The 113,439-nt window shown below is 49.3% G+C and overlaps 4 protein-coding genes across 6 annotated transcripts; 3 read left to right on the forward strand and 1 right to left on the reverse strand.

The window, feature by feature from the left end:
- Positions 1 to 1,398: 1,398 nt before the first annotated feature.
- On the forward strand, positions 1,399 to 9,717 carry LOC129710443 (translation initiation factor IF-2-like). The gene is made up of 5 exons (XM_055657396.1): positions 1,399 to 2,666; positions 4,109 to 4,395; positions 7,417 to 7,569; positions 8,209 to 8,311; positions 9,389 to 9,717. Exons 3-5 carry the CDS (start codon positions 7,450 to 7,452, stop codon positions 9,715 to 9,717), a joined length of 552 nt encoding a protein of 183 aa, XP_055513371.1. The 5' UTR covers positions 1,399 to 2,666; positions 4,109 to 4,395; positions 7,417 to 7,449.
- Positions 9,718 to 10,497: 780 nt separating this feature from the next.
- specc1 (sperm antigen with calponin homology and coiled-coil domains 1) lies at positions 10,498 to 26,284 on the forward strand. The gene is made up of 5 exons (XM_055657471.1): positions 10,498 to 10,565; positions 12,744 to 12,888; positions 13,051 to 13,124; positions 22,745 to 22,920; positions 24,165 to 26,284. Exons 1-5 carry the CDS (start codon positions 10,515 to 10,517, stop codon positions 24,166 to 24,168), a joined length of 450 nt encoding a protein of 149 aa, XP_055513446.1. The 5' UTR covers positions 10,498 to 10,514; the 3' UTR covers positions 24,169 to 26,284.
- An 18,731-nt stretch (positions 26,285 to 45,015) lies between these two features.
- On the forward strand, positions 45,016 to 53,397 carry adora2b (adenosine A2b receptor). The gene is made up of 2 exons (XM_055657472.1): positions 45,016 to 45,356; positions 51,801 to 53,397. The coding sequence occupies exons 1-2, from the start codon at positions 45,016 to 45,018 to the stop codon at positions 52,510 to 52,512; spliced, it is 1,053 nt and encodes a 350-aa protein (XP_055513447.1). The 3' UTR covers positions 52,513 to 53,397.
- Positions 53,398 to 54,424: 1,027 nt separating this feature from the next.
- On the reverse strand, positions 54,425 to 112,842 carry zswim7 (zinc finger, SWIM-type containing 7). 3 transcript variants are annotated; one of them, XM_055657474.1, is made up of 6 exons: positions 112,418 to 112,842; positions 110,704 to 110,802; positions 100,958 to 100,979; positions 99,175 to 99,277; positions 95,439 to 95,543; positions 54,425 to 55,371 (listed from the first exon to the last, which is right to left on the reverse strand). In XM_055657474.1, the coding sequence occupies exons 1-6, from the start codon at positions 112,461 to 112,463 to the stop codon at positions 55,030 to 55,032; spliced, it is 717 nt and encodes a 238-aa protein (XP_055513449.1). In that variant the 5' UTR covers positions 112,464 to 112,842; the 3' UTR covers positions 54,425 to 55,029. The 3 variants fall into 3 exon arrangements, with proteins under 3 accessions (XP_055513449.1, XP_055513451.1, XP_055513450.1); XM_055657476.1 differs by lacking the exon at positions 54,425 to 55,371 and adding an exon at positions 89,239 to 89,452 and having other exon boundaries at positions 112,418 to 112,816; XM_055657475.1 differs by lacking the exon at positions 54,425 to 55,371 and adding an exon at positions 89,239 to 91,192 and having other exon boundaries at positions 112,418 to 112,457.
- Between the last annotated feature and the right edge of the window lie 597 nt (positions 112,843 to 113,439).

Below are 113,439 nucleotides of genomic sequence, written 5' to 3' on the forward strand. Positions count from 1 at the left end.
TAACGAGATTTCAAAGAGGCTGTGAATGTGCAAAACTAACAGCTATAAGTCGGGTTGCAGGATGGCACAGAGGTGGAGTTGCCACCTTATAGCGTCGGACACCCGGGTTTGATCCTAATCATGGGCGCTGTCTGTACGGAGTTTGTACGTTCTCCCTGTGACTATGTGGGTTTTCTCCGGGATCTCCAGTTTCCTCCCACACTCCAAAGATGTACAGGTTTGTAGATTAATTGGCTTCAATTAAAAAAATGTAAATTGTCCCTAGTGTGTAGGATAGTACGGGGATTGATGGTCGGTGCGGTCGAAGGGCCTGTTTCCACAATGTATCTCTAAAGTCTAGAAGTAAAGTCACATTTCTATTTGCCAACCTTTGCCACTTAACCTGTCGATGTCCCTTTGCAGAATCAGATAGAAGCACTTTAGTTTTTTGGTTTAGAGATACAGTGTGGAAACAGGCCATTCAGCCCACTGAGTCCACGCCGACCAGCACTCACCCATAAACTAGTTGTATCCTTCACACCAGGGACAATTTACTGAAGCCGCTTAACCTACAAACCTGTACGTCATTGGAGCACCCAGAAGAAACCCACGCAGGTCACGGGGAGAACGTGAAAACTCCGTACAGACAGCACCCGTAGTCAGGATTGAACCCGGGTCTCTGTAAGGCAGCAACTCTAACGGCCCTTCACAACTCTTCACCAGAGCCTGTGTTCCTGTCTATTATGTCAGCAGCAGGTTGAGTCACTGGTACAGACTGAAGGCTTGGGGCTCCAGTACTGCTCCGGGATCATTCCTATACCGGCGTGGCAGGGTGGCGCAGCGGTAGAGTTGCTGCCTTACAGCGCCGTAGACCTGGGTTTGATCCTGACTACGGGTGCTGTCCGTACGGAGCTTACGTTCTCCTCGTGACTGCGTGGGTTTTCTCCGGGTGCTCTGGCTTCCTCCCACACTTCAAAGACGTGCAGGTCTGTCGGGTAAATTGTCCCTAGTGTGTGTAGGATAGTACACGTGTACGGGGATCGCTGGTCAACTTGGGCCGAAGGGCCTGTTGTCGCGCTGTATCTCTAAACGTAACTAAAGCCGAGCTTGTGTTTCCCACAATAACCCTGTGCCATCCGGGAACGCCAGCTAGCTCCCTGTCATACACAGGATAGGTCAAACATGACCTGCCCTTCCCCACAGCACCCCAACGCCCGCCTGGCCACCCCAACTGTTCATCAGTTCATGAATGATAGGAGCAGCATTAGGCCATTTGGCCCATTAAGTCTCCGCCATTCAATCATGGCTGATCTATCTCTCCTTCCCACCCCCATTCTCCTGCCCTCTCCCCATAACCCCTGACACCCGCACTAATGAAGAACCTGTCATTTTTGTGCCTGAAACATGCTCATTGACTTGCACTCCACAGCCGTCTGTGGCCATGAATTCCACAGATTCTCCGCCGTCTGACTAATGAAATTCCTCCGCATCTCTTTTCTAAAGGTACGTCCTTTTACTCTGAGGCCGTGCCCTCTGGTTCTAGACTCTCCCATTAGTGGAAACCTCCTCTCCACATCCGCTCTATCCAGGCCTTTCACTATTCGGTAAGTGTCCCTTCATCCTTCTTATCTCCAGCGAGGACGGGCCCAGTGCCGTCAAACGCTTGTCATATGTTAACCCAGTCATTCCTGAGCTTCACAGTGTATAGGAAGGGACTGCAGATGCTGGTTTACACCCAAGATAGACTGTAGTGCTGGCCCCTGGTTTGACACACGCGGTGATCTTGCTGGATGGAACCGCAGGCTAGCGTGGTGGCGCAGCGATAGAGTTGTTGCATCACAGCACCAGAAACTCGGGTTTGATCCTGACACGAGTGCTGTCTGTGCGGAGTTTGTACGTTCTCCCCGTGACCACACGGGGTTTCTTCGGGAAGCTCTGGTTTCCTCCCACACTCCAAAGATGTGCAGGTTTGTAGGGTTAATTGGCTTGGTATAAATGTAAATTGTCCCCAGTGTGTGTAGGATAGTGTTAGTGTGCGGGGATCGCTGGTCGGTGCAGACTCGGTGGGCCGAAGGAACTGTTTCTCTAAACTAAACTAAACAACTGAAGTGAAAAGCACGGTGAGGAGGGGCAGAGTGGCCTCTGTGCTGGTGGCCCCTGTGTGGGTGTGTATCCAGGGCCAGGGGAGTGTGAGCTTCCCCATTCTGCGGGAGGCGGTGGAGAAGCTGTTTCACTCTGATGCGAGCAGCTATAATCAGGGTTCCTGCAGCTTCTCCACACTGACTAATTATTGCTCCGTGACTTCCTCCCTCTGGCCACAGCCTCGCTATCCGCTGGGTGACTCTGCATACTTCCCAGTAATTAGCAGCATCTGTAACGCTGCCTAGCGCGGGACGGGGTGGGGGCAGGAAGTGGTGGAGGTCCCCGTCCTACATTTACCGTTCCCTCTCTCTCTCTCTCCCACCCAGACTGTGACCGGCACCGGTTCGGGCTGAACCACCGCGGTCTCCCTGCTTCTCCCCGTCACAGCCCCCTGCCACACTCCGGGGCCGTCTCCTCCCGCCTCCGGGGCTGCTGCCTACTCACTGCGGGCTCCTCTACTGCGAGAGAGCGTTCTCTCCAAACAATCTGCCATCCGGGACTCCACGACCACTGTGTCAACTGTCAGTGACAGCTCGGCCTCACAGGTGAGGTGTCTGTATGTGTGTCTGTGTGTGTGTGTGTGTGTGTCTGTCTGTGTGTGTGTGTGTGTGTGTGTGTGTGTGTGTGTGTGTGTGTGTGTGTGTGTGTGTGTGTGTGTGTGTGTGTGTGTGTGTGTGTGTGTGTGTGTGTGTGTGTGTCTGTGTGTGTGTGTGTCTGAGTGTGTGTGTGTGTGTGAGTGTGTGTGTGTGTGTGTGTCTGTGTGTGTGTGTGTGTGTGTGTGTGTGTGTGTGTGTGTGTGTGTGTGTGTGTGTGTGTGTGAGTGTGTCTGGGTGTGTGTGTGTCTGAGTGAGTGTGTGTGTATCTGAGTGTGTGTGTGTGTGTCTGTGTGTGTGTGTGTCATTGTGTGTCTGTGTTTGTGTGTGTCTGAGTGAGTGTGTGTCTGAGTGAGTGAGTGTGTGTCTGAGTGTGTGTATTCATGTGTGCAGTTTTGGTCCCCTAATTTGAGGAAGGACATTCTTGCTATTGAGGGACTGAAGGGTAGGTTTACAAGGTTGATAGAATGGAGCAGCTGGGCTTGTATACTCTGGAATTTAGAAGGTTGAGAGGGAATCTTATTGAAACATAAGATTATTAAGGGTTTGGACACGCTAGAGGCAGGAGACATGTTCCCAATGCTGAGGAGTCCGGAACCAGGGGCCACATTTTAAGAATAAGGGATAAGCCATTTAGAACGGAGATGAGGAAATACTTTTTCACACACAGTGTTGTGAGTCTATGGAATGAGGATGCTGGTGGATGCTGGGGGTTTTTTCACTGAGATCTTCGGTTTCCTCCCACACACAAAAGACGTACAGGTTTGTTGTTTAATTGGCTTGGTGAATGTAAAAATTGTCTCTAGTAGGATAGTGTTGATGTGCGGAGATCGCTGGTTGGCCCTGACCCGGAGGGCCGAAGGGCCTGTTTCCGTGCTATATCTCTAAACTAAACTAAACTAACCTAAACATCTGGGATGTCCTGGTGTGAAACACCTCATCTTGAGCGCAGATGCAGCGTAAACGGGGGAATTGGGAGTAGGGGGAAGAGTCGTTGCAGGAAGCAGGGTGGGAAGAAGGTGTAGTCTAGAATATTGTGGGAGTCAGTGGGTTTATAATAGATGTCAGTTGATAGTCTATCTCCTGAGATGGAGACGGTGAGATCAAGAAATGGTAGGTAGATGTCCAATTGAATTTGAGTGCAGGATGGAAATTGGTTGTGAAGTTAATGAAGTCCGTGAGTTCTGCACGGGTGCAGGAGGTAGCACTGATGCAGTCTTCAATGTAACGGAGAGAGCATCCGGGATAGGGCCAGCGTACCTTTGCTGTTTTAATAGTATGTGTTAAATGTATGTTTTAGGGTTCTTTAGCTTGTTTTATGTGAGGGGGGGGGGGGGGGGGGAGGGGAACCTTTTTAAATCTCCTACCTTGAGTTGTGATTTTTTTCCGTATAGTATCTCCGTCCGCACTGAGGCCTAACATCGAGGAGTTGCGGGCCTCTGTTGGAGACCGACCGGGAGCTCCAACCGCGGGAGTCTGTCGACGACATCGTGGAGCTCGCTGTTCCTGGTTTGTGACCGACTTCGGGAGCTTCAAGCTGCAGGGGCTTCGACCGCCACGACACGGGGGCTTCGACCGCCGCGACACGGGGGCTTCGACCGCAGCGACGGATGGTTTGCCTGCCCCTGACTGCGGGAGAATAAAGAGGAAAGAAGATTAGACTATATTGCCTTCCATCACAGTGAGGAATGTGGGGAATGTGGGGAATCCGTTGTGGTGGATGTTTATGTTAACTGTTATGTAATTGTGTGTCTTGTTGCTTTTTTTTAGTATTGCTGTATGGTAATTCGAATATCACTGTACCCTATATTGGTACATGTAACAGTAAACTAACCCTACAAAGAGGCAGGCATAGCTGGGGCCCATGCGGGGCCCATGCGGGGCCCATAGCTACGGCGCTGATTTGGAGGAAGTGGGAGGAGTAGAAGTCGAGGGAAATTGGATGCTTCTGCGGTTGAGGTAGAAATGGGGGTCTTTATGACCTTCCTGGAGGGGATGGGACTGAACGTCCATTGTAAAGATGAGGGAGCGGAGGCTCGGAAAGCAAAAGTCATTGATGAGACAAAGGGTATGTGAGGCATGGGTCGGTAGAGATTGGACCAGGGGGGATACGTGGAAATTATTTTAGTAGAGCCTTCTCTTCCTGTTCACCATCTACACCTGCAGCTCAACACCGACAAGACTAAGGTGTTAGTGGTGGACTTTAGGAGGAGAGGAGCACCCCGTACCCTGTCTCCATCAATAGTGTGGATGTGCAGTTTACCATAGAGTACAAATACCTTGGAGTTTATCTGGACAGTAAACAGGACTGGTCCAGGAACGCTGAGGCCCTGTACAAGTAGGGACAGAGCCGGCTGTTCTCTTTGAGAAGGCTCCGCTCCTTCAACCTCCGCAGTAAGATGCTGCAGATGTTCTACCAATCGGTGGTGGCCAGCGCCATCTTCCTTGCTGCCGTGTGCTGGGGCAGCGGGGCGAAGGCTGCAGACACCAACAGGATCAACAAACTCATCAGGAAGGCTGGCTCCATCCTGGGGGTGGAGTTGGATTGACTGGAGGTTGGTCTTGGAGGGGAGGATGCTCCTCAAACTGCGGAGCATCCTGGACAATACAGCTCCATGACACACTGGTCAACCTGAGGAGCACCTTCAGCAAGAGACTGGTTCCGCCAAGATGCAGCACAGAACGCCACAGGAGATCCTTCTTCCCTGTGGCTATCAAACTGTTCAACTCCTCCCCCTTCTGTCCTGGGATAGACTGAGACTGACTCGTCTGTGACTGTGTGTCTGCGTGTGTGTGACGATGTGTGTGTGTGACTGTGTGTGTGTGACTGTGTGTGTGTGACTGTTTGTGTGTGACTGCGTTTGTGTGTGTGTGTGTGATTATGTGTGTGTGTCTGCGTGTGTGTCTGCGTGTGTGACTGTGTGTATCTGCGTGTGTGTGTGTGACGATGTGTGTGACTGTGCGTGTGTGTCTGTGTGTGTGTGTCTGTGTGTGTGTGTGTGTGTGTGTGTGTGTGTGTGTCTATGTGTGTGTGTGTGTGTGTATGTGTGTCTATGTGTGTGTGTGTGTCTATGTGTGTGTGTGTGTCTGTGACTGTGAGTGTGTGTCTCTGTGTGTGTGTGACTGTGAGTGTGTGTGTGACTGTGTGTGTGACTATGTATGTGACTGTATGCGTGTCTGTGACTAAGTGTGTGTGTCTGTGATTGACTGTATGTGTCTGTGTGTGAGTGTGTGTGTCTGTGTGTGTGTGACTGTGTGTATGTGCACGTGTGCGTGTCTATGTGTGTGACTGTGTCTGTGTGTGTGTGCGTGTGTGTGTGTGTGTCGTTGTGTGTGTGTCCATGTGTGTTACTGTGTCTGTGCATATGTGTATGTGTGTGTCTATATATGTGTGTGTCTGCGTGTCGTGTGTGTGTGTCTGCGTGTGTCTGTGTGTGTGTCCCTGTGTGTGTGTCTGTGTGTGTGTGTGTGTGTGTGTGTCTGTGTATGTGTGTGTGTGTGTGTGTGTGTGTGTGTGTGTGTGTGTGTCTGTGCCTCAGGTGTCCACATTGTGGGTGTGGTTGGTGAGTGGGGACGTGTGAGCTGTGACGTTGATCCGGGCTGCAGCGCTGTGCTCTGGGCATTATAGCTGCTGCTGTTTACAGTATCAGCCCTCTGGGGTCAACATGCTGGAGACAGTATGTGTAGGAAGGAGCTGTAGATGCTGGTTTAAACCGGATAGACACAAAATGCTGGAGTAACTCAGCGGGACAGGCAGCATCAGAATGAAGAAGGCTCTCGACCCGAAATGTCACCCATTCCTTCTCTCCAGAGATGCTGCCTGTCCCCACTGAGTTGCTCCAACATTTTTGTCCATCTTCGGTTTAAACCAGCACCTGCAGTTACCTCCTACACATGCTGTCTCCAGCATCGTGTGTCTATCTAAGCTGGAGACAGTAATGAGGCCAGAGTGGACCAGGAGCAATAACAGGACGTGCAGGGAAAACTCTCCCGGTGATTAGTGGTTTGCCTCAGGGATCAGAGCTGGGCCCATTGATGTTGTGGCTTATATCAAGGATTTGGATGAGAGGACACAAGCCATGATTAATAAGCATGAAGATGGCACTAAAGTGGGTGGTATGATAGATAGTGAACATGGTTTATCCACAAATACAACAGGCTCTTGATGAGTTGGGCAAGTGGGCTGAGGAATGGTTAATGGAATTTAATGCAGACAAGTGTGAGGTATGACGTTAAACCAGGACAGGACCTCAGTGAACGGCAGGGTTGTGGGAGTGTTGTAGACCAGAGGGATCTGGGAGTGCATGGTTTCTTGAAAGTGGCATCACAGGTAGATAGGGTGGTCAAAGAGGCTTTTGGAGCATTGGCCTTCGTCAGTCAGAGTATTGAGTGTAGAAGTTCTGAGACTACCTTACAGATGAACTAGACGTCGGTGAGGCCGTATAGAGCATTGTGTTCAGTTTTGGTCACCGTGTTGGAGGAGGGATGTCGTTAAACTGGAACGGGTGCAGAGAAGATTTACAAGGATGCTGCCAGGGCTGGAGGGCCTGAACCACAGGGAGAGGTTGAGCAATGTAACTCTCCCCCTGCCCTCTCCTCAGGGGAAGGGTCTCGACCCGAAACATCACCTATTCCTTCTCTCCAGAGATGCGGTGGGACCCGCTGAGTTAGTTACTCCAGCATTGTGCGTCTGTCTCCCCAGGCTGTTGTTTGTGCTGGGAATCACACGGCGGCCATGAAGAGGACTGTTGGCACGGTGAACAAGCCGAGTGCCCGGGGAATGCCAGCTGCCCCAGCGGCAATGAAACCATCCCCAGCTGCCCGCTCGCTCCGCAGACCCACGCAGCTCCGTGAGGTAGGACACAGCCGTGCAGCCAGCAATGCATGCCCTGCACTCCACCCGCCATTGTCCACACTGTAGATTGATGATGCATGTGAGCCAATAACACACAAGCCAGCATCACTAACTCAACCCCTCTATAACACTTATATTAACACCCGCTCCAAGATGAGCCTGAGATTGTGATTGTGTTCGGCTGCGTCTTTGCCACATACGAGGATATCGTCAACAATATGTAAACAAAGGCCAGTCAGTGTGTGACTTAAACACATCTTTAATGAGCACTTAGCAGCGTTGAGGACAACAGGTTATCAATGCATCCTGGCTGCCTTCACCCCAATCCTCATCTCTACTGGGTGAGGGGCAGTGTGCCAATAATGGTGACCCCCTCATGTGAGGGGCAGTCTTTTGAGTGGGTTGGGAGTGCAGGGGTGAAGGGAGAGCTGGGTGGATGGCTCAAGTCCCTCATTAATGTGTTTATTCCAATCAACGCAACGTTCCTCCATTGACATATTCCCTCTCCCTCTCCTCTTCCTTTCCCTCCCTCCTACTTCACCACTTCCCTCTCCCCTGCCCCGTCTCCCGTTCTCCTTTCCCCTCACCTCCACTTCCCACTTCTGCCTCTGCCCCCATCCTCCTCCATCCCTCCCCCAGACGGGCAGTCAGGCCGGGCCTGAGGTGACGCCGCCGACAACGGCAAGATCCCGGGGTCTGGGAGCTGTGACTCCACTCAGCGGCACCAAGAGCAAGGGTCCAGGTATGTGGCCCGGGCAGGGGGCAGTGGGGAGGCCGGAGAAGGCCGGGGGTGCATGGTGCATGGTGCATGGTGCAGGGTGCCTGGTGCATGGTGCAGGGTGCGTGGTGCATGGTGCAGGGTGCATGGTGCATGGGTGCATGGTGCATGGTGCAGGGTGCATGGTGCAGGGTGGTGTATGGTGCATGGTGCAGGGTGCATGGTGCAGGGTGCATGGTGCAGGGTGCATGGTGCAGGGTGAAGGGCGCATGGCGCATGGCACATGGCGCAGGGCGCATGGTGCATGGTGCATGGTGCATGGTGCATGGTGCATGGTGCATGGTGCAGGGTGCATGGTGCATGGTGCATGGTGCAGGGTGCATGGTGCAGGGTGCATGGTGCAGGGTGCAGGGTGCATGGTGCAGGGTGCATGGTGCATGGTGCAGGGTGCAGGGTGCAGGGTGCAGGGTGCAGGGTGCAGGGTGCAGGGTGCAGGGTGCAGGGTGCAGGGTGCATGGTGCAGGGTGCATGGTGCAGGGTGCAGGGGCATGGTGCAGGGTGCAGGGTGCATTGTGCATGGTGCAGGGGCATGTGCATGGTGCAGGGTGGTGCAGGGTGAAGGGTGCATGGTGATTGTGCAGGGTGCGTGGTGCAGGGGTGCATGGTGCAGGGTGCATGGTGCAGGGTGCATGGTGCAGGGGTGCATGGTGAAGGGTGCGTGGTGCATGGTGCAGGGTCTGTGCAACAGCACATGGTCTGGGTTGATGTGGGTAGTTGTTGTGGTAGTGGGGGGGGGTGGGGGGAGGGGGGGGGAGGTGTTCATCGTGATGTAAAAGTGTGGGTGGGATCGAGGTTTAGGATGGGGCGAGCACTGGCTTAGAGCTGGTGATGGGGTCAGGCTGAGACAGGGCTGTGTATATGGGTCATTGCTGTGTTCCCTCTTTCCCGCCGTTTCCCATTCTCCTTCTTCTCCCCTCTTTCCCGCCTCTCCTCCCCTCTCCCTCTCCCTCTCCCTCTCCCCTCCCCCCCCCCTCTCCCCTCTCCCTCCCCCCCTCCCCCTCCCTCCTCCTCTCCCCCTCCCCCTCCCCCCCCCCCCCCCAGGGATGTTGTCTGGGCCGCGAGCTGCCCCAGCCCGTGTGTCAGGGCGTAAGGAGGGGGTGGGCTGTGGACAGGCAGGTGTGCGGGTCAGCTCGCTGCCAGTGCGGGGGTCGGCGGGACAGAGGCTGGCAGCCCCCCACAGCCCCCTAGGACAGAGTAGACGCATGGCGGCCCCCCCAGCCCGGGGCAGGGGTCTGGGGCCCAGCTCCCCCACTGACCGGGGCCACCCTAACCCCCGTGCCACCCCCCACCCCTCTCACCTCCGCCCCACCCTCCGCCCCGACGCCTCCCGCCTCCGACCTGTCACCGACCCCCCGCCCTCTTACCCCTGACCCCCCAGCCCTCTGACCCCCGCCCCCGCCTCACATCTGACCCCCAGCCAGTCACCTCTGACCCCATGCCCTCTGACCCCCACCTTCTGACATCTGACCCCCATCTGCCCCCCAGCCACCTCTGACCCCTACCCTCGCACCTCTGACCCAGTCCCTTTCGCCGTCGCACCACCCTCTGACCCCTGCCCTGTCACCACCGACACCCCACCCTCTGAGCCCTATTCACTCTCTTCTGATGCCCTGTCCTCCGACCTCACGCCCTCTGACCCGCTGCACTCCGACCTCCCGCCCTTCACTCTCCCGCCCTCTGACCTCCTATCCTCCGACCTCCTGCCCTTTGACCTCCTGACCTGGTGCCCCGCCAGTGCTGGGGAGCTGGGCCCTGTGTGTGGGGAGCAGAGCCACGGGCCCCTGGGGAGCGGGTGTTACACGGAGGGCCAGGGGGAGACAGAGGGTGGAGAGGGAGGGACTGAGGCAGGGGGCATGGGAGAGGGAGAAACTGCGGTTGAGGGAGAGGGAGAGGGAGAGGGTGAAGGAGAGAGAGAGACTGCGGTTGAGGGAGAGGGAGAGGGAGAGACTGAAGTTGGAAGCGAGGGAGAGGGAGATGGAGAGGACGAAGGAGAGGGAGAGGCTGAAACTGGGGGGGAAGGGAGGGAGAGACTGAGGTTGGGAGAGAGGGAGAAGGAGAGGGAGAGACTGAGGTTGGGGGAGGGGGAGGGGGCGGTGTCGCCTGTGTACAGGGGCTGGGGCAAGGGGGTTCAACACAGCCTGGGGGGGAGGGGCAGCTCCGTCTGGACATGGCGTCTCCAGGACCCGGCTCTGAGACTGCGAGGGACGGCTGCTCAAAGGTGAGTGACCGCGAGTGGGGGCACGGGTCAGGGGTCATTCCAGGGTCGAGGATCATTCCAAGGTGGAGGGTCATTTTAGGGTGGAGGGTCGTCCCACGGTTGGGATCACTCTGGGGTCGGGGGGGTCACCTCACCATCCCCCCATTGTGCTGTGCCACTGATTCGAAAACGTTATTCAATTCCTCTGCATTTCTTTATTCCCAATGTGTTTAAGAAGGAACTGCAGATGCTGGAAAACCGAAGGTAGACAAAAGTGCTGGAGAAACTCAGTGGGTGCAGCAGCAGCTATGGAGCGAAGGAAATAGGCAACATTTCGGGTCGAAACCCCGAAGGGAAATAGGTAACGTTTCGGGCCGAAACCCGGAAGGGTTTCGTCCCGAAACGTTGCCTATTTCCTTCACTCCATAGATGTTGCTGCACCCACTGAGTTTCTACAACACCTTTGTCTACCTTCTTTATTCCCCATTATCACTTCTTCAGCATCATGTGACAGGGTGACTCCACCCAGGGTCCAGCCCGTGTGGGTTTGAGTCCAGGCCCCTTGCAGTACAATACGTATAACTTTTGCATCAGTCTACACAGTGGAAGACGCCATCAACGTGCCTGAAATTCAAGTCAGGCACTGGAAGTTAGTGGAGTGGCTATTACTAAGGAGAAGCACCCAAGAGTTACAATTAAAGGGCTGAATGTGGAAGTAACCCGGGCTGAAACAGGTGGCTGTAGAGGTTGTGCGATACGGGGTAGCACAGTGGCACAGCGGTAGAGTTGCTGCCTTACAGCGCCACGGACCCGGGTTCTACCCTGTCTATGGGTGCTGTCTGTACAGAGTTTATACGTTCTCCCCATGACCTGCGTGCTTTTTTCCGGACGCTCTGGTTTACCCCCACATTCCAAAGACGTACTGGTTTGGCAGTTAACTGGCTTCTGTATAATTGTAAATTGTCCTTCGTGTCTGTGTGGAGGATAGTGTTAGTGTCCGGGATCGCTGGTCGGCACGGACTCGCCTGATTCCGCGCTGTATCTCTAAAGTCACGAGTCAGGGGTGGGTGCAGGGTGGTGGGGGGCAGGGTGTGGGGTGGTGGGTGCAGGGTGGTGGGGGCAGGGTGGTGGGTGGGTGGGTGCAGGGTGGTGGGTGCAGGGTGGTGGGGGCAGGGTGGTGGGGGCAGGGTGGTGGGTGGTGGGTGCAGGGTGGTGGGGGTGCAGGGTGGTGGGGGCAGGGTGGTGGGGGGCAGGGTGGTGGGTGGTGGGTGCAGGGTGGTGGGGGCAGGGTGGTGGGTGTGGGTGCAGGGTGGTGGGGGTGCAGGGTGGTGGGGGCAGGGTGGTGGGGGTGGGTGCAGGGTGGTGGGTGCAGGGTGGTGGGGGCAGGGTGGTGGGGGCAGGGTGGTGGGTGGTGGGGTGCAGGGTGGTGGGGGCAGGGTGGTGGGTGCAGGGTGGTGGGGGGCAGGGTGGTGGGTGCAGGGTGGTGGGGGGGGGGTGGTGGGTGCAGGGTGGTGGGTGGGGTGGGGTGGGGGGGTGCAGGGTGGTGGGGGGGGGGGTGGGGTGGTGGGTGCAGGGTGGTGGGTGGTGGGGGGCAGGGTGGTGGGTGCAGGGTGGTGTGGGGCAGGGTGGTGGGTGCAGGGTGGTGGGTGCAGGGTGGTGGGGGCAGGGTGGTGGGTGGTGGGTGCAGGGTGGTGGGGCAGGGGGGTGGGTGCAGGGTGGTGGGGGGCAGGGTGGTGGGTGCAGGGTGGTGGGGGCAGGGTGGTGGGTGCAGGGTGGTGGGGGCAGGGTGGTGGGTGCAGGGTGGTGGGTGGTGGGGGCAGGGTGGTGGGGGCAGGGTGGTGGGGGGTGGTGGGGGCAGGGTGGTGGGTGCAGGGTGGTGGGTGGTGGGTGCAGGGTGGTGGGTGGTGTGGGCAGGGTGGTGGGTGCAGGGTGGTGGGGGTGCAGGGTGGGGGGGGCAGGGTGGTGGGGGCAGGGTGGTGGGGGCAGGTGGTGGGGGCAGGGTGGTGGGGGCAGGGTGGTGGGTGGTGGGTGCAGGGTGGTGGGTGCAGGGTGGTGGGTGCAGGGTGGTGGGGGCAGGGTGGTGGGGGCAGGGTGGTGGGTGGTGGGTGCAGGGTGGTGGGTGCAGGGGTGGTGGGTGCAGGGTGGGTGGGTGGTGGGGGCAGGGTGGTGGGTGCAGGGTGCTGATGGGTGTGGTTGCAGGAGGATGCCTGCGCTGGTGGTGCATGTGGGCCGGTGCAGTGGGAGTTGCAGGAGATGCAGGAGACCATCCTGGAGTTGCAGGACGAGGTGCAGCAATGCAGAGCCGTGCAGCTGCACAGCGACAGAACCATCCAGCAGCTGGAGAGTAAGTACAGGCGCCTTGGGCTCCCCCCACCCTCCTCCCGGCGGGCATTGACACCTCCCCCCACGTCTCCCCTACACCTCTCCCCACCCCCACCCCCACCTCTCCCCCTTCCCCTTCCATGTGAGCCCACGGACAACGATTGACTGAATCTCCTCTCTCCAGACAAGGTGGTTTGTCTAGAGGGGCAGAAGCTGGAGTTGGAGAAACAGCTGAAGACGTTCAACAGGAAAATGAGGGTGAGTGAAGTCACGACCGAGAGCAGTGGCAGTCTGGGAGAGGGGGAGGGGGGGGAGAGAGGGAGGGGGGACAGAGAGAGGGGGGAGAGAGGGGGGGAGGGAGGGGAGGAGAGGGGGCAGTCTTGGAGGGGGGGGGGGGGAGAGAGAGGGGAGGGGGGGGAGGGGGACAGAGGGGGGGAGAGGGGGAGGGGGGAGGGAGAGGGAGGGGGGAGAGATGGAGGGTGGGGAGAGAGTGGCAGTCTTGGAGAGGGGGGGGGGAGGGGGGGGGGGGAGAGTGGGACGGGGGGAGAGAGGGAGAGATGGAGGGAGAGGCCGTGGGGGAGAGAGTAGTCAGTGCAGTATTTCCACTTTGAAAGAAATTACCTGAAATTAGGGAAATTCTGGTTGTCTTCGGGTAATTTTAGGGAAATGGAATAATTTGGGGAAATTTCCGTATCCGGCCCGCGATGTGGTGTAAAGGTAATTGTTGAAATGATCAGACTCACTCATCGTGATTAGAATCCATAGTCTTTTATTAGCAACTCTACGGAGGAAACACTGGGTGCTTTCATCTCCGTGCATTCAGCTAGTCTAAGTCTGTGCGTGGATCAGCAATATGAGTGACATAAGGAATGTATAACATGCATAATCTGTGTGGTGGCATATATGTATATAAATATAGTACTAACACACTAATCTACAGTAATACACAGTTTGTATTTGAACTCAGTTTGGGAATTTAAACAGAGCTGTCGGCTGCAGCGTTATGGATTCTAAATATAACGCTATGGCCACGGCGCTGTGGGTCACAGGCTGTTTGGGAAAATTCTCGTATAACAACGAGTTACACCGATGCGGTTGTGACCTTCGTCGGTTTACAGACGCAGCATTTGTCCCTCGGCTAGTGGTGGAAGCGGTCTGCTCGTTTTGTTATATCACCCTTTCTGAACGTCGCACTTGTTGTAGTCTGGACTGGACCTCTGATGGTGGGAACACATGCGGTGCCAATGCCTGTTTCTTCACATGCAATGTGGCTCGGGTCTGCCTTGATATCAGACGCTGAGCGGGTGAACCCATTATGAGATGTTGCGCAAGTTAAGCAGGTCCAGATACACGTCCGATTTTGTTCTGTGGGACCGTTCCATTAATTGTTTAGCACTCCTGACAGCATGTTCAGCTAGTCCATTTGACTGAGGGTACACAGGGCTGCTGGTGATTTGAGGAAAACCCCAGCGTGTAGCAAAGTCTTTGAATTGGGTTATTGACTGCCATTATCAGATAGTAGTCGACATGGAGCTCCGTGGTCAGAGAAATGCCTGCCAGCTTCTGAACCACCCCATGAGAAACATAGAAACATAGAAATTAGGCGCAGGAGTAGGCCATTCGGCCCTTCGAGCCTGCACCGCCATTCAATATGATCATGGCTGATCATCCAACTCAGTATCCCATCCCTGCCTTCTATCCATACCCTCTGATCCCCTTACCCACAAGGCCCACATCTAACTCCCTCTTAAATATACCCAATAACCTGCCCTCACCTACTCTTTGTGGCAGAGTTTTCAAGAGTTTCCCCCCTCTCTGTGTGAAAAAAGTTTTTCTCATCTCGGTTTTAAAGGATTTCCCCCTTATCCTTAAGCTGTGACCCCTTGTCCTGGACTTCCCCAACATCGGGAGCAATCTTCCTGCATCTAGCCTGTCCAACCCCTTAAGAATTTTGTAGAGAAGTGGGGCTACTAAGAAGATCGATGTCAAACCAACCAGAATACGAGTCGACAAGGTCCAGGTATTGTTTGCCACGCCACTCAAATATGTCAGTTGCCACTGTAGACCACGGGAGGGCAGGAGTCGGGTGTGAGAGAAGTGTTTGCTTTTGTTGATGTGGTGCCAAACTGTTGCACACTGTACAGGATTCCACCTTCTCATGAATGTAATCGGCCATGCCATGCCAGGCCAGAAAAACATGTTTTTTGCTCGCAAGACAGTTGCTTCGGCTCCTGGGTGTCCCGCATGGACAGCATCAAAATGCTTGCTGTGTGGAGACGCAGGAACTACAGCTTTGTGGCCTGTACGATAATGCCATCTTGTAGTACTAGTCCATCACGAACGGCAAAGAAGGGCCGAACTGGAAGTGGTAGATTGTATTGCTTGTCAGGCCAACTGCGCGTAATGACAGAGGAGAGCGAATGTAACGCATCGTCAGCGGCTATGTGGGCTGCCAGGTCCTCCAAGCAGGGCGAGGCAATAAAGGAAACAGTCATAACCACAAAACCGTCATCTGGTGTGGATGAACCCGCGCAGGTCACGCAAGAGGGTGTCAGCCAGGTGCATGTCCTTGCCACGTTTGTAAGTTAGAACAATGTCATAGTTGTGAAGCTGTAACAACATCCGTTGAAGGCATCCTGGGGAGGCGTGTATTGATTTGTTCAAAATGTTGATTAGGGATTGAGGGCCAGTTTCGATCATGACCGTTTGTCCAAAGATAAAGTCAATAAACTTTGTGCATGCGAAAATGACCGCTAGCAGCTCCTTTTCAATCTGGGCGTCACGTTGTTCCGTGTCTGTCATGGTGCGTGAAGCATATGCAACAGGCCTGTTGCCGTCACCATCATGTTGGAGACGGGCTGCCCCTAAACCGTACCGCGAGGCGTCACAAGTCCATGTGACCGGTAATTTAGCATCAAAGTAAGCAAGAGTGAGGGCACAAGACATCTGTTGTTTGAGAGTGTCAAACACCCTCTGCTGTTGCTCATGCCAGGCCCAAACAGTGTCTTTGTGGGTTAGCTGGCGCAGTGGGGCCAATAGTTCACTGAGGTTAGGAATGAATTTCCCCAAGTAATTTACCTTGCCAAGGAATCTCTGCAGGCTGAGGACGTCTGTGGATGCTGGTAACTCATTGATAGCACTGTTTTTTGATGGATCAGGTTTGAGGCCGTCTTTAGTGAACACATGGCCTATGTAGTTTATTTTCTCTGAATTTGCACTTTAGAGGGTTTAACGAGGTTGATTGCTTCAGAAGCTTCTTTAAATTTGCGTCGTGTTCTTAAATAGTTTGTCCAGCAACAAGGATATCATCAACTATGATGGAGCATGGGTAGCCTGCAAACAATTGTTCCATAGCACGTTGAAATACTTCACAAGCAGAATTTATGCCAAATGGCATACGAAGAAATTTGTAACGTCCAAAGGGTGTGCTGAAGGTAGTTAACTTGGAGGAGTTGTGATCCAGGGCACAATGAACTCTTGGCATCTAGCACTGTGAATACAGTCGCCTTGCCCAGCTGCGCTGCAATCTCTTCCACTGTGCACATGGGATAGTGTGGTCGTTTAATGGCAGTGGATTTATCTTTAGGATTGATACCAATCCGTAATTCTTCCTTATTCTTTTTCTTTGCTATGACCATGGTCGAGGCCCAATCCGATGGGTCAGCGACGGGGGTAATCACACCCATAGTCATTATTCTGTCGGGTTCACCTTGTACCCGGTCCTGCATAGCATGGGGAATCCAGTGTGCCAGACAGACAACCTGCCCAGCTTGTTGTCAAACAGATTTTGGTATTATGTCAGGATTTGTTGAGTGAAGCCACATGTTGTAGACAGTTGATAGACAGATGTACTGAAGGTGACCAGACCCAGGTTGTTACAAGCATCAATGCCTAGCAGAGAAGGCACTTTTTCTCAGATAATAAAGAAGCTCAGGCTGTGGACACGTGAATCAAGGTAGCATCATAGCTCAACTTGACCGACAGTGAGTACTGTGCCTCCTGCAAATGGATGTAGAGTGGCGGACGTGTGATTGATGACCTCGTTTTTTTTTTTTCGAATCCTATTGAGTTCAGATAAGGATAAAACGTTGCAACGAGCTCCAGTGCAATAACATTCATTCCGTTAATGAGGAGAGTGACCATGGGATCTTGATGTTTACGAGACAAATCTGACAAGGAATGTATGTTGATATCCAGTCTCTCGTTAGTAGGCAGTGTGTCCTCGTTAATCAGAGCAGCTTGCGTGGGAGCTACATGGGATGGCTCTGGATCGAAACTCTCACGTTGGAGCAGGTGGACAGATTGCTTTGTCTGTATTCTGTTTCCAAGTGAATGGCAACAATGAATGAAGTGATTTCTGCGTTTACGGAAGTGGCAAAGTTTTCCATTAGCCAGGCAACGTTCACGGATGCCTGAATGCATGCGAACCTCCACAGTTCGCACAATTATTAATGATAAGGATAACACCAGATCTACCACGCACCTGTGAAAACTGCCGTTGGGCCTGATAAACCGTGCCGGCAACATTAACATTATAGGCAGAATGGGGACCCTGCCCCAAAGATTTGGTGTGAGAATCTGTCATTTCTGCAATACGACAGTGATTTTCATCGCTCTCCAGAGTGAGATCAGCATCACGTAGAAATTCATCATGTACCTTATCATTGAGAATTCCATAAACCAGTCTGTCTCGTATCAGACTATCGCACAAATTGTCAAACTCACGTCGACTGGCGATGTGCTTCAAAGAACTGATGTACGCTTCAACAGGTTCACCGTGTGCTTTGGCTGCGTGAAAAAAAATGTATGGCGGCCCATCACAAGATTAATGCGTAACTGACATAGTTGTCTGAACTTGTTTAGTCGGCACTCAGGGTCTTGAATAGATTCAGCCGGAATAATCTGGATACCTGCAGCATTGAACAGTGCCGGGGCATAATGAAATCTTCTAGCACGGCGAGTGGCTTCCGTACCATCTAGGTGGTGGAGAATAGAGGCACGAACATTTGGAGCGGTGGCAGCGTGCGCCACATGAACAGACACAGTGAAATCCTCTTCAAAGATGCGCCAACACTCGGCGAGGTCACCATCAAACACTAAAGGCTCGGGCTTGTGAAGACAAGCAGCCATTGTAAAACCACAAACTGAACAAAATAACTAGGCGAGGAGATGGTCCGAAATATCTGACACCATGTTGAAATGATCACTCACACATAGTGATTAGAATCTATAGTCTTTTATTAGCAACTCTACGGAGGAAACACTGGGTGCTTTCATCTCCGTGAATTCAGCTAGACTAAATAGAGAGAGAGAGAACTCACTATCAAGCCTGTGAGTGGATCAGCAGTATGAGTGACATAAGGAATGTGTAACATGCATAATCTGTGTGGTAGCATATATATATATATATATATATATATATATATATATATATATATATATATGTGTATATATATATATATATGTGTGTGTGTATATATATATATATATGTATATATGTGTATATGTGTATATATATATATATATGTGTATATATGTATATATATATGTGTGTATATATATATATATATATATATATGTGTGTATGTATATATATATATATATATATATATATATATATATATATATATATATATATATATATAGTACTAACACACTAATCTACAGTAATAGTGTTCAAGAAGGAACTGCAGATGCTGGAAAATCGATGGTACACAAAAATGCTGGAGAAACTCAGCGGGTGCAGCAGCATCTATGGGGCGAAGGAAATAGGTAACGTTTCGGGTCGAAACCCTTCTTCAGACTGAAGAAGGATCTGAAGAAGGGTTTCGGCCCGAAACGTTACCTATTTCCTTCGCTCCATAGATGATCCTGCAATCTACAGTAATACACAGTTTGTATTTGAACTCAGTTTGGGAATTTAAACAGAGCTGTCCGCTGCAGCACTATGGATTCTAAACATAGCGCTATGGCCACAGCGCTGTGGGTCACAGGCTGGCCGGGAAAATTCTCGTATAACAATGAGTCTTTGGAATTCTCTTTCTCACGGGAAGTTGAGCCTTTGATCAAGCAGTGGTAGAATTCTGGATACGCCTAGTGGTGAAAGGTTACCAGTGGGCGGTGGGATTGCAGTCACATTGGGATTGGCCTTGATTTTACAGAACACTGGATGGGCTCATGGGGGAAGAGAGGGAGAAAGAGAGGGGTGGAGAGAGAACGGGGGAGAGAGAAAGAGAGAGAGAAAGAGAGAGAGGGAGAGAGGAGGAAGGGAGGAAAGGAAGGATGGAGAGTGGGAGGGAGAGAGAGCAGAGACACATAGAAACATAGAAACATAGAAAATAGGTGCAGGAGTAGGCCATTCGGCCCATCAAGCCTGCACCGCCATTCAAGATGATCATGGCTGATCATCCAACTCAGTATCCTGTACCTGCCTTCTCTCCATACCCCATGATCCCTTTAGCCACAAGGGCCACATCTAACTTCCTCTTAAATATAGCCAATGAACTGGCCTCAACTACCTTCTGAGGCAGAGAGTTCCAGAGATTCACCACTCTCTGTGTGAAAAATGTTTTTCTCATCTTGGTCCTAAAAGATTTCCCCCTTATTCCTTAAACTGTGACCCCTTGTTCTGGACTTCCCCAACATTGGGAACAATCTTCCTACATTTAGCCTGTCCAACTCCTTAAGAATTTTGTAAGTTTCTATAAGATCCCCCCTCAATCTCCTAAATTCTAGCGAGTACAAGCTGAGTATCCAGTCTTTCTTCATATGAAAGTCCTGACATCCCAGGAATCAGTCTGGTGAATCTTCTCTGCACTCCCTCTATGGCAATAATGGCCTTCCTCAGATTTGGAGACCAAAACTGTACGCAATACTCCAGGTGTAGTCTCACCAAGACCCTGTACAACTGCAGTTGAACCTCCCTGCTCCTATACTCAAATCCTTTTGCTATGAATGCTAACATACCATTCGCCTTCTTCACTGCCTGCTGCATCTGCATGCCTACTTTCAATGACTGGTGTACCATGACACCCAGGTCTCGTTGCAACTCCCCTTTTCCTAATCGGCCACCATTTAGATAATAGTCTACTTTCCTGTTTTTGCCACCTCACATTTATCTACATTATACTGCATCTGCCAAACATTTGCCCACTCACCTTGCCTATCCAAGTCCTTGCAGCCTCCTAGCATCGTCCTCACAGCTAACACTGCCCCCCAGCTTAGTGTCATCCGCAAACTTGGAGATGTTGAATTCAATTCCCGCGTCCAAATCATTAATATATATCGTAAATAGCTGGGGTCCCAGCACTGAGCCTTGCGGTACCCCACTAGTCACTGCCTGCCATTGTGAAAAGGACCCGTTTACTCCTACTCTTTGCTTCCTGTTTGCCAGCTAGTTCTCTATCCACATCAATATTGAACCCCCAATACCGTGTACTTTAAGTTTGTATACTAATCTCTTATGTGGGACCTTGTCGAAAGCCTTCTGAAAGTCCAGATATAACACATCCACTGGTTCTCCCTTATCCACTCTACTAGTTACATCCTCGAAAAAATTCTATAAGATTCGTCAGACATGATTTACCTTTCGTAAATCCATGCTGGCTTTGTCCAATGATTTCACCACTTTCCAAATGTGCTGCTATCCCATCTTTAATAACTGACTCTAGCAGTTTTCCCACTACCGATGTTAGACTAACTGGTCTGTAATTCCCCGTTTTCTCTCTCCCTCCCTTTTTAAAAAGTGGGGTTACTTTAGCTACCCTCCAATCCTCAGGAACTACTCCAGAACTCTTTAGAGTTTTGAAAAATTATCACAAATGCATCCACTATTTCTGGAGCTACTTCCTTAAGTACTCTGGGATGTAGCCTATCTGGCCCTGGGGATTTATCGGCCTTTAATCCATTCAATTTACCTAACACCACTTCCCCGCTAACCTGGATTTCACTCAGTTCCTCCATCTCATTTGACCCGCGGTCCCCTGCTATTTCCGGCAGATTATTTATGTCTTCCTTAGTGAAGACGGAACCAAAGTAGTTATTCAATTGGTCTGCCATGTCCTTGTTCCCCATGATCAACTCGCCTGTTTCTGACTGCAAGGGACCTACATTTGTTTTAAATAATCTCTTTCTCTTCACATATCTATAAAAACTTTTGCAGTCAGTTTTTATGTTCCCTGCCAGTTTTTTTTCATAATCTATTTTCTCTTTCGTAATTAAGCCCTTTGTACTCCTCTGCTGGTCCATGAATTTCTCCCTGTCCTCTGGTAGGCTGCTTTTTCTAGCCAATTTGTACGCTTCATCTTTTGTTTTGATACTATCCCTGTTTTCCCTTGTTATCCACGGATGCCTTCCCTGATTTATTCTTTTGCCGAACTGGGATGAGAGCAGGTTGACAAAACAAAGACAACGAAAGCTATAGGAGGCAAGGAAAGCTGCCTTGTATAACACTGTACAAGTGAGTAACAGAAGCAGGCAGCTACAGTGTAGTTACATCGATCTGTTTTGCCTTGTTCTTTGTGTTGTTAACGTGTGCCCGCGAGAAAAACCAACAACACATAGCGCGCAGGAAGCATTTTTGAAAATTTCAGGAAATACCACCAAATTCCACGAAATTTGGATTCTACTGAAGTATGTTTTTTTGATATGCGGAAGCACTGGGTCAGTGTGAGTGTGAGAGAGAGGGAGGGGAGGGGAGGGGAGAAAGAGAGGGAGAGGCAGTGAGAGAGAGAGAGAGTCAGAGAGAGAGGGTGTCATTGTGAGAGAGGGAATGTCAGAGAGAGAAAAAGTGTCAGATTCAGATTCAATTTTAATTGTCATTGTCAGTGTACAGTACAGAGACAACGAAATGCATTTTTCAGCAAGAGAGAGAGGGGTGTCGGTGAGTGGGAGAGAGATAGAAGAGAGTGAGAGACACAGTGTCAGTGTGAAAGAGAGATTCTAATCAGACTAACTAGCAACAACACATTGATGGTGTTAAAGAGAGTACAGATAAGTGCGTTCTTATGTAGCGTATAAAGGCTTATAGAAACAAAATGCAGGAGAGACTCAGCAGGTCCAACAGCATCTGTGGAGAAGAATAGATGGGTGACATTTTGGGTTGGGTCTGAAGAAGGGTTTGATTAGTTTAGTTTAGTTTAGAGATACAGCGGAAACAGGCCTTTCAGCCCCACCGAGTTCGCCCCAACCAGCGACCCCCGCACACTAACACTGCCCCTACACACACTAGGGACAATCTGCAGAAGCTAATCAACCTACAAAACTGTGCACCTTTGGAGAGTGGCACACACTACCCTTCTCTCTCTCCCTCCCTCCGTCTCTCTCTGTCTCTCCCTGTCAGTCTCTCGTTTCATCTCTCTCTCTATCTCCCTCTGTCTCTGCCTCTCTCTCTCTGCCTCTTCCTTAACAAGGAGCTTTTATTCAATTAGACACAAAAGCAGTGTAATAAAGAGTAATAACCGTGCGGATGCCCTCCACACTAGCGCATTTTACAGAAGCCAATGAGTCTACAAACCCACACGCCTTTGGAGTGTGGGAGGAAACCAGAGCCCCCGGAGAAAACCCACGCAGGTCACGGGCAAAACGGACTCTGTGGGCCAAAGGGTCTGTTTCCACGCTGTATTCCTACATCTTGGCCAGGCCCAGGAGCAAACCCACAGGGAGACCCCTCCCCCCCCCCCCCCCCCCCCCTCCCCCCCCCCCCCCCCCCCCCCCTTCACCCCCCCCCCCCAACCTCCCTCCCCCCTCCCCCCTATGTACCGGGTGACCAAAGATCAGCAGCGTGGGGCCGAAAGTGCATCCTTGAGGACTAGCCCCTTCTGCCCCAGTGAGATGGTGGGTATCACTAACGTGGGGACCCGCTGGCATTGTGCCCACAGGAAGCAGCGGATGAGTGGCAGCGTTTCCAGGCGGACCTGCAGACGGCCGTGGTGGTGGCGGAGGGCATGAAGGCGGAGAGCCAGCAGCGGGTGGTGCAGCTGGGGAGGGAGCTGGAGGAGGAGAGGACCACTTCCCAACAGCTGCAGAGGGAGCTGGACGCCCTGCACTCTCTCAGGTGGGTCAGCAGGAGGCGCCGGTGAGGGAGGGCAGCCATTAACCAGCGTCCTGTTGTCCCTGCACCAATGGGGCTCTGCTTTACTTCGGAGATACAGCACGGAAACAGGCCCTTTGGCCCACGGAGTCCGTGCCGACCAGTGGTCACTACGTAACATTATGCCCCTGTCCCACTTAGGAAACCTGAACGGAAACCTCTGGAGACTTTGCGCCCCACCCAAGGTTTCCGTGCGGTTCCCGGAGGTTTTTGTCAGTCTCCCTACCAGCTTCCACTACCTGCAACCACCTGCAACCTCCCAGAGGTTTCCGTTCAGGTTTCCTAACACATAACACTATCCTACACATTAGGAACAATTTACAATTTACAGCAGTCAATTAACCTACAAACCTGCAATTCTTTAGAGTGTGGGAGGAAACCGGAGTTCTCGGAGAAAACCGACGCAGGTCACGGAGAGAACGTGCAGACTCCATACAGACAGCACCTGTAGTCAGGTTGGAACCCGGGTCTCTGGCGCTGTGAGGCAGCAACTCTACCGCTGCACCACCGTGCCGCCCCACTGTGTCGATATTGTGGGAGTCTCAGACAATGTGTTCCAAGCCACCCTCTACACAACAGATCCCCTCACACCCCCACACTGAAGCTCTGTGCTCTAGTGTCTGGCATCGCTACTACGGGGTGAATGTTGCCCTCTAGCCACCCATCCTCCCCCGCCTCATGTCCCCTCCTGAGCCTCCACCGCCCAGGAGGAGCAGGCCCAGCCTATCCAGTCTTCCCTCAGTGAAACTCATCCCAGGCACCATCCCTTCCCCAGTGGGGCTGGTCAGCTCCCTAAGCAGAGGGGCTCACACCACTCCAGCCCTGGCCTGTCCTGGCCTCTCTAGACTGCACACAGCTCCCTGCCCTGGCCACATGCTCACATAATGAGGGCAAGTGCCTGGTGTGGCCGGGCCGGCCCAGGGCATCGGGCCTGTCCCTGGGTGGGAGCTGGTCGGTGACCTGGTGTGACGGGGGGGTGGGGGGCTGGTGTGACCAGGCCCTGAATCACTGAGTACCAGTGAGAGGTCGGCTGGGGCAATGGCCTCCAGCAGTGCATGGTAGCCATACCCTGGAGATGAAGCTGAGAGTGCAGCCAGTGAAGTGGACATGCTCTAATATTCTCCACAGGCCATGAAACTCCAAATTGACGCTCTGTTGATCCAAATGAAACCCGTGGCCACAAAACTGAATGCATGTTTTAATTCCAGGTAACACGTTTTCCCAAAGAGGCTTTAATGGATTGCTGAGCCTGGTGCCTTTTGTACACAAGACAATCTCATTTCAATGAAAATTAAAATATTTTTCTGGATTAGTTATTTGTGTAATATGCATGTCTATGATTTTTATTTTGAATTTTCCTTTCATCTACTAACGTACCAACAGTTGGAGGTCCGTTACAATTGCAATGTTATTCAATAGTGTGGCACATATGTACGAGGATGTTGCCAGGACCACAGGGTGTGAGCTACAGGGAGAGGTTGAGCAGGTTGGGACTCTTCACCTGGAGTGCAGGAGGATGAGGGGTGATCTTATAGAGGTGTTTAGTTTACAGATACAGAGCGGAAACAGACTATTTGGCCGATCGAGTCCGCGCTGACCAGCGATCCCCCACACACTAACACTATCCTTCTTCTTGTGTATGGCGTGCACAGCCTAAAGTTGTAGGACAACATGTTCTATTTGATCTTACTTGATTGTGCACGCCGAGTTGATTGCATTCGTCGAAACAGGGCGGACCACATGAAGGTTGCAATCTCCCACCCCTAACACTATCCTACACACCACGGACAATTTACAATGACACCAAGCCAATTAACCTACAAACCTGTACGTCTTTGGAATGTGGGAGGAAACCCAAGGGGAGAAGGTACAAACTCCGTACGGACAGCACCCGTGGTCAGGATCATACCTGGGTCTCTGGTCCTGTAAGGCAGCAACTCTACTGTTATGCCACACAAATATCATGAGAGGAATAGACCAGGTAGACCCACAGTCTTTTGCTCAGTCTAGGGGAATCGAGAACCAGAGGACATGGGTTTAAGGTGAGGGAGGAAAGAATGAATAGGAACCTGAGGGGTAACATTTTTACACAAAGGGTGATGGGTGTATGGAACGAGCTGCCGGAGGAGTTAGTTGAGGCTGGGACTATCGCAACGTCTAAGAAACATTTGATAGGTATATGGGTAGGACAGATTTAGAGGGATATGGGCCTAACTCTGGCAGGTGGGACTTGTGTAGATGGGACATGTTGGCCGTTGCAGGCAAGTTGGGCCGAAGGGCCTGTGTCCACGCTGTATCATTCTGACTCCATGACATACCTGGGCACCACTTCTGTAATTGTCAATTGTAACTCAATGGCCTTCACTGTCCACTCCTGAAAACAAACCATCCCAATGAAGCTGTATCACCTGCTTTAGTGTGACTTACAGGAAGCCAGCACTGAAAGTCACTTTGTATATATTCCATCTAATGTCAATAATTTATCCTACAGAGTGACCCCTGACACCTTGACAGAAATATATAAAATGATGAGAGTATTAGATAGGGTAGACAGTCAGAACATTTTTCCCAGGGTGGAAATGTCCAACACTAGAGGGCGCAGCTATAAGGTGAGAAGGAAAAGTTTAATGGAGATGTACGGGGCACGTTGTTTACAGGGTGGTGGTGGCCTGGAACACATTGCCAGGGTGGTGGTGGTGGAGGCGGATATGAAAGTGGCGTTTAAAAGTCTTTTAGATAGGCACATGGAACTGTGCTACCAATATGGATCATAGAAACATAGAAAATAGGTGCAGGAGGAGGCCATTCAGCCCTTCGAGCCAGCACCGCCATTCATTGTGATCATGGCTGATCATCCCCTATCAATAACCCGTGCCTGCCTTCTCCCCATATCCCTTGACTCCACTAGCCCCTAGAGCTCTATCTAACTCTCTCTTAAATCCATCCAGTGACTTGGCCTCCACTGCCCTCTGTGGCAGGGAATTCCATAAATTCACAACTCTCTGGGTGAAAAAGTTTTTTCTCACCTCAGTCTTAAATGACCTCCCCTTTATTCTAAGACTGTGGTCCCTGGTTCTGGACTCGCCCAACATTGGGAACATTTTTCCTGCATCTAGCTTGTCCAGTCCTTTTATAATTTTATATGTTTCTATAAGAATCCTCTCATCCTTCTAAACTCCAGTGAATACAAGCCTAGTCTTTTCAATCTTTCCCCATATGACAGTCCCGCAATCCCAGGGATCAATCTCGTGAACCTACGCTGCACTGCCTCAATCACAAGGATGTCCTTCCTCAAATTAGGAGACCAAAACTGTACACAATACTCCAGATGTGGTCTCACCCAAGTCCTATACTAGAATCCTCTTGTTATGAAGACCAACATTCCATTAGCTTTCTTCACTGCCTGCTGTACCTGTAAGCCAACTTTCAGTGACTGGTATACAAGGACGCCCAGGTCTCGCTGCACCTCCCCCTTACCTATCCTAAACCCATTGAGATAATAATCTGCCCCCTTGTTTTTGCCGCCAAAGTGGATAACCTCACATTTATCTATATTTTACTGCATCTGCCACGCATCTGCCCACTCACTCAACCTGTCCAGGTCACCCTGCAATCTCCTAACATCCTCTTCACAGTTCACACTGCCACCCAGCTTTGTGTCATCCGCAAACATGTTAGTGTTGCTCCTAATTCCCTCTTCCAAATCATTAATATATATAATAAACAGTTGCAGCCCCAACACCGAGCCTTGCGGCACTCCACTCGCCACTGCCTGCCATTCTGAAACGGACCCGTTCACTCCTACTCTTTGCTTCCAGTCTGCCAACCAATTTTCTATCCATGTCAACATCCTACCCCCAATACCATGTGCTCTAATTTTAGTCACCAGTCTCCCGTGCGGGACCTTATCAAAGGCTTTCTGAAAGTCTAGATACACTACATCCACTGGCACCCCTTCATCCATTTTACTTGTCACATCCTCAAAAATTTCCAGAAGATTAGTCAAGCATGATTTCTCTTTCATAAATCCATGTTGACTTGGACTAATCCTTTTACTACTATCCAAATGCCCCATTATTACCTCTTTAATAATTGACCAGCATTTTTCCCACCACTGAAGTCAGGCTAACTGGTCTGTAATTCCCCGTTTTCTCACTCGCTCCTTTCTTGAAAAGTGGGATAGCATTAGCTATCCTCCAATCCACAGGAACTGATCCTGAATCTATTGAACATTGGAAAATGATCACCAATGCGTCCACTATTTCTAGACCCACCTCCCTGAGGACCCTGGGATGCAAACCATCAGGCCCAGGGGATTTAGCATCCTTCAGTCCCATTAGCCTACCCAATACTATTTCTCGCCTAATGAAAATTTCTTTCAGTTCCTCTACCCCCTTAGATCCTCTGTCCTCCAGTACTTCTGGGAGATTGTTTGTGTCTTCCTTAGTGAAGACAGATCCGAAGTACCTATTCAATTCTTCTGCCAGTTAGTTTTCCCTCTCCCTCCCTTTTAAAAAAAGTGGGGTTACATTAGCTACCCTCCAATTCTCAGGAACTACTCCAGAATCTAAAGAGTTTTGAAAAATTATCACTAATGCATCCACTATTTCTGGGGCTACTTCCTTAAATATTCTGGGATGCAGCCTATCTGGCCCTGGGGATTTATCGGCCTTTAATCCATTCAATTTACCTAACACCACGTCCCGGCTAACCTGGATTTCACTCAGTTCCTCCATCTCATTTGACCCGCGGTCCCCTGCTATTTCCGGCAGATTATTTATGTCTTCCTTAGTGATGACAGAACCAAAGTAGTTATTCAATTGGTCTGCCATGTCCTTGTTCCCCATGACCAATTCACCTGTTTCTGACTGCAAGGGACCTACATTTGTTTTAACTAATCTTTTTCTCTTCACATATTTATAAAAAAATTTGCAGTCAGTTTTTATGGTCCCTGCCAGTTTTCTTTCATAATATATTTTTCCTTTCCTAATTAAGCCCTTTGTCCTCCTCTGCTGGACTCTGAATTTCTCCCTGTCCTCTGGTAGGCTGCTTTTTCTAGCTAATTTGTACGCTTCATCTTTTGTTTTGATACCTTCCCTGATTTATTATTTTGCAAAACTGGGATGATCAATTGTTGTAGTTCATCCATGCATTCTTTAAATGCCTTCCATTGCATATCCACCATCAACCCTTTAAGAATCAATTGCCAGTCTATCTTGGCCAATTCACGTCTCATACCCTCAAAATTACCTTTCTTTAAGTTCAGGACCCTTGTTTCTGAATTAACAATGTCACTCCATCCTAATGAAGAACTCAACCATATTATGGTCACTCTTGCGCAAGGGTCCACGCACAACAAGACTGCTAACTAACCCTTCCTCATTACTCAATACCCAGTCTAGAATAGCCTGCTCTCTCGTTGGTTCCTCTACATGTTGGTTTAGAAAACTATCCCGCATACATTCCAAGAAATCCTCTTCCTCAGCACCCCTGCCAATTTGATTCACCCAATCTATATGTAGATTGAAGTCACCCATTATAACTGTTTTTCCTTTGTTGCACGCATTTCTAATTTCCTGTTTGATGCCATCCCCAACTCCACTACTACTGTTGGGTGGCCTGTACACAACTCCCACTAGCGTTTTCTGCCCCTTAGTGTTTCGCAGCTCTACCCATATCGATTCCACATCCTCCAAGCTAATGTCCTTCCTTTCCATTGCGTTAATCTCCTCTCTAACCAGCAACGCTACCCCACCTCCTTTTCCTTTCTGTCTATCCCTCCTGAATATTGAATATCCCTGGATGTTCAGCTCCCGGCCTTGGTCACCCTTGAGCCATGTCTCCGTGATCCCAACTATATCATAATCATTAATAGCTATCTGCACATTCAACTCATCCACCTTATTATGAATGCTCCTTGCATTGAGACACAAAGCCTTCAGGCTTGTTTTTACAACACTCTTACCCCTTATACAATTATGTTGAAAAGTGGCCCTTTGTGATTTTTGCCCTGGTTTTGTCTGCCTGCCACTTTTACTTTTCACCTTGCTACCTATTGCTTCTACCCTCATTTTACACCCCTCTGTCTCTACGCTCACACATTTAAGAAATCCACCACCTCTTTTTCTCTGTTTATTTAGTTTGGTCTGAGTGCTTCCCTTCTCTGCCTCCTGCCTCACACACTGTCTACTAGCTTTCTCTATTTGAGAAAGTCCCTCCCCCCAAGCGTTCTAGTTTAAAGTCTTCCCAGTAGCCTTTGCAAATCTTCCCGCCAGGATATTGGTCCCACTCGGGTTCAAGTACAACCCATCCTTTTTGTACAGGTCACACCTTCCCCAAAAGAGGTCCCAATGATTCAGAAACTTGAATCCCTGCCCTCTGCACCCACCCACCTCGCTCCATTCCTACTCACTGTCGCGTGGCACAGGCAGTAATCCTGAGATTATTACCTTTGCGGTCCTTCTCCTTAACTCTCCTCCTAACTCCCTAAATTCTCCTTTCAGGACCTCTTCTCTTTTTCTACCTATGTCATTGGTACCAATATGTACCACGACCTCGGGCTCCTCTCCCTCCCATTTCAGGTCGTTTGGTCTGGAGGACCTTGGGCACCAGGGATCGTTGGGCGATCGGCATCGGTGGGCGAAGCACGCGAGACATCAGACGCTGGGCAGGGGATCACATGGTAGGGTCCCGTGAGATGTTGCGAAGGTTTAGTAGACCCAGGTAGAAGTCACCATTGGAGAGACGAGACTGCTCAAGCAAATTCTTGGCACTGCGGACAGCTCGCTCGGCCAGGACGTTGCTCTGCGGGTATTCGGGGCTGCTGGTATAGTGAGTGAAGTTCCACTTCACAGCGAAAGCCTGGAATTCTGCGCTGGTGAACTGACGGCCGTTGTCGGTCTGCAAACGGACCGGGGACCCAAAGGTAGCAGTGTCTGCGCAGTTTACTGATAACCATTTCAGAGGTGGTAGCAGGGAGAAGATCCACTTCGAACCAGTTGGAGTGTGAATCAACCAAGACCAGGCAGTGCTTGCCTCGCCATTTGAATATGTCAGCAGCCAGCGAGGTCCAGGGCATGGCAGGCGCAGGCTGCTGCAGAAGTGGCTGGCGCTGCTGATGTGGGGCAAGAGTGTTGCAATCAGGACAGGAGGCTACACGGGCTTTAATGTACTTGGCCATGCCGGGCCAATAGTATTGTTCTTGGGCATGTGAGACAGTGGCATCGGCACCGGGATGCCCCATGTGGGCAGCGTTGTAGTACAAGTCGTATAAGGAGGCAGGGACGACCACCTTGTGACCCTTGATGATGATGCCGTCCCGGAGCACAAGCTCGTCGCGGACCAGAATGAAAGGGTGGGCGCCCGCAGGCAGTGAGGTGCGTCTGCTGGGCCACCCCTGCTGGATGATAGCTGCGAGCTGTTGCAGGTCTGGGTCGTTGGCGGTGTCCTCAACCAGGCACTGCAGCTGTTTAGAGGGAACAAAGTTGACATTGAGTACCTGCAGATCCTCCTGCTCATAGGGGTGCCTGTCACAGGAGGACCGGGGGGCCCGGGACAGCGTGTCGGCCACATGCATCTCGGTGCCCCTCTTGTACACGATCAGAAAGTCGAATAGTTGGAGCTGTAACATCATGCGCTGTAGTCTGGCTGGAGCGATGTGGATGGGCTTATTGAGGATGGTCACCAAGGGTTGATGATCCGTCTCGACGGTGAACCTGGTACCGAAAAGGAAGTCCTTGAACTTGGAGCAGGCGAATACAACCGCAAGAAGCTCCTTCTCGATTTGTGCATAGCGCTGCTCAGTGTCTGTCATGGTACGCGAGGCATAAGAAATGGGCTGCAGCGAGCCGTCATCATGGAGTTGCAGGCAGGCAGCACCGAGTCCGAAGCGGGAAGCATCACACGTAACTACAATCGGACGTTGCAGATCGAAAAACTTGAGAGTCGGTGTGCTAATCAGCTTTGTTTTGAGAAAGTCGAAAGCCTGCTGGTGTTGGGGAAACCAGGACCAGGCAATGTCTTTTTTCGTCAGTTGCCTCAGGGGTGCGCTCAACTCGCTGAGGTCGGGGATAAACTTCCCCAAATAGTTGACCATGCCCAGGAAACGCTGCAGGCTGGTCACGTCGGTCGGGGCAGGCAGCTCGGAGATAGCGTTGGTCTTCTGCGGATCAGGTTTCAGCCGGTGGGCTGTGAAGATGTGGCCAACATAGGGAACTTCAGTCACACGGAACTTGCACTTTGACGGGTTAAGTTTTAAGTTGATCTGGCGAGCGCGGTCTAGAATCCGTCGGAGGTTGTTGTCGTGCTCAGCAGCATCTTTCCCATAAACCAGGATGTCATCCACGATAATGGCACACGGCAGACCAGCAAACAGTTGCTCCATGGAGCGTTGAAACACGTCGCTGGCAGAGTTGATGCCGAACGGCATCCGCAAAAATCTGAATCTTCCGAAGGGGGTGCCAAAAGTGGTCAAGTCTGAGGAGTGTTTGTCTAGAGGTATTTGCCAGAATGAGCTCCTGGCATCAAGGACAGAGAACACCGTGGCCTGACCGACCTGGGCAGCAACATCTTCTACAGTCCTCATGGGGCAATGAGGACGTCTTATTGCCAGATTTAAGTCTTTGGGGTTGATGCACACCCGTATCTCGCTCTTACCATTCTTCATGGTGGCGACCATGGTGGAGACCCACTCGGTGGGTTCACTGACAACTTCAAGCACTCCCATGTCAACCATGTTCTTCAGCATGGCTTCAACCTTGCCCTTCATGGCAAACGACACCCTGTGTGGAGCACGGACCTCTGGTACAACCGACGGGTCAGTTGCGATCTTGTATACAAGGGGCAGTTTACCCAGTGCATCATCGAATAGGTCAGGGTACTCGGAGAGTGGATTCAGCATCACCTGCACTTTGTGGACAGTACGGTCAAAGGTCACCAGCCCGAGATCCTGACACACCTGATTGCTCAACAGAGTCACACAGTCGCAGTCAAGAATGAAAGACAACAGGTCACGGGAAGATTTCTTCAGCACACAGTGCAAGGTGGCCCTCCCCACATGTTTCAGCTCCTCTCCCCCATAAGCACGCAATATGGAGCGATCAGCAGTTAACAGCTCATTATTTCTTATCTTCCTGAACAGGGATGTTAACATAACATTCACCTTCGCCCCCGTGTCCAGCTTAGCAGTGAAGGATTTGTTGTTGACAGTGACAAGCACAGAAGGATCGGGGAGGCGAGATTGATTATGAAGGAGAGAATAAACACTGGCATCTCCCATGGAAATACTGGGCTCAGTGTCGAGGGCAGTGTCGACAGAAGACTGGGAACCGAATTCGTTAACAACTTGTTGAAGGTTGTTTAAAACTTGTCTGGGAGCTGGAGGAACGTTCCCACGGGAGCGACAGGCAGCTGAGCAATGGTTCATCTTCTTACAGAAATTACAAGCTTTACCAAATGCTGGACACTGCGACTGCATAGAGTGGATATAATTACAGTTGGGGCACTTGTTGACAAGCGGGAACCGAGCGGCATAAGTCAGCCGCGGTGCAGGGCGAATGTTGTCTTGCTTGCGGCGGGGCATAGCAACGCCAGTCAGATTAATAGACCGATTGTCAGATCCCCTCTGCTCATGTGGCGGGGCAACCACCTCAGCTATTCGACATGCATGCATAGCCTGAGTCAGGGTGAGATCCGGTCTTCACAGCAGCTCTGCTCGTAGCTTCTGGTCTAGCATGCCGATGACCAAAATATCTCTGGTGAGCTGATCACGCATGTTCTCGAAACGGCAACACTGAGCAAGGTAGCGCAGGTCAGCATTAAAACATTCAACAGGTTCATCAGGCTGCTGTTTGCTTGTAAAGAATCTAGCCCGCTCCAATATACGGTTGGAGGGCAAGTCACAAATCTCCGCAAACTTGCGGTCGCGGGGGGTGGTCACGGGGGGTGGGGGATGTGGTGGTGGAGGCAGATACCATAGTGCCGTTTAAAAGAGTTTTGTCCAGGCCCGTGGGTATGGAGGGATATGGATCATGTGCGAGCAGATAAGAGTTGGTCTTGGCATCATGTTCAGCACAGACATTGTGGGCCGAAGGGCCTGTTCCTGTGCTGTCCGGTTCTATGTTCTATGTGACGTGCAGACTCCACACAGACGGGCAGCATGGTGGCGCAGCAGTAGAGTTGCTGCCCCACAGCGCCAGACACCCGGGTTCAACCCTGACTACGGGTACTGTCTGTATGGAGTTTGTACGTTCGCCCCGTGACCTGCGTGGGTTTTCTCCGGGTGCTCTGGTTTCCCCCCGCACTCCAAAGACGTACAGGTTTGTATGTTAATTGGTTTTGGAAAATTTGTAAATTGTCCCAAGTGTGTGTTGGAGAGTGTTAGTGTGCGGGGATCGCTGGTCGGCACGGACTCGCTGGGCCGAAGGGCCTCTTGCTGTGCTGTATCTCCGCGGTAAACAAAAATAGACAGCAGCCGAGGCCAGGGTTGAACCTGTGTCGAGGAGCGGGTTATGTTCTCGGGGTCTTGTCCACATCCCAGCCAGCCTGACTGATGAAACAATATCCGTGTGTGAAGGATGGCAGCTGTTCGCCGGGGCCGTGGGATAGATGTGGAGCTGCCTTCCTGTCTGTGTGTTTCTGGCACGAACCCCTCCCTGGAGACCGGGGGGAGGGGGGGGGCTGAGAAATACACTGTGGCCCTCGGCAGCAGACTGGTCACCAGCAGAGGGCCCCACTGCACTGGGGCACTGCAAGACCATTGGAGAGAGAGAGAGAATGGGAGAGAGAGAATGGGAAAGAGAGAGAGAGAGAGAATGGGAGAGAGAGAGAGAGAATGGGGAGAGAGAGAGGGAAAGAGAGAGAGAGAGAGAGATGGGAAAGAGAGAGAAGAGAAGAGAGAGAGAGAGAGAGAATGGAGAGAGAGAGAGAGAGAGAGAGAGAGAGAGAGAGAGAGAGAGAATGAGGGGAGAGAGAGAGATAAGGTGAGAGAGAGAGAGAGAGAGAATGGGAGAGAGAGAATTGAAGAGAGAGAGAGAGAGAGAGAATGGAGAGAGAGAGAATGGAGAGAGAGAGGGGAGAGAGAGGGGAGAGAAAATGGGAGAGAGAGAATTGAAGAGAGAGAGAGAGAGAGAGAATGGGAGAGAGAGAATTGGAGAGAGAGAGAGAGGGAGAATCGGCGAGGTTACCCCTTAGGATAGAGAGGAGCAACTTAAAAAGTCAGATAAACAAGAAGGAAAAAAGCGGTGTCATTTCACTTTATTTTCATTGATATGTATATACAGGTTTTTGATAGGCAGTTTGATAATAAACTAAGGGCTACCTGTTTGATAGCAGCACGATCCAGCTCTCGTTTCAAGGCTTGCTTCAGTAAATATCCCCTGCGCTCGAGTTCCAATGATGGATACTTGTTAATGATGTATTTTCTTATGGTGACAACGGAAACACCAGACTTCTGGAAACAAGTCTGAAAAGTATTTTTTAAATGTCCCATTTTCAGCGTGCATTTGCAAGTTTGGAAACAACTCTCACTATTTTGGTCATCCTACAAAGAGGATATTTCGTTTTAACCAAAATAATCTTATCAGGTACAAATATTGCAAATTATCTTAAATAACAGAAACAACAAAGGAAAACAAGCGGCACAATATCATTTGAGAATTTGAGAGATGGAGAGTGAAAGGGAGATGGTAGTTAGAGAGAATGGGAGAGAGATTGTGTGTGAGAGAGTAACGGGGAAAGAGGATGAAAGAGAGAGGGACAGAGAGAGAGAGAGAGAGAGAGGGTGAGAGAGATGGAGTGGAAGAGAGAGGGGTACAGTGAGAGAGGAGGAGTGTGAGCGAGAGAGATAGGGAGAAGGATGGAGGATCGGAAAAAGAGAGAGAGAGAGGAGGGGAGTCTCCCCCTCAACCGCTGGAGAAAGGATGGCAAACAAGCCTCATGACCCCTGGCAACAGAAACCGTACCTTGCTGCCTGCACTGTCTGCACACAGCCAGGGGCATGATCTGCCCTCAGTATAAAGCATCACAGATCACAGCCATGTGTCTCTCATGAAGAGGAGCACACATCTGTGGGGGGGCATTGAGGAATATCTGAATGTATGAATGAATGAATGGATGATGACTGAATGATTGAATGAATAAATGAATGCATGAATGTATGAATGAATGTATGATGAATGAATGCATGAATGAATGAATGCTTTATTGTCACATGTGACAAGTCACAGTGACATTCTTTGCTTGTATACCCAAGGTATGCCAATAGTTGCCACATAAAGGACGCTGTCACAAAGTTACATATTACCCCTGTGCCAGGTCCTCCTTAGTTCTCCCCCCCTCACAGCGGTCCCCCCACACTGCGTCCCCATTGTCCACTGATCTTCCCCCTCTCTCACAGCATCCCCCCCCCCCCCCCCCCCCACACGCTGGGTCTGCTTTTGTATAGCTGTGCCAAGATGCAGTGAAAGGCTACCCATGCTACCCAATACATCGGGCAATACCGTACATAAATACAATCGAGACAAACTCAATCACAACACGTAGAGCAAAGGGGAAGAAACAGAGTGTGCAGGAAGGAACTGCAGATGCTGGTTTAAACCGAAGATAGACACAAAATGCTGGAGTAACTCAGCGGGTCAGTCAGCATCTCTGGAGAAAAGGAATAGGTGACGTTTCAGGTCAGGACCCTTCTTTTCAAAACTCATTAGATTCTGGAGTAGTTCCTGAGGATTGGAGGGTAGCTAATGTAACCCCACTTTTTAAAAAGGGAGGGAGAGAGAAAACGGGGAATTACAGACCAGTTAGTCTAACATCGGTAGTGGGGAAACTGCTAGAATCAGTTATTAAAGATGGAATAGCAGCACATTTGGAAAGTGGTGAAATCATTGGGCAAAGTCAGCGTGGATTTATGAAGGTAAATCATGTCTGACGAATCTTATAGAATTTTTCGAGGATGTAACTAGTAGAGTGGATAAGGGAGAACCAGTGGATGTGTTATATCTGGACTTCCAGAAGGCTTTCGACAAGGTCCCACATAAGAGATTAGTATACAAACTTAAAGCACATGATATTGGGCGTTCAGTATTGATGTGGATAGAGAATTGGCTGGCAGACAGGAAGCAAAGAGTAGGAGTAAACAAGTCCTTTTCAGAATGGCAGGCAGTGACTACTGGGGTACCGCAAGGCTCATTGCTGGGACCCCAGCTATTTACAATATATATTAATGATTTGGACGAGGGAATTGAATGCAACATCTCCAAGTTTGCGGATGACACTAAGCTGGGGGGCAGTGTTAGCTGTGAGGAGGATGCTAGGAGGCTGCAAGGTGACTTGGATAGGTTGAGTGAGTGGGCAAATGCATGGCAGATGCAGTATAATGTGGATAAATGTGAGGTTATCCACTTTGGTGGCAAGAAGAGGAAAGTAGACCATTATCTGAATGGTGGCCGATTAGGAAAAGGGGAAATGCAACGAGACCTGGGTGTCATGCTACACCAGTCATTGAAAGTAGGCATGCAGGTGCAGCAGGCAGTGAAGAAAGCAAATGGTATGTAGCAAAAGGATTTGAGTATAGGAGCAGGGAGGTTCTACTGCAGTTGTACAGGGTCTTGTTGAGACCACACCTGGAGTATTGCGTACAGTTTTGGTCTCCAAATCTGAGGAAAGACATTATTGACATAGAGGGAGTGCAGTGAAGGTTCACCAGACTGATTCCTGGGATGTCAGGACTTTCATATGAAGAAAGACTGGATAGACTCTGCCTCACCCGTGCCCTCTGTCCGTGCCTCTTAAATTACGCCCCTTGATGCTCTGATCATCCCCCTACCCCCTTCCCCACCCCCTGCCTGCTCTGTAGCTCTACAAATGTCCCCCCCCCCTCCCCCCAGGATCGGATCCTGCCCCTGCCACCTCCCCGTGGCCCCTTCCCACACGGTCTCACCACCCCCCCCCCCCCCCCCCCCCCCGCCCGTCCCTCCACGCCTGTGTCCTGTGCTCCTTCCCCCACTGGGAGAAGCCTCCCCTCCACGCTGTATTTATTTATTTCTGTCTGATCTCCTCGTCCTTCCCCTCCAAGGAAAACAGTCGCAGCCTCTGTCATCCGCAGCTGCGCTTCCCGGGGTCACTGTCATGAATCATTGCTGGCCTCTGGCCTCTGGCCAGTGGCCATTGTCCAATGTCCAGTGTCCAGTGTCCAGTGTCCAGTGTCCAGTGTCCAGGGCGGCCAGAGGTGAGCTGGGGATGAGGCTGCACCGAGCTGTGTGTAGACTTTACAGATACAGTGCGGAAACAGGCCCTTCTGCCCACCGAGTCCATGCTGACCAGCGATCACCCCCATACACTACATCCTACATGCTAGGGACAATTTACAGAAGCCAATTCATGAATTTCAGTTTAGTTTATTGTCACGTGTACCAAGGTAGAGAGAGAAGCTTTTGTTGCATGCTAAAAACGGTCTTGGTTGCACTAAGGACTCCGGGTCTGAAGAAGGGTCTCGACCCGAAACGTCACCCATTCCTTCTCTCCAGAGATGCTGCCTGTTCCGCTGAGTTACTCCAGCATTTTGTGTCTACCTTTGGGGTTTTTAGTTTAGTTTGGAGATACAGCGCAGACACAGGCCCCTCTGCCCACTGAGTCCCTACGGACCAGCGACCCCCGTACACGTTCACTATCCTACACACACTAGCGACAATTTACAATTTTACCAAAGCCAATGACCCTACAAGCCTGTACGTCTTTGGAGTGTGGGAGGAAACCGGAGCTCCCGGGGAAAACCCACATGGGTCACGGGGAGAACGTACAAACCCCGTACAGACAGCACCTGTAGTCAGGATCAAACCCAGGTCTCTGGCGCTGTGAGGCAGCTACTCTACCGCTGTGCCACTGACAACTGTATAGGGCCAGTGTGGTTCCGTTACACCCCTGCCTCTACTGATAACGCCAAGCGGAGTGTGTGTGTCCCCCATATCCACCCACACCTCCACTCCCCTAGTCTTTTCATAACACTCTCCTTTGTTCTCTAAAGCCTCTCCTATTCCTTGTCCCCACATTTCTCCACAATTAACTCCATCTGCCAGGTAGGTGCCTCTCCCATCAAGCAAGAGGTACAGAAGTGTGAAAACGCACACCTCCAGATACTGGGAAGGTTTCTTCCCAGCTGTTATCAGGTGACTGAACCATCGTATCACCAACTGGAGAGCGGCCCTGACTAATGATCTACCTCATTGAAGACCCTCAGACTGTCTTTAATCAGACTTCTGGACTTGCAATAAACGCTATTCCCTCTATCCTGTATCAGTATCACTGTTGACAGTTCGATTGTAATCACATATTGTTTTTCCGCTGACTGGTTTAGCATGCAACCACAAAGCTTTTCACTGTACCTCGGTACACGTGACAATAAACTAAACTCATCCCGCCCCCAACAGTTGTATCTTGCTGCAAGCCGCCCCTGATCTCCTCACTGCCCACAACATCAAGAACGTTTGTGTCGTCTAGTTTGGCATGTTGGTGAATATTCTCATGAACCACTATAGGTGTTCGGTAGACAGCATGTTGACTGGTCTCATCACAGCCTGGTTCAGCAACTCGAGCGCCCAGGAATGAGAAAGTGGTGAACACTGCCCAGTCCATCACGGGCAGTGACCTCCCCACCATCAAAGTGATCTACAGGAGACGCTGCCCCAACAAGGCAGCCGGCATCATCAGAGACCCCACACCATCCTGGCCACGCGATCATTTCAGCCCTGCCATCGGGAAGAAGGTACAGGAGCTTGAAAACTGTAACGTCCCGGTTCAGGAACAGCTTCTTCCCTACAGCCATTGGGCTATTAAACACCACAACCTCCAAATGGGCTCTGAACTACATAGACCTGGGGCATTATTATTGTCAATGCACAATTATTGTCCAAAAGAGGAGGGGCAGGCAGGGCAAAACCTGGCAAGTGATAGGTGGTTAAGAAGGAACTGCAGATGCTGGAAAATAGGTGGATACAGGTGGTAAACATGGAAGATAGACACAAACGGCTGGAGTAACTCAGCGGGTCAGGCAGCATCTATGCAGAAAAGGAACAGGTGACGAAGGATGAGAGGGAATCTCATTGAAACATATAAGATTATTAAGGGTAGAGGCAGGAAACATGTTCCCGATGTTGGGGGTCCAGAACCAGGGGCCACAGTTTAAGAATAATTTAGAACGTAGACGAGGAAACATTTTTTCTCACAGAGAGTGGTGAGTCTGTGGAATTCTCTGCCTCGGTGGAGTCAGGTTCTCTGGATACTTTCAAGAGAGAGCTAGATAGGGCTCTTAAAGATAGCGGAGTCAGGGGATATGGGGAGAAGGCAGGAACGGGGTACTGATAGGGGATGATCAGCCATGATCACATTGAATGGCGGTGCTGGCTCGAAGGGCCGAAGGGCCTACTCCTGCACCTATTGTCTATTGTCTATTGTCCCAAAACTAAACAACAACATTTATACTTGCAGCAGCACAAAAATGCTGGAGAAACTCAGCGGGTGCAGCAGCATCTATGGAGCGGAGGAAATAGGCAACGTTTCGGGCCGAAACCCTTCCGGGTTTCGTCCCGAAACGTTGCCTATTTCCTTCGCTCCATAGATGATGCTGCACCCGCTGAGTTTCTCCAGCATTTTTGTGTACCTTCGATTTTCCAGCATCTGCAGTTCCTTCTTAAACACATTGATACTTGCAGAAGCACAACTGGTGTATAAACACAGTACTCTGTAAACACCACAATAATCAACAAACAAGTTCAGTATATATATATAAAACTAACAGACAATTAAATAGACAATATTGTAAAAATGGCTATTTTTTATTTAGTGATAATAAACATATTATTACGATGGCGCAGCGCCAGAGACCTGGGTTCACCCTGACTACGACAGTAACCCCCCCCCCCCCCCCCCCGCTTGTTGCCCAGTCCCCGCCTTCAGTTCCCTCTGTGCCACCGAATTAGCTGGACAGGGTGCGTGTGAGCAACTGTGTATGTGACTAATAAGAAGTCAATGTGCTGCAGTAACCCAGGGGGCCCGGCAGCTTCTCTGGGGAACATGGATAGGTGACGTTTCAGGTCGCGACCCTTCTTCAGAGTTCCGTCTGAAACGTCACTTATCCATGTTCCCCAGAGACGCTGCCTGACCCGCTGAGTTACTCCAGCACTTTGTAAACCAGCATCTGCAGTTCCTTGTTTCTACACTGTACGTGACGGCGTGCGTACACACTGATGGTGACTGTGTGTGACAGTGTATGTGAAGTGTGCGTGAGACTGTGTGTGTGTGTGTGTGTGTGTGTGTGTGTGTGTGTGTGTGACTGTGTGTGTGTGTGTGTGTGTGTGTGTGTGTGTGTGACTGTGTGTGTGTGTGTGTGTGTGTGTGTGTGTGTGTGTGTGTCTGTGTGTGTGTGTGTGTGTGTGTGTGTCTGTGTGTGTGTGTGTGTGTGACTGTGTGTGTGTGACTGTGAGTGTGTGTGTGTGTGTGTGTGTGACTGTGTGTGACTGAGTGTGTGGCTCTGCGTGTGTGTGACTGTGTGTGTGAGAGCCTGTGTGTGTGTGTATGATAGTGTTTGTATATGTGACTGCGTGTGTGAAACTGTGAGGGGCTGAGTGTGAGAGTGTGTATGAGTGTGAGAGTGTGTGTATGTGTATTTAAGTGAGACTGTATGTGTGTGTGAGAGAGTGAGTGTGTGTGAGACTCACTCTGTGTGTGTGTGTCCCGTCCCCGGAGGACTGGGCAGCTGGGCTGGGGATGTCCACACGGTGAAGGGGGCCGGGCAGTGAGCGGCCAGCAGCGGGCAGCGTCCCAACCCCAGCCCCGATATGCCGAGGACACCGCTCTGCCCGGAGAGAGCGGCTGCAGGCCCGGGCTGTCCCGGTACCCGGCTCCGTGAGTGGGGCAGGGAACTAGGCATCGCTCCCTCCCCTCCCTCCCTCCTCCTCCCCTCTCTCCCCTGGGTTGACACTGAACTGGAGGCCATTCTCCCCGCCGGCATCAAACCCATTCACACACTTTGCTTCCTCCCCCCCTCCCCTTTTTTTGCATTTATTTGTATTAGAAACAATTGTACAAAAATAGAATGATCGACATAACAATTATACAATTTTCGTACTGCTTCAGTTTTAACGTTTTATGAACTAATAACTAGATGACCGGGAAAAAGAAAAAGGGAAAAAGGGAAAGAAAGAAGAGAAGAAAAATAAAATAAAAAAATTCAAGTAAAACACGAAAAAGAATAAAGGAAACCCCAGAACTAACGAAGAAGTGAAAGAAGTGGAGATATATCCCGCTGCCCTTCCCTACGCCCGCTCACCCGACCCTAGCGTGGGGTTTTGAGTTTGTGTTCAAGCATTATGTTGTTGAAGAAATTCAATAAAAGGAGACCATATTTTGGAAAATTGATCTGGTTTGTCAGTCAAGACAAGCCTTATTTTTTCTAGATGTGGTGTCTCGGTCATTTCTGTCATCCACATCTTCACTGTAGGGACTGTTATCTTTTTCCAGAATTTAAGTATAGGTTTTTTCGCAGTTATTAAACCGTAGTCAAGGAAGCGTCTTTGAAATATCGTTAGATTAGGGTTCCTGCCCCCTTTAAGAGCACCAAAGAATCGCCACCCTCTGAAAGAACACTCCTCTCGTTGTGGCTGAAGGAATTGCAGGTGCTGGTTTAAACTGAAGATAGACACAACATGCTGGAGTAACCCAGCGGGACAGGCAGCATCTCTGGAGAGAAGGAATGGGTGACGTTTCGGGTCGAGACCCTTCTTCTGAAGTTTCTCCAGCTTGTTTGTCCTATAGATGCTGCCTCTGAAACCCGCTGAGTTCCTCCAGCTTTTTTTTTTAATCTGCCTTCGATTTATCCAGCATCTGCAGTTCTTTCTTAAACAATGTAAATCTGAAGGGTGACTTTTTCACACAAAGGGTGGTGGGTGAATGGAACGACTTGCCAGAGGAGGTCGTTGAGGCTGGGACTATCCCAACGTTTAAGAAACGGTTAAACAGGGACATGGATAGGCCTGGTTTAGAGGGATATGGGCAGGTGGGACTAGGGTATAGTTGGGACATGTTGGCCGGTGTGGGCAAGTTGGGCACGATGCTGTCTGTCCCACAGAGTTACTCCAGCAGTTTGTGTTTATCTCCGTTGTAACTACACACGTGGCCTCAACAAGGGCTTATATAAGAGTGGGGTTTAGGTTTATGAGTGTCACGTGTACCGAGGCACGGTGAAGAGTTTTGTGTCCAAATAGATCAGATAATACGTAGAAACAAAGAGCTGCAGATGCTGCTTTATACTAAAGATAGACACAAAGTGCTGGAGTAACTCAGCGGGTCAGGCAGCATCTTGCCCAACTTGCCCACACTGGTCAACATGGTTATTTATTTATTTATCTATTTATTTAATTCTTTATTTCGAACAGAATAAAAGAATAAAAAGCAAGTGTGAAACAGCATACAAAAAAACAAAAACAAAAAAACAATTAAGAATATTTAGAAACTGTCATAAATAATATCTATAGATAAATGAAATCGTATGTGTCCGAAAAGGAGCAGGAAGAAACCAAAGCTGATTAATTCCCACCCCTTATTCAACTGCTGGGGGTGCGGAGATTGCAACTTTCACGTGGTCCGCCCTGTTTCGACGAATGCAATCAACTTACCCGATCAAATAGAACAAAGGTACACAAAAATGCTGGAGAAACTCAGCGGGTGCAGCAGCATCTATGGAGCGAAGGAAATAGGCAACGTTTCGGAACAGGTCGATGGCTGGCACTGGCTGGTCTTTCATTATTCACCATCGCTGACCCTCTTTGATCCTTTAGCAGCTGATCAATGCCACCTGCGACCTCACCAGACTTTCTCTGCAATGACCGCATCTTAACGAACGCATAGCTTCTTGAAATCTTCCTACAACGCCCGCTGGTTCAACTACACGCGTTAGTTCAAAGAACTCCAATAAGTTAGAACATGGAACAGCACAGCAACAGGCCATTCGGCCAACAATGGCTGTGCCGAACATGATGCCAAGATCCACATCCCTCCATTCCCTACATATCCATGCACCTGTCCAAAGGTAGACAAATGTGCTGGAGAAACTCAGCGGGTGCAGCAGCATCTATGGAGCGAAGGAAATAGGCAACGTTTCGGGCCGAATCGGCCCGAAACGTTGACTATTTCCTTCGCTCCATAGATGCTGCTGCACCCGCTGAGTTTCTCCAGCACTTTTGTCTACCTTCCATTTTCCAGCATCTGCAGTTCCTTCTTAAACACCTATCCAAACCTCTTTGAAACTCCACTATCGTATCTGCCTCCACCACCACCCCCGGGAGTGTGTGCCAGGCCAGGCCAGGCCACCACCCTCTGTGTAAAACAAAAACTTGACCCTCTTTGAAAGTATTGAACGTCATTAATATTTGCCCCTCTTAGTTTAAAACTGTGCCCTCTAGTGACTGGTTCCTCCATCGTGGGGAAATAGCTGCCGGCTCTCTACTCCATCTATGCCTCTCGCGATGTTCTATCAGGTCTCCCCCCTTTCACCAGAGGCACCATTTCAGGTGGAGTGTGACAACTTGCTGTCTCTAATACCCCCTCCCCTAAGCTGATGGTGACAGGCAGGGACAGAGAGAGGGTAGAGGGGCATTAAGATTGTCTCCTTACCCTTCCATGTCTCTGTGTCTCCCACTCCCCAGACTCGCAGAATGAAACATAGAAACATAGAACATAGGTGCAGGAGTAGGCCATTCGGCCCTTCGAGCCTGCACCGCCATTCAATATGATCATGGCTGATCATCCAACTCAGTATCCCGTACCTGCCTTCTCTCCATACCCCCTGACCCCTTTAGCCACAATGGCCACATCTAACTCCTTCTTAAATATAGCCAATGAACTACCTCTATGGCCTCATCTACCTTCTGTGGCAGAGAATTCCAGAGATTCGCAACTCTCTGTGTGAAAAATGTTTTTTTCTCATCTCGGTCCTAAAGGATTTCCCCCTTATCCTTAAACTGTGAATGAAGAAGGGTCTCGACCTGAAACGACAACCATTCCTTCTCTCCAGAGCCGCTGCCTGTCCCGCTGAGTTACTCCAGCATTTTGTGTCCATATTCGGCGTAAACCAGCATCTGCAGTTCCTTCCCACTCGATAAAGATTGGCTAGGTGGCCAAAGGTCTGGCACATGGAGCGAAATAACACCCCCCCCCCCCCCCCCCCCCCCAGGCCAGTCGGCCGCCACGCAGACCCTGCCATTTAGCCACACTCCCCGACAGTCAGGGACTGTTGGTGATTTGGAGACGGTCCCTTGAGTAGTTTGGACTCACACCGCCAGAGTTGGGCGCGTTGGGGCAGTAAATGTAACCGGACACATCTGGAGAAGATAAAGCCAGGGGGCGATTGAGGGAGAGAGAGACTGAGAGAGAGAGAGAAATAGAAAGATAGACACACAAAGGGAGAGAGACAGTGAGTAAGAGAGAGAGACAGAGAGAGCGAGGGAGAGAGAGAGAGAGAAAGAGGCACCAGGGCTGGAGATATACAGAGAGCGACAGATCCAGAGACCACAAGGTAACGCTGCGCGGGGGGAAAGAGGAGCAGGAACAGGGAGAGGGAGACGGTGGGGGGGATGAGGGAGAGAGAGGGGAGAGAGATGGGTAGGTAGGGGGGGGGGGAGAGGGGAGGGAGGAAGGTGGAGAGGTGTGAGAAGGGGGGGATTGGGAAGGGGGAGAGGCATAGGGTGAGATTAGGAGGGGGCAGGCAGGGAGAGTAGGAGGGGGAGAGGAGGAGAGGAACAGGAGAGGGGTGGGTGAAGAGGGGGGTGCAGGGATTAGGGGGTGGGGGGGAGATTAGGGGGGTGGAAGGAGAGAAGTAGGGGGGCAGGAAGGTGATTAGGGAGCCAGGGTGAGGGGAGTGGGGTGGGCGTAGAGAGGTGCAGGCAGGTGATCAAGGGGGCAGGGTGTGGGGTGCAGGGTGTGGGGGGCAGGGTGAGGGGGAGACAGGGTGAAGTGTGCAGGGTGAGGGGAGACAAGGTGAGGGGAGACAGGGTGTGGGGCGGCTGGGGGCGGATGGGAGTGTTGCTGGGCCCGGCCGACTGGGTGTATGTGGGACTGGAGCTGGCGATTGCGGTGCTGGCCGTGTTGGGGAACGTGCTGGTTTGCTGGGCTGTGGCCGCCAACAGCAGCCTCCGCACCGGCACCAACTACTTCCTGGTATCGCTGGCCGTGGCCGACGTGGCCGTGGGCGCGTTCGCCATCCCGTTCGCCATCACCATCAGCCTGGCGCTGCCCATCCCGTCCCAGCCCTGCCGCTTCCTCGCCTGCTTCGTGCTCGTCCTCACACAGAGCTCCATCTTCAGCCTCCTGGGCGTCGCCATCGACCGCTACCTGGCCGTCAGCATCCACCTCAGGTAGGGATAGGACGGGACAAGACGGGCCAAGCGGCCGGGGCCGGACTGCACAGCGAGGGGCAGTGTCTGGAGGAGGGTTGTGACCCTGGTCACTGTTACTGAGACGAACATTTGACCGCAGATTTCATCATTTACAATGGGTAGAGTTGCTGCCTCACAGCGCCAGAGACCCGGGTTCAATCCTGACCACGGGTGCTGTCTGTGCGGAGTTTGCACGTTCTCCCCGTGACCGCCTGGGTTTTCTCCGGGTGCTCCGGTTGGACTTTGTCACTTCTCCGACATCTCACTGTCTTGTCAAGCGCCTCCTGCCCCGGGCACACAACCCCCTCCTCCCCCCCAACTCCCCCCCCCCCTCCCCTCCACCCCCCGGGCCCCCCAATACAGCGCTGGGGGGGGGGGGGGGGGGGGGGGGGCTGAGGGGGCCGCGGGTGCTGGCGGCGTCTGGGTGCTTTTGTTCGACCCCCCGGAGCAGCTACAGACTGTGTGATGTGTAAAACTGTTTATATCCACGCTGGACTGGCAGCGCATGACCTGGGGCGGTGGGGAAGGTGGAGGGGAGAGGATTGGGGGCAGGGTAGAAGGGAGAAGGGGGGGGGGGGGGGGGGGGGGTGGAGGGCAGGCGGGCAGGGGGGGGGGGGGGGGGGGTGGGGAGAGGCTCCTGCTCCAGAGCGCGGCTCCATCAACGTTAACAAACAGTGGTGATTGAAGGGCATGTGTTGTGGAGAGCGTGTCGGCTGACTGATGGCCTGTTGAATGTAGATTATACGAGCAGATGTGAGCAGGGGACGTGAGCACGGGAGGAGGGGGTGGGGGGGCGAGGGGGGCCCGTCTCAGACACCCGGACCTAGGGTCGCGGATACAAACTCTCCGCGTCTGCACACGGTCCATAGAGTGATACAGCGTGGAAACAGGCCCTTCGGCCCAACTTGCCCACACTGGCCAACATGTCCCAGATACACTAGTCCCACCTGCCTGCGCTTGGTCCATATCCCTCCAAACCCGTCCTATCCATGTACCTGTTTAACTGTTTCTTAAACGCTGGGATAGTCCCAGCTTCAACTACCTCCTCTGGCAGCTTGTTCCATACACCCAATATGAAAATGTTACCCTCGGATTCCAATGAAATATTTTCCTCTTCACGTTCACCCTGTGTCCTTGAGTCCTTGATTTCCCTACTGGGCAAGAGTCTGTGTGCATCTACCCGATCTATTCCTCTCATGATGTTATACCCCTCCATAAGATCCCCCCTCAACCTCCTCCGCTCCAAGGAAGAGTCCCAGCCTACTCAACCTCTCCCTGTAGCTCAGGCCCTCTAGTCCTGGCAACATCTTTGTAATAGTTGGTGATACAGGAAGCCGGGCACCGGCTGGGGACAGGGATGTAGCAGTACTGCCTCATGCAAAGGGTGTATCAGGACTTACCTCTGCCCCCCCCCCCCCCCCCCCCCCCCTTCACCCCTTCCCATTGCAGAAATGTGACTTTGTCTCTGGAACGGTATTCTGCACTCGCTGTAACTTCCGAAGTAGTTGAGTAGAAAGGCGTACAGGGTTGTAGATTAATTGGCTGGGTAAATGTAAAAATTGTCCCTCGTTGGTGTAGGATAGTGTTAATGGCCGCGATCGCTGGTCAGTGGGCCGAAGGGCCTGTTTCCGCGCTGTATCTCTAAACTAAACTAAACTAAACTAAACTAAACTAAACTAAACTAAACTGAACTAAAAGATGAGATAGTTGAGGCTGGGACGATCCCAACGTTTCTGAAACATCTATACAGGTACATGGATAGGACAGGTTTCGAGGAATATGGGCTAAATGCAGGCAGGTGGGACTAGTGTGGACGGGGCTCGTTGGCTGGCGCGGGCAAGTTGGGCCGAAGGGCCGGGTTCTACACTGTAGGACTCTACGACTAAGATAGAAACAAAATGCTGGAGTAACTCAGCGGGTCAGGCAGCATCTCTGGAGAAAAGGTGACGTTTCCGGTCAGAACCCTTCTTCAGACTGAAAGATAGAGAAGGCCAGAACAAAACAGCATGTTGTCTATCTTCGGTATAAACCAGCATCTGCAGTTCCTTCCTGCACACTCTGTATCTTCCCGTTTGCTCTACCTGTGGTACTTGTCTTGATTGTATCACCCGACGTATTGGTTAGCGTGGATAACTTTTCACTGCATCTTGGTACAGCTGTATGTGGTACAATGGCACCGCCACTCCCTCTTCTCCCCTTCCCCATCAGGCAAGGGGTACAGAAGTGTGAAAACGCACACCTCCAGATTCAGGGACAGTTTCTTCCCATCTGTTATCAGGCAACTGAACCATCCTCTCACCAACTAGAGAGCGGTGCTGAACTACTATCTACCTCATTGGAGACCCTCGGACTAACTTTGATCGGACTTTATCCTGCACGGAACAGTATTCACATTATTCCCTTTATCATGTATCTGTACACTGTGGAGGGCAGTTTGATGGACGGGGGGGGGGGGGGGGATGCAGTGGGCGGGGATGTACACAAGACGTTCTCTGAGCTTCGTTACACCATTGACAGGGGAATATTAGCAATAAAGCGGTTTCTGCAGAAAGGATTGATATTTGAGGATGATGTCTGGATGAGGTTTTTGTTTCTCAACATCGAACACGTTCATCTGTTCAATATTAATTCCACAGTAAACGCGTACCCGCCCCGCCAACATCCCCACAGCGACTTTACTTCCTGCTTTCACACCAGTCCCACTGGCCTTGAGTGATTCATCAAGGGAAGCTTTATTCTTAGAACAAAATAGAAATGCAAATAATGTTTTGTCGTTGAAGTTTTTAACGTGCGATCGGAATGTGTTCCCTGGGATGAAGTCTATTGTGCCGCATGTTTCACCTACATCCTACTCAGTATTACCCGGGCTTGGCACTCGCGCCTGTTTAGTCCAGTAACACATGGAAGAATTGTTTAATGATTTTTATTTTTATTTTTATTTTGTTGTACTTGTGATGGCCAAGAGAGTTTAGGAGTAGAGTTACTGCCTGAGACCTGGGTTCGACCCTGTCTCTGGGCGCTGTCTGTACGGAGTTTGTACGTTCTCCCCATAACCGCGTGGGTTTTCTCCGAGATCTCTGATTTCATCCCACACTCCAAAGACTTGCAGGTTAATTGGCTTGGTATAAATGTAAATTGTCCCTAGTGTGTGTGGGACAGTGTTAGTGTGCGGGGATCGCTGGTCGGTGCGGACTCGGTGGGCCGAAGGGCCTGTTTCCGTGCTGTATCTCTAAACTAAACTAAGAGTGTGCAGATATGTGCACAAACTGCTGGGGAAACTCAGCCGGTATAAAGTGGAGAAGGGGCGGGATGAGACAGGGATCGGTAGGTGATGGAGGAGGGGTGAGGGGTGAGGGGTGATGGAGGAGGGGTGAGGGGTGATGGAGGAGGGGTGGGGGGTGAGGGAGGGACTATGGGCAGGTAGGGAGACAAGATGGAGAAGTGGAGACAGCTAGGAGAGGGATAAGCAGGAACACCAAGGCTGCCAGGAAGGAGGGAAGAGGTGAAGGAGGTCAGACGCAATTGTGTTTCATTGTGGACATGCTGGTGTACAAGCCCCCACACAAACTGTGAGGAACTCACGTGTTCCCCCTAGCCTGTACCCACCCACTCACATGCCAGGCTTTGTCCCGCACCCACCTCTCTTCCAGCTTTCTCCCCTCTACTACAGTCAGCCTAAAGAAGGGTCCCGAACCGAAAAGTCGCCTGTCCATGTTCTCCAGAGCCGGGTGCCTGCTTGTACCCGCTGAGTCACTCCAGCACTTTATGTTTCGTGATGTTTAATTGTCACATGTATTGGCAATGGAACAATGCCAATCTTACTAACTGCACGGTCAATAACACAACACATTCATAATACCGGACCACAATAGCGCAATCAAACAAAGTCCATTATAGATGGCAGTTGTTGAGGTATGGTTGTTGTTAGTTTAGCTTATACAGAGACAGAGCGAAATCTCCGCACACTAACACAATCCTGCACACACTGGGGACAATTTACAAATTTACCCAAGCCAAGTACGTCTTTAGAGTGTGGGAGGAAACCGGAGCTCCCGGAGAAACACCACGCAGGTCACGGGAAGAACGTACAGACACCGTACAGACAGCACCCGTGGTCAGGATGGAATCCACATCTCTGGCGCTGTAATTAGGCAGTAACTCTACCGCTGCACCACCGTGCCACCCTCGGGTGTTGTGCAGTGTTGCTGGAAGAAGCTGTAATTGAACCCGAAGGTCCTGTTCCTTCTTTCCGATAGTGAGTTGAAAGAACATGACCAGGGTGGTGGGGGTCTTTGGTGACATTAACTGCAGCCTTGACGCAGCGCATCCTGTAGATCCCTTTGATGGTAGGATGGCCAATACCTATTGGTAGACCGGGCCATATCTACACTTACTTTCCTTAGCATTTAGTTTAGTTTTAGTTTTAGAGATACAGTACGGAAACAGGCCCTTCGGCCCACCGAGTCCGCACTGACCAGCGATCCCCGCACATTAACACAATCCTAAACACACTTGGGATAATTTACACAGACCAATTTACCTACAAACCTGAGATAGACAAAAATGCTGGAGAAACTCAGCGGGTGCAGCAGCATCTATGGAGCGAAGGAAATAGGCAACGTTTCGGGACGAAACGTTGCCTATTTCCTTCGCTCCATAGATGCTGCTGCACCCGCTGAATTTCTCCAGCATTTTTGTCTACCTTCGATTTTCCAGCATCTGCAGTTCCTTCTTAAACACTTTGCCTACAGACCTTTGGGGTGTGGGAGGAAACCGAAGATCTCGGAGAAAACCCACGCAGGTCACGGGGAGAACATGCAAACTCGGTACAGCCAGCACCCGTAGTCGGGATCGAACCCGGGTCACTGGCGCTGTGAGAGGCAGCAACTCTACCGCGGCGCCACCCGACTGAAACGGGTGGAAGGAAGGATCGGTGGCAGACCGGTGAGAAGTAGCTGAGTGGGCGGCAATGGACACAAGGTGAGGGTATCATTGAGTGGAACTGCCCCAGCATATGCTGAGAGAATGGAGCAGCTGGGCTTGTACACTCTGGAGTTTAGAAGGATGAGAGGGGATCTCATTGAAACATATAAGATTGTTACGGGCTTGGACACGCTAGAGGCAGGAAACATGTTCCCGATGTTGGGGGAGTCCAGAACCAGGGGCCACAGTTTAAGAATAAGGAGTAAGCCATTTAGAACGGAGATGAGGAAACACTTTTTCTCACAGAGTGAGTCTGTGGAATTCTCTGCCTCAGAGGGCGGTGGAGTCAGGTTCTCTGGATGCTTTCAAGAGAGAGCTAGATAGGGCTCTTAAAAAATAGCGGGCCAGGGGATATAGGGAGAAGGCAGGAACGGGGTAATGACTGGGGATGATCAGCCATGATCACATTGAATGGCGGTGCTGGCTCGAAGGGCCGAATGGCCTACTCCTGCACCTATTGTCTATTGGCTCAACTGTTCACGAGTGGGACATGTGTGTGCAGCGAATACACGCGTGACAGCAGGTGACCTGATGACTTGGGGAATTGCAAGCCCACGGGATTAGTCACAGTCTGAGGTTGGTCCCCATCTGCTTCAAAAGGGCATCTATCGTACCGATGCCCAAGAAGACCACAATAATTGATAAACGACCTTTGTTGCGTGTTTGCCAGCCAGCGGAAATACTGTACAGTCGAGCCATCCACAATGTACAGACACAGGACAAAGGAAATAGTGTTTAGTTCAAAATAAAGTCCAGTAAAGTCCTATTAAAGATAATCGGAGGGTCTCCAATGATGTAGGTGGGAGGTCAGGGCCGCTCTCGAGGTGATGTTAGGATAATTCAGTTGCCTGATAACAGCCGGGAAGAAACTGTTCCAAACCTGGGGTGGGTTGGGGTGGGGGGGTTTCAAACTTCTGTACCTCTTGCCTGATGGATGTTGTTTCAAACCCATTGGAAAGCCGATGTGAACAGTCTTCAGTCAGAGAGTGATACAGTGTAGAAACAGGCCCTTCGACCCAACTTGCCCACACCGGCCAACATGTCCCAGCTACACTAGTCCGACCCGCCCGCGCTTAGTCCGTATCCCTCCATACTCGTCCTTCTGAAGAAGGGTCTCGACCCGAAACATCACCCATTCATTCCTTCTCTCCAGAGATGCTGCCAGTCCCGATGAGTTACTGCAGCTTTTTGTGTCAGTCCGTGTGTCAGTTCTGGCCGTGCAGAATTTGAAGGGATCTGAGATTTCAAGAGAATGGAATTGATTTCTGGTGGAGATTAGGGGACATGTCCACTCCACTGGTCTGGGCCCAGCCATGGGGGAGAACAGTCTGGGGACAACATGTTGCAATTCCCAGTGATAAACAACAGGAACTGCCGTGAGACAATGGACATTCCAGCTCTTTTCCTGACCCTTTGCACCGCTTCCTCTCTCTCATGCAGATACAGCGGCCTGATAACCGGGAGACGAGCCAGGCTGATTATAGCAATCTTCTGGATCCTGTCCTTCTTTATCGGGCTGACTCCGTTCCTGGGCTGGAGCCAGAGCCCGAGCCCGAGCAGGAAGGCGGATGTGTTGGGGTGCGGGAACGTCAGCGCCGCCCGGGGGTCCCACCCGCACCCGGCGGGCAACGCCACGCATGAATGCCGCTTCTTGAACGTGGTGGACATGCAATACATGATTTACTTCAACTTCCTGGGATGTGTCCTCACCCCGCTGCTCCTCATGCTGGTGATCTACGTGAAGATCTTCACCGTGGCCAGGAGGCAGCTGCAGAAGATCGAGCTGAGCTCTGTGGGGTCAGACTCGTCCAGGACATTCCTGCAGAACCAGGTGCGGGTAGCCAAGTCTCTCTCCGTCATCGTGGGCTTGTTTGCGTTCTGCTGGCTCCCACTCCACACCATCAACTGTCTTTATTATTTCCACCCACGCCTCTTCCGCACCCTGGGCCCGAAGATGGTGGACGCGGCCATTATCCTGTCCCACGCCAACTCCGTGGGTAACCCCATCATCTACGCCTACAAGATCCGGGAGTTCCGCAACACCTTCCACAAGATTATTTGCCAGCAGATTCTGCGGCGGGAGGGCAGCAATTACGAGAACGACGCATCCTATTCCAGCTCACCACAGACACTGAAGACACAGAGCCTTTGAATGGACCATGTGGAGACCAGCACTATGTATACGGACCGTTCACAGGAGCTCCCTCCCTGTGCATCATCACGGGGAGAGGGAGGAAACTGCAGACAGAGCAATGCAGCACATCAGAGAAACTTAGCACCAGCTCCGACCCAACGCTAACAAACTCATACCGCATAGAAACAGGCCCTTCTGCCCAACCTGCCCATGCCAACCAGTGCCCAACCTACACCTTTTCTCACCTGCCCGCACCCCGGGTTCGATTCTGAATACGGGTTCACCCTGGGACCGCGTGGGTTTTCTCCGGGTGCTCCGGTTTCCCTCCCACACTCCAAAGATGTGCAGGTTTTGGCTTCTGTAAATCGTTGGTCAGCGCGGACTCGGTGGTTGAAGGGCCTGTTTCCACGCCGCTGTGTGTCTAAAGTCTAGATCAGGTGAGAGTGGGAATAAACCCCTAGATGAATGGGGTGAAGAGAACAGCCGCTGTCTGCGTGGCCAGTGTTTCTGGGTCTGTTTTCACCCCTGCTGGATCTGTGCATGTTATCAATCCAATCCAATGACATTTTGTTGTCACATGTACCCAGGTTACAATGAAATGCTTTGTTTTGACACACAAGCCGGTAAAACCACACAACACACGGCATAGAACCACACACCGCATAGAACCACACAACACACCGCATAGAACCACACAACACACCGCATAGAACCACACAACACACCGCCTCTGCAGTACACAAGTGTCGCCATGTTTCTGGCACCAACAACGTTTCAGACAGTTAATCAAACTGTTTTATCTGTTGCTCGCAGCGGACAGCAGACAACCCCTTGCCAGGCCACACTTCATTCTCGGCGACCCCCAACGGGTTCCCCTTCATTCCTGCCCCCCCTCATCAGGTAGCTCTCGGGGGGGGGGGGGGGGGGGGGGGGGGGGGGGGGGGCTTAATGGGCGAGTCTGTTTAACGTCCCGGGGACTCCCGATTGAAAGGGGGAGGGTTCATTTCGGTTCCCCGCTCCAGCTCCGAGCCAGGCTGCCCGGGAACGCTGTGGAGGAGTGAGTGAGTGAGTGAGTGAGTGAGTGAGTGAGTGAGTGAGTGAGTGAGTGAGTGAGTGAGTGAGTGAGTGAGTGAGTGAGTGAGTGAGTGAGTGAGTGAGTGAGTGAGTGAGTGAGTGAGTGAGTGAGTGAGTGAGTGAGTGAGTGAGTGAGTGAGTGAGTGAGTGAGTGAGTGAGTGAGTGAGTGAGTGAGTGAGTGAGTGAGCAGTCTCCCACTGTATGTGGGCAGCTCCTCGCATCATCCGTGGATCACACCATCTGCAGTCCGCACTGAAAGTCCGAGCGCAGATGCAAACTCGACTTTAAAAAAGAAAACATAATAATTAAAAGCATATGTAGCAATGATAATAAACGACAAACTGGTTACAGAGTTCTTACATAGCGTCAATTTTTAAAGTTTATTTAAAGAAAAAAAATAGGGAAAGAATAGGGATGTTACAACATTTTGAGATTTTAAACATCAAGCCTGTAATTTATCCCATCAGCCAAAGCATAAAAATAATTTTTAATTAACACCGAATTCACTTTCATATCTTCAGTATTAAAAAAAGTTATGGCCATTTTCATACTCAGAAATTAGCATCTTGTTCCCTATTGCTTTTCCATTAACTTAACACAAAAGCTGTGATGAGGACAGTCCATAGCTTTCTTAAAAATTAAGAGAACTGAATGAAATTTTCAGTTATTATAAATTGAAGCATTCTGAAACAAATATGAAACATCTTATTTGGATGACCTGAAATTAAAGCATATAATTAGTTAATTAGTTAATTATATCATCACCATCGAGAGCATAGCACCATCGAGAGCATCCTTACCAACTGCACGCACCATCGAGAGCATCCTTACCAACTGCATCACAGTATGGTATGGCAACTGCTCTGTCTCCGACCGGAAGGCATTGCAGAGGGTGGTGAAAATTGCCCAACGCATCACCGGTTCCTCACTCCCCTCCATTGAGTCTGTCCAAAGCAAGCGCTGTCTGCGGAGGGCGCTCAGCATCGCCAAGGACTGCTCTCACTCCAACCATGGACTGTTTACCCTCCTACCATCCGGGAGGCGCTACAGGTCTCTCCGTTGCCGAACCAGCAGGTCGAGGAACAGCTTCTTTCCGGCGGCTGTCACTCTACTCAACAACGTACCTCGGTGACTGCCAATCACCACCCCCCCCCCCCCCCCACTTATTATTATTTATTCAAATCGTTTGCTATGTCGCTCTTCCAGGGAGATGCTAAATGCATTTCGTTGTCTCTGTACTGTACACTGACAATGACAATTAAAATTGAATCTGAATCTGAATCTGAATCTGAATTAACTAATTGTAGCTAATTACAAAATTGACCGTTGTGATGGAAATAGTAATAAACACTCGGACTGCATTGAAAATTCAAAAATGTGATATTCTCAAGATCAGAACTTTAATATTATTGTATTATATGCTGTAAGTCCGTAACAGATAGGTAAATACATTACAATTTCTAGCAATAGACCAAGTCTTTATGGAGAAGATCAGTTGCTAGCTGGTACATTTGCATATCATAATCAGTAGCATCATCATACTCCTCAGATTGTAACCGGTAAGCAACTCTGTACACCTTGTTTTTCCTCAACTTTTCAATGTTGGCATTGTAAACTACAGGTTTTTGCTCTTCAAAACACGCATGACATGCCTTCCTGCCCACTACTTTCCCATTAAGAATGTCCTGTAGATCATCACATTTGGAGCAGTCCAAATTCGGATAATCTCTGCGAATGCTGTCTAAATCTGTCTTTTGCTGGGCATTTGGATTGACAATTTTGCATTTCTTCTTCGGAGACATCTGTTTAAAATGTAAAGGAAAAAAAACACTGAACAGCATTAACAGAAACAAGTTATTATTTGCAGTTTTAGAAAAAAGGTAGAAATGATAAAGTTAAATGCTAAAACAAATAGTAAATACCCAACAAAAACATCTGTTTCATCTAATCAATTAAATTCATCTAAATTCAATTACTAGATCTAAACATCTATCCATTTCTTAAGAAAAGGCTAATTTTTTTTAATAGCCTAAGTATCCAAATAACAAACTAATCCCATTCACACAAGAATTCACAATATAACATGAACTTATATGCCAAATGGAAGGAATTTAATGTTTAATTCCCATAAATTAATCTAGAAACATCCACTCTCAATATAATCAAAATCATTTTTTTTTGCACAATACATGCGACTAAAACAGTTGTGGATATTTAGTATAAAAATATTGATTATGGATAAATTACACAAAATATAGACGATTTAGATGCTCTTATGACATGGCTAAAAAAAAAAGAGAATTTTTAGCATCTTGCGAGTGGGTGTCTCCGGAATGCTATCGATTGGAACGTTGACGTTGCCATGAATTTTAACCCCATATCGGCAGGCCGAATAACATTTTTGCATCGTAAAATTGGACTAAAGCCACCCCAAGCAAGATTATATGTGAAATATACGACTCACGCTTTGTTTTGTCCTGATATTGCGATCCGTCCCATTGAGGGCGTTCAAAGTCTCTTTTTACTTTAATCCAACTATTAAATTGTCCAGCGATTAAAAAAAAAAAAAAAAAACGGGAATGGAAGTCCGATCGATTTTTCTTCATCGACTAGCAGCCCGAGGAAAACCCTCTCCGACAAGCGATACAACCTGCATTTTAATCCCGTCCCCAAAGGCTCCAAAGTCACACATGCAGCCAGTGGCAGATCTGCAGCGCTGCTGAAGGTAGGTTTTGTAACATCGCTACAATCAGTACCCCGTTCCTGCCTTTTCCCCATACTCCTTGATTCCGCTAGTGCTAAGAGCTCTATCTAACTATCTTTTGAATGCATCAAGTGCATCGGCCTCCACTGTTTTCTGAGGCAGAGAATTTCGCAAATTCACAACTCTCTGTGTGAAACCGTTTTTCCACATCTCAGTTCTAAATGGCTTACCCCTTATTCTTAAACTGTTGCCCCTGGCTCTGGACTCCCCCAACATCGGGAACATGTTTCCTGCATCTAGTGTGTCCAATCCCTTAATAATTTTATATGTTTCTATAAGATATCCTCTCATCCTTCTAAATTCTAGTGAATACAAGCCCAGTCGCTCCATTGTTTCATCTTATGACAGTCCCGCCATCCCGGGAATTAACCTCGTGAACCTACGCTGCACTCTCTCATAGATACATAGAAAATAGGTGCAGGAGTAGGCAATGCGAGCCTGCACCGCCATTCAATATGATCATGGCTGATCATCCAACTCAGTATCCCGTACCTGCCTTCTCTCCATACCCTCTGGCCCTTAGCCACAAGGGCCACATCTAACTCCCTCATAAATATAGCCAATGAACTGGGCTCAACTACCTTCTGTGGCAGAGAGTTCCAGAGATTCACCACTCTCTCTGTGAAAAACGTTTTTCTCATCTCGGTCCTAAAGGATTTCACCTTTATCCTTAAACTGTGACCCCTTGTTCTGGACTTCCCCAACATCGGGAACAATCTTCCTGCATCTAGCCTGTCCAACCCCTTAAGAATTTTGTACGTTTCTATAAGATTCCCCCTCAATCTCCTAAATTCTAGCGAGTACAAGTCGAGTCTATCCAGTCTTTCTTCATATGAAAGTCCAGACATCCCAGGAATCAGTCTGGTGAACCTTCTCTGCACTCCCTCTATAGCAATAATGTCCTTCCTCAGATTTGGAGACCAAAATTGCATGCAATACTCCAGGTGTGGTCTCACCAAGACCCTGTACAACTGCAGTAGAACCTCCCTGCTCCTATACTCAAATCCTTTTGCTGTGAATGCTAACATACCATTCACTTTCTTCACTGTCTGCTGCACCTGCATGCCTACTTTTAATGACTGGCTTGTCTCCCCCTTTCCTAATTGGCCACCATTCAGATAATAGTCTACTTTCCTGTTTTTGCCATCAAAGTGGATAACCTCACATTTATCCACATTATACTGCATCTGCCATGCATTTGCCCACTCACCCAGCCTATTCAAGTCACCTTGCAGCCTCCTAGCATCCTCCACACAGCTAACACTGCCCCCCAGCTTTGTGTCATCCGCAAACTTGGAGATGTTGCATTTAATTCCCTCGTCCAAATCATTAATATATATCGTAAATAGCTGGGGTCCCAGCACTGAGCCTTGAGGTACCCCACTAGTCACTGCCTGCCATTCTGAAAAGGACCCGTTTACTCCTACTCTTTGCTTCCTGTCTGCCAGCCAGTTCTCTATCCACATCAATACTGAAACCCCAATTGTATACTAATCTCTTATGTGGGACCTTGTCGAAAGCCTTCTGAAAGTCCAGTTTCACCACATCCACTGGTTCTCCCTTATCCACTCTATTAGTTACATCCTCGAAAAATTCTATAAGATTCGTCAACATGATTTACCTTTCGTAAATCCATGCTGACTTTGTCCAATGATTTCACCACTTTCCAAATGTGCTGCTATCCCATCTTTAATAACTGATTCTAGCAGTTTCCCCACTGCCGATGTTAGACCAACTGGTCTGTAATTCCCCGTTTTCTCTCTCCCTCCCTTTTTAAAAAGTGGGGTTACATTAGCCATATCTTGGACACGTTCAGACACATCCTAGACCCTGGCACCAGGGAGGCAAACTACCAACTACCAAATACTGTGTCCACAGAATCATCTGTCTGACCCCCTAACTATAGAGTTACCTATTATTAATGCCCTCCTCTTCTTTTCCTTACCCTTCTGAGCAACAGGGCCGGTCTCTGTACCAGTGGCCGGCTGCTGTCGCTACCCCCAGGTAGGCTGTGCCCCCCAACAGTACTCAAACAGGAGTACTTATTGTCAAGGTGTACAGCCACCTAATCTCTAGTCCCTGCCTCTGCCCCTTGTCCTCCTAACCGTGACCCACTTGTCTGCCTCCTGTGGTCTTGGAGTGACCACCTCTCTGTAACTCCTCTCTATGACCTCCTCACTCTCCCTGACCAGACGGAGATCATCGAGCTGCTGCTCCAGGTTCCTAATACGGTCCCTTAGGAGCCCCATCTCGACGCACCTGGCGCAGGTGTGGATGTCTGGAAGGCTATCAGATTCCTTGACCTCCCACATCTGACATCCAGAACAGTAAACTGCCCTGGCTCTCGTTCTCCCCTCTTACCCTGGATACAATACAAAGTACAATACAAACTGCTACAATACAATCAGCAGGGATCTGACTCCCAATCAGCTGCTCCCTCTTGTCAGCTTCCACCAATCAGCGGCTTCCTCAAGCCCACTTGTTTTGAATTGCGAATGGAATGTTGGAACGTTGTAGCTCCTCCCTCTGCGACCCGCTCCAATGGCTGTCGGGCCTCTGTAAGCACCAAGCCCCGCGCTCGGGTTTTAAGCTTATCGCTCGGGTGTAGCTCCTCCCTCTGCGACTGCTCCAATGGCTCTCGGGCAATAGCAAAAATGTCCTTCCTCAAATTAGAAGACCAAAACTGTACACAATACTCCAGATCTGGTCTCACCAGGGCCCTGTACAACTGCAGAAGGACCTCTTTGCCCCTATACTCAACTCCTCTCATTATTAAGGCCAACATGACATTAGCTTTCTTCACTGCTTGTTGTACCTGCATGCTTACTTTCAGTGACTGATGTACAAGGACACCCAGGTCTTGTTGTACTTCCCCTTTTTGCTAACCCGACACCATTCAGATAATAATCTGCCTTCCCGTTCTTGTCTCCAAAGTGGATAACCTCACATTATCCATCTTAAACTGCATCTGCCATGCATCTGCCCATTCACCCAATCTGTCTAAGTTACTCTGCACCCTCAGAGCATCCTCTTCACAGTTCACACTGCCACCCAGCTTTGTGTCATCTGCAAATTTGCTAATTTTACTTTTAATTCCTTCATCTAAATCACTAATGTAGATGGTAAATAGCTGTAATTGAAATGCAGTGTGCCTTGATGCAACTCTACGAAGCTTTGGTCTTACAATGGTGAAAAGTATTCTTAGAATGCAGTGGCTCTGTTCTGCATTCAACAAGATCTTTGAAGATCTTGGTTGTTTAGATTAGTTTGTTGTTTTGTTTAGTTTAGTTTAGAGATACAGCACGGAAACAAGCCCTTCGACCCATCGAGTCCGCACCGACCAGCGATCACCCCACATACTAGCACTATCCTGCACACATTAGGGACAATTTACAATCCTTACCGAAGCCAATTAGTACAAACCTGCACGTTTTTGGAGTGTGGGAGGAAACCGGAGTGCCCGGAGAAAACGGGGAGAACGTGCAAACTCTGTATAGACAGTACCCGTAGTTAGGATCGAACCTGGCGCTGTGAAGCAGCAACTTTACCGCTGCGCTACCTTGCTGCTGGTCTGCTTCTGGTTGCAACACTCTATTCCAACCCCAAACATAGAAAATAGGTGCAGGAGGAGGCCATTCGGCCCTTCGAGCCAGCACCGCTCATTGTGATCATGGCTGATCGTCCCCTATCAATAACCCGTGCCTGCCTTCTCCCCATATCCCTCGTCTCCACTAGCCCCTAGAGCTCTATCTAACTCTCTCTTAAATCCATCCTGTGACTTGGCCTCCACTCCCCTCTGTGGCAGGGAATTCCACAAATTCACAGCTCTCTGGGTGAAAAAGTTTTTTCTCACCTCAGTCTTAAATGACCTCCCCTTTATTCTAAGACTGTGGTCCCTGGTTCTGGACTCGCCCAAACGCTCAATTGTCTTGAAGCAGAAAAGTCTCCCAGCAGCCGCTGCTCTCTGGCTCAGTTACAAAAGGTTTACAACATCAGAAGGGATCCTCGTCTGCTCAATCTGAAATGGCAGCTCTTCAATAGGATATAAATCCCTCAAATTCCAGAATCCCACACCAGGGTAAACATGATCTCACTATCTAGCCTGGTGTGCCTCAGAATTATTGTTATTCCAGTAAGATCAGACAACACAAAAAAAATGGAATTTACACTATCTTTACACGATGGAAAAACTCAATCCCATAAATCAAGTTCCCTGTAAAAACGTTACTGCATTCCAAGTATAAGCAAAGCTTTGCAGAGTTGCACCAAGACACACTGCATTTCATCCCCTTACTAATAAATGTCAATGTTTCATATACCGTCTAAAATACAGGTTGCACTGACCTGCCAACTCTCTGCAGAACCTATTCCCTCAGAATAACAATATTTAGTCCCACACATAAATATTTTAAACAAATATTTAACATTCCACCTGACATCTTTCTGCCCTCTTGTGGAATCAATTTCTGTTCATTCTTTTGTTATGTTCAACTCAGGACTTGCTTTTTCCATCTTCATCCCAACTTGTTCATGCAGACCAAGATGCCCCGTCTAAGCGTTCACTTTGCCCGTTTGACCCATATCCCACTAAACCGTTTCTATCCAAGTACCAGACCAAACATCTTTTAAACATTATTGTACTTGCCTCAACTACCTCCTCCACAGCTCGTTCCCGTTCAAGTTGTGCTTATTGTCATACATATGGTGTGGCACAGGCATCCAATTAAGGTCCACCACCCATTTTCCGGCACCCTTGGTTCCTGAGCCTTTCTGGATTATCCGTTTTGCCAGACTAACGGTACCCGAACATTCCGCCTAGGCTGCCGAGATACCAGCCAGTAAAGGAAGTCGGCCATGGGAACGGATCTGCCAGCTCCGGCCGGGCTGGAGTTCCAGAGCCCCGGCCAGAGGGAGCAAATTCGAACTACCGATCGGCTGCGGAAATCCCGATGAGGATCCTAGTCTGCTTAACCTTTCACTGGATCTCAGTTCCTCAAGTCCTGGCAACATCCTTGTAAATCTTTTAGAGATATAGCGTTGTGAAACAAGGACATAGGCCCTTCAGCCCAACTAGTCCATTCCGACATAGATGCCCCTACACTAGACTAGTCCCACCTGCAGGCCTTCAAGCACAGGGCAGGCCAAACAACTTATTTCATTTACATTTCATTTCCATTTCAATTTGAAGCACAGGGCAGGCCAAACAACTTATTTCATTTGCATTTCATTTCCATTTCTATTGCAGTTGCAAGCACAGGCCAGGCCAAACAGCTCATTGCATTTTCATTTCATTTCCATTTCCATTGCAGTTTCAAGCATAGGTCAGGCCAAACAGCTCATGGCCTTTTAATTTCATTTCCATTTCCATTGCTGTTTCAAGCACAGGGCAGGCTAAACAGCTCATTGCATTTTCTTTTCATTTCATTTCCATTTCCATTGCAGTTTCAAGCACAGGGCAGGCTAAACAGCTCATTGCATTTTCTTTTCATTTCATTTCCATTTCTATTGCAGTTGCAAGCACAGGCCAGGCCAAACAGCTCATTGCATTTTCATTTCATTTCCATTTCCGTTGCAGTTTCAAGTGCAGGGCAGACCAGACAGCTCATTGCATGTTCATTTCATTTCCATTGCAGTTTCACGCACAGGGCAGGCCAGACAGTTCATTGCATTTTCATTTCATTTCCATTTCCATTGCAGTTTCAAGCACAGGGCAGGCCAAACAGCTCATTGCATTTTCATTTCATTTCCATTTCCATTGCAGTTTCAAACACAGGGCAGGCCAAACAACTCATTGCATTTTCATTAAGGGTTAACAAATCATTTATTGCAAGTACATTGCAGACTCACAGTTCAGATGATTCACAGCTTAGAATCACAGTTGTGCCCTCTCCCTCATGATCTTCCAGAGTGACTGACATCCAGGCATCCGGGGTTTTTATTGTCCTGGCCCCCCGGAAGGGGCGTTACCTTCATCATGGTGATTGACAGGCGAGAGAACCAATCAACTGATCACAAGATTTTTTAAACACTCATAACTTTTTCATTTTTCATCGATCGGAAAAATCCTCGGGGCTGCCTCAGAACTGTAAGATGGCCAAAGATCACAGCGATGTATGGTAGCGTTTTTTCTAAAATCAATATACAGCGCAGACAGGAAGTGGTCGAGATGAGACTTTTAGTTATATAGATAATATAGAATTTTACTTCGGAGTCACGTGAGTGACTACGTGAAGAAGGGCCGTCTGTCTGCGTGCGCGTCATTACGTCTGAACGCAACGCACGACGGACTGGCAGGCACTGTGTCCTCCCGGTCCGTCAGGATGGGCAGGTAAGGGAAGTTGAATTACTTACCTGCGTTCTTTCGGGCTTGAAGCTTTTTTTAGTGTCAGGGCCCAGATGTTGAGGAGACGGTCCGCGGGGAAGTCGGCTGCCGAAGACCGCAGCATTCCCAGTAGCGGGCGACGGTGTTTCCCGACATAGCGCCGGCAGAACCGGCAGGAGCCTTGTTGTAGGAGGAGGAGCTCCGTTGGTGGTCCTGCAGTACGTAAACCACCCGCAAGTCAAACAAACCCGTTGACTCAGATGAGTCCGGGGGGGGAAAAGGGATACCCTCCCTCAACGGAGAGCGTCTGAAGACGACTCTCCCACATAGGAGCAACTTTTTGGAGAAGTTGCTCCAACAATGACCTGCTCTAAAGGAGGGAGCTGTGTCAGCCCAGGCCTACAGCAGGCAGTACCGGGAGCCTCACACATGGGGCAGCCCAATGTCTTCCCCATTGGAGGGGGAAGTACATATGGAAGAAACCACGCTGAATCAGAGTACAAAAGCAGGGGGGGGGGGGGGGGGGGGGGGGGGGGGGGGGGGGGGGGGGGGGGGGGGGGGGGGGGGGGGGGGGGGGGACAAGCAGAAGAAAGGGAAGGAAGTAAGTAACTTTTACTTATATAGCACTGTTTAAGTTAACTTGCATTGACACCAAAGTGCTTTACATAAAATAAATAATAAGCACAAAAGAAAAGAAATACTTCTGCAATCATCCAGGTTCCACTGGGTGCTTCCCTGGATAGAGATCTAGCAAATGTCTCCTGCTCTGAGGAGAGGAGCATTCACGGTCAGTTTCAGTCTGACCCAAAGCAAGAATCTCGTTTAGGCCCGCTGGAGGGGCCATGTCAGCGCAGGTATCCTCAGGGGCCTGAGGCAGCATCTGTTTTCAGGGCTACCTACAAATCTCACTCTCAGTGGAGGGGAGTGTGAGTGATCAGTAGGTAACTGATCTCAAATTAAAGTATGAACATACTGAAGCACATGCATATGGCCTCAAGAGCCAGCAGTTGGCAGAATATCCGCACAAATGCCGGCAAGGGAACAGCGCTATCAGGGTGACTTTGGAGAAACCAGCCGCCGAATCCTCTCTTCAGGTAAGACCAGAAGAAGGAAGCAAAAGCTGTCGGACCAATCAAGGTACCAACGACAAGCAAAACTTCATCAGTAGGCGACAACACACCCCACACCTCCATAGGGGGTAAGCGGTTCACTGAAGCCGGTGGTAGCTTGAAAGCTGGGCACGGAAATATGATCAGAGTCGTCTTTCAAGGCAGACTCAGAATTATGGCCAGAATTGTCCGACAAGGCAGGCTCAGTATGATGAGGTTTTCAGACCACGACCCAAGCAGAGGTCAGGAGAAGCATGGAATCCACACTCCCTAACAGTCCTACTCCCAATCAAGGAGAGAAAAGGAACCCGCATCAGGGGCCTTTGGGCTTAACACAAGACCACCGGTAGCCGTGGAGGTAGGTGGGTCTGGGTTTACTGAAACAAGGGATTGTGGACCAGTTACATGTTGGTAATTTCACTCTTGTGTTTTTGTTCAAAATGACAATAACATGAATTTCAGATCTGGTTTTAAAAAACAGATAACAACATGTGATTATTTTTTACTGCACAACATACATAGGTTCCAAGCAGACTTGGAACTCGGACCGGAATTGTCTTCAAGGCAGGCCCAGTATTTTGGGCAGGATTGCCTTCCAGGACAGGTGACAGATGGAGGATGTCACTTCATCCAGGTTTAACTCATTTGTGCAGTACAGACTTTCAGAAACAGCATTTTTTTGTTACGGTCTAACTACTGTTTTATAGCAGCTTCCTATAAAATGGTCACATGGCATGCATCGACCTCAAAGATGCATACTATTCGGTGTCTATTCACTAAGAACAGGAGATATTTGAAGTTTAACTGGATGGCATGGCTCTGCCAAATGGGTTGACATCAGCTCCTAGACTATTGGCTAAACTACGGAAACCAATTCTGGGACTACAAAGGTCTCAAAGCCACATAGTAATGGCATATTTGGAGGACATTTTCATTTTTGGAGTCACCAAGAATTGGCAGAAGCATCAGTCAAAGCAAACCAAAACCCTGTTTGAAAGAATTGGTTACCTCATCCATCCAGTTAAATCAAAATTGACACCTACAAAGGTAATTGATTACCTAGAATTTACTATCAAAAACAGTAAATATGTTGGTGACATTGCCTAGGGGCAAACGACAATATTAATTAAGCCTGCTATGACCTGATAGTCAAATACTAGCCATCTATCAGGCAAACAGTGAGTGTAATTGGCAAATAGTAGTTGCATTCCCAGCAGTATGTCACGGGCCTTTGCATTACCAGAATTTACAGCGAGCAAAGGAACGAACACTCAGATTACATGCAGGCCGAATTGGCAAAACTATGGATTGCCAGCAGAGGCCATTGTTGAATAACTATGGCGGATAACGAATGGGAAACAGCTCAAGGGAAATTTTGCTCGAAAGCCATCGGGGGTTCTTCAGACCTATGCAAGCGGATGGGGAGCCACCAACACAGTCTAAAGCTGTGGAGGCAGATGGAATGAGCAGGAGTCTGTAATTCCCCAACACATGGAATCAATTACCTAGAATTATTGGGGGCACAATATGGACTCAAGGTTCTCTGTAGCAATATGCAACCGGTGCTTGTTCATATTCAGATTGATAACACCACTGCGGTGGCATATATCCATTTACAAGGGTGGTGTAAAATCTGTATCTTACGTCAGATTGTCGAACCTCATTTGGCACTGGTGTATCGAGAGGAATATTTGGGAAATCTACGAGGTAGATATAACACGGTGACAGATGCTGGATCACGAATGTTTAATAACAACACAGAATGGATGTTGAATCAGACAGTATTTAACAAAATAACTACACGATTTGGCATACCAGATGTTGATCCATTTGCATCTAGACTAAACCATTAGTTACCCAGATATGTGTCCTGCGAGCTGGATCCAGGAGCAAGGCAGTGGATGCTTTCTCCCTCAATTGGGGAGGAATGTTTATGTATGCTTTCGGCCAATTTGTCTCACAAACCGATGCTTGACAAAAATCAAGCAAGACTAAGCCACAGGCATATTGGTAGTGCCAGATTGGCCTACTCAAGCCTGGTCCCCCAAAATTTTGGGAATTATAGTCCAGCCAGTTATGGCTGTACCCAAGAGCAGGGACCTCCTAGTGAACCCAGTTACAGGGAGCAATCATCCACTACATGAACGTAATAATTTGTTGGTCTGCAGATTCTGAGGAGGCCATTTCAAGGCATAGGACTGTCCGAACAAATACAACACAGTTCGGATAACGGATGTCTTGGAGTTCCTATCAACTCTGTACTATAACTATAAACAAAGTTATAGTGCAATCTATAGTGCCAGAGGCGCACTCTCCTCCTATCTGATGCCGGAAGCAGGGCACGGTTCGATAGGAACGCACCCCTTTACAACAAAATTCATGAAGGGAATTTACAATTTAAGACCTCCAAGGCCAAGGTACACTGACACATGGGATGTGAGCGTGGTACAAACCCTACTTTGACAGTGGGGACCGCCTATAACTAACCCTGAAGGTGGTATGCTGACAAAGAGTCCTGACACTGCAAAAGCTACGGTTGGACTACATGACCACCAATATGAACAACATAACATTCCTAATCAGGAACCTGATAAAACAGAGCAGGCCAGGAATGCCAGGGATGTAGATCCAGTTCTTGGCATATCCAGAGGACCAATGGTTGTGTGTGTGTGGTAACATACTAACACCACTATCTGAGAGTTACGGAGAACCTCAGAGGCTCAGAACAATCGGTCCTCATCAGCCATAAAAAAACCACACCAAAAGGTGTCAACTCAAACCATCTCCAGATGGTCAAAAGGGGTAATGGCGGTAGCAGGAGTAAACATTTATATGGTTAAATCTCACTCCACCAGGGCTGCATCTACGTCGGCAGCAAGAGCTATGGACGTGCCTCTTGACGACATCCTAGTGGCTGCAGGATGGACAAATGAAATAACGGTCCACAGGTTTTATAACAAACCCATAACCGGACTGGGGGTGTTTGCACGTTCCATTTTAAGTTCTGTCTCTTAGTTTCCCCCCAAGGTTGGGAGGGGTAACTATTTAAAAAAAAAAAAACTTTTCTTTCATTTAAAGCATCAGTGTCTTTACTTAACTACGTAATGTCTGAATGCTTTAATGATTACACGCATCCATGGTCAATCCATCCAGTGTGTGATGCCTGGATTCGTAACCAGCGTAAAATCACAGAGCTTTGAAATCTTCACGTAGTCACTCACGTGACTCCGAACTAAAATAGTAAGATTAAACGAGAACTTACCAGTTTGAAGTTTGATCTTGATTTTATGAGGAGTTACGATGAGCGATTACGTGCCCACCGCTCCCACCCTCATACTATCAAGGTCATATGGAAGTTCTAGTTTCTTCACAATCTTACTATTCTCAGGTCTTCATTTTATCTGTGATTTTTAACACCGCTGCTTTGAAGATTGACGCGCACGCAGACGGACGGCCCTTCTTCACGTAATCGTTCATCATAAAATCAAGATCAAACTTCAAACTGGTAAGTTCTCGTTTAATCTTACTATTCTCCTGCATGCCTTGCACTCTTCCAGTGATTCACTTGATCCCAGCTACTTGTACCTGACTCATGCCTCCTGACCAGAGCTTCACTATCTCTTGAGATACAATATCTCTTGTCATCGAAGGTTCCTTTGAACGCTCACTATCTGATGTTTAAGAGCCTTCCACTTGAGTGCCTTTACTTGCAAACTACCTATCAACGTTCCAATCAAAGTTTAATTCCTGTGAACTATTGTCGAAAGTCACCCTGGCCTAATATTGAATTATAACTTGTGGACCAGTTGTCCTTTCCATAACTATTTAAAATCTAATATAACTCTGGTCACTGGTCCCAAAGTGCTCTACCTCCAACATCTCAGTCACTTGGCCTGCACAAGTTTTAGTTTTAGAGATACAGCGGATGTAGTAGATGAGGTTGGAGGTGAACCACTGCCTCACCTGGAAAGACTGATTAGGTCCTTGGATGGAGTCAAGGGGGGAGGTAAAACGACAAGTATAGCATATCCTGCGGTTGCAGGGGAAAGTGCCCAGGGAGGGGGTGGTTTGGGTGGGAAGGGACGAATTAACCAGGGAGTTACTATCTAAATGGTGGCCGATTGGGAAAGGGGGAGATGCAGCGAGACCTGGGTGTCATGGTACACCAGTCATTGAAGGTAGGCATGCAGGTGCAGCAGGCAGTAAAGAAAGCGAATGGTATGTTAGCTTTCATTGCAAAAGGATTTGAGTATAGGAGCAGAGAGGTTCTACTGCAGTTGTACAGGGTCTTGGTGAGACCACACCTGGAGTATTGCGTACAGTTTTGGTCTCCAAATCTGAGGAAGGACATTATTGCCATAGAGAGAGTGCAGAGATGGTTCACCAGACTGATTCCTGGGATGTCAGGACTGTCTTATGAAGAAAGACTGGATAGACTTGGTTTATACTCTCTAGAATTTAGAAGATTGAGAGGGGATCTTATAGAAACTTACAAAATTCTTAAGGGGTTGGACAGGCTAGATGCAGGAAGATTGTTCCCGATGTTGGGGAAGTCCAGGACAAGGGGTCACAGCTTAAGGATAAAGGGGAAATCCTTTAAAACCGAGATGAGAAGAACTTTTTTCACACGCAGAGAGTGGTGAATCTCTGGAACTCTCTGCCACTGAGGGTAGTTGAGGCCAGTTCATTGGCTATATTTAAGAGGGAGTTAGATGTGGCCCTTATGGCTAAGGGGATCAGGGGGTATGGAGGGAAGGCAGGTACGGGATACTGAGTTGGATGATCAGCCATGATCATATTGAATGGCGGTGCAGGCTCGAAGGGCCGAATGGCCTACTCCTGCACCTAATTTCTATGTTTCTATGTTACGGAGGGAATGGTCTCTGCAGAAAGCTGAAAGGGGAGGAGATGGGAAGATGTGGCCAGTGGTGGGAATCTTTTGGAGGTGGTGAAAATGTCGGAGGATTATATGTTATATGGAGGATTATATGCGACAGCTGATGGGGAGGACAAGGGGGACTCTGTTCTTGTTATGAGTAGGGGGATGGGGAGTGAGAGCAGAGCTGTGGGATATAGACGAGAACCTGGTGAGAGCCTTATCTATAATAGAAGGGGGGAACCCCCGTTCCCTGAAGAATGAAGACATCTCCGATGCCCAGGTCTGGAACACCTCATCCTGGGTGCAGATGCGACGTAGACGGAGGAATTGGTGGTAGGGGATAGAGTCCTTACAGGAAGCAGGGTGGGAGTCTATGGGAGTCAGTTGGTTTGTAGTAGATGTCGGTCAGTCGTCTGTTGTCTGCGATGGAGATGGTGAGATCTAGAAACGGTAGGGAGATGTTGGAAATGGTCCAGGTGTATTTGAGTGCCTTATGGAAATTAGTGGTGAAATGGATGAAGTCAGTGAGTTCAGCATGGGTGCAGGAGGTAGCACTCAATGTAGCGGAGGTGAAGGTCAGGGATAGGGCCAAGGTACGCCTCGAACAAGGATTGTTCGACGTACCCAACATACCCATGCGCGTGCCCATAGCTACGTAGCCTTGGATTTGGAAGAATTGGGAGGAATCAAAGGAAAAGTTGTTGAGGGTAAGGACCAGCTCCGCTAGGCGGAGGAAAGTATTAGTAGACGGAAATTGGTTGGTTCTGCGGTCGAGGAAGAAATGGAGGGCTTTAAGACCCTCGTGGTGGGGGTTGGAGGTGTAGAGTGAGCGGACATCTGTAGTAAAGATGAGGGAGTGGGGGCCTGGAAAAAGGAAGTTATGGAGGAGACGAAGAGTGTGTGAGGTGTCTTGAACATAGGTGGGGAGGGATTGGACCAGGGGGGAGAGGATGGAGTCGAGGTTTGTGGAAATAACTTTGGTGGGACATAAACAAGTAGAAACAATGGGTCTGCCAGGACAGTCAGGTTTGTGGATTTTGGGGAGAAGATATAATCGGGCCGTGCGGGGCTGGGGAACGATGAGATTGGAGGCTTGGGAGGGCAGGGAGCCGGAAGCGACGAAGCCAGAGATGGGGCTTGAGATAATGGCCTGGTGCTCAAAGCTGGTCAACTACAGGACTGCTTGGAGTCAGTGGACTGACCGATATTCAAGGACTCGGCAACAGACGTTAATGAGTACGCCACAGTTGCTACCGACTTCATAACGGTGGGTATATGTGGAGGAGTGTTCCCATTAAAAACCAAACGAGTTCCCCAAACAAACACCTTGCATTGACCAGGAGGTCCGCAATCTTTTGAAGACCACATCTTGAGCATTCAAGACTAGCGACGCAGATCTGTAAAAGAAACCCAGATATAAACTCGATAAGGTTATCAAAAAGGGACTTCCGCTCCAAACTGGAGGATGAGGTGGATGTTCGGCAGGTTCGACAGCTTGAAGGCCATCACCTCCAACCAGGCGAAACCAGGGGCAGTTCAAGCGACAGCGAAGCATCACTCCCTGACGAGGTCAATGCGTCCTCCACACGCTTTGATTTGGAGAACAATGATGTGCCTTACCAGGCCCCCATATGGTATTACAGTCAGTCACAGAGACCGACGTCAGATAGATCCTTCAGGGGGGAGTGAACCCTCGGAAAGCATCTGGAAACTGATGGTATACCCGGTCGTGTTCTTAAATCTGTGCAGATCAACTGGCTGGAGTTTTGCGGACATCTTCAACCTCTCAATACTGAGGTCTGATGTTCCCACCTCAAGAAGTGCCCAAGAAGAGTAAGGTGACGTGCCTCAACGACTATCGACCAGTGGCACTAATGTGCGTGGTGATGAAGTGCTTTGAGAGGTTCGTTATGGCGCATATCAACTCCTACCTCAACAAGAACCTTGACCCACTACAATTTGCTTAGGTCAACAGTGGATGCAATCTAAATGGTTCTCCACTCTGCACTGGACCACTTGGACAATAGAAATACATACGTCAGGCAGTTGTTTATAGACTACAGCTCGGTGTTAAACACCATCATTCCCACCAAGCTGGTTACCAGGTCCCTCTGCGCAGGGATTCTCCCTCTCTACATTGGGTACCTGGGGTGGAGGGTATTGCACCGAGGAGTTCCCTGCAACCTGTTTCTCTCGCGGTTCACAGACTCGCCAGCCGCCTGCCACTTTTGCGGGCTGGAAGAGTCTGTGTACCACGTGTACATGGAGTGCGTGAGGCTGCAGCCACTGTTTGAATATCTAAAGGGGCTGCTCCTTGCCTTCTGGCTGCATTTTTCACCCACCATCCTCATCTTTGGACACCCTGTGCGTAGGGGAGAGGGTAGGGCTGAAGATGTCCTGGTTGGGTTGCTCCTGGGCCTGGCCAAGCTGGCCATCCGCGAGTCACGGCGCCAGGCGGCGGAGGGCTCTACCCGGGCCAGCTGCCTGCCCCTTTTCCGGGGTTACGTCCGTGCCCGGGTGGGATTAGAAAGGGAATACGCCCTGTCTGTGGGCACCCTGAGGGAGTTCCGGGACCGCTGGGCTCCGCAGGGTGTTGAATGTATCCTCAATAAGGATTGTATCATAATTGTATAATAGTTTAGTATGGATATATGTTTGTATTGTATTTATGGTGGTGGGTTCTGGCTTGTTTTATTGTAGTGTAAATATTATTTTTTAATAATTGAATACATTTTTTGATTAAAAAAAAAAAAAAAAAAAAAAGCTGGTTACCAAACTCACGGAACTGGGTCTCCGTGCAATGGCATCTCTGCAACTGGATTGTTGACTTCCTAATCAACAGACTACAGTCTGTTCGAATTGGCAGCAACACAGGAGCATCACAAGGCACATTCTATACTCATGACTGTGTAGCTGGACACAGTGCAAATTCCATCTTTAAATTTGCCGATAACACCATTGTTGTTGAACGAATGATAAATATTGATGGGAGATTGATGGTGCCAGAATAACAACATCAGTAAAACCAAGAAACTGATTGGTGACTTTAGAAGATAAATTAGATGAGGATCCACAAACCTGTCTGCATTGACGGGACAGTGGTGGAGAGTCTAAAACCTGAAGTTGCTGGGCGTGCATATATCTACAGATCTCTCCTGGACCCAGCACATTGATGCAATCATAAAGAAAGTTGGTATGTCGAACAATACTCTCTTGACTTCCTCCAGGAGTACGGTAGAGAATATATTGACTGGTTGTAGCACAGCCTGGTTCAACAACTAGAAGGCCCACGAACGAAGGAGAACGTGGTGAACACTGCCCAGTCCATGGGTACCATTCTGACCTCTCCACCATCGAAGGGATCTACAGGAGGTGCATATTCAAAAAGGCAGCCAGCATCATCAGAGACCCACACCACCCTGGCCACATTCATTTCATTCCTTCCAACGGGACGACGGTACAGGAGCCTGAAAACCCTAACGTCCAGGTTCAGGAGAGGCTTCTTCCCAACAACCATCAGGCTTTTGAACACTACAGACTCCGAACTACGAAACTGCCTTGATCGTACCACAGACTTTGGGCTTTTTGTTTTTTTGCACAATATTGTTTTTTTAACGGAACTTTTTTCATGTTTATTTATTCAATTATTTGGCTGGAACTCTCTGCCGCAGAGGGTAGTCGAGGCCAGTTCATTGGCTATATTTAAGAGGGAGTTAGATGTGGCCCTTGTGGCTAAGGGGATCAGAGGGTATGGAGAGAAGGCAGGTACGGGATACTGAGTTGGATGATCAGCCATGATCATATTGAATGGCGGTGCAGGCTCGAAGGGCCAAATGGCCTACTCCTGCACCTAATTTCTATGTTTCTATTTATTGAGTTCTGTGTTTTTCACCCTGTTGTGCTGCCGCAAGTCAGGATTTCATTGTTCCATTTGGATATATATACATGACAATAAAACACTCTTGACTCTCGACCTACCTGTTTACATTTATGTCCAAGTCATTTATATATATCACACACAGCACAGATCCCTGCAGATCTCCAGCCTGGATATTGTCCTTCCACCACAACCCTCTGTCTTCTATGAGTAAGTCAGTTCTGAATCAAAACTAGATCCAAAGCATCTTAACCTTCATGATCAGCCGACCATGGGGGGCCTTTATTAAATGCTGACTAAAACCCCAGGGTGCCATGGCCATGATGTCTGCCCAGGAGGCCTGTCGGACAGTGGGACCAGGAGCCTGCATGAAGACTTGCTGGTCAGTGGGTCCCACTCGAAGGCTCGTCGGACGGTGGGGCTGGTAACCAGCATGAAGGCGGGTCGGAAGGCATAGTCGGGAGGCAGCTCGAGCTGTCATATGCGAGGAGCAAAGAGGTGCCCCCGGGACACAAGGATAGTGGGATGAGGAGAGGGCTGAAGGTTCACGGGATCAGCTCCAGTACATCGAGCGCATGGGCCGACCGGACTTTGGTCTTTCAATAATAGCATCAAAAACAGTGGGACCAACCCTAATCAAACACCTTTGTCACCTTCTTGGAAACTCGATCAAGTTAGTAAGACACGACCTGCTGTGAACAAAGTTGTGCTGAATGTCCCTAATTAACCCATTCTCATCCAAATGGCAGTAAGTCCTAGCCCTAGAATCCTCTCTAATAGTTACGCTCCTACTAATGTGAGGCTCCATGGCCTATAATACCCTGCATTAATCCTACTTTCCATTTTAAACAAAGGAACAACACTGCTACTCTCCAGTCCTCTGGGGCCTCGCCTGTGGTTGGAGGGGAAACAAAGATCCTACTCTATAACCTTCCAGCCTATTTGTTCCTCTGATTCCCATTGACTATTTGTGGGCCTCTAGTACAATCCCAAAATAACGCTCATCCCATTTTACTTCTCATCTCCACCCATAAAGCTTCACCTAATGATTCCTCAGTAATGTCATCTTGATCTACTGCCCGTCTAATCCTTGATTTCTCCCCGTTGCAGCCCCATTCCCTCCAGTTACCTGCACGATAAAACAATCAAAACCCTGAGGTGTATGACCAATAGCCCCAGTGGCTGGGCTGCCCTACAATAATTCTATCTCCTCAAAAGAATCTCCCAGACTGGTTCTGATCTTAATACCTCTGGCAACCTGCCCTCCGCAGCGTCCAATCTTATCGTTCTTCAGCCCCGCACCACAAGCTTCCATCTGCTCCAAAAAAAAGTCTCAAGAAGGATCTCGACTGGAAACGTCACCTGTCCATGATCTCCAGAGATGCTGCCTGACCTGCTGGGTTACTCCAGCACTTTGTGTCATTTTGTGTATTAACCAGCATCTGCAGTTCTTTATTTCTGCCCTTTAATAATGATGTCCACGGGAAGATATGGGAGAATATTTTATACTCTAGAGATACAGCACGGAAACAGGCCCCGCCAGCCACCGAGTTTGCACCGACCACCGATCCATGTACAGTAGCACTAGCCTGCACACTAGGGACAATTTACAATTTGCAGAAGCCAATTAACCTACAAACCTGTACGTCTTTGGAATGTGGGAGGAAACCGGAGCACCCGGAGAAATCCCACATGGTCACGGGACGAACGTACAAACTCCGTACAGACAGCACCCGTAGCCAGAATCAAACGGGGTCTCTGGCGCTGTGAGGCAGCAACTGTATCGCTGCGCCACCGTGCTGCTCACAGCAAAGTGTGCTCGGCCATAGATTCAAATGACAAACACTGGGACCTAGTCGCCCCCCCCCCATGGGAACAGAAATCCCACTTCTTGGTCCTTTGGGAACGTCAAAGCAAGTCAGGCAGCAACTCTATTCACGCAGCGGTCAGCCGCTCATGCTGGATGTGGAGCAGACACAGGCTAATGCTGCCTTCCCTTGCTTCCATTCTGATGTGCTTATCCCTCAGGAATTTAAAACCCCGCCCTGTACTTACAAAGCAAATCCAGCAGAAACTATGCAGGTGGTAGCTTGAACCAAACACGAGCAAAGGGTTGATAGGGTCAGCCGGCACATTCAGCAAGCACAGGCAGCACAGCTCCTTCCAGCCTCTTGTTGCAATGCCAGAGGCCCAGGAATGAAACCTCACCTATTTTATGTGTGTTGACAACCAGTAATGAAAGGAGACAGACACTGAGATAACATAGAGGTGTGAATGGCAGGTACACAAAAATGCTGGAGAAACTCAGCGGGTGCAGCAGCATCTATGGAGCGAAGGAAATGGGCGACGTTTCGGGCCGAAACCCTTCTTCAGACTGATGTGGGGTGGGGGGGGAGAAGGAAGGAAAATGCGAGGAGGAGGAGCCCGAGGGCAGGGGGATGGGAGGAGACAGCTCGAGGGTTAAGGAAGGGGAGGAGACAGCAAGGGCTAGCAAAACTGGGAGAATTCAACGTTCATGCCATCTGGACGCAAGCAACCCAGGCGGAATATGAGGTGCTGTTCCTCCAATTTCCGGTGTTGCTCACTCTGGCAATGGAGGAGGCCCAGGACAGAGAGGTCGGATTGGGAATGTGAGGGGTAGTTGAAGTGCTGAGCCATCGGGAGTTCAGGTAGGTACATTGCGGACTGAGCGGAGGTGTTCGGTGAAACGATCGCCCAACCTCCGCTTAGTCTCCCCGATGTAAATCAGCTGACATCTAGAGCAGCGGATGCAGTAGATGAGGTTGGAGGAGATACAGGTGAACCTTTGTCGCATCTGGAACGACTGTTTGTGTCCTTGAATGGAGTCGAGGGGGGAGGTGAAGGGACAGGTGTTGCATTTCTTGCGGTTGCAACGGAAAGTGCCCGGGGAGGGGGGGGTACGGGAGGGAAGGGAAGAATTGACAAGGGAGTTGCGGAGGGAGCGGTCTTTGCAGAAGGCAGACATGGGGGGAGATGGGAAGATGTGGCGAGTGGTGGGGTCACGTTGGAGGTGGCGGAAATGGCGGAGGATTATTTGTTGTATTTGCCGGCTGGTGGGGTGAAAGGTGAGGACTAGGGGGACTCTGCCCTTGTTGCGAGTGCGGGGATGGGGAGAGAGAGCAGTGTTGCGGGGTATGGATGAGACCCTGGTGCGAGCCTCATCTATGGTGGAGGAGGGGAATCCCCGTTCCCTAAAGAACCTTTTCCGATGCCCTGGTGTGGAACGTCTCATCCTGGGAGCAGATGCGGCGTAGGCGGAGGAATTGGGAGTAGGGGATGGAGTCTTTACAGGTGGCAGGGTGGGAAGGAGTGTAGTCCAGATAGCCATGCGAGTCAGTTGGTTTGTAGTGTATGTCGGTCAGAAGTCTGTCCCCTGCGATGGAGATAGTGAGGTCAAGGAATGGTAGGGAAGTGTCGGAAATGGTCCAGGTGTATTGGAGTGCCGGATGGAAGTTGGTGGTGAAGTGGATGAAGTCAGTCAGTTGTGTGTGGGTGCAGGAGGTGGCCCCAAAGCAGTCGTCAATGTAACGGAGGTAGAGGTCAGGGATGGGGCCCTGGTACGTATTGAACAAGGATTGTTGAACGTACCCGACAAAGAGGCAGGCTTAGCTGGGGCCCATGCGTGTGCCCATAGCTGCGCCTTGTGTTTGGAGGAAATGGGAGGAGTCAAACGTAAAGTTGTTGAGGGTGAGGACCAACTCCGCTAGGCGGAGGAGAGTGTCAGTGGCTGGGTATAGGTTGCTCCTCTGGTCGAGGAAGAACCGGAGGGCTTTGAGGCCATCCTGGTGGGGGATGGAGGTGTAGAATGACTGGACATCCATGGTGAAGATGAGGGGGTGAGAGAGTGGAATGCGTGGAGGCGGCGGAGAGTGTCTGAGGTGTCTAGAACATAGGTGGGAAGGGATTTGACCAAGGGGGATAGTATGGAGTCAAGGTATGTGGAGATGAGTTCGGTGGGGCACGAACAAGCAGAGACAATGGGTCTGCCGGGAGAGCCGGGTTTGTGGATTTTGGGGAGAAGGTAAAAACGGGCCGTGCGGGGCTGGGGAACGATGAGGTTGGAAGCTTGGTCGGGCAGGGCGTGGGAATTGATGAAGTCGGTGATGATGCTAGATATGGTGGCCTGGTGCTCGTCAGTGGGGTCATGGTCCAAGGGTAAGTAGGAGGAGGTGTCCGAGAGTTGTCGCGTGGCCTCAGCTTTGTAGAGATCGACGCGCCAGACTACCACGGCACCTCCCTTGTCGGTTGGTTTGATGACCCAGTCTGGGTTTTTGCGGAGTGATTTAATGGCAGTGCGTTCAGGGGGGGAGAGATTGGAGTGAGACAGGGGAGTGGAGAAGTTGAGGCGGTTGACGTCGCGGCGGCAGTTCTGGATAAAGAGTTCCAGAGCCGGGACGTTACGAGGAGGGTTCCACGAGGAGGGGGTGCGTTGGGGACGGGAAAAAGGGTCATCATTGGGGGGCGAGGACTCCTTCCCATGGAGGTGCGCTGTGAGGCGGAGGCGACGGTAGAAGCGCTCCAAGTCATGGTGGGCGCGGAACTCATTGAGATGGGGACGGAGGGGGACAAAGGTAAGACCTCTGCTGAGGACAGACCGTTCGGTGTGGGAGTGGGGGAGGTCGGGGGGGATGGTGAACACCCGGTAGGGATGGGAGTTGGGGCCAGAGGTGTGAATGGTGATTGATGTGACTCAGTCAGCCAAAGGGCCTGTTTCTACACTGTATCCCTAAACTAACGTACCTTTCATTGACTCCGTCTACACTTCACGTTGCCTCGGCAAGGCCAGCAGCATAACCAAGAACCAGCCTGCACTCCAGCGGTATGAACATTGACTTCATTTCAGATAGTCCTTGCTTTCTCCTTCCTTCCCCTCCCCTTCCCAGCTCTCCCACCAGCTTACTGTCTCCACCTCTTCCTTTCTATCCCCCCCCCCCTCCCCCCCCGATATCAGCTTGAAGAAGGGTCTCGAAACATTGCCTATTTCATCTCTCCATAGATGCTGCCTCACCCTCTGAGTTCCTCCAGCATTTCCGTCCACCAGTCTCATCCCGGCCACTCCCTCTTCTCCCCTCGCCGATCAGGCAAGAGGTACAGAAGTGTTAGGAAGGAACTGCAGATGCTGGTTTGTACCAAAGATAGACACAAAATGCTGGAGTAACTCAGCGGGACAGGTAGCGTCTCTGGAGAAAATGAATAGGTGTTGTTTTGCGTCAGAACCCTTCTTCAGACTGAAAAACAGCAGAAGTGTGAAAACGCACACCTCCAGATTCACAAACAGTTTCAGGCAACTGAATTATCCTAACACCAACCAGAGCCCTGACTTCACATCTACCTTATTGAAGACCCTCGGACAATCTTTAACCAGACTTTACTTCACTTTATCTTGCACTAAACATTGTTCCACCAGGTGGCGCCGTCAGCGATGGCAGCCTCGCCAACAGTCTGTCTGACATTTCGTCTTTTTTTTGTTATTTTTAGTGCGTGTCAAAAGTATGTGTTAATAAACATTGGTTTGTTTTATGTGGGGGGTGGGCGGGAGAAACTTTTTTCAAACTCTTACCTTGCCAGAGATGCGATTGTTTTCTGGTTCGTATCTCCGGTCGTTCTGCAGCCTAACACCATGGAGCCGGCGGCCTTGGTCGAGACTGATGTTGAGCCCCACTGCAGGGCCGTGGACTTACCATCGATGCTCCAACGGATGCGGATTTCACCATCGAGGAGCTCGCAGGCTCTGGTAGAGACTGATGTTGGAAACTCCAAGCGGTTTCGACCAGCCCCGACCCATCAGATCGACCGGCGCGGGGGAGCTGAGATTCCCCCCGCCCCCCGATGCGGGAGCTTGATCGCCCCAACGCGAGGGCTCAAACGCCGCCGGCTACAGGAGCCAAGATGATCCTGTCAACGGTAGGCTCGAGGCCCCCGACCGCTGGAGAACAAAGAAGGGAAGAGATTGAACTTTTTTTCGCCTTCCATCACAGTGAGGAATGTGGAAGAGTCACTGTGGTGGATGTTCATGTTAAAATGGATTTTGTGTGTTGTGTTGCTTTTTATTGGTATGGCTGTATGGCATGTTGCAAAACATACTTGGCTAATAAAATATGATTATAATTACGACGATTATTCCCTTCATCACTGTGGACGGTTGTATAGTCTTTCCGTTGACTGGATTACACGTGACAAAAAAGCTTTCCACTGTACCTCGGTACACGTCACAATAAATAAACTAAAATAAAAGGAGGGTCAAATGAGCAGGAGAGATGGCTAAAGCCAGTGGGAGACTTGGGGAGACACAGGAAAGAGGGGGAGGGGGATAGAGGAGCAGGAAGTTATTGAGATTCCTGCACACAACCCATGAAGTCACATCAGAGAACTGGTGAGGGAGAGCAGCAGCTAGGAAACCAGCATCTCACAGCTACAATTTCGATTTTGATACAATTAACGCATGGTCAACGGTCAATGTTGAAGAATGGCTGACTGGTGAACAGAAGTGTATTCAGTTCACAAGTGGAGAGGAAGGACAGCCAAGATTCAAGCTCTATACATCAGCAATAAAGACCCTCTGCAAGTTGCTGCCTTCCGACTTTAGAGACACTGCAGAAACAGGCCCTTCGGCCCACCGAGTCCGTGCAGACTAGGGATCACCTTGTACACTTACACTATCCTACACATTAGGGACAATTTACGATCCTTACCAAAGCTAATTAAGCTACACACCTGTACGTCTTTGGAGTGATTGAGGAAACTGTAGCACCTGGTGAAAACTCACGCAGTCACGGGGAGAACGTACAAACTACGTACAGTCAGTGCCCGTAGTCAGGAATGAGTCCGGGTCTCTGGCGCAGTAAGGCAGCAGCTTTACCACTGTGTCACTTCCCCTTCAAAAAGAATGATTAGTTTTAGGCTGTGGGCCGAGCATCAAAAATGTGTCTAGAAATTAGTTTTCGTGACCCAAGTCACCAAACTACATGAAATTTTACACAGATTTAGATGAAATATAATTGAGAAGGAAGTCATAACTCGTCATTTCCGAAAGTTGCACATTAATTAATTAAACTAATTAGAAAATGAGATCGGGAAAGTCAGCGCCATCTAGTGGCCAATGCCCATATTACACGATGGGCAGCCTATTTCCGTGTTGCAGTCCATTTAGAAACATAGAAGCAAAGAAATTAGGTGCAGGAGTAGGCCGTTTGGCCCTTCGAGCCTGCACCGCCATTCAATATGATCATGGCTGATCATCCAACTCAGCATCCCATACCTGCCTTCTCTCCATACCCCCTGATCCCCTTAGCCACAAGGGCCAAACATATCTAAACTCCCTCTTAAATATAGCCAATGAAAGGCCTCGACTACCCCCCAACCAGAGAGTTCACAGAGATAGTCACCACTCACTGTGTGTCTCCACAGTTCCTTCTCATCCCGGTTTTAAAGGATTTTTCGCCTTATCCTTAAGCTCGAGGAGAGTCGGGAGAGTCCTCTCAGCGGCTTGGGAACCCTGGAATGGCCACTTCCGTACTAGAGGCCACGGCTTCCATCATTATACCTATATATATTCCAGATATATTCCTCCGTTTTTCTGGAAACGGCCGCTACGGACGGCACTATGTACACCCCCCCCCCCCCTCACCCCCCCCGCCCGCGGAGACGATCCGCGGCTCCGCGTTCACAAATCGGACATGATCGTCAAGTCTGCTGAGCCAGAGTGCCGGGGCCCTCGGACCAAGTCAGGAATGCGCCAACCACCAATCAGAGCCTTCATGGACGACCTGACTGTCACCACTGAGTCAGTGCCAGGGGGCAGGTGGATCCTGCAAGGGTTGGAGAAGCTGATTGGATGGGCAAGGATGAGGTTTAAGCCAGCAAAATCAAGGTCACTGGTGCTGAAGAAGGGCAAAGTCATGGACAGGTTCCGCTTCAGCATCGAAGGGACACCAATCCCAACTGTCTCCGAAAGGCCAGTGAAGAGTCTTGGCAAGGTGTTTAACAGCAGCCTGAAGGATACAGCATCTGTCCAGGCAACCTGTCAGGAGATGGAGAGCTGGTTGAGGGCAGTGGACCGGTCGGGGCTTCCCGGCAAGTTCAAGGCATGGATTTACCAGCATGGTATCCTGCCAAGGATACTCTGGCCACTGCTTGTCTACGAAGTCCCAATATCCATCGTAGAGAGATTGAAGAGGAAAGTCAGCAGCTTTCTCAGAAGTTGGCTGGGGCTGCCCAGGAGCCTTAGCAGCATCGCCCTTTACGGAAATAACACCAAGCTCCAGCTGCCCCTGAAGTCCCTGGAGGAGGAGTTTAAGGTGACTCGGGCCAAAGAGGTGATGCTGTACAGGGACTCCAACGACCCCAAGGTGGCTCAGGCAGGGGTGGAGGTGAAAACTGGGAGGAAGTGGAGAGCCGGTGAAGCCGTGCTGCAAGCGGAGTCTCGGATACGCCACAGAGTCCTGGTGGGAGCAGTGACTCGGGGAAGAGCTGGCCTGGGAATCTTCCCATCTCCCCAGTTTGACAAGGCCAAGGGGAAGGAGAGGTGCAGGTTGGTGTCCAGGAGGAAGTGAGGGCAGTGGTGGAGGAGGAGAGGTCTACCAGAGCAGTTGGCAGTTGCCTCAATCCGAGGCAGCAGGAAGCCTGGACAAGGTGGGAGCATGCCATGGACCGAAAAGTCACATAGGCTGAGATCTGGCAGGCTGAACCACAGCACATCAAGTTCCTGGTCCAGGCAGTGTACGATGTCCTGCCCAGCCCATCGAACCTCTTCATCTGGGGCAAAGCGGAATCTCCAGATTGCCCGCAATGCTCAGAAACATAGAAATTAGGTGCAGGAGTAGGCCATTCGGCCCTTCGAGCCTGCACCGCCATTCAATATGATCATGGCTGATCATCCAACTCAGTATCCCGTACCTGCCTTCTCTCCATACCCTCTGATCCCCTTGGCCACAAGGGCCACATCTAACTCCCTCTTAAATATAGCCAATGAACTGGCCTCAACTACCCTCTGTGGCAGAGAGTTCCAGAGATTCACCACTCTCTTTGTGAAAAAAGTTCTTCTCATCTCGGTTTTAAAGGATTTCCCTCTTATCCTTAAGCTGTGACCCCTTGTCCTGGACTTCCCCAACATCGGGAGCAATCTTCCTGCATCTAGCCTGTCCAACCCCTTAAGCATTTTGTAAGTTTCTATAAGACCCCCTCTCAATCTCCTAAATTCTAGAGAGTATAAACCAAGTCTATCCAGTCTTTCTTCATAAGACAGTCCTGACATCCCAGGAATCAGTCTGGTGAACCTTCTCTGCACTTCCTCTATGGCAATAATGTCAGGGAAGGGGACGTTGGAACACATCCTGAGCTGTTGCCCAAAGGCTCTTGGGCAGGGCTGGTACACATGGCGTCATGACCAGGTTCTTAAACCCATTGCAGAAGCCATCAGCATGGGAATCAGCAGCTGCAGACGAGAACGCCCCACCACCCAGATGATCACCTTCGTGAAGGCCGGAGTGCAGCTGCCAAGAACCACAGCAGCCAGGTATCCGTCAGGAATCCTGGCGACTGCGCAGGACTGGCAGCTTTCTGTAGACCTGGTGAAACAGCTGAAGTTCCCACGGCACATTGCCACGACCACCCTGAGGCCAGATATACTCCTGGTCTCAGAGGCGACCAAAAACATTGTCTTGTTGGAACTGACTGTGCCGTGGGAGGACCGTTTGGAGGAGGCCCACGAGAGGAAGATGGCCAAGTATGAAGAGCTGGTCATAGACTGCCGCAAGCAGGGCTTGAAGGCAAGGAGTATGCCCATCGAGGATGGCTGCAGAGGTTTTGCAGGGCAATCACTCTACAAAGCCTTGAGTGCACTGGGCATAAACGGAGTGGCGAGGAGAAAGGCCATCAAGAACACCACAGAAGCAGCGGAGAAGGCCTCGAGATGGCTCTGGATCAGGAGAGAAGGTCCATGGGGAGGAGCAAATGCCACCTGAACACAAGTCGTGGTCTGATCAACCACGGCTGGGTCGCCTGGGTGAGGGTGTCTGATGTTGAAAGACCCGAAACACCCAATGACCCTAGGTTACATCACTGATGATGTGTTCAGGAGCATCAAGAGATGTATTTGTATCAATAGGTATAATAATATAATATATATATAATAATAATATAATATATTATTATAATTATATCTATTCCAAATAGTAATATAGCTATAATATAATATATTATTATACCTATATATATTCCAGAGATATATTCCTCCGTTTTCCTGGAAACGGCCGCTACGGACGGCACTATGTACCCCCTCCCGCTCCCCCCCCCGCCCCGCAGAGAAGATCTGCGGCTTCGCGTTCGCGAATCGGCCGCTTTTTAATTGAGACCGCAGCTTCACTATATATAGGCCCCACGATCGGAGCACCTTTTCCCGGTAAGTTATCGCAGGCAGCTCCGAGATTAGATGATTAAGACTTATTACTCTACAACAAGCTGGCATTTGTGAAAATGTTTAATTTACCTTGTTATTGATACATGTAGTTTAGGCCCATGAATGAATAAGTGAATGAGTGAATGCATGAGTGAATGAATGAGTTAATGAGTGAGTGAGTGAGTGAATGAGTGAGTGGATGAATGACTGATTGAGTGAAGGAGTGAGTGTGAATGAAAGAATTAATGAATGAGTGAGTGAATGAGTGAGGGAATGAATGAGTGAATGAATGAGTGAGTGAATGAATGAAGGTATGAATGAGTGAGGGAATGAATGAGTGAATGTACAGCCTCCAAATCTCATTTTTTTCACATTATAAAGGGTGCAATTAAATTAATTAAAGTCGATACAGATTTTACTTCGGAGTCACGTGAGTGACTACGTGAAGAACCCACCCAGCGCGCAGGCGCGGCATTACGTCAGCAGTGCAACAGCGGCAGCAGCTGGAGCCAGGCTCTCCAGCTGCAGCATAAAGACGAGACCTCAGGTAAGTGCCTTTTTTGTTACAGAGTCGCGCTAGAGAGAATAATGGCCTCTCGCAAGCGACCAGCCAGGAGGACTGCCTGCCCAACTCCACCCGAGGACGGGTCCATAGCGGGACGGCAGCCTCTCGCAGCGGAGGAGCTTTTTCAACGCTCCCGCTCACCCGACACCGAGCCGCCCCCAGTGCTGCAGATTTCAACGCCCCGCACAGGGAGGAAGGCGACACATAAAACCGACCGGCCGGTGTCCTCCGATGAATCGGAGGAACGGGAACACTCTCCCCCACCGAAAAGGGGAGACGCTCGGATCAGCTGCATGAGGCAGCTCCTCGAGCGCATGATAAACAAGGAGATGCGGCATCTCCCAGGAGGACGGGCTTTGGCCTCCTCCTCTCCACACCCTTCTGTACCCTCTATGTTCGAGGGCAGTAAGGGAGGCCAGGACTGGGCTGGCCTATCCCAAGGGCAGGCGGAGGATATCGTCAGCATGCCGGGCGTGCCGGAAGAAGAGCTACTGGGTGTAGTGGGCCGATATGCGGCACCACCAACAACTGGGATGGTGTTGCCACCCAGAATGGCGGCAACTATAAACAGGCTGTCCAACAACCCGCTGCAGGAGAAGGCTGTCCAGCAGGCCCTTGACAACTACATCGCGCCAGAAAATTGCGAGGCGCTGAGGGTCAAGACGGTCAATGGGCAGATCTGGAACCAGCTGGGGAGCAAATAAGGGCTCAGGAGGTCAAAATGCAGCGAGTCCTGAAGCTCCACTCAGCAGCCGTCACCGCCTTTGCTCGGTCCGTTGGGGATGAAGACCTGACCATACCCCAGCAGGATGCCCTCGCACTGATGTGCAGCACCACGTATGAGCTAAACAACCTACGGCGGGACAACATCAGGCCTGCCCTCAACCCAACATATGCCGTCCTCTGTAAAGCTCCAGCGCCCGAACGACAGGCGCTGCTATTTGGTGCGGATCTGGCCAAAAGGCTCAAGGAGTTGGAAGAGGCGGCAAAACCAGTAGGCCTCATGAGGGCAGGGCCAGGACCGAGCAGGGTGAAGACACCCAGTTGGCCGCACGCCTCGGCAGCCACCAGCAGATACCGAGCTGGTGAAAGCCTGGTGACCGCCTCCCACTACCCCCACTGCTCTTTTTTAGAGCGGGGCCCAGGGCGGAGCCGTGGGAAGATGCGCCGCCCCACCGCAGCACCAACACGGACAACCTTGGGCCAGACCCACCGAAAACGACCCCACAAGTGAACATGGAGGTAGGTGGGTCTGGTTCCTGTCAACATACACAGACAAAGGGTGTAGTATTAACAGGGGGACGTTTGAGGTTCTTCAAGCATGTTTGGTGCTCCCTTACTAACAATAAGTTTATACTCAACAGTATTAGTGGATACAAAATTGAGTTCAAACCAGGCGTAGAACCGCCAGTTCAGCACATGCCCCAAAGGGTGTTCCTTCCCTCGGCAGTTGAGAAGGTAGAAGGACAAGCTGAACTTGATCGGCTCGTGGCTAAAGGCATCATAGAAATGACCACACACGAGCCGCAAGAATTTGTATCAAATATTTTTCTCAAAACCAAAAAAGATGGTGGATGTCGCATTATTATTGATCTGACATCACTCAATCAGTCTGTTGAGTATCAACATTTCAAAATGGAGACATTTGTCACTGCCAGACAACTGATCTCCAAGGGATACTACATGGCAAGCATAGATATCAAAGATGCTTACTATTTGGTACCCATTCATAAAGATTACTTTAAATATCTGAAATTTATCTGGAGGGGCCAGCTATGGCAGTACCGAGCTTTGCCCAATGGTTTAACGACAGCTCCCAGACTATTTACGAAAATTCTTAAAGTGGCCATGAAGAAATTGAGAGAACTAAAACATTTAGTAGTGGCCTATCTGGACGATGTTCTCATATTAGGAAGAACACGGGAACAAGCTGTCGCAGGAGTGTTAGCCACTAAACAACTCCTTGAAACTTTGGGTTTTATCCTTCACCCAGATAAATCAATATTGGAGCCTACTACTAACATGGATTACTTAGGCTTCACTATTGACACGATTCACATGACTGTCACTCTGCCCAGAAACAAAACAGTTTCACTCATTGAAGCTTGTAGCCATTTAATTGCTACACCGCAACCTAGAATACGGCATGTAGCCAGAGTTATTGGCTCTATAGTAGCAGCATTTCCGGCTGCCCAACATGGGCCCTTGCATTATCAAAATCTACAAAGAGCAAGGACTCATGCATTACGCCTTCATAGGGGGCATTATGATCGCAAAATGGATTTACCCGCTGAAGCCAAATCAGAACTTCAGTGGTGGGTTGACAATATTTGGCACAGTCACAGTCCTATCGCCGTAACCAATCCTAACATAACCATTGCAACGGATGCCAGTGCTTTAGGCTGGGGAGCTACTAACTCCATAGACAGCACAGGTGGCAGATGGACTAACTCAGAGGCATCGCTACTACAATCACTGGGCATTAACTTTTTGGAAATGCTCGCCGCCTTTTATGGGCTAAAAGCATATGCATCTGATATGCGGCACGTGCATGTTAGAATTATGATCGACAACACTACGGCAGTATCTTATATCCAGCACATGGGTGGCATTAAATCAGTATCATGCGACAAATTAACTGCTATAATCTGGCAATGGTGTGTCGAGAGACATATTTGGCTATCAGCTGCCTATTTACCAGGCAAGCTAAATTTAGTGGCGGACACCAGATCACGAAAATTCAACGACAACATCGAATGGATGTTGGACCCAAAATTATTTGCTAAAATTGTCAAGCAATATGGTACGCCAGATATAGATTTGTTTGCGTCTAGGTTAAATCACCAACTACCCATGTATGTGGCTTGGGAACCAGACCCAGAGGCAGCAGCGGTAGATGCCTTCACGCTGGATTGGGGAAATTTCTTTTTCTATGCTTTCCCTCCCTTCTGCCTCATCAGTCGGGTACTCCAGAAAATTCAGGCAGACTCAGCCTCTGGCATTCTGGTCGTGCCCGACTGGCCTACCCAACCATGGTTCCCAATGTTCCACGACATGGTGGTAGAGACACCAATGGTCCTTCAACACCACCCCCAATTATTGACTCACCCGGTAACTGGCATTAGCCATCCATGCCACCAAAAATTGAAACTCCTGGTTTCCAGATTTTGAACAGGCCTTACCGGGGATTGGGGTTATCAGACAGAACAATCACCACCATGTCGGCATCCCTGCGAGTTTCCACCAAGAAACAGTACCTGACCTTCATCAGGAAATGGGAACAGTACTGTCTGGACGCAGGGACATCCTACAAGACGGCTTCGATCTCGGATGTGCTGGAGTTCCTGGCCCACCTGCACCATGATCTCAAGATGAGCTACAGTGCCATCAATACGGCTCGGAGCGCACTGTCCGCATACCTCATGCCGATAGAACAGCATAGTGTGGGATCCCACCCTCTGGTCATCAGACTCCTTAAGGGGATCTTTAATACCAAACCCCCTACACCTAGATACACTCACATGTGGGATGTGAGTGTAGTTCTGACACACCTTCGAGGTTGGCCTCCGGTGGGATCCCTGAGCCTGGAACAGGCCACTTATAAAACCCTCATGCTCATGGCGCTTGTCTCAGCTCAAAGGGTTCAGTCGCTCCATCAGCTAAATCTGAACTACATGGTGACCACCCCAGATACCATTACTTTCACCATGCCGGGGTTGGTAAAACAAAGTAGACCAGGTACATCAAACTCCCCGTTGATCTTCCGGGCTTACCCTCCAGAACCTAGGCTGTGTGTGGTGACCCACCTTCATCATTATCTAGACACAACCCAAACGCTTAGAGGGAGAGAGAAAGCCTTATGGGTTAGCCACAGAAAGCCTTTTGGACGGGTAACCAGCCAAACATTATCCAGATGGTTGAAACAGGTCCTCAGCATGGCAGGGATTAACACAAATGTTTTTAAATCCCATTCAACCAGGGCAGCGTCCACCTCAGCGGCGGATAGGATGCAGGTTCCCCTAGACCACATCCTCAGAGCAGCGGGATGGTCAAGGGAATCGACATTCCAACGATTTTACAAGAAACCGCTGATGGAACAGGACGTCTTTGCGGATACCATTTTAAAAACCGCAAAGTTATGAATTAAAGCCCATGGGAGCTATTTTTTGTTATTGTTAATAAACATTTCTTTTATAACTAAACAAACTTGTTGGTCTCTAGCTACCACTTCCTCCCTCGATGATCTTTCGGCAGTGAGTGATATAACTGTTACACGGTTTGAAATCACAGACCTTTGAAGTCTTCACGTAGTCACTCACGTGACTCCGAAGTAAAATAGTAAGATTAAACGAGTACTTACCAGTACGAAGTTTGATCTGTATTTTATGAGGAGTTACGATGAGGGATTACGTGCCCTCCGCTCCCACCCTCATTATATAGATCAAATTCGGACTAATGTCTCGTTGGTCTTTACTATCTTTACTTCAACTAGTGTCTATCTGTGATTCCACACCGCTGCTTGGAAGTATGCCGCGCCTGCGCGCTGGGTGGGTTCTTCACGTAATCCCTCATCGTAACTCCTCATAAAATACAGATCAAACTTCGTACTGGTAAGTACTCGTTTAATCTTACTATTAATTTTCATAAATTCAGACTTAAGATCTTACCTTTCAGTTTGAGTTGATTCACAAAGTTTCACAACTTTGTGTTGGAGCATCTCAGCAGGGACTTTGCTTTCAAGACTTTCTTCCACTTCTATCCACTTAGCTGCACATTTTTCAGACTTCTTAATGCTTTTCTCACTAAATTCAATTACCCAGCTGCAAGTTTCCACGACAAAGAACCTTAATCGGAATCTCCGGTAAAACAGGCATCAGTGAAGCCCTCTCAGCTATGATGTGTGCTAGCCTGAAACAAAGCGTGTGATTGGCCAACTGGCAAACAACTAATTTTTAAACGTTTAAAATTGGACTAAAAATACCCGAAAATTTTCCGTTTTTTCTCTAATTTAATAAAAATGTGCAAGTCTTGTTCATGACCAGTTTCAGGGGTGATTTATATAATTTTTTACACAATATGTGAACATTTCATGTAGTTCTGTGACTTGGGTCACAAAACACTGGAATAAAGCTCCTCGGCCCACAGCCTATTTAAAACAATCCAACAATAAGACTCACTCAAATGTTTCTTCATCAAGATATTTATTTAAATCAAATAATTCAAACAATTGGTTGGAGAAATATTTGGGGTCAGAAGTCAGGTGGGGGGTGTGGAAGTGCAGCAGTAGAGTTACTCCCTTACAGTGCCAGACACTGGGGCTCGATTCTGACTACGGATGCTGTCTGTACCTTCTCCCAGTGACCTGCGTGGATTTCCCCAGGATCTCTGGTTTCCTCCCACATTCCAAACATGTCTGAAGAATGGTTTTGGCCCGAAACGTTGCCTATTTCCTTCGCTCCATATATGCTGCTGCACCTGCTGAGTTTCTCCAGCATTTTTGTGTCCCTCCAAACATGTACATGTAGGTTAATTAATTTGGTATCATTGTAAATTGTCCCTAGTGTGTGTAGAATAGTGTAAGTGTGCGGGGATCGCTGGTCGTTGCAGAGTCGGTGGGCCAAAGGGCCTGTTTCCACCCTCGATCTATAAACTAAAGTCATTTGTTAAGATGTAGACTAATAAACGAAAGATCAGTGGTGGGTAAACACTGCTTAATGGTATTTTTTCATGAGGCAAAGGAGGTTGATGAAGGTGATGGGGTTTACTTGGTGAATGTAGGTTTTCAGAAGGTGTTTGAGAAAATTGTATAGGAGTGTTTGTTGATACAATAGGGGGTGTGATAACACTGATGATAAATGAGCTGAGGCAATGGAAGTTAAGATGTCGATGAACAACACCTGCTGGAGGAACACAGTAGTCTCCTTGTTCAGAAAGCCAGACTGATAAACTCCTGGAATAGCAACAGACAATGCTTATTATTGATGGATATTATAATGCTTAGAGATATTAAGACACAATTTAAAGCACACACAGTTGTGAGGATATTGCCAGGACTTGAGGCCTGAGCTATCGGGAGAGGGTGGGCAAGCTAACGAGGGTTCGGGCATCTTGGTCTGCATAGGCAAGCTGGGCCGAAGGGCCTGTGTCCATGCTGTATGACCCTGTGACAAGACATGGAAGTGTGGCACGCAGTGAGGTAGTGGCAGATAAAGAGGATAAACAGAAGGATGAGGCAAATGAAAGTTACTGCATTATGCCCCTGTCCCACTTAGGAAACCTGGATGGAAACCTCTGGAGACTTTGCACCCCACCCAAGGTTTCCGGGCGGTTCCCGGAGGTTGCAGGTGGTTGCAGGTAGTGGAAGCAGGTAGGGAGAGTGACAAAAACCTCCGGAGACTCCAAAGTCTCCAGAGGTTTCCGTTCAGGTTTCCTAAGTGGGACAGGGGCATTAGAACGAAAGTTGGCACTGTTGTGTCCTAGGTCCTAGTGGGCTCTGCCTCGAGATCAATGTTTCCTAAGGGGGTTCCCTGGGCCAGGGGTTTGGCAGCAGACATGTTAGGATTGAAATAAACACACTTTGGGTTCTGTACACCAAGTGTAGATTGTGAATTATTTAGCCCTCGAACACAACATGCACCTTTTGCAGCAAATGAATATCTGTGAAATTGGCATCTCAGGTAGACAGAGCAGGTCCTGGGGAGAGAGCTAAATGAGGTGATCTTTACTGAAGCCAATTAAGCAATGAACCTGTCCGTCTTTGGAGTATGGGAGGAAACCGATGCACCTGGTGTAAACCAACATGGTGAGGGGGAGAACATACAAACTATAGACCATGGTCAGGATTGAACCCGGGTCTCTGGCGCTGGAAATCAGCAACTCTACCGCTGCGCCACTGTGACGCCTACATTTCTCCAATGTCACAATACGATTTGTTTCTATGCTGAGGATACTTGTCAATGGACACAAAAATACAGCGAGGAATCTTCGAGATAGACACAAAGTGCTGAGGTAAATGAGTGGACCAGGCAGCATCTCTGGAGAAAAGGGATAGGGTCGGGATCCTCCTTCAGACTAAAGTCTTCAGTATAAAGAAGAGCCCCGACCCAAAATGTCACCTATCCTATATTTCCACAGATGTTGCCTGAGCCGCTGAGTTACTCCAGCCCTTTGCGTCCATCTTTTGCGCAAACCAGCATCTGCAGGTCTGCGTTTCTACAGGGAATCCTGGAGCACTTCCTCATATCCTCACGATTCTCTCAACCATTCTGTGGCCGATGGCTACAGGTGAAAAACCACCTTCTTGCAAATATCTCTCGGACTTGTCTTCTGCTTGCAGCTAAATGGTTTATTGTCCAGGAATAAGGATTCCTCTTAAGCTGTCAGCTTCAGTCTGAAGAATGGCCTCGACCCGAAACGTCACCTATTCCTTTTTTCAAGAGATGCTGCCTGACCAGCTGAGTTACTCCAGCGTTTGTGTCCATCTTCAGTGACAGTGTTGTGTTTCCCTAGGGTGGTCCTGGATTCGACCCAAAATCAGCTGCCTCAGGTCAGGCCCCTTCCTCCGCTACTCTGTGGATTCAAGCTCCTCGTCCTTTGCTTGCAGCAGATCGGTCAGCTGTTGGTTGGAGACTCTCAGCTGGCGTAGCGTTCCCATGGCTTGGCACAAGTACACAGCAAGAAGATGTTTACACTGCAAAATGCCCAGCAATGTCATGAACAGAGGGAAAAGTCAACAATGGAAACAGTGAAGGCACATTTCTTCATTGTGTGTGTAAACAATGGCCCCTGCTGAAGAAATAAACCTATCCCCTCAAGCTTTCAAAGAAAAACATCGAAGAGCTACGAAATATATTTGGGACTAAGCCACTCTTTCAAAAGGCAGATAAAATAGTTCTATATAATATAAAAGTCTGGAGCAGGTTTCCAGCTTGTTATATCTTTGATATCTTTACTGACTGTGCAGTGAGTCATATCAACCACTGATCCTAAGCCTGGGATTCCCCTGGCAGTTAATAAATCTCACTCAGCCTTACGTGTCTTTGAAGATTCAAAGCCCTGCAGAGTAGAGAACTCGGAAGATTTACAATGCTTCACATAAAGAGAGGTCCCGTCAATTCTGTGGTCGACCCTGATTCCAAGACTCTGCTCCTACTTCTGGACTGTGCTTAGGTTACTTTAGTTTAGTTTAGATTAGTGTGGATAAATGTGAGGTTGTCCACTTTAGCATCAAAAACAGGAAAGCAGATTATTATCTAAATGGTGTCAAGTTGGGAAAAGGGGAAGTACAACGGGATCTGGGGGTCCTTGTTCATCAGTCAATGAAAGTAAGCATGCAGGTACAGCAGGCAGTGAAGAAAGCGAATGGCATGTTGGCCTTTATAACAAGAGGTGTTGAGTATAGGAGCAAAGAGGTCCTTCTGCAGTTGTATAGGGCCCTAGTGAGACCACACCTGGAGCATTGTGTGCAGTTTTGGTCCCCTAATTTGAGGAAGGACATTATTGCTATTGGGGGAGTGTAGCGCAGGTTTACAAGGTTAATCCCCGGGATGGGAATTGTGGGGGGGGGGGGGGGGGGGGGGGTTGTGGAGGGAGGGGGGGGTTGTGGGGGGGGAGGGGTAGATGTGGGGGGAGGGGGGGGGGGGGGGGATTGTGGGGGGGAGGGGCCTATGTGGGCGGGGGAGTTGAGGGGGGGTGTGTGGGGGGGGAGGGGTGTGTGTGGGAGGATTTGTGGGAGGAGGGTATGTGGGGGGAGAGGGGTTGTGGGGGGGGGGGGTGGGGTATGTGTGGGGGGGGGGGTTGTGGGGGGGTTGAGTGTAAACGAGGGGTGTGTGGGGGGTTGGGGGGCAGGGGGGGGGAGAGAGTTCGGAGAAAAGATGGGGGAAGAGCCTTGGGGAGAGTGCAGTATTATGGGGGAGGGGGGCGGGAGCCAGCGAGGGGAACCAGAGGGGAAGGTGTTGGGGGTGCGATGGAGACTCACAGCGGGCGCTGGTTGCTTCGCTGGTTGTTCTCCTCCGCATGTCTTGTGGACTCAGCCCCGCCCGGTGATTAACAGCGGGTGCCGGAATGGTGGCGACAGGCGAGAAGACCAATCTGCTCATCTCACGATTTTTTAAACGTTCATAACTTTTGTAATCTTCCACCGATCGGAACAAAACCTGGTGCGCTTAGAGCAGGAGAACGATGAGTAAGGTGGCGGGCGAGTAATCCTAGCGATATAGGGTAGCGTTTTTGTGTAAATTTAAATAAGATGAGAGTTTTAGTAATAGTATAGAGAGTTGAGGAAACACTTTTTCCACACAGAGGGTGGTGAGTCTGTGGAATTCTCTGCCTCAGAGGGCGGTGGAGGCTGGTTCTCTGGATACTTTCAAGAGAGAGCTACATAAGGCTCTTAAAGAAAGGGATATGGGCAGAAGGCAGGAATGGGGTACAGTTTGGGGATAATCAGCCATGATCACATTGAATGGCGGTGCTGGCTCGAAGGGCCGAATGGCTTACACCTGCACTTATTGTCCATTGCCTATTGTTTAGTTTAGTTTAGAGAGACAGTGTGGAAAAACAGGTCCTTCGGCCCACCGAGTCCATGCCGACATGCCGATTCACTCTAGTTCTGTTATCTCACTTTCGCATCCAACACACAAGGGGCAATTTACAATAGCCAAATAACCTACAAACCTGCACGTCTTACGAGTGTGGGAGGAAATCAGATTTCTTGGAGTAAACCCATGCAGTCACAGGGCGAACGTACAAACTCCGTACAGACAGCACCCGTAGTCAGGATTGAACTCGGGTCCCTGGCGCTGTAAGGTAGCAACTCTACCATTGTGCCACCGTGCAGCGGCTGCTTGAGGAACCATCACCCACCCACCAACCCCTCCCTGCCATCCACATTGTTAAATGCAAGAAAACGACGGGTTTTTTTCGAGGAAATCGTGAAATTGCAGCTGATCTTTGGGAAATGCATACTTCATGAATGTTTTCCCCAGCAGTTCTTTGTTTGTAAAGCATGAGCTGTTGAGTTCAGTTTAATTTGGTGGAAACAATGAACAAAAGCCTGGCTGTTTGATGACTCAAGAGTTACAAAGCCAAAAGCAGCTAACGATGCAACCAATCACACCGAACAGCAGCCATTAGGCAGGTATTTAAACTCAGGAATTATTACAAGCAATATTTGGTTGTAATCTAAACACAACCTAGTCTATAAATAAAATTGAGCGTATGCATTGGATATAACTGTCCAAAGCTAACAATTTTGCAATCAATCGTGAAAACAAGCACGACCATGACTAATCTCTGGATGCACGATCTAGATGACCCTGTCTCTTCCTGACCCTCACGGCACTGTTCAGGAGGTTAACTGACCACTGCAACCTGCCCGCTGATCAATTAGATGCAGGGTAGAATCTGGGAGACTTGGGAAGAATAAAATTAGATTAATTGAGGTTAATAAAAATATGAGAGGGGCAAGGTGATGCAGCGGCAGAGTTGCTACCTTACAGCACTAGAGACCCGGGTTCAACCCTCACCACAGGTGCTGTCGGTGTGGAGCTTGTGTTCACCCCGTGACCTGCGTGGGTTTTCTCCAGGAAGCTCAGGTTTCCTCCCACATTCCAAAGACGTACAGGTTTGTAGATTGAAGATAGACACAAAAAGCTGGAGTAACTCAGCGGGTCAGACAGCATCTCTGGAGAAAAGGAATAGATGACGTGTCGTGTCGAGACCCTTCTTCAGACCATATAAATATTTCAACTTCGATTGATGATTTTATGTTTGGAGATAATTTAAATCAGCTTGAATGACTTAGATGAAGAACCTACATCGGTTTTAATGGGGCAGAAATTTGTTGAGACCCTTCTTCAGAATGTCACCTATTCCTTTTCTCTAGAGATGATGTCTGACCCAATGAGTTACTCCAGATTTTTGTGTCTATCTTTGGTTCAAATCAGCATCTGCAGTTCCTTCCTACCGGTTTGTAAGTTGATTGGCTTGGTAAAATTGTAAATTGTCTACAGTGTTTCTAGGATAGTGTAAGTGCACGGGGATCCGACGTAAACTCGGTGGGCCGAAGGGCCTGTTTACGTGCTGTACGTCTAAACTAAACTGAAATTAATGTGGAATGAGTGTAAAGGGATAGTGTGGATTCGGTGGGCTGAAGGGCTGTGTGAGTCAGTCTCTCTATAACTCTGCTCACTTTACCCAATACTTTGCTCTGTAGCTTTAACCTTTCCCAATTTGTCTTTTTTCCAGAAATAAATTATTTAATCTCGGAAAGTGATTTCCTCCGTAGTTCCTCTGATGAGTAGAAGACCATAGACCCACAGTGAATCATTGTTACACGGGCAAAATGTGGGACAATAACTGGGAACCAGTGTGGAGAACACGAGATAACATGGGAGGGAAGTGAGCAGGGGAAGCATAGCTTTGTGCTTCAATTACAAGCTTAGCAGCCAGAGTTACAGACCATCGATCCAGTCAAGAGTTCAAATCCCAACACAGCAGCAGGGAAAATTAAAATATCTTATAGAAACATATAAAATTCTTAAGGGAATGGATAGGCTAGAGGCAGGAAAAAATGTTCCCGATGTTGGGGGAGTCCAGAACCAGGGGTCACAGTTAAAGAATAAGGGGTAAGCCATTTAGGGTGGAGATGAGGAAACATTTTCTCACCCAGAATTGTGAATCTGTGGAATTCTCTGTCACAGAAGGCAGTGGAGGCCAATTCACTGGATGTTTTCGAGAGTGTTAGATATAACTCTTAGAGCTAATGGAATCAAGGGATATGGGGAAAAAGCAGGAATGGGGTACTGATTTTGGATGATCAGCCATGATCATATTGAATGGTGGTGCTGGCCCGAAGGGCCGAATGGCCTACTCCTGCACCTATTTCCTCTGTTTCTGTGTCTATGTTTCACTCTGGCCGGTTGACGTTAAACACTTACCAGTATGTGGTCATTCCGTCGTAAGACGGAGTACATGAAAGCTGCACAGGAGCAGTAGAGGCAGGAGCTGAAGCAACGATACACCCGACCAGAGCTTCCAACAACCTGCAGATCGTAACAGGAAAGAGCACAATTGATTTAATAGGAACCTGATGGGTAACTTTTTTACACAAAGGGTGGTGGGTGTATGCAACAAGCTGTTGGAGGAGGTACTTGAGGCAGGGACTATCACAACGTTTGAGAAACATTTGGACAGGTTCATGGATAGGTCAGGTTTAGAGGGTGAAGGGCCAAACGCCGGCAGGTGGGACTAGTGTAGACGGGGTATGTTGGTCGGTGTGGCAAGTGGAGCCGATGGGCCTGTTTCCGTGCTGTATGACTATTTATTGTAATCATGTATAGTCTTCTCGCTGACTGGACAGCATGCAACAAGGTTCTGGGTTGACTTGGATCCAAACCTCCCATCAGTTGCACCCTTGCCACGGGTGTGGAAATGGCTTCACCATACACTTGGTGCACGGGCCGTCATTGGCAGTGCCAGACCACACACGCCTTGCCCGGAACCTCATCTCATGCCATGCAAGCACAGCAGTCACCGAGTGGTTCACAAAAATCGGTAGGCGGCGCGACTCTCGTCAGCAGCGGCCTCTGCAGCCCGTCTGCGTTTTTATTATTTTTTGTCTATGTTTTTATGTAGTTTTTGTTATTTTTTGTTGGGGTATGTGTGTGTGGGGGCGGGGGTGGGAGGGAGGGAGGGGGTAACTTTTAAATCTCTCCCTGCACGGGAGACCCGACCTTTTCCTTGTCGGGTCTCCATTGTCGTTGGGGCTTCAACGAGGAGCGGCCTCCAACAGGAAGACCGGGGGCTCTGGTGCCGACGACTCACCTCACCGTCGCGGAGCTGGCCGAGTCCAGAGCGGGTGGAGCGGTGGTGGAGCGCTGCTGTGGCCCGACCTCCGGAGATTCGGAGGTGGCAACTGCGGGTCTGGCGGACGGCGGCACCGGGAGCCCGCGGGTCCCTGGAGGGAGACCGCTTTTCAGGGCTCCCGCAACGGTGACTTCTCCCGACCGAGTTACGGGGTTGAAGAGCTCCTGGAGCGGGGCCTTACAGCACCGCCCCGCGCGGCTTGGAATGGCCACGGGATTCTGCGAGCGCACGCCGGGAGCTCTAACATCAAGATCCGGTGTGCGACCTTGCATCACCCGGCGTGGGTTTAACGGCCGCGGGACAATCGCCATCGCCAGCCGGGGGCTTTGACTTTGACTCTGACATCGGGGGGGGGAGTGCAGTGGAGAGATAAGTTTTTTTGGCCTTCCATCACAGCAATGTGATGGATGTTTATGTAAATTATGTTGTGTCTTGGGTCTATTTGCTTGTAATGTATGGCTGCAGAAACGTCATTTCGTTTGGACCTCAAGGGGTCCAAATGACAAATAAATTGAATCTTGAATCTTGAGTGCACAGTACATTCGTCACAGCCACAGGCGGAAGAGATGGACAGCTGATTAAAGCTAAACAACAAGAAAATGCCTCAATGTGCACCAGCCTTGAGCCTTTTAGTTTAGTTTAGTTTATTATTGTCACGTGTACAGTGAAAAACTTTTTTGTTGCGTGCTATCCAGTCAGTGTAAAGTCTATACATGATTACCATCAAGCCGTCCACAGTGTACAGATACACGATAAAGGGTATAACATTTAGTGCAAGATAAAGTCCAAAAATAAATCTGATTTCAGATAGTCTGAGGGTCTTCAATGAGATAGATGGGAGGTCAGGACCGCTCTCTAGTTGGAGATAGCGAGGTTCAGTTGGCTGATGACACCTGGAAAGAAACTGTCCCGGAAGTGTGCGGGGTGAGATTGGCCATTGATTATTATTGGTCATCGTTTATTATATTGTTTACAGTGTATTATGATTCCATATTCTGTTGTGCTGCAGCAAGTATTTCATTGTTCTATCTAGGACTGTCAAGTCAAACTGTAATGAAAGGTATTACCTGCCTCCAAGTTAAAGGGGGAGGAGTGTTAGGTATGGGATAATTAGGATAAGTAATTCCTGTGATGTCTGGGGCAAGTGCGCAGGAGCAAAAAAGACAAGGTGGCGTCCTGCAGTAAAGAAGCTTGTATGATTCCTCCCGTGTCCGAGCCTTTATTCAAGACTGTTCAAAGCATCCGAATACACAACAATTGGCGACGAAGATAAAAGAACGAAGATAAGAAGATAAGAAGCCAGCAAGAAGAATCGAAAACAAAAGTTAAAAATAGGAGTAGTATTTGGAAACAAGTGGAACAGCACCAAGCCAAATGGTTTTGAATTGCGCCAAAAAGAAAAAAGGTAGGAACGGGAAGCAATAGGTCAGGGAAGAGCTAGGAAAACAAGCAGGGGCAGTAAGGGTCACCAAGCACAGTGTCAGCTTACCTGGAATGTATCCAGGGCTGTGCAGCCCACAGCCAAGCCCAAGCAGCAACCACAGACGTCGGGTGGGGGCCTAGTACCATGAAGGCCACGGACAGGTCCAGAAGAGCCACCGACAAGAGGGCCGTGTAGCCCACTGCCAGCCCCAGTAGCAGCCACAGACGTCAGGTGAGGGCCTAGTACCGTGTAGGCCACGGACAGGTCCAGAGAGCCACTGACAGAGGCTGAGTCTTCAGCCCAACTGGGAACAGTCAACCCGGTGGGGGGAGAAAGCAGAGAAAGCCCGGTCGGGAGCAGAGTCAGCCCGACCGTGAACAGAGAAGCGGAGATAAGCCGAGTTCCGCCCGGGGGTTTAATAAAGGGCACACCGCACCGGAAGCGAGGAACAAGACGGACGTTGACTTGCGGCTAAATACTTGAACAGTATCATCTAAGAGACTGTCCTAAAAACTGCCGCGATCGCCAGCGAAGGCATGCAGGACTGATTATCTACAGCACCCGATTGGCAGCCAGTTTTTCACCTGCTAAAAGACTAAACTGTTAAATACCTTAAGACCTACAACATCCAAATGCCTTCAAAGTAATGGCTGAAGCAATAAATCAAGTGAAACTGTCAATTAATTGCTGAATCTGCCAAAATAAAAGGAGAAAAAAAAATGGAAAAGAAGTGGTTTGGTCATTGAGTGAAATCCAGTTCATCATTTCGGGGTGGATGAATCAGATCCCTTTCAAGCGGGGAATCTGCACAAAAACATTAGAAGACTTGACAGGGACATATGACGATAAAACACTCTTGATTCTTGATTATGGTGGTGGCCTTGCCGAGCAGCGTGAAGTGTAGATTGAGTCAATGGAGGGGAGGTTGACTTGTGTGATGGTCGGGATGAGTGCTTCACAATGTCCGGAAAGAAACTACCAGAGGGCAAGCAAGGACTTTATTTCTTGGAGCGCAGGAGGCTGAGGGGTGATCTTTTAAAGGTGCATAAGATGAGGGGAATAGACAGGGTGAGTCCACAGTCTATTACCCACAGCAGGGAAATCAAGAACCAGAGGGCATGTGTATAAGGTGAGAGAGGAAAGGTTTAATCGGAATCTGAGGGGCAACTTTTTCCACACAGAGGATGGCGGGTACATGGAAGGAGCTGCCAGAGGAGGTAGTTGAGGACATTTGCACAGGTACATGTATAGGAAAGGTTTAGAAGGTAACAGCCAAATACAGGCATGTGGGGCTAGTGAAGATTGGGCATCTTGGTCAGCATGGGCAAATTGGGCCCAAGGGCTGTATGACTCTATAACAATATAAAGATGTCCAAGCAACAGACCTGGTAGAGTGATCTTCCACTGGGAGAGTCGACAAACGTTACTGAGCGTTGATCCACCAGTTCCAACGCCTGCAGGATGGGAGGTCCAAAGACAAACTTCAGCCTGGAAAAGAAACATCTTTGAGACAATTCAAGCCTATATTCGCTGGAGTTTGGAAGAATGAGGAGGGGGGCACTCATTGAAACGTACAGAATAGTGAAAGGCCTGGGTAGATTGGATGTGGAGAGGATATTTCCACCGGTGGGAGAGTCTAGGACTAGAGGTCATAACCTCAGAATGGGCAATTAGAAAAGAGTGGAGCAATGTGAATGATGAATGTACAAGACCTACAACTAAAAGAAAGTACAGAGGCCGTCACGGTGACACAGCGGTAGAGTTGCTGCCTTTCAGCGCCAGAGACCTGGGTTTGATCCTGATTATGGGTGCTGTCTGTATGGAGTTTGTATGTTCTCCCTGTGACCGTGTGGGTTTTCTCTGGGTGCTCCAGTTTTATGCCACATTCCAAAGATGTGCCGGGTTGTAATTGGCTTCTGTAAATTGTCCCCAGTGTGTAAGATAGAACTAGTGTACTGGGATCGCTGGTCAGCGCCGACTCAGTGGACCAAAGGGTATGTTTCCACACTGTATCTATAATAAACTAAACTCAAGGTGTGCAGTATAACTAGGATGAATGTTAAGTCAAGGAAAGAAAAAGTGCTGGAGGAACTTAGTAGGTCAGGCAGCATCTCTGAAGAACGTGGATATGTGACGTTTTGGGTCGGGACTCTTCTTCAGACTGATTGTCTTAGGGGGGAGGAAAGCTGGGCCAAGCCTGGCAAGTGATAGGTGGGTACAGGGAGGGGAGGGGTTGATTGTCATATGGGTGGACAATGGCCAGTGATGAAAAGTGAGATAAGGGGATAGGGGAGAGGGAAGGGGAGAAATGGGTGGGAATCCAGGTGGGGTGCAGGGAAAAATGGGGGTCGGAATTTAGGTTAATTACCTCAAATTGGAGAATTCAATGTTCATACTATTGGATTGTAAGCTACCCAAGTGGTATATGAGGTGCTGTTCCTCCAGTTTGTATGTGGCGTCACTCTGGCAATGGAGGTGGCCCAGGACATAGAGTTTTGTATGGGAATGGAAAGGGGAGTTAAAATGGTTAGCAACTGGGAAATCTGGTGGGCCTTGGCGGACCAAGTATGATTGTCGGTTAAATGGTCGGCGAATCTATCCTTGGTGTTGCCACATTGTGAACATCGGAGATGCAGTAAATGAGGTTAGAGGAGGTGCAAGGGACCTGCGAGGTTCAAGGTGTCTCTCCATGGATGTTAAGTCTTCCGCCTCAAACTGAATGGCAACATATTACTTCAGTGTGTAGGAAGGAACTGCAGATGCTGGTATACACTGAAGATAGACAAAAAATGCTGGGTTAAATAAGCGGGACAAGCAGCATCTCTCGAGAAAAAGAATAGGCAACGCTTCAGGTCGAGACACTTCTTCGGACCCGTCTGAAAAAAGGGCTCAACCCGAAACATCACCCATTCCTTTTCTCCAGTGATGCTGCCTGATCCGCTGAGTTACTCCCATTTTGTGCCTTTCACTTTAGTGTTAGATTGGGAAGCCACATGTATGCTTCATCATCCCAAAGATTTGTGTCGCGACTTTCAGGGAACCATGGATATTGAGAGTTGAACCATTACAATTACAGCATGCGATCCAAATCCAATGTCAGGATCTGACAAGGCTACGTCTGAGTTTCAGCAGCAAATGGTGGATAGAAATGTTAGCAATAGTACTCACATTAGAAGCAGTTCATCCGTCACTGAAAGACACAAGATATGAGAACTCATCAATGATCAGAGCAGAAATGTTCCCAGCCTTTAGCACCAATGTAATGAAGCATTAATATTCAGAAATGACAAATTTGTACACAGAACTTGAATCAACCAATCAAAAACATTATCTTATCCCAGAATCATTGATAGAACCAGGATGGAAACAGGCCCTTTAGCTCATAGAGTACATGGCCCATCATTAAGCAGATATCTAAACTACTCCCTGTTATACAAGAATGTTGCCCATACAGTGTGTGACCCATAGTACTGTGGCCATAGGCCCTATGTTTAAAGCCCACAGCAGTGCGGCCAGTAGCGCTATATTTAAAGGCCATAGCGCTGCAGACTTTAAATTCCCATGGACTACGAGGGAGAGGGGGGAGGAGGGAGAGGGAGAAAGAGAGGGATAGAGAGAGTGAGCTGTAAAACGGAGCCCGCACATACCATGTTTTTGTTCTCTCATCAATAAAACTGATTTGTAACTAGACAAGTGAGCCTTTTTCTGTTTTACTAGTCAGATCCTTGAACCTGTTCCCTTGTAACAATTGGCGTAGTCGGCAGGATCTGACGAATAGAATAGAAAATGTTGGGCAAAACGAAACAGCAAACGAGATGACGCTGGTGCAGGCCAAGCACCCTCGCAACAAGCTGCTGCCCTCGGTGAAGGAGAGCCCGCAGCAGGGTCATGAGGGAGAAGTTTATTGTTGTAAATTTCACCGGAATGGATCAACACAGGCAACTACAGGATTTGATTGACTGGTAATGCTTTGGAATGTATATGGCGACTGCGATAATTATGCTACATTGGAAGGCCACAGTGGAGCAGTGATGGAATTGCATTATAACACAGATGGCAGCATGCTTTTTACAGCATCAACAGTAGCGGTGTGTGACAGTGAAACTGGTGAAAGAATCAAAAGACTTAAAGGTCACACATCCTTTGTGTATTCATGTTATCCAGCCCAACAGGGACCACAGTTGCCTGACCCGCTGAGTTACTCCAGCTTTTTGTGTTTTAAGTACAGGAAGCGACGATGAAACAGTGAAACTATGGAACATTCGGAAGACGGCTGCAATCCATATGTTTCAAAACACGTGCCAAGCACTGGCAGCAACGTTTAACGACACAAGCGATCAGATTGTGGTATTGATGATGGCATTGAGGTTTGGGACCTCCGACAAAATAATTTGTACCATGTGTGGTCATGCAGACTCGGTGACTGGGTTGACCCTGAGTGGGGTAAAAGAGAACGTCACCAACCTCGCTGACCATACCCATGAAGCCGTGGAGAAGATTCGAAGGGTCGGAGAACAGTACCACGACTACAATCCCTCGGGAGGAATGTGGTCAACATAGGTGCACTGGGTACTGACCATCGGGACAATCTCATTGGCCATAATATTACTGTGTTGTATGTGTGATTGGCATCACGACCGTGTGGATTTTACTACAGGCTGCGAACCGGATGTAACGAGGTAACGCCTGCGGGCCGGATATGACGATAACCAGACGGTAGTATGTTAGGCGAGGATTTTGCCCAAACAGTCTGTGACCCATAGCGTTGCGGCCAGTAGCACTTTGTTTAAAGCCCACAGTGCTGTGTACGGTAGAACTATGTTTAAAGCCCACAGTGCTGCGGCCGACAGCTCTTTGTTTAAATTCCCACGCACTAAGCTGACAGCGCTCTGTTTAAACCTTTGCTCGCTAAACCGGCAGTGCAGTATTACCTTTACCTGCCAAGTCTGTAGACAACAGACAATAAACAATAAACAATAGGTGCAGGAGTAGGTCATTCGGCCCTTCGAGCCAGCACCGCCATTCACTGTGATTATGGCTGATCATCCACAATCAGTACCCCGTTCCTGCCTTCTCCCCATATCCCGTGACTCCGCTATCTTTAAGAGCTCTATCTAACTCTCTCGAAAGCATCCAGAGAATTGGCCTCCACTGTCTTCCGAGGCAGAGAATTCCACAGATTCACAACCCTCTGTGTGAGAATTATTTTCCTCATCTCCGTTCTAAACGGCCTACCCCTTATTCTTAAACGGAGGCCCCTGGTTCTGGACTCGCCCAACATCGGAAACATGTTTCCTGCCTCTAGCGTGTCCAAACCCTTAATAATCTTTTATGTTTCAATAAGATCCCCTCTCATGCTTCGAAATTCCAGAGTGTACAAGCCCAGCGCTGTGTGTGGCTTTACGCCCCAGTCTGTGGCTGATAGCGCTTTGTTCCCAAAGGGGGGGGGGGGGGGGGGGGGCTTGCAGGGATGCAGTAATTGGTTGTAGTTTGAATTTGAGAGCAGCACTATTGCCCAGGACTTACCGGCGGTTATTTCAATTCGGCAGACCTTGGTACCGGGAGGGGGCCGCTGGAGAGGTGGGTCGTGAGGAGCAAGGGCCGGTAGGGGGGTGAGCCGGGGTAATGTCTCCAGCACCTTCAAGGTCGGCTGCAGGAGGCACCGCTGAGACACAAAGATGGCCAGGCGAGGAGAGGGATGTTGGTTCGTGGGCCGATCAGGTCGAATGTGACAGATGGAGGCCCTGCAGGAAGCCTGAGATCTGGAGCCACTCCAGTAGACCGAGCGTTCGGGCAGAGAGGACTTTGGAAATGGCGCCAAAACATGGCAGTGCCCACATGTGTAAATTTCACTGTGCACTTAAATAAAGCACCATTGAACCATTGTGGTCTGTTCAACCAAACATCACGGACTGTGTGAGGGGAAGCGAGCACCCGGGGTGTAACCCACGCAGCCTAGGAGAGAACGTGCAAACTCCACAGTTTAACGATCAAGTCGGCTCTCTGGTGCAGTGAGGTAGCAGCCTAAAGACATAACTGGGTCTCAATTTAACTTCTTTAACAAACTCCATGCAGGTGGCACGAGCCCCACGTGGGCATTAAGGATGGATGAGTCAGCATAATGGCACATCGGTAGAGTTGCTGCTTTACAGCGGCAAAGATCTGGGTTCAATCCTGACTCCGGGTGCTGTCTGTATGGAGTTTGCACGTTCTCTCTGTGATCACGTGGGTTTTCCCCGGGTGTTCTGGTTTCCTCCCACACTCCAAAGGAGTACAGGTTTGTAGGCTAATTGGCTTTGGCAAAATTGTAAATTGTCCGTAGTGTAGGATAGTGGTAGTGTGCAGGGATCGCAGACTCAGTGGGATGAAGAGCCTGTTTCAGTGTTGTATCTCTAAACTAAACTAAACATCACTGCTGTCCCTGCAGCCACTTCCTTTAAAGGGCTGAATGCAGACCAATGGGTCCTGGCAACTCGTCTGCTTTTAGTTCCATCAGTTGTTCCAATAGTTTGTCGCAAGCTCTCTCATGGGAGGCATGTTTCTCTCTCCTAACCTTGTGATCTTTGGGACGTTTGTGCTGCCTTCCACCGAGATGACGACTGCAAAATGTTGGCTTAAATTAGGCAACAAAGCCCCATGCTCCTACCACCTTCTGGTCAGCGTCACATAGCTACACAGCATGGAAACAGGCCCTTTAGCCCAACAAAGATGCAGTCGTGGCAGACTTTGTCAGGTGCATTCGGAGGGTTTCTTAAAATGATGTAGATAGTCTAAGCCGCGAAGGGAACATACTGGACCTAGTGTTGGGAAATGAGGCTGGCCAAGTGACTGGTGTTTCAGTAGAAGAGCAGTTTGTGGAGAGTGATCACAACTCAAAGATTATTTTGAATTAGGGAGAGGCTGGCCCTTGCGGGAAGTTACTAACTTAAAGATGTGAGCGGCAATTTTTTTTACACATTAGGTGATGAGTCTGGAACGCGCTGCCAGGTTGGTGGTTGAAACAGATACATTAGTGGTACTTAAAAAACTTTTAGATAGGTACATGGATATGCTAGGAATGGGATATTTGCATTATGTGCTGGTAGATCAGTGATGTTCTTGGCATCATGCTTGGCACAGACTTTGTGGGCTGAAGAGCCTGTTCTTATGTTGTTTATGCCGACTAAGTTGGCATTCTGGGCATTTGGCCCATAGTCCTCTAAACCCTTCCAATTCATACATCTGTCTGATGTTCTTTAACAAATTGTATGTGTACCTCCTTCTGCAGCTTATTCTGGCAGCTCATGCCAGATACGGACTGCCCTCTAAATTAAAATGTTTACCCTGAGGTCCCTCTTAAATCTCTCTACTTAAGCCAATGCCCTCTAGTTTTAGAATTCCCTACTCTGGGAAATAAGCTGCGAGACAGCTCCTCCCCTTCCAAAATAGCCCCTGCTGTCTCCTCCCCTTCCTTAACCCTCAAGCTGTCTCCTCCCATCCCCCCGCCCTCGGGCTCGGGCTCCTCCTCCTCCCCTTTTTCCTTCCTTCTCCCCTCCCACCCCCCATCAGTCTGAAGAAGGGTTTCGGCCCGAAACGTCGCCTATTTTCTTCGCTCCATAGATGCTGCTGCACCCGCTGAGTTTCTCCAGCAATTTTGTGTACCTTCCATCCTCCAGCACCTGCAGTTCCTTCTTGAATCCTTTAATTCTGAGGTGCCTACTAATGGAAACATCCTCTCCACATCCACTCTATCCAACCCTTTCACTATTCTGTAAGTGTGAATGAGGTCCCCCCTCATTCTTCTAAACTCCAGCGAGTACAGGCCCAGTTCCGACAAATGTTCATCATCGGTTAACCTACTCGTTCTGGGATGGTGGATGTCTCAATCAATCAATCAGATTTATTCATCACATACACAATAAAGGGCAGTGAAATGAATTTGCCAGCAGTACAATAAATAAAAAAGAACACATAATACACAATAAAAATGTAACACAAATATCCACCACAGCATTCTTCACTGTGGTGGAAGGCACAAAGTTTGACACCTGTTCTAATCAAGAATTTGTCTCTCTCTGCCTCAAAAATATCCACTGACTTGGCCTCCACAGCCCTCTGTGGCAATAAGTTCCACAGATTAACTACTGACGAGGATGGTGTGCTGCCTTCCCGGTGCCAGGATCCAGGATGTCATGGACAGAGTGCAGAAAATCCTCAAGGGCGAAGGTGAACATCCGGAAGTGGTAGTGCATATCGGCACAAACGATGTCGGAAAGAAGGGGATGAATATTCTGCAGCGTGACTTTAGAGAGCACGGAAAAATGTTGAAAAGCAGGACCTCCAGGGTTGTTATCTCCGGTTTGCTTCCAGTTCCCCGTGCTGGCGAGAGCAGGAACAGGGAGATACGGGACCTGAACGTGTGGTTGAGGAACTGGTGCTCGGGGCAGGGATTTAGATTCTTAGATCACTGGGATCTGTTTTGGGGTAAGGGGGAACTGTACAAAAGGGACGGATTGCATCTTAACAGGTGTGGGACCAGCATTCTGGCAGGCAGGTTTGCCACTGCTACACGGGTGGCTTTAAACTGAATAAGGGGGGTGGGGTGTCGAATGGGATAGTGGATGATGGAGTTAAAGGGAAAGGGTTTCTTAAATGTGTGAGCGTAGAGACCGAGGGGTGTAAAATGAGGGTAGAAGCAATAGGTAGCAAGGTGAAAAGTAAAAGTGGCAGGCAGACAAAACCCGGGTAAAAATCAAAAAGGGCCACTTTTCAACATAATTGTATAAGGGGTAAGAGTGTTGTAAAAACAAGCCTGAAGGCTTTGTGTCTCAATGCAAGGAGCATTCGTAATAAGGTGGATGAGTTGAATGTGCAGATAGCTATTAATGACTATGATATAGTTGGGATCACGGAGACATGGCTCCAGGGTGACCAAGGCTGGGAGCTGAACATCCAGGGATATTCAATATTCAGGACGGATAGAGAGAAAGGAAAAGGAGGTGGGGTGGCATTGCTGGTTAGAGAGGAGATTAATGCAATGGAAAGGAAGGACATTAGTTTGGAGGATGTGGAATCGATATGGGTAGAGCTGCAAAACACTAAGGGGCAGAAAACGCTGGTGGGTGTTGTGTACAGGCCACCTAACAGTAGTAGTGAAGTTGGAGATGGTATCAAACAGGAAATTAGAAATGCGTGCGACAAAGGCAAAACAGTTATAATGGGCGACTTCAATCTACATATAGATTGGGTGAATCAAATTGGCAGGGGAGCTGAGGAAGAGGATTTCTTGGAATGTATGCGGGATAGTTATCTAAATCAACATGTAGAGGAACCAACAAGAGAGCAGGCTATTTTAGACTGGGTATTGAGTAATGAGGAAGGGTTAGTTAGCAATCTTGTTGTACGTGCCCCCTTGGGCAAGAGTGACCATAATATGGTTGAGTTCTTCATTAGGATGGAGAGTGACATTGTTAATTCAGAAACAATGGTTCTGAACTTAAAGAAAGGTAACTTTGAGGGTATGAGACGTGAATTGGCCAAGATTGACTGGCAATTAATTCTAAAAGGGTTGACGGTGGATATGCAATGGAAGACATTTAAAGACTGCATGGATGAACTACAAAAATTGTTCATCCCAGTTGGGCAAAAGAATAAATCAGGGAAGGCAGTACATCCGTGGATAACAAGGGAAATCAGGGATAGTATCAAAGCGAAGGATGATGCGTACAAATTAGCCAGAAAAAGCAGCATACCGGAGGACTGGGAGAAATTCAGAGACCAGCAGAGGACGACGAAGGGCTTAATTAGGAAGGGTAAAATGTATTATGAAAGAAAACTGGCAGGGAACATAAAAACTGACTGCAAACGTTTTTATAGATATGTGAAAACAAAGAGATTAGTTAAAACAAATGTAGGTCCCTTGCAGTCAGAAACAGGTGAGTTGATCATGGGGAACAAGGATATGGCGGACCAATTGAATAACTACTTTGGTTCCATCTTCACAAATGAAGACATAAATAATCTGCCGGAAATAGCAGGGGCCCGTGGGTCAAAGGAGTTGGAGGAATTGAGTGAAATCCAGGTTAGTCGGGAAGTGGTCTTGGGTAAATTGAATGGATTAAAGGCCGATAAATCCCCACGGCCAGATAGGCTGCATCCCAGAGTACTTAAGGAAGTAGCTCCAGAAATAGTGGATGCTTTAGTAATAATCTTTCAAAACTCTTTAGATTCTGGAGTAGTTCCAGAGGATTGGCGGGTAACAAACGTAACCCCACTTTTTAAGAAGGGAGGGAGAGAGAAAACGGGGAATTACAGACCAGTTAGTCTAACATCGGTAGTGGGGAATCTGCTAGAATCAGTTATTAAAGATGGGATAGCAGCACATTTGGAAAGTGGTGAAATCATTGGACAAAGTCAGCATGGATTTACGAAAGGTAAATCATGTCTGACGAATCTTATAGAATTTTTCGAGGATGTAACTAGTAGCGTGGATAGGGGAGAACCAGTGGATGTGGTGTATCTGGACTTCCAAAAGGCTTTTGACAAGGTCCCACATAAGAGATTAGTATACAAACTTAAAGCACACGGCATTGGGGGTTCAGTATTGATGTGGATAGAGAACTGCCGGGCAAACAGGAAGCAAAGAGTAGGAGTAAACGGGTCCTTTTCACAATGGCAGGCAGTGACTAGTGGGGGTACCGCAAGGCTCAGTACTGGGACCCCAGCTATTTACAATATATATTAATGATCTGGATGAGGGAATTGAAGGCAATATCTCCAAGTTTGCGGATGACACTAAGCTGGGGGTCAGTGTTAGCTGTGAGGAGGATGCTAGGAGACTGCAAGGTGACTTGGATAGGCTGGGTGAGTGGGCAAATGTTTGGCAGATGCAGTATAATGTGGATAAATGTGAGGTTATCCATTTTGGTGGCAAAAACGGGAAAGCAGACTATTTTCTAAATGGTGGCCGATTGGGAAAGGGGGAGATGCAGCGAGACCTGGGTGTCATGGTACACCAGTCATTGAAGGTAGGCATGCAGGTGCAGCAGGCAGTAAAGAAAGCGAATGGTATGTTAGCTTTCATTGCAAAAGGATTTGAGTATAGGAGCAGGGAGGTTCTACTGCAGTTGTACAGGGTCTTAGTGAGACCACACCTGGAGTATTGCGTACAGTTTTGGTCTCCAAATCTGAGGAAGGACATTATTGCCATGGAGGGAGTGCAGAGAAGGTTCACCAGACTGATTCCTGGGATGTCAGGACTGTCTTATGAAGAAAGACTGGATAGACTTGGTTTATACTCTCTAGAATTTAGGAGATTGAGAGGGGATCTTACAGAAACTTACAAAATTCTTAAGAGGTTGGAAAGGCTAGATGCAGGAAGATTGTTCCCGATGTTGGCGAAGTCCAGGACAAGGGGTCACAGCTTAAGGATAAGGGGGAAATCCTTTAAAACCGAGATGAGAAGAACTTTTTTCACACAGAGAGTGGTGAATCTCTGGAACTCTCTGCCACAGAGGGTAGTTGAGGCCAGTTCATTGGCTATATTTAAGAGGGAGTTAGATGTGGCCCTTGAGGCTAAGGGGATCAGGGGGTATGGAGAGAAGGCAGGCACGGGATACTGAGTTGGATGATCAGCCATGATCATATTGAATGGCGGTGCAGGCTCGAAGGGCCGAATGGCCTACTCCTGCACCTAATTTCTATGTTTCTATGTAATGAAGTTCCTCCTCACCTCCGTTCTAAGAGTGCCCTTTAATTTTGAGACTATGACCTCTGGTCATAGACTCTCCCACCAGTGGAAACATCCTCTCCACATCCACTCTATCTATGCCTTTCATTACTCTGTAGGTTTCAATGAGGTTCCCCCTCAACCTTCTAAACTCCAGCAAGTGGAGGCCCAGTGCTCTCAAACGCTCATCATATGCTAACCTACTCATTCCTGGGATCATTCTCGTAAACCTGCTCTGGACCCTGTCCAGAGCCAGCACATCCTTCCTCAGATATAGGGCCCAAATTTGCTCGTAAAGTATAAAGTACAATGTATCCTTTATTGTCATTCAAACTTTTGGTTTGAACGAAATTACGTGCCTTGCAGTCATGACAGAGAATAAAATAACAGAACACACAATGAACACAGTTTAACATTCACCACAGCGAGTCTAGCTGGCACGTCCTCACTGTGATGGAAGGCAAAAGTCTTAAAGTCCTTGTCTCTCCCTTTCTTGTTCTCCCTCTGCATTGAGGCAATCCAGGCTTTCGATGTTGAGCCCCCCGCCGGGTGATGGTAAGTTCCACGGCCGAATCCCAGCTCCCCAAACGGGCTGATTCAAACTCCGCGGTCTGGGGCGGACGAAACTGCCACCCTCCAGTCCAGCGGATGAAGCTGTTGTTGCGGGAGCTCCTGAGAATCGGTCACCAACCTGGGACCTGCGAGCTCCCGATGTTGTCGTCCACTGGGCCCGCGGCCCAAGCCTCCAAGGCCCCGAAGTCGAGCTGTCGCAGCAGCGCCACCACAGCCCCGAAGTCGGCCAGCTTCGCGATAGTGAGTCCTGGCTCTGCTTCCGGAGCCTCGAGGTCGGTCCCAGTTGGAGGCCACCAGCTCCGCGATTAGGCCCCAGCGCAGACGGAGACAGAGATATGACAAAGAAAAGATCACATCTCCCCGAAGGAAGAGACTTAAAACAAGTTACCCCCGCCCCCCACACATACACAACTAAAACACACGTCCAAAAAGACAAAAAAAAACAAAAACAAAGGAAAAGACAGACGGACTGCAGGCGAGCAGCAGCTGCTTGGGCATGGTACTGCAAACAAAGCCTGACCAGCGGCTTATAGAGCCTCAGCATTACATCTCTGATGTCAGAACAGGAACTGACCTGCCCATTTTTGGACAATAGTCCGGACGTCTCACTCGTTTCACGCACTCACTCACTCACATTGCGACGACTGCTGGTGAACTTGCTGGACTTTGTTCAGTAGCTCTGCCATCACCGCGGGCAGGATGCCTAATGAAAGGGCCATCTTCTCTTCAGGCTCTGCCAAGGGAATCAGCAAACACATCCATCAACATCAACAATGGTTGGGGTGGGTAGACTTTAGATTTTAGAGATACAGGGCCGAAATAGGCCCTTCATTCCACCGAGTCCACGCCAACGAGCGATCACCATGTACACTAACACTGTCCTACACACACTAAGGACGATTTACAATCTTACCAAATCCAATTAACCTACAAAACCTGTACGTCTTTGGAGTGTGGAAACTGGGGCACCCGGAGAAAACCCAAAAGGTTACAGGGAGAATGTACAAACTCCGTACAGACAGCACCCTTGGTCAGGATTGAACCCGAGTCTTTGTGGGCTGCAAAAATAGGATGGCCAGGTTACAGTTCACCAAGAAGTACTTAAATGAGCAACCACAGTTCTGAAAAAAAGGTCTTGTGGACAGATGAGATGAAGATTAACACATCAGGGTGATGGCAAGAGCAATGTATGGAGGAGAGAAGGAACTGTCCAAGATCCAAAGCATACCAGCTCATCTGTGAAACACGGTGGTGGGGGTGTTTTGGCCTGGGCATGTATGGCTGCTGAAGGTACTGGCGCACTTACCTTCATTGATGATACAACTGCTGATGGTAGTAGCATAATGAATTCTGAAGTGTATAGGCACATCCTATCTGCTCAAGTTCAAACTAATGGCTCAAAACTCATTGGCCAGCGGTTTATTCTACAGCAAGAGAATGATCCCAAACATACTGCTAAAGCAACAAAGGAGTTTTTCAAAGCTAAAAAATTGTCAATTCTTAAGTGGCCAAGTCAATCACCCGATCTGAACCCAATTGAGCATGCCTTTTATATACTTATGTGAAAACTGAAGGGGACTAGCCCCCAGAACAAGCATAAGCTCAAGATGGCTGCAATACAGGCCTGGCAGAGCATCACCCAGCCACCCAGCATCTGGTGATGTCCATGAATCGCAGACTTCAAGCAGTTATTGCATGCAAAGGATATGCAACAAAATACGAAACTTTCATTTACATGGCAGTGCTGTGTCCCAAACATGATGGTGCCCTGAAATGGGGGGACTATGTATTAACACTGCTGCAATTTCTAGATGGTGAAACCAAAATGTATAAAAATGGCCTTTATTAAAATCTGACAATGTGCACTTTAACCATATGTGATTTTACAAATCTCAAATTGTGGAGTGCAGAGGCAAATAAATAAATGATGGGTCTTTGTCCCAAACATTATGGAGGGCACTGTATGTACCCGGTGTAGGACAAGTGTTTGACCTACAGTTGCTGGGGAAAGCACCAGAAGACAGTGAGCTGTGGGTGGGGAGGTGTGAAGGATTCAGGAAATTATACAAAGTGTGATCCCCACAAGAAAGGGGAGGGGGCCTGGTGCAAGGAGGATCAGTTCCCTGAACTTGCCATATTGGCCTTTCATCCATAGCAGATCATGGTGGCCCTGAACTCAAACTTTAAAAAAAATATTTCACTTATCAGCTACTGGTTTAGATTGAACCAGAAATAGATACTGACCACAGAAGATGGAACCAAGTCCTTTGGATCACTGATCATCCAATTTCCATTCACACAAATCCCATTTTAGAACACCCAGTACAGGAACAGGCCATTCGCCCCACCTAATAGTAGGTCCCCCTCGGTCATAACTGGCCATGGGTGATGCATCCTGGTCGGATGAAAGACTGGGCAATGTCATATGGAGGACAGGCTGTTGCCCATGCAGCACGTTCCCCCTCTCCACGTCGCTGATCGATCCAAATGAACAGCAGGGCCGTTACAGTTTGGCACCAGCACTATCGCAGGAGCTGCCGAGCGAAGTTGTAGAGAACTATGAACTTCCTTAGGGGCTCCGACTACGGATTTTCTTAAGGTTTACTCCTGAAGCATTTTCCATGACTGGATATGGCCACAAGGCAGTGAAGGTTTTAAATCAGAGTTTTCCCTCTCCTAGATGGACTGCCTTCACAGGCTGATGAGCCCCATCTGCCCGAGACTCGTGGGGGCGGGAGCATCTACCTTCCCGTGCAGGTCTATAGCACCTGCCCACCGTACCTGCGCCAAACATGCCAACCTAAACTAGTCCCATCTGTAGATGGTCTGCATCCCTCCTGTCTGTTCATGTCTGTCTGAACGCCTCTTAAATGGCTCCATCTCATCAGCCTTTGCTACCTTTCTGGTAGTACGTTCCAGGTACCTACCATTCTGTATGTAAACATAATGCCTCATAAATTTCCTTTAAACTTTTTTTAACGTAATGCTCCCTAAATTTCCATCAACTCTCAGAGTACTATGTGCAGTTTTGGTTGCTATCTGCAAGTGGGATTAGTTTGTACAAGCATGATGCTTGGTTAGTGTGGATGTGGAGAGGATGCTTCCACTTGTGGGAGAGTCTAGGACTAGAGTAAAAGGATGCTACTTAAGAAAGGAGATGAGGAGGAATTTCTTTAGTCAGAGGGTGGTGAAACTGTGGAATTCATTGCAACAGAAGGCTGTGTAGGCCAAGTCAATATATATTTTTAAGGTGGAGATTGATAGATTCTTGATTGGTACGGGTGTCAGGGGTTATGGGGAGAAGGCAGGAGAAGGGGGTTGAGTGGGAGAGATAGATCAGCCATGATTAAATGGCAGAGTAGACTTGATG

The sequence above is a fragment of the Leucoraja erinacea genome, chromosome 28, assembly GCF_028641065.1.
Source record: "Leucoraja erinacea ecotype New England chromosome 28, Leri_hhj_1, whole genome shotgun sequence".
Classification (NCBI taxonomy): Eukaryota; Metazoa; Chordata; class Chondrichthyes; order Rajiformes; family Rajidae; genus Leucoraja; species Leucoraja erinaceus.

What these genes read in the sequence shown, in the direction of transcription:
- LOC129710443 (XM_055657396.1), top strand. Translation starts at nt 7,450, where the DNA reads ATGAAGAGGACTGTTGGCACGGTGAACAAGCCGAGTGCCCGGGGAATG. An exon ending in GACCCACGCAGCTCCGTGAG is followed by an intron (nt 7,570 to 8,208) that starts GTAGGACACAGC and finishes TCCCTCCCCCAG; the next exon opens with ACGGGCAGTCAGGCCGGGCC. An exon ending in CACCAAGAGCAAGGGTCCAG is followed by an intron (nt 8,312 to 9,388) that starts GTATGTGGCCCG and finishes CCCCCCCCCCAG; the next exon opens with GGATGTTGTCTGGGCCGCGA.
- specc1 (XM_055657471.1), top strand. Translation starts at nt 10,515, where the DNA reads ATGGCGTCTCCAGGACCCGGCTCTGAGACTGCGAGGGACGGCTGCTCA. An exon ending in CGAGGGACGGCTGCTCAAAG is followed by an intron (nt 10,566 to 12,743) that starts GTGAGTGACCGC and finishes GTGTGGTTGCAG; the next exon opens with GAGGATGCCTGCGCTGGTGG. An exon ending in AACCATCCAGCAGCTGGAGA is followed by an intron (nt 12,889 to 13,050) that starts GTAAGTACAGGC and finishes TCCTCTCTCCAG; the next exon opens with ACAAGGTGGTTTGTCTAGAG.
- adora2b (XM_055657472.1), top strand. Translation starts at nt 45,016, where the DNA reads ATGGGAGTGTTGCTGGGCCCGGCCGACTGGGTGTATGTGGGACTGGAG. An exon ending in GCCGTCAGCATCCACCTCAG is followed by an intron (nt 45,357 to 51,800) that starts GTAGGGATAGGA and finishes TCTCTCATGCAG; the next exon opens with ATACAGCGGCCTGATAACCG.
- zswim7 (XM_055657474.1), bottom strand. Translation starts at nt 112,463, where the DNA reads ATGCATCACCCATGGCCAGTTATGACCGAGGGGGACCTACTATTAG. An exon ending in TCACCAGCAGTCGTCGCAAT is followed by an intron (nt 100,980 to 110,703) that starts GTGAGTGAGTGA and finishes TGTGTCTTTCAG; the next exon opens with TGACGGATGAACTGCTTCTA. An exon ending in GACGGAATGACCACATACTG is followed by an intron (nt 55,372 to 95,438) that starts GTAAGTGTTTAA and finishes CATTTTAAACAG; the next exon opens with ATGTCTCCGAAGAAGAAATG.